General features: G+C 47.4%; 5 protein-coding genes across 9 annotated transcripts; 3 read left to right on the forward strand and 2 right to left on the reverse strand.

Moving 5' to 3' along the window:
• Positions 1-345: 345 nt before the first annotated feature.
• On the reverse strand, positions 346-20053 carry Flvcr1 (FLVCR choline and heme transporter 1). 2 transcript variants are annotated; one of them, XR_012912117.1, is made up of 11 exons: positions 19252-20053; positions 15330-15474; positions 9420-9560; positions 8334-8401; positions 7382-7485; positions 6001-6111; positions 5669-5774; positions 4815-4926; positions 3126-3193; positions 2834-2969; positions 346-2653 (listed from the first exon to the last, which is right to left on the reverse strand). XR_012912117.1 is itself a non-coding variant. In XM_075989473.1 (10 exons), exons 1-10 carry the CDS (start codon positions 19969-19971, stop codon positions 2901-2903), a joined length of 1644 nt encoding a protein of 547 aa, XP_075845588.1. In that variant the 5' UTR covers positions 19972-20053; the 3' UTR covers positions 346-2900. The 2 variants fall into 2 exon arrangements, 1 of the variants encoding a protein (XP_075845588.1); XM_075989473.1 differs by having other exon boundaries at positions 346-2969.
• A 10721-nt stretch (positions 20054-30774) lies between these two features.
• Positions 30775-33989, forward strand: Spata45 (spermatogenesis associated 45). Its single transcript, XM_075989480.1, has 2 exons — positions 30775-31045; positions 33970-33989. The coding sequence occupies exons 1-2, from the start codon at positions 30775-30777 to the stop codon at positions 33987-33989; spliced, it is 291 nt and encodes a 96-aa protein (XP_075845595.1).
• On the reverse strand, positions 31626-52324 carry Tatdn3 (TatD DNase domain containing 3). 3 transcript variants are annotated; one of them, XM_075989479.1, is made up of 10 exons: positions 52218-52324; positions 50173-50205; positions 49169-49242; positions 48049-48133; positions 44717-44779; positions 43691-43800; positions 43276-43331; positions 41320-41432; positions 39584-39658; positions 31626-37853 (listed from the first exon to the last, which is right to left on the reverse strand). In XM_075989479.1, exons 1-10 carry the CDS (start codon positions 52278-52280, stop codon positions 37710-37712), a joined length of 816 nt encoding a protein of 271 aa, XP_075845594.1. In that variant the 5' UTR covers positions 52281-52324; the 3' UTR covers positions 31626-37709. The 3 variants fall into 3 exon arrangements, with proteins under 3 accessions (XP_075845594.1, XP_075845592.1, XP_075845591.1); XM_075989477.1 differs by having other exon boundaries at positions 31627-37853; positions 39584-39661; XM_075989476.1 differs by having other exon boundaries at positions 31627-37853; positions 39584-39664.
• Positions 52325-52330: 6 nt separating this feature from the next.
• Nsl1 (NSL1 component of MIS12 kinetochore complex) lies at positions 52331-73168 on the forward strand. Of its 2 annotated transcripts, none has more exons than XM_075989475.1 (6): positions 52331-52670; positions 54640-54709; positions 58650-58780; positions 60970-61024; positions 69637-69704; positions 71015-73168. In XM_075989475.1, the coding sequence occupies exons 1-6, from the start codon at positions 52437-52439 to the stop codon at positions 71294-71296; spliced, it is 840 nt and encodes a 279-aa protein (XP_075845590.1). In that variant the 5' UTR covers positions 52331-52436; the 3' UTR covers positions 71297-73168. The 2 variants fall into 2 exon arrangements, with proteins under 2 accessions (XP_075845590.1, XP_075845589.1); XM_075989474.1 differs by having other exon boundaries at positions 52342-52670; positions 54640-54718.
• Positions 73169-88359: 15191 nt separating this feature from the next.
• Batf3 (basic leucine zipper ATF-like transcription factor 3) lies at positions 88360-100633 on the forward strand. Its single transcript, XM_075989481.1, has 3 exons — positions 88360-88536; positions 90765-90869; positions 99576-100633. Exons 1-3 carry the CDS (start codon positions 88468-88470, stop codon positions 99753-99755), a joined length of 354 nt encoding a protein of 117 aa, XP_075845596.1. The 5' UTR covers positions 88360-88467; the 3' UTR covers positions 99756-100633.
• The last annotated feature ends 27598 nt before the right edge of the window (positions 100634-128231 follow it).

Consider the following 128231-nt stretch of genomic DNA (forward strand, 5'->3'; position numbering starts at 1 on the left):
TTTATTTATTTATTTATTTATTTATTTATTATGTATACAATATTCTGTCTGTGTGTATGCCTGCAGGCCAGAAGAGGGCACCAGACCTCATTACAGATGGTTGTGAGCCACCATGTGGTTGCTGGGAATTGAACTCAGGACCTTTAGAAGAGCAGGCAATGCTCTTAACCTCTGAGCCATCTCTCCAGCCCCCTCTTACGTAATTTTTAAGTAAACATTTTATTCTCTGTCAAGGGCTGGTCCCAGTGGGTTTATTTACCTCCATGGTCTCTCTAAGATCACATGACCATTTTGTAGCTTCCACACATACCGGGCACCAAAACTTGTTTTTAAAATACACAAGTGTAGCATTAAAAAAATAAATTTATTTCAAGTATGAAATAATGAAGAAAAAACACATAAGGAAATTATAAAAATAGCAAAAATAAGATTAGAAATGAAGACATCAGACACAGGTGCTGTTCTAGTTACTAACACAAACATTTCACACGAAACATTTCTCCAACATTCCCAAAGACAACAGCCATGTTCACAGTGCTTCTGAGTGCAACGGCGTCTGAGAACACAACTGTGCTCCTAAATCGTCTGCTAAACTGACACAGGTGATAATTACTACTTCTAAAGCTATGACACAAAATTATATCAAATCCTCACCTTCTATGTTATCTACAACATTCACTTAAAATACTGACGACATCAGGAATTTACTTTGCATTGTTACATCGTACGTTATACCTTTCCAAACAATGGCAAAGCACACATATGCTTTTCAGACATTAAATATTCCAGCTTCCGACTGTGATTTGTTCAGAGTTTCGGGAACTCAACAAGCACATGATTGTTGTAAACAGTACTGTCCATTTAAAGATAGAAACAGTTGGGGGAAACTGTGTTTTTGGTCATCTTTAACCTGTGGCATAAATATCAAAAGAAGTTACTGATTATACAGATTGATTTGCCTGAACTACAGACGGGCTAAAAAGGTTAAAAAGCTACTGAAAGACCCTGTCTTTACACAGGAGCAATACAACTGGTCATTCAATTGTCCGAGGAGTTTTACTTGAACTAGATTTCCCGTGGTGCAGTGATCTGCTCTACTCCATGATGGATGAAGACAGGGTTTCTCTGTGGAGCCTTGGCTGTCCTGGAACTCACTATGTAGACCAGGCTGGCCTCAAACTCAGAGACCTGCCTGCCTCTATATCCCAAGTATAGGAATTAAAGGTGTGTGCCATCACTGCCCAGCAAACAACAATATTTTTAAGAGGTCTTTAAGATCAGTGGTTCTCAACCTTCATAATGCAATGTCCCTTTAACACAGTTCTTCATGTTGTGATGACCCCCAACCATAAAATTATTTCATTGCTCCTTCATAACTGTAATTTTGCTACTATTACAAATCATAATATAAATATCTGATATGTAATCCCTGTGAAAGGGTCATTCAACTCCCAGAGGGGTCGCAACCCATAGGTTGTTTTAGATCAAAGTTAAAGAATTTATTTCCTGAATCACGAAAATGCTGCCAGAGAGGCTAAATGATGTGTCCAGAGTTACCATGACAGAACATACCAAGGACACAAAACCAGGTCCTGATCCTGAGCGATAGTAACTCTTCCAGTACATTTTCCAGTGTCAGATTCTACACAGATTATAGCATTTGATGAAAATGAATAATATCAAAATAAATCAATGTATATATTGCCTAAATCAAAGTTGCATGTGTTTCAAACATATTCATTACAAGATTGGCTTTTCTGCGTGCTTTTTGATGTAATTTTTTGGTAAAATTTAAAAAATTACACTATTTAAATGTTACTGTTGATAAAACGTCATGGCGCTATGCCTAGAGTCGGAGTGCCAATGTCTCACTGTGAACAAGACAGTGGTAGGCACTGTGAAAACTCACTTGGTCCCATTCCCCTTGCCCTGAGCATCGACGCCCACAGAGTGGTGACCACGTACACTCTGAGGTGGAGGAGAACCTGTCCCCAGCACTCACAGAGCATGTGCAGAGGCTGGGCAACCTTCAGAGGGCAAAGGTCAGAAAAATGATCCTGGAAACCCAGCAGCTAGTATTTCAAGGGCTCTCTGAAGTTAGCACAGACTCCTTATCTTAGGTATCTCCAAGGCAAATATTGATGTGACATAAGAAATCATGAGCTAGCACGTAACACAGATGAAATTTTCTTGAAAGAGAGTAAAAAATAGACAATGGGCGTGAAACTATTCTATTTTTAGAGTTGCACTGAAAATACAGTGTTAGCATTTATTTATTTGTATGAAGTCAGCACGGAGAGGAACTCCAGACAGTCTGGGTGTGCCTCGGCTCCTTAGCTAACCAGAGTATAATGGATTCTGTGATATGCTTTATACAACTGTTTTTTGTTTGTTTGTTTGTTTGTTTGTGGGACGGAATGTGTCACACACTGTACAACAAGAGCATGAAAGATGGGAAAAGTCCGAGGGCTTCTCTGGAATCCGATCCCAGCCCTGACCTCCAGCGAGCCAGCTTCCTGGTGTGTTCGGTGCTCACACTGCTCAGCCCAGCGAGACGACAGTTAACTGGAAACGCACTGGACGGGTCTGTATGTGAACTGCACACACTCTTGCATGTCTTACGGGAACTAGAGCCCCATAAAAAACATATGTTCTGAAAAAGTGTCAAGATTGCTACTTCATGGACACGCTACACAATTGAAAACGGACAATATTAGATGAACGGTAGTGTTAACAAGGCGCAGGTGAGGGCATTTTAACCAAATGTTGCCTAAATTAACAGTAAAAATAATATTCAGTGTTCACACAGTAATTTTCAAGTAAGTGTCCTCACTGCTCGCTCACACAGCTTCCCAGGGATGATGGCACGCCCATGCTGAGGGGCAGGCGCTGTCCCCTCCTCAGAGTGAAGATTCTGACTGCAGAGACATCACCTTTGGTTTCTGATCTGCCAGACTATCAACAGGCACCTGCAAAAGTAATTGACATTGAAGGGATGGACCACACCAACATGTTATTCAACAGACAATCAGTGAATTGACTCAAAAAATAAAGAATAAAAAATAAGAGTTGATCCCCATTTGCCCCCTGTGTGCTTAGAGCACAGCCACAGAAACGCTACTTACAGCTTTAACGGCTCCATTCGCCATCCCCATGTTTACGCTGTGCCTCCTCAGATCAGTCTTGATCAAGGCTAAAACAGAAACACCAAGAGTTACCACAAAAGGGTCGCCATCTCCTTCTGTGTTATACATGGAACACACGGTGTGGAGTGCTGATAGCAACTGTATTCTAACACGTGACACTCGGTACACAGTGCTGATAGCAACTGTATTCTAACACGTGACACACCACCATGTCTTATAGCAACTGTATTCTAACACGTGACACTCGGTACACAGTGCTGATAGCAACTGTATTCTAACACGTGACACACAGTACACAGTGCTGATAGCAGCTGTATTCTAACACGTGACACACAGTACACAGTGCTGATAGCAGCTGTATTCTAACACGTGACACTCGGTACACAGTGCTGATAGCAGCTGTATTCTAACACGTGACACACAGTACACAGTGCTGATAGCAACTGTATTCTAACACGTGACACACAGTACACAGTGCTGATAGCAACTGTATTCTAACACGTGACACACGGTACACAGTGCTGATAGCAACTGTATTCTAACACGTGACACTCGGTACACAGTGCTGATAGCAGCTGTATTCTAACACGTGACACACAGTACACAGTGCTGATAGCAACTGTATTCTAACACGTGACACTCGGTACACAGTGCTGATAGCAACTGTATTCTAACACGTGACACTCGGTACACAGTGCTGATAGCAACTGTATTCTAACACGTGACACACGGTACACAGTGCTGATAGCAACTGTATTCTAACACGTGACACTCGGTACACAGTGCTGACAGCAACTGTATTCTAACACGTGACACACGGTACACAGTGCTGACAGCAACTGTATTCTAACACGTGACACACGGTGCTGATAGCAACTGTATTCTAACACGTGACACACGGTGCTGATAGCAACTGTATTCTAACACGTGACACACGGTGCTGATAGCAACTGTATTCTAACACGTGACACACGGCGTGGAGTGCTGTGAGCGCCAGCTGCCCTCTGAGCTGGGAAGACACCTAGGTGTTGGGCTTTAACCACCAGCATCCGTCAGCTACAGACACAGGTGTGACAGTGGGGTGTAGAAATGGAGGAAAAGTGGTGAGTTCAGAATTCCTTGTTTGGCCGGATGAGTGGAGGACAGTGCGAGCTAAGGGAAATACGAGAGAAACAGGCCTGCACTGCGGGAACACAGTGAACTGGGTTCTGAACAGGGAGCCCTAAGGTGCCCATAGGTCCAAGTGGAAGGTGATAAGACACATGAGATAAATAATTCATATAATTCTTGTAAGTTTTTTAGGATTATTTTTATTTTACCTATATGGTGTGTGGCTTGCATGTATGTCTGTGCAGTGCCAGAGGAGGCCAGAAGAAGGCATGGGATCCTCTGGGACCAGCGTTAGATGTTGTGAGCGACCATTTGGGTGCTGGGAATTAAACCCGGGTCCAGTGAGTCATTTCTCCTGTATTGTCCAGTATTGTCTTTTACACAGAGTAGTGGCATTAAATTTGGAACCACCAAAATGAAAGGACAGACTCACATCCTGAGAGGAAAAACTGTGTTGTGCTTCTTATTTTATTTTTCACCCCAGAATTGTGCAAAGCCATGAGGCAGCAACGCACACAACTGAAGACAGATGAGACGGTGCACATACTCAGCACTCACCTGTCAGAATGATGCCCAAGAACATCCAGGCACAGAGGAAAAGGTTTCCTGCCACAGGATCATAGTCTGACATGAGCTTTCCCTGAGCCAAGGTGAACAAAATTCCAAATATCTAAAATAAAATTCATGAAATAATTTTTATTAATTTTCTGTTTTATTTATTTGTTTGTATTCTGAGATAGGGTTTCTCCATGTAACAGCCCTAGCTGTTCTGGAATTCGCTTTGTAGACCAGACTGGCCTCAAACCCACACCTGCCTCTGCTTCCCGGTACTGGGATTAAAGGTGTGCGCCGCCACTGCACGGCCACCCCTCTACTGTTTTATAACAAGTACACACACCCACAGAGCCCTCCTTAACTGACCTTTATGATTTGACTTCTAGAAACAACCACTAAAAATCAGGATCATTAACCCACAAAGTCAGGCCAAGTTCACTGCTCACTGACCATAGGAATCACCTGGCTTTTGCTGGTTTTGTTTGTTCCATCTTTTGAGGCAGAGTTTCATACACCCAGGCTGGCCTCAAACTCATGATATAGCTAACACTGACCTTGAACTCCTGGTCCTCCTGTCTCTACCTATCAAGTGCTGGGGACTGCTATCACCACACCTGGTTAGCTGTCTTGGGTTAAGAAGAAGCAGAGGGGACTGGAGAGATGGCTCAGCAGTTAAGAGCACTGCCTGCTCATCTATAGATCTGAGTTCATTTCCTAGCAACCACCTGGTGGCTCACAACCATCCGTAATGAGATCTGGTGCCCTCTTCTGGCCTGCAGGCAGACATGCAGGCAGAACACTGGATACATAATAAATAAATCTTTTTAAAAAGCAGCAGCCGCAGAAAAGAGGATTACCTGAGCAGCAGCATTGAGAAGTCCAGAGGACGTGCCTTCAGATTCAGGGTAAGTGATCTCAACAGCAAATTCAAAGCCCAGAGGGAGGTAACCAGTCATGAAGAAGCTAGGAGAACAAGACCATGAGACAGGTGGGCCGTGAGAAGGGCGGGCACTTGGACTGCCGAGGCTCATCTATTTTTACCAACAGCACACCAAAATAGCTTAAACTTTTCTGCTATACTTCTGAGGAACTGTATATTTATATGTACATAATGGACCTTCAGAGTTTAAGCTATCAAAAGGACCTTTGGGGGGCCTTTTACACACTCCTTCGCACACCTGACACTTACCCAAGGATCCCACCAGTAACGAACACCACAATGATGTACCCAAGGTCCAGTGTGAACGTAAACACAAGCATCCCAACGAACGACAACACGTACACGATCAGAGTCGTCTGCCTAGAACAAAGACAACATCATCAATGGTTCCCTCCTGATTCTCCTAAGGCACACAGAAAAACGTGGCTGGCTACCACAAACTACCCTTCTCATCTGCGGATAATGTGGCTAGCTCAACAACAATCTTGCCATAGAAAAGAACATTTTTTTTTCAAAGTTTACAACATAAAAAAAAGACAAGATAAAAAAAATCTGGTGCTTCCCTAGGAGGGCTCTTTTTAGACAGAAACAGCCTACTGAAGGGGCAGGAAGGTTTGTAAAGCATTCATGTAGGTAGATCGCTGAAACACTCCCGCCAAGTCTTAGTCAGATATGGTGGTTCATGCTGCTGTCCTGCAGTCAGGCAGCTGAGCAGGACGACAGAGCTCCAAGACAGCCTGAGCTACCTAGTGAAACCCCGTCCTTTAAAATCAATGTATCTTTACGTATGCACCATGCGTGTATCTACTGTAACCCCGTCCCTTAAAATCAATGTATCTTTACGTATGCACCATGCGTGTATCTGCTGTAGCCCCATCCCTTAAAATCAATGTATCTTTACATATGTACCATGCGTGTATCTGCTGTAGCCCCATCCCTTAAAATCAATGTATCTTTACATATGTACCATGCGTGTATCTGCTGTAGCCCCATCCCTTAAAATCAATGTATCTTTACATATGCACCATGCGTGTATCTACTGTAGCCCCGTCCTTTAAAATCAATGTATCTTTACGTAGGCACCATGCGTGTATCTACTGTAGCCCCGTCCTTTAAAATCAATGTATCTTTATGTATGCACCATGCGTGTATCTGCTGTAGCCCCGTCCTTTAAAATCAATGTATCTTTACGTAGGCACCATGCGTGTATCTACTGTAGCCCCGTCCCTTAAAATCAATGTATCTTTACGTATGCACCATGCGTGTATCTACTGTAGCCCCGTCCTTTAAAATCAATGTATCTTTATGTATGCACCATGCGTGTATCTGCTGTAGCCCCGTCCCTTAAAATCAATGTATCTTTACGTATGCACCATGCGTGTATCTACTGTAGCCCCGTCCCTTAAAATCAATGTATCTTTACGTATGCACCATGCGTGTATCTACTGTAGCCCCGTCCCTTAAAATCAATGTATCTTTACGTATGCACCATGCGTGTATCTACTGTAGCCCCGTCCCTTAAAATCAATGTATCTTTACGTATGCACCATGCGTGTATCTGCTGTAGCCCCGTCCCTTAAAATCAATGTATCTTTTCGTATGCACCATGCGTGTATCTACTGTAACTTACTTGTAGGTTTTGGTGTAATCCAGCCATAAGCCACAAAGAATGGAGCCCACCATTCCAGCTACCACCAGCGTTAGCCCAATCCTTCCAGCATTCACCTCTTCTCCCTAAAACAATGTGATAATCAGATCTCTCTAATTCAAGCTGACGGTTCATATTCCCATACATTCACAGTTAACGGAAATAATCATATAAAAGCAAGCAAGCACACAATAGGAAGATTCGCCACACGGGCTAGAGTTGTGTTTTTGGAGAGGGTGGTTTATTGAAGAAAACATTCTATTGTGAAACAACAGCAATGACAAAAACGATGATAAAATAATGAAAGAAATAAAAAAGGCACCATTTCAGGGGTAGTCCATGGTTGTACTTACTTTTTCTTAGGACTCTGAAATCACTTAGATATGTGCAAAGAGAGAGCTAAGGGCACCGCTTTTACACAGTAAAAGTGCCAGCTCCTTTTTAAGAGAGAGGCCAGTCTGACCTATGTTTAAGCTTACAAGGTTTGTGTCTTTCCTTATAACCAAATTACGGTTTTACCACAATGCTAATCATCTTTACTTTCAATGTGTGTTTTGCAAATTAGGTTAAATACGCATAATAACAAGTATGGGAGATAGTGATTTTGAACTGAGTTTACACACTGAGTCCAGGGGACCAGAGCAAACCCGACCGGTGGGACACCAGGCATCACACGGATAACTCAAGAATGTGGCCCTCCACTTTAACTGTGAGACCCATCTGACTTTGAGTCCTGAATCTGCTTTCTTCAGCTTTTCCCACCTCTTAGTTGTAGAGTGAATGCTGTCTTTTAAAAAACAGAAGTCAATCTTTTGCATCCACAAGGTTGATCCTTCATTTTAGGACCATGCTAATGTAAATTATACTGTTAAAGAAAAAGTCTTGGTCAAGCATACACTATAAAAGCAGAAGCTCGCCAGGCACAAAAGCTTACCACATAATATGTCAGTATCATTTGATTTAATAATGTCGAAACAGAATAAAATGCTCCAGTCATGATACCTACAAAGAAAAAATATAAGTTCATCATTCTCTGAAATAACAAGGAACGCTATGCGATATGTAAAATACATAATAATCAGACAGTCAGGAAGACTAATAGCACCACTGCCACCTTTTGGAAGCTGGACAGAAGGACCGAACACTAGGTTTCCTAGAGATCTGTGCTGGAATCTTGGTCTCCCCGAAGGGGAGGGGCAAAGGTGATGGAACCTTCAAGGGGTGGGACCTAGAACAAGGAGATGAGGCACAGGGGCTCTTTGGAGTGAGTCAGTTATGAGCTGAGGAGGCTGTTGTAAAATAAGGCCACCAGACAGCTCGGCCTACTTGGCACATGCTGTCATGATGCTTCCAGGGTTTCTCACCAGAGACCAAGCAGGTGGGGCTACCCGGTCTCGAACTTTCCAGAGATATGAAATAAATGCACCTCTTTTCTTGATAAAACATCTTGATCTCGGAATTTTAAATTTCATATGTGTATTCATGAATAATTAGAATTATTCTGCATATAATAAGCTTTATAAGTAGTATGTATCTATAACTTGGTCTTCCCACTCAGTTGTGTGGTTCGGGAGACAGGTTCCACTCTAGTTCCCTGGTTTTTTCTACTGTGTAATAGTCCACAGTGTGAGTTATCTATTGTCTTATCAACAGACATTTAACATCCCTCCCCCCAGGTTTTCAGAATTTAAAACAAGGCTGTAGTTGATATTAAGATTTTACTCCTAAACACAATGGTGTGTTTCTCTAAATATAACTGTAAGTGGAACTTCTACATTCTAGATGGAATACCCCACCAGGACTCAAAATTCATACAGTACTTCTGAGATCTGCTCATTTTTTTTTCTATTTTAAAAACATTAGAAAAATCCTTTTAGGAACTTTTGCTTAACACTTACGTTCATAATTAGGCTATGGTGTTTTTGAACCAACCTCATCAATGTTCCAGCCACTAGTGGCAATAAAAAGAATCCGTGGCGCTCTAAGGTGTGTGGTCACCGACGAGCACCACGCCACTTACCGTAACTAACCAGCAGGAGAACAAAGGGGACGTTTCTGAACAGGTTCCAGATGGAGCTCTTGTAGGAGTACTTCGCAGGGGGGCTGTCCTGCAGGGCTGCCTGAGCCTGACTTGGCGGTAACAAAGGCTTTTCCTTGAATGCTGGGAACGTGTGAAAAGGAACACATATGACTAACCTTCCTCTGCGACACCCACATCGCACGTGATTAAGTCTATGCATCTTTCTTAGTGAGAGGAGCGACTTTGGTTCAGGATTAAAGAGGCAGTCAAAGTCTTCTATGGCCAAGTTACTGTTTTTTTGGTTTTTTCCCTTTAGCTCTCTGAACTAAAACTCAGAGATCTGGCCAATTCATTGCCCAATGACACCAACTGCATTTTTACAATCCCGATCGATGTTTACTACGTCAAGGACTTGACTGTTAAGCTCAGTCCCTCGGGAGAGATGAATGCTTGGATTCAGTGGCCTTCCCAGGTAGCAGCCACCCACCATGTCTCCATCGCCACAGATCCCAGATGTACATGTCCCTGATCCTTAGAGATTTCATGGAAAATGCACTTTAGAACTAACAGGTAAATTCAGAAGGGGAGCACACGGGGAGAAGCCACGTTCTCTAAGACTGTAATTTCTGCTTTCCCTCCGCCCACCTCCCCTGCTCTTCTCTCAGAGCTACCCTGTGCACAGTGGAGCCCCTCCCCCTCCCTCTCATCATTTCCCCCTTTTCTCATCCCTTTTCCCTTTCCTAACAATTTCTTCTTCTTGGTTGGAAGAGGCCTACTTTATGTTCAATTTGAAGTGGGTTAGGTCTGATGTCTCTGGCTGTCAAGTGGAATCATCTGGAAATTTAAAATTAATACTGATTTTGAGGCTCTATGTAAAGTTTAATGAGCAGAATCTCCAGGGCGGAACATGAGACTATGCTAAAGAGAAAAATTCTTGGATGTTCCCAGTGCACAGACATATTTGAGAGTTACTGGGGAAGAAACAATCCTGTAACTCCCACAAAATGTTATGAGTCATCATTCTATTGGCTGGTAAGAATAAAAAAATTAAAGTTTTTGTTGGAAAAAAATTTTAATAATGGAAATTTAAAATGTTTTAAAGAAAAATTAATAATTAAAATTAATAATGATGTAGCTAAAACCAAACTACTTTGGAGCTCAGAACTAGTTCAAGAGGGACAGAACGCATAGGTACTTATTTGTAGCTCTTACATTGGAGCCCGGTAGACACAGAACCTTTAGCTGCCGCAGCTCTTCCTTCCTCTTCCTTTCTCCCTATCTGATCCTTGCACTGTTAGGAGGCTCGTGTCTGTCCTGCAAGTCTCTCTGTGCTCTAGTTGGACAGGAGATATTTCTTTTTATTAGCATAGGTAATACAAAACTTTCACAGTAGTAAATCAAGATTTCAGACTATAAATAATTGTAGCCATGAGTTTCCAATAAGTCTTAAATATCTTTCCTAGATTTAAATTTACTATAAAAAACAAATCAAAATAAACCAAAAATGGATTTAAAAACTCACATAAATTAAAAATAGCCCTCTCCAGTCTTTAGCTCCATTCAGGTTTACTTTCTGAACACAAGAATCAACCTCCAGTTTCAGAGAGATGAAGTATCTCTTGGCAAATGTAACCTGTACCTACCAACTACACACCGTGGGAAGACAGACTCCTGTACCCACCAACTACACACCGTGGGAAGTCAGACTCCCGTACCCACCAACTACACACTGTGGGAAGTCAGACTCCCGTACCCACCAACTACACACTGTGGGAAGTCAGACTCCCGTACCCACCAATCACACATTGTGGGAAGTCAGACTCCCGTACCCACCAACTACACACTGTGGGAAGTCAGACTCCCGTACCCACCAACCACACATTGTGGGAAGTCAGACTCCCGTACCTACCAACTACACACCGTGGGAAGTCAGACTCCCGTACCCACCAACTACACACCGTGGGAAGTCAGACTCCCGTACCCACCAACTACACACCGTCAGGTCAGACTCAGTGCTACCTCAGGAAAACAAGGACCAAAAGGTCATCTGTCTATGACCTTTCTATGTTGTGCAGCTATCTCAAAGTAGGAAATAGGTCCTTTTGTTTTTCTTTTTTTTTTTTGAAATGGGGACCTCTTTTTTTCCCACTAAAAACCTGTGCCAATAAAAGAGTTGATTATTAGCTCCAAGTAGCCGCTGATCTCCACCCGGCACTGGGCACATGAAGTTGCCAAGAGTTTGAGGAGCCCCTCGAGCTACGGTAAAGAAACGGGGACGTCCAGAGCCCTTCTGTGAGTGCGTGAGCCTCAGGCAGATCTACACACTGTCCATCAGAAGGCAAATAAATACACGATCAGCCCCTGCCCCGTCTTATGTGCGTCTCAGTGTCAGAGTCTCATTAGGTAAATGGAAACGACAATAACGAGCTGCTATAAAGATCACAAAACTATGTAAAATTTTATAATTATCAGTGCTACATAAAATGAATTGTCTCGTTTGAAATATATTCACTTAAAGTGGAACTCAGTGGGGCACGTCCTTAATCCCAGAACTCGGGAGGCAGAGACGGGTGGATCTCTGTGACTTTGAGGCCAGCCTGGTCTGCAGAGTGAGTTCCGGAACACCCAGAGCTACACAGAGAGACCAAAAATAAAAAATAAATAAATACAATATTCACTTAAAAAACAGACTTTGCCTCAAGAGCTTAAAATACTTATAGATTAAGTAAGTAAAATGCATCTCTACTAAAAGTTTTATAGCCAATGTAGACATCTTGAATAGAAGAATCAAAAGTACAATGACACAGCTATGCTATACACTCTTGTGTTTATGTAGACTAATATTGAATTAAATGTTTTTTCTTTTTTAGGGGGTGGGGGAGTTTGAGACATCGTTTCTCTAGCCTTGGCTATACTGGAACTCACTGTATAGACCAGGTTGGCCTTAAACTCAGAGATCGCCTGCCTCTGCCTCCCAGGTGCTGGTAAAGAATCTTGAGGCCAAAATCGTGTGGTGTGTGCTTACTCAGGCTTTGGTGCACACCTACGATCCAAATGTGAGAGGCCAGATTCTCCAAGAATGAGGAACTAGCATGGATTCAGTAGAAGGCTAGGGTTAGTTCCTCGGAGTCCCAGCCAGCTTCCATCCACACCCCACGAGGACAAGGAAGTCACACAAAGTGAACCTTTCAGGAAGTCCTAGTTCAACATATGTCATGTCACTAAAAACTGTAATTTATGCTCATAAATTATATGGATCTGGCTGAATTTTTAAGTAATTATCAGTAGAATTTAGAGGGATGTAAGCGCATCTCTTCTAGCGAATAAGGCACTTCAAGTAAGAATTTCCAAATTCAGTTTTCTACCTTAGCAAATATATCTGAGTACGACACAGTTGCCTTTCTAATTAATGTCACAATCTTCACACAATAATGGTTTGGTTTTTTGAGACAGGGCCTCGCGTAGCCAAGGATAACCTTGGATTCCCAATCCTCTGGTACCTACCTCCCAAGTACTGGGCTTATAGTATATGCCCCCTTGACTAATTCTTACTTTGCTTTTATACTATGTCTAGAGTCATAAGATTAAATAAAAATGTAGGGCACTAGGGCTGGAGAGATGGCTCAGAGGTTAAGAGCACAGACTGTCCTTCCAGAGGTCCTGAGTTCAATTCCCAGTGACTACATGGTGGCTCACAACCACCTGTAACAAGATCTGGTGCCTTCTTCTGGCCTACAGGGATACACGCATACAGAGTGCTGTATACAAAATTAATAAATATTTTATAAAAAAGTAGGATACTAAAACAAACTTGAAAACAAGCCCTTTTTTATTCCACTGTTTCCAGACCTCCACTTCTGTTTCCACTCTCAACCCACAAGCTACAAGTACATCAGTAACTAGTTAGATATGTAAACACCTCACTCCTTAATTCCTCAAACTACTAAAGATAATAACCCCACAGTCCTACCTATTCTATTGTTCTTACTCCTGTTCTAATAGTTTACACATATATACATGTCATGAAAAACTTCAACTATAGATATTATTTTTAAGGTTTCATTTTTATTTTAGATTTATTTCATGTGTATGCATGACTTGCCTGCATGTCTTCATGTATAGCATTAGTGTCTGGTGTCCACGGAGAGGGCATCTCTGGAACTCTGGTTGTGCGCTAGCTACATGTGCATGCTGGGAACGGAACCAGGTCCTCTGCAGCCAAGTACACAAGTGCTCTTAACCACTGAGCTATCTTTCCAATAATTAATTCATTAAAAATATCTCAGCTTTTAGTTCCCTGTACAAGTTGTGTGTTGGTTTTGGGGGTTTTATTCACGTGAATGCAGTACACAAGGTCCCCTGTAGCTGGAATCACAGGTTATGGGTTACCCAATGACATGGGTGCTGGGAACACAACTTGGGTCCTCTGCAAGAGCAGAAAGTGCTCTTAGCTGCTGAGCCATCTCTCCAGTCCTTTCTTTTCATAACGACATCTTTTATAATTAATTATTCATTTCTTGTGAGGAGCTCAACTGAAGACTCAACAAGGCGAGAGCCTGAGATGTATGTGATTACACATAAGTGACTGGAAGACATTTTATACTTAACCCTACTGAAGGGCAAGATCCGCTTCTCTAAAGTGCACAGCAGCGACATTTCCTATTTTGTCAAGCAAGCCAAATGCACCAACCGGAAAGGCAGATTCGAGGTTCCCTCACAGTGTGCATTTTGTTAAAATACTAAAAGAGTAAAGGAAAACTTGCCCTTTTCAGCAGTGTGTACAGCACAAACACGCCACTCCCTGACTAATGGCAACGATAAAAAACAAGACGCCAACCGCACGTCCTGGCATACTTCAGATGCCACGAAGAGAACATTCCGTTCATTATCTCAAGGGAAACTGCAGACGTGGGCTGAGCTTCCTATACCTGACCCTGCCGCTCATCCACCCAGGTAGTCAGCAGGTATTTCTCTGAAAACTCTATATTTGGAGATCACAAAATATGAAGTTTTCATTAATATCATAGCAAGGTAAAAAGTTCAATATGTAAGTCTAAAACCTCCAACTAAACAGGCTTTAACTATAAACGTTAATTAAGAGCTGGTCTGAGAACTGCATAGCTCCTTTTCTGATAAAACCCATCTAGGAGAGACTGAGAGTCTCACAGGCGCTGCCCCAGTCACGGCAGCGATGTATCTTAGACACGCCTAGCTTCTCCCCTAAAATCAAAACTGCCTCCCCTTAAAAATAAACTTTAAAAAAAAAAAAAAGCAGACCTTCCCAAAGCTTCTTCCAAGCTGGTGATGGCTGCTTGCAGCTGACTCTGACTGACTCCTTCAAAAGACAGGCCCAGACGAGAGGACTCGGGGACGAAGGGTGGCAGCCGGGCTTTGCTGAGGTGGCCTAGCAAGCAGACAGTTGCCACAGTTTGAAATTCTGAACAGCTCGATGCTGCCCAGGGTGATTCACAGGTCAACATTCTAAACCCAGTTAATGTTAAACTGGGGATCCCTGGGGGGTTCCTAGGAAAGGGAAGGTGTAGCCTGTGAGTGTCATTTTAAGCATGTCGGGCACTAGCTGCAGGCTAGGTAAGTACAGGATGCACACCACACGGATGGACATGGAAAGGGAAGCCAGGCAGCATGTTTGAAATGAACACTTACCAAGCTGTTAGTAGAAAGATAAATGGGACTGATTAGTCTTCAAACCCTTTAGAACGTTAAAAAGACAAGCAAACATGGTGTGAACCATAACATAGCCCTAGAGCTGCCCCACTCAGTACCTGGGCAAGACGTTGCACGGCACGAACAAAGAGTACTGGACACACCATCAGCAGAACTCCCCGGGTTGGTCATTCCCATCTATTTGTCATGCATTTATCTAGGTCTCAGGACAAACAGTTCACTTACCAATTACTGTTAAAAAAAATAAAAGTGTGGAGATAAATGCTGTTCCGTAAAACATGGTGTTGATGTTATAAGCCAGAAGGTCTGTGTTATTCTGCACGTTGGGCACTAAAACAGGTGGCAACAAAAAGCCAACTGCAGCTCCAAGCTGTAAAATAAACAGTCCTGTTAATGACTATCAATAGCAAACAGAGCAAATGATGAAGAACGGCAGTACGTACAAAGACGCACTGTAAATCCTAAAAAGTCTGTTCTAATGTCTCTGTTCTACTATACTGATGAAGAAAAACTGCTGCCAAACTTCTCCCTTATATCTGATGAGGGATTAAAAAAACTCCTACAACGTGGGGAAATATTTCCAAATCCTATCTGATAAGGAACTAGCATGCAGAATAAAAAGTTTTTTTTTTTAACAAACCAACAACAAAAAGATAAGAATCCCAATGTTAAGTGGGCCAAATACTTGAAAAGACGTTCTTCCAAAGAAGATACGCAAGCAGCTGAGAAGAATATAGAAAAAAAAAGTCAATATCATGTTGTTAATGGAAATACAAATCAAAATGACAATAATACTCTATCTTACATCCACTGGGATGAGTGTGATTATAGAAACAGAAAATAAGTATTCACACCAGACAGTGGTGGCACATGCCTTTAACCCCAGCACTTGGGAGGCAGAGGCAGAGGCAGAGGCAGGCTGATCTCTGGGAGTTCAAGGCCAGTCTGGTCTACAAAGTGAGTTCGGGACAGCCAGGGTGGCTACACAGAGAAACCTTGTCTCAAACCAAACAAACAAACAAGCAAACAAAGGAAAAGTGTTCACAAGGGTGGGAGAAACTTGAACCCTGTAGACTGCTGTCCAAATGTAAATGGTACAGCCACTATGGACACAGTTTGGCAATTTCTTCAGAAATTTAACACAGAACTGAAATACGATGTTTCAATTCCACTTGTAGGTACATGCCCCCAAACTAAAAATAGATAGTCAAATCAACTACACTCAAATACGGCAACCCCATTCACAGACCCAAAACATGGTAATAACCTAGACTTTTATCTGGCATGTTCACACAAAGAAGCATATTCATCTGTAAGAAAGAATGAAGTACTCATGTATACCATGGACTTTGAAAACACGAGAGAGAACTAAGTCAGACATAAAAAGACATACATTATATAATTCCATCTGTACAAAATAGTCAGCATAGACAAATTCATACAGAAAGCAATTAGGGGCTGGCAAGCTGGCTCAGTGGGTAAGAGCACTTGCTGAGCAAGCATGAGGACAAGAGTTCTAATCCCAGCACCCACACAATAAGCTGAGCATGGTCCTGTGCACACCTGTACCCACAGCTCTGGGTGTGAGGACAGGCGACGGTGACTTCCAGGGCCTGATGGCTGACAGCTTAGCTAAAACCCCTCAACTCCAGATTTATGAGACTCTTCTTCTAAAGAATAAGGTATAGGGTGTTTGCGGGCATCCAAAATCCCCTCTGGTTTTCAAGTGTGTACTCACCCAGCCACCTTCCTCCTACATGTACACCTGTACACACACACGGAGACACACACACACAAAAAGAAATTCAAGGAAAGAAAGTAAATGAACAATTACAAGATATGTGGAAAGTTACTCAGGGGGAAAAATGAATAACAGACAGTAATGAGCATTAAACATGCGTATTTTAAAATATATGAATAATAAACATGGGACGGTGATAAATGCTACATGGAGAGATAACATTTAATGGTGCAGTAAGAAAGTGACTGGGGAGCTCTTCTTGGAATCAAGAATGCTACTGGCTTTTTAAAATGAACTTGAGCCTGGTGGTGGAGGCACACCTTTAATCCCAGCACTTGGGAGGCAGAGGCAGGTGGATCTCTGTGAGTTCAAGGCCAGCCTGGTCTACAAGAGCTAGTTGCAGAACAGGCTCCAAAGCTGCAGAGAAACCCTGCCTTGAAAAACCAAGAAAGAAGAAAAAAAGAAGACAAACTGAACTCGCAGAGAGCTGAGCAGCTCTGCGTATGCAATCATGCAGTCTGAACAGGAAGAATATGCTAAGCATCGGAAGGAAGGTTTCTGCAAAGGTCCTTGTGCAAGTGCAAGCTGGGCACTGCTTAAGAAACCAAACACACAGTAAAGAGGTTTTGTAATTCACAGCGAAGACTTCACATTTAAGGACTCTGGGAAACCACTGGCGAACTTAAAGCACTTGTATTTGCAAAGGTTCCCTCTAGAGACCTGAAAAGATAAAAGCTACCATTCAGGAGCCGGACACACTTCTGTGTGAACAAGTTATATTATTACCTTTGGAAAATGATTCCATTCCTTAAAGTTTCAATTTCCCTGTCTATCATGTGTGGAAACTAATAGGTCCTAACCTTATAATAGGAAGCTGAATGACCATAAATCACTTCAATGCCACTCAGTAACTGTATGATACCACTGAATATTATTATGCATGGTCATTCCATAAATGAGGCTGAAAATGCACACTGGGTCGTGATGAGCAACTGTCCAGTTTACAGGAGCTGAGGAAGGAACAGAACACCTTAGGAGAATACAGGAAGACCCAGAATGTGCCGACAGAGGGAAGTCCACCCATAAGTAAATGTTTCCATTTATTAACCATAAAATTGATGCTTCATAGATAGGGAGTTGATAATATTTTTGTTATGGTCAATGAAGCATTAATCTTGAATAGAATTTAGAAACAAAAATATCTTGAGAAAACATCTGCTATCCAAATATAAACAAACAACCAGTCAAGGTATCAATATAAATTATTTTGACTACATGGCAATTATAGTTTAGGTGACTCTTCTGCGTTTTTAGAGAAAGTAAGTAAATCTAACAAATTAAACACACACGTTTAGTCTTTTAGGGTCTTTTAAACCACTATCTTGATCCAAGTGGGATTTGAAGTAGGAAAGTAACATTTTCTGGTTACACAACTGCATGTAGCAATATATGTATAACAAGGGAGGGGCAACTAGATTTCCTTCAACTGAATGAATACTAAATATCCTTTACAACAGTGACATTTACAGTAGTGACAAAAACATCTGGTGTTACAAGTGCCCTCTATTAAGAATTTAAATCACAATAAGAGAACTAGGCTGAAATTAACAAATGCAAACGGAACAGCGGGTTGGCTCAGTCAGGTGTTTGGGAGGCTGGCAGGATTCACCAGAGCTAGGAGTCTGCCAGGGGTACACAGAGAATTCCAGGCCAGCCTGGAGTGAAGGAAACCCTGTTTCAAAATAAATAAATAAATAACAAAGCGCACACACGCCCCCAAACAAGCCTTTTGCCTAGTGTTGCTTCTGGAATTCTAGTGGCATTTGAATTTATGACGGAGGGGAAAACAAGGTCATTTCTTAAGCGAGCCTTGGCTAACTAACCACTAACCATTCCATGATCAGCGATTTGCCTTCCACTGCCTGGCTGCTAAGAGCTAACAACTGAACTCAGTAATATTGCCAAGTCTTTATGACCATTTACTGAGCTTTCACTTAGACCTGCTCAGCACCTACCGAGCTGGCTTCATTACAAGTACAATTAAATCGGGGCTGTTCCAAGGGCATTCAGTATGGAAACAAACTTCACAGAATTCAACACCATCCTTCTGCAATGGTGACAAAATTACCTAGGAGATCTCCTTCACTGCCAAAGCTTCCGTGCGTGCCTGTGTGTAAACAACAGTGCAATCTCGGATGTTCTTTCACAGGAGCTGTCCTCCTCACCTGTCAGTGCTGGCTGGGAATACAACCTGGGGCCACCAAGCCCGGCTTTTCTCGTGGTGCTGACGCTCAGTCTTCACGCTTTTACCGTATGCTCTTTACCCACCGACCGTCGCCCTAGCCCCGCCTACGGCTTCCTACCGTCCTTAAGAGGATCCCAGTAGCAAGTCGTTCCAGTCTTTACCTGATTGCCCAGCACCGCGGTGGCACAAGCCGTTGACACCTCCTTGGGTCCAAACCACACGGAGGCGATGCGGGAGGGCAAGCCCAGGATGAAGACCTGCGCCACGGAGCACAGGCTCTGCCCCAGCATGGTGACCCAGAAGAGGTGCCGCTGCACGCTGCCGCACTTGACCCAGGCGCCCAGGCAGTTGAGGCCGGAGCCCAGCAGCGCCGTGAGCCGCAGGCCTCGCGTGTCCAGCAGCCAGGTGGCAGGGAAGATGAGGGGCACGTAGGCCAGCATGTACACCATGGACAGCCAGTTGATGTGCAGCGCCGACACGCCGTAGAAGCCCTCGAACACGTTGCTGATGATGCTGTACTGGATCCAATGGAAGGCGTTCACCAGCGAGTACGAGCTGAAGATGAGCAGCACCACGAAGCGCCGCGGCGACAGCGCCGTGCGCGGGGAGCGCGTGGAGACCGGGTCGTCCTCTCCACCGCCTGCGGGCAGCAGCCGGGCCTGGGTCTCCTCCTCCGCTGCCAGCAGGGCTTGGGGTCCGTCTGGGGCTCCCGCGATCACAGGGCCGTGTTCCGGGCCTCCGATCTCCGCCACAGGCCCTTCCTGCAGCTCCGCGTGCGCCTCCCCGTCCGGGGCGCCTCTCAGCACCGGAAGGTATCCGTTCGCCAGCGGGTGCCCGGGCGCCACGGCCGGCCCCTCCTCGTCGTCGTCGGGCCGCGCCATGCCTCCCAGCTCCCCGCCGGCTCCACGCTCCAAGCCCGGGGCCGAGCGCTCGACCGCGCCGCCCGCTGACAAAGTGGAGCTGCGCGCGCCGCACGGGGCAGTCGGGCTCTCGCCGGCAGGCTCCGCCCCCGGGGCGCCGCGTATCACAGGGTGACGGCGCTCCGGCCAATCATTGGACGCACTCGCAGGCCGGGAAGCCAATCAGGGAGTTGCCTGGAAGAGAGGCGGGATCAAACGGGTGAGGCGGTGAAGGGAGGCGTTCTGCCCCTCTTGGATGCTCTAGGCCTCTTCCAGAGCTCGCTCCGGGGTAACTTCGGGTTACCTTGGAAGGGGAGCTCGGGGAGCGCTGCAGTCCAGCCAGGGAAGAGGTCAGGAGCAGGCTCGTGCGGCCAGAAACCACCCGCCTCCATCTACCCAGAGGACCGAAGGCGATGGGACAAGGCGCAGCCCCTGCCTGCCTCTTGTTCCCACCCTGTGACCAGGACCGGATGAGGACAGAGCTCCAGAAGTCTCAGGGGCTTTCTGGACCACCGACAAAGTCAGCCTACATCCCTTTGGGAAGCTGTGTGTGGAAACACGGGGTGCCAGACTTTGACAGACTCCCCCTCCCTTTCCTTTCCGCTATTTTTTTAGACCGGGTCTCACTTTGTTGCCCTGGTTGGCTTGGGACTCTGTGGAGACAGGTCAACCCACAATTCATAGAGATCCACCTGTCTCTGCTTCCTGGGTGTTGGGATTAAAGATGGGCGCCCCCATGCCTGGATGAACTCTGTCTAATGGGCAAGGCATGGCTGTGGCACTAATGAACTCCCAATGGCTGAAGGTGCCTGCACAAGGCCTGAGCCAGACTGAGCTTTCACCTTCGGTCTTTGGGAGATAGGAGGGGAATTAATAGTGAGTCTTTGTAGATGGTGATGCAGCTGCTGGGAATTGCCCATGCTCTAGGGAATAGCTCCACAAAGCACTTTGTAAATGAATTCATTTTAAGAAAAAGCGTGATAAAGCGAGACTGCTCAGTGGGTAAAGTCTCCTTTTGCCAAGTCTACCAACCTGAGTTGATTCCTCAGCACCCACACGATGAGGGAGAGAACAGGCTCCTGTGAGTTATAGTCCTCTGACCTCCACACAGGAGCAGCCCACGCGGGTGCATGCACACACATACACACACACACACACACACACAGGAGCAGCCCACGCGGGTGCATGCACATACATACACACACACACACACACACAGGAGCAGCCCACGCGGGTGCATGCACATACACACACACACACACACACACACAGACAAGCACACACAGAGTCTATGATTAAAAAAAGAGAGAGAAAACATACATTTTTTCACAATATGATTTTGTAAATGTTGATTTGGACATTTTACATTACAGAGTAATGGTCTCTTGACTGAAAAAATATAAATAAATGTAGGATCTAATTCATCTTTACATAAAAAATATTTTGTGAATATATAAAAACGTGAGTTAGCTGGGTGGTGGCGCACACCTTTAATCCCAGCACTAGGGAGACAGAGGCAGGAAGGCAGGTCTCTTAGTTAGAGGTCAGCCTGGTCTACAAAGCAAGTTCCAGGACAGCCAGGACTATTACACAGAGAAACCCTGTCTCAAAACAAAACAAAACACGAGTTGGTTGTGCTTTTAATACTCAACATAATTTATGTTAAGTATTCATCAGTGTCTTGCTAATGTTCTCAGGTACCATGGAATGTTCTGTGAAGGCTCAGAAGAAACCCGTTTGAGTTGGGCACAGTGGCACAGGCCTGTTGTCCCAGTTACCTGGAGGCTAAGGCAGAAGAATCACTCAACCCCACAGATTTAAAGCTAGCATGGCAGCCTAGACAACACAGCAGGGACCACATGTGAAAATTCTACTTGAATTTTTTGTTTTGTTTTTTATACGGAGTCTCATGTAGCCTAGGCAGGCCTTGAATTCGCTGCCTCGGCCTCCCAAGGACTGAGATTGCAGCCGTGTGCCACCGTGGTCAGTTTTATGCAGTGCTGAGGAGCTACCCCCGGGCTTTGTGCATAGCAGGCAGTCACTCTACCAGTTGAGTTTCATCCCAGCCCAAAACAAAAGTGTTCCGGAAGGGGATCCAGGGACTGGATGCTGCGCTTCAAGGTCATTTGTCTTCTCCATTGCTGACGAGGACTGGTTGACAACTGCCTAGGTTTCTGGCATAGGCAATAAGAATAATTTTCCTCCACAGATGTTTGTCACTCTTGTTCTTTCTCACGTGCCTTCCCTGCACATGAAAAAGTTGTGTTTCTAACACTATAACTGTACATGGACTCTACTACCTAGGGGAGTCTGTAGAAATGGGAAAGCATATCATAATTAAGGACAGGCTACATAGGTACACACACAGAATACACACACAACGCACACACACAAAACATACGCACAGAATACACACATGTGTATGGTTAGGGTTATCTATACATACACTTTTGAGGCAGGGTCTCTCTGCATAGTACTGACTGTCGTAACACCCACTACATAAATCAAGCTGGCCTTGAACTCACAGAGATCCTCCGGACTCTGCCTCCTGAGTGCTGGGATTAAAGGTATAGGACACCACAGCTGGCTATGTAGATGTAAACCCCACCTTTAGTTTTCACTGGGTGTGTGACCTGGGGCACTTTACACAGCTGCTCTGTAATAGGGTGACAGAATCCTCTGTGGGCGACTATGATGAGTAAGAGATTGAACAAGACTTGATATGTGCCAGGCTTTCTCAGGTTAGCGGGTGAGTGATCCAGTGTGGTGATGGGGGAGGATGTCAGGCTTCAGAGGCGAGGGTTCCGATCCTTGCTCCTTCACTGTTTGACTATGTGGCCTGGGAATAGTCTCCCCTCCCCCGTGTGTACACGTGTCTGTATGTGCAGCTGTAAAATGAGGTCACTGTTGATGGCACTGTTGTGAAAAATAAATGATTAGTTATTTTTCACCTTCTAGGAGACACTGATTTTTCCTATTTAATATTCAGTCACTACTACCACCATTATTATCTGCTCATATCTTTGTGTTTCTCATATCTTATTGTTTTTCATTAATTTAGGTTATACTCCAATTGGTCTAAACCTGCTTGGATTGTTGTTATGTGATGTTTTACTCTTTTGGGTTTTGGAGGGGCCTGTTGGGAGCTGTGAACCCCCAGATCCTGAATTTCTTGTAAACAATGTGTTATGCTTGCAGCTGCTCTCAGCACGAGACCCTCAGGAGTTTCTGATGGCAGGGGAGTGATTTCTGGTGGGTTTGGCTGGGGCGTGGCTATCCCTATATAAGCGGCCCCTGAACACAATTAAGGTGGCATTCTTGAGGCATTCCTGTTTCAAGGATGAGCAGTGTCTCTGTCTGTGTGTCTTTGTGTGTTTAAGTCTCCAGGCCCTTGCCTGGCTTGCGAATGGTCCTGTAGAGCAGGTGCTGCAATGCAGGAGTAGTGTCGTACTGTCACTTAGTACAGGCGGGCGGTAAGGGGCCCACCACCCAGCTCCCAGATACATCACACAGAAGGCTTATTCTTAGTTAGGAATGCCCGGTCTTAGTTTGGCTTGTTTCTTGTCAGGTTTTCTTTGCTTAAATTATCTCGACTATATCTCATTTTCACTCTTACTCCACGGCTGGCTGGGTGGCTGACCCCTGATGTCCTTCAACCCTTGTTCTCTTGCTCCTCCTCTTCCTCTTTTTCTCCTATTTATACTCCTTGCCTGCCAGCCCTACCTATCCTCACTCCTGCCTCACGATTGGTCGTTCAGCTCTATTAGACCATCAGGTGTTTCAAATAGACAAGGATTTGCAACTTCACGGCATTAAACAAGTGCAGCAGAAACAAAAACAACACACCTTAAAATAATATTCCCCAACAGATTGTCGTGCAATTGTTCACGCCAAGCACTTTCAACTTGAATATATAAGTGGTAGGGTCCGTTCCCAGTGGGTGCTCTCAGGGTGCTCCTGGTTCTCCTGAAGCAAAGCATTGGGCGGTTCATCTCACAAGCTCACTGCCTGACAAGGACACCCTTCTTTGACCAGAGGCAGTCAACAGTCAGATGAATCACCATTTTCCTTGGGTGACCACGTGACTACCGACATCATCCCCACGAGCATTAAAAACTTGTCTGAACAGGTATGTTAGGGATACAATTCCTGAATTCCACAGAATTCTCAGAAAACTGATCTGTATGATGTCTGAGATTTCTTCCAACATTATTGCTGTACGTGAAGTAAAGGAAGATACGTCTCATGGAATAATTAGATGAAATTCATATGCCTCTTTCAACAAAGCTCCATGAAAAATGGGATATAGAAAAAGAAAATTCAGCAATGTCTCTTTGTACCTGACTTTTCTGTCTTGAGGTAGGTACTTAGTAACCAGTGTAGGCATGAGTCATGCTCTGTACCATGTGTTAGGGTGTAGACTATGACATGAACCTTACTCTGTTGGAAAGGACACCACCACAAGCATCATTTGGCCAGAAGTCAAGATCAGATGGAGCTGTATCATTAGTGTTAAATACCAACCCGTAGAGGTTTGAATAGTAACAGTTCGGTAATATGGAACCTGACCAGCACCTGGGAGTCAAGGTCCAAGACACCATCAGAAATGATGTGGCTGTTCTTGAGCAAAGGTTTCCTACAGTCCAAGAAACCCAGAGGATGGGGACCAATGCTAATATGGTTCGTTGTGCTTTATGGGGAATGGACAGATTGACTTTTACAGCTGTGACCATGTTCCATCTGCCTGAGCAGCACCTTTGCCCAGGTGGGGAAGTCCAGAGATTAAAATCCTGCTGTGTGTACACTCCCCACCTCACTGAGACATTTTAGCTGTGCACATATTGAATGCGTAGAATGAAAATTTTAGGATTTTCCCTCCTGTGTTTTTGGTTTTCTTCCTCTTTGTCCTTTACAGCAATTGAAGTGAAGTTGAAGTTGTCAGTGAAATGAAACCCAATTGGTGGGTGAGAACACACCATTCTTCTAGATCTTAGAACTGTGTGTCAAATCTAGGGCCAGCCATTCCACCTTAACCTCACTGTGAAGGTGACAGGAATTGTTCAAGCTCTGTGATTATCAACTTCAAATTCCTTTAAACATTTAAATTCTATTTAAGGTTAAATATGGGATCTGTATTCCCCTAGAGATTCTTTTTTTTTAAATATTTTTTTATTGTATATTGGTGTGAAGGTGTCAGATCCCCTGCAACTGGATCTTCAGACAGTTGTGAGCTGCCATGTGGGTGCTGGGAATTGAACCCGGGTCCTCTGGAAGAGCAGTCAGTACTCTTAACCACTGAGCCATCTCTCCAGCCCCTCCCCTAGAGATTCTTAAATATAATGTCTGACTTAAAAAGAGATGAACTTTAGCAGTGTTATACTGTAATCTGCTTGCACAGGCATAGGAGAGCTAACTGGTTTTGCCTCTAGTGAGATCACTGTTGGTAGATTGAAATTGTCCATCATGGGGCTGGAGAGATGACTCAACAGCTACTTGCTCTTGAAGAGGACCTGGGTTTGACAAACATTGTTTTTCACAACCATCTGTAATTCTGGTTCCATGTAGGAGAGACCCAGCCAATCACCTTGCTAGCAGGGTGCAGGGTCCCCCGAGGATATTTTTTACTTATAAAGATTGCGGGCGTGCTCCCAACAGCCCCTTCTGCTTTCCTGTTCTCCGTGGGAACCTGTGGTTCTGTAAGTCTATTTCCCCATTAAAGCTGTATATATTATTACAATCTGTCTGCATTCATTTACGCCGCTACAGTTCCATGGGATCTGAAGTCCTTTTCTGGCTTATGCAGATCTGGTGTGGCTCAGTGCTCACATTGGACTAGAATGGAGAGTGATGTGTAGGTGGTTAGTAAACCAACGTATTGGAGGATGGGGATCAACGCAGCTTTAAAATGCAACCTGCATGGAAAATAGTCTCTGAGAAAGGAAAATTTGTTGCTTGAGAAAAATCCAGGGTAGGTTACATATATGACAAATTATCACATTGTAAAATAATGGTATTTGGGCACAGCATGCATAACTGTTTGAATTAATAACCTAATCTCAAATATATTTTAGAAAAATTGATGTTGAACATATTTTTCAGCTTTCTGACCTAATTCCATTGGGCACTTTAATTTGTTATCAAATTCCAAAGACCTGTAGTGGTTAGCTCCATGCTAGGTAAGCTGAAGCTGACAGGGTAAAACCCTTCCTCCAGTTGCCCTGGAAGCAAGAGAATCCAGATATAGCCCTGGGTTTAAAAATGCCAAGATCATGCCTAATGGATGTGTGTTCTCTTGATAACCCTTTGCATTATCTGTGGCATCCTAAACAAAACAAAGCTGTTCCCATCCCCCCAACCATTCTGCAATGGTCTCCTTAGTTACCACATTTATCCACATTTATGGCTAGACTTGCATGATCTAACGTGTGTTTGCTGACGGTCACACACCTCCTCAGTGGACGGATGTGTGTAAACCACCAGTCTTGCCCTATCACTAATTCCTGCAAGGAGATAAAAGAAATTCTGACTTGTATATTTTAAAAGTTTACTTCTTAAGATTTTCTTTAAAAACAGGAGGAGGCCTGGCAGTGGCGGTGCACGTCTTTAATCCCGGCTCATGGGAAGCAGAAGAAGACAGATCTCTGTGAGTTCAAGGCCAACCTGGTCTATGAAGCAAGTTCCAGGACAGCCAATGCTGTTACATAAAGAAACCCTGTCTCGAAAAACAAAAACAACAAAACATAAACAAAAAAAGCAGATCTCTTCTGAAGAAAGATATCTGATCTAGTGTCATGACACACATGCCTTTAGTCCTAGGACTCAGAGGCAGAGGCAGGCAGATCTCAGTGAGTTTGAAGCAGCCTGGTCTACATAGTGAGTTCCAGGACAGCCAGAGCTACGCAGCGAGACTCTGTCTACAAAAAACAAACAAACAAAAGAATCTGAATAGTCCTTTGTGCAAAATATGAAGGTATTTCTTTTCTTTTGGAGATGAGATCATGTGACATTAGTCAGGTGGGCCCCAAATTCCTGGTCTCTTTGTTCCTCAATCTCTGTGTAGCTGAGGATCATGCCAACTCCTTGGGCTCAAGATTTCAGCGAGCTCCTAGCACTTCTCATGGACGGACACTTTCGTTTGCCACCAGGCACAGAATGGGCGCTCAAGAAATTCAGTACACAGCAGACAGAAGCACACACAGCACAGTTTCCATGTGTTTCTTACGTCATCCCAGCCTCTTCCCTGTCGTCTGCTATACAACTCAATGAGTGTCTTTGTTCCCATTTGACAGGTGATTTACTATCTCACTGACAGCAAACACAGGTCAGGTCACTCATCCAAGGGCACGTGGTTAGGAAGGACGTGGTCTCTGAGGAGACTTCCTCTGTTAAGCAGGGTTCCGAGAACAGAAGAGAGCTGAGGTGGCAAAGCTCAGAATGTTCTATCACCAGGGGATAGCCCAGTGGGCTGATTCCCACCGTGGACCTCCAAGGCTTCGGGCGTCAAAGGCTTGGTGTTGTTAAAGGTAATTTACAGTTGACGTCCTGTAGAAATAGTCACACTACTTCTCTGCATATCATCTGTTCTCTTTGTTCTGGTAGTTGTCTCCACAAAATCACCGCAAACTCTGAGCTAGCAAATACCAGTCTCCTATTATTAAGTTCCTATAAGCTTTGGTAAACCAGTCAGTATATACCCTTACTTCGTGTATGTTTGTAGAGTGTTGTTATTTTGATATGGGATCTTACTATATTGCCTTTCTATTCTTGAACTGCTGGGCTCGAATGATCCTTCTGCCTCAGCCTCCTGGGTAACTGGGACTATCAGTATGTACCAGTGAAGCCTGTTTCTGTTTCGAGACACCTTACTTGATCTATATTGAGAACTCCAATTTGATTCCCTGTATTCCCAGCTAACATCTCAGGTCTATACAAAGCTACTCTAACATACTCTTCTACATGGTATGTCACACCTTTGCGTGTGTAAGAATATCGGATCGCAGCACTCGGGTCATCTTAAACGCTGAGAGAATCAAAACCTCACAAATGTGAAGAATAGGATGCTAAGTAGACCACAGAAAGTCAAGTCTGAGAGCTGAGGAAAGAAGGCAGAATGGCCACACTCCTCACCGAGGGATCATGGCGGCAGGAAACTTCTTGCTGCTCTGAGCTGCCTTCCATGGATGGTGGGAGCCAAAAGTACTGACCGAGGCTACAGATTTTTGTGATAGGAAAGCTTTATACAATCTATATAAATGAAGTCTGCAGTGCTTATGCTTCATATTTTCAACTATCTTCAATGCCATAGGTCACACACACAGCTTATCTCCATCTAGAAGGAGAACAAGCGGTGGAGACTGACCTGTTCCTGTGCCAGTCACAGGAAGGGCCAAGTTTCTAGGCTCGCAGCCTCGGCAGGCTGGTGTTCATCAGAGCCTCAGACTAGGCAGAAGTTCTGCTTTTGACTTCCTGAACATCTCAACTTATTTTTAAATAAGGACCCGGTAGTTTCAGCTTCAATGGATCCCACCAATTTTTTTCACAACACATGTGAACAGATAAGTAATCAGGGAGACCAAGATATATTGTTTACTTATCAGATAAAATAACCTTTTTCTCAAAGAGCTAAATTATGTGATAAATTACATGACCCTTTGTTGATGGGCAGTAGATTCTTGGTGTTAGCTCATTTAGTGTATGTGGTACTCGGAGCTGGTTATCCGCACTGACTTGTCAGGAAACGGAGGCCCAGAGAAAGTGTGTGTGTGGCAGGCAGCACAGCTAGCACCTGAACCCACACAACCAGAAGTCCATGGTTCTACCACTAGACTCTACAGCTGAGTGTTGGCTCAAATCTGTAAGTAATATAAAGGGTTAATTCTGTAATCTCGGGGAGCCGATCCCCATTTGTTCTTCATGTGTACAGCAGCCAGAGGATAATGATACTACTAGAGGTTAGGCTGAGGTGTCAGTGGTAGGGTTTTTGTCTCAAATATGCAATTTTCAGTATCCCCCAAAAGTATCAAAAGAGATAGAACTTAGAGTTTAATTTCTGATAAATTTGTGTTTTTTTTTTTTCGAGACAATGTTTCTCTGTGGCTTTGGAGCCTGTCCTGGAACTAGCTCTTGTAGACCAGGATGGTCTCGAACTCAGAGAGATCCGCCTGCCTCTGCCTCCCGAGTACTGGGATTAAAGGCGTGCGGCACCAACGCCCGGCAATTTCTGATAAATTTGTATCTTTAGTAAGAGACTATTTAATGATTAAATGAGGTATTTGAGCTAACTAGTTTTATCTGTAATCTTGTTTGTTTAGTTTTGTGGGTTTTTTTTGTTGGTTTGTTTTGTTTTTGATTAAGGTCTCTATCATAACCCTGCCTATCCTCGAACTCGATCTGTAGACCAGGCTGGCCTTGAATTTACAGAGATGCACCTGCCTCTGTCTCCCAAGTGCTGGGATTAAAGGTCTGTGCCATTACACCCAAGCAAATTATTTTTAATAATTTTGTCATAATATTAATTGGTACTTAGAATGATCGGTTTTACTAAAGCAACTCAAATAATTTGATGTTAATTGTTCTATAGAGCATTTTAAATGCATTTAATTAAAAATTGCCAGTTCCAAATGCCAGGCCCTGCAGTCTGCATTCCCAACAGCCTAAGGTTTAGATTTTTTTTGAGAGGATTGGCTTGGCAATTTTTGAGAGTTTTTTTTTTTCTTACTTCTTCCATAGATGTCTAAAGAGATCCATTTAAATCACTTGAATACCAGCAGACTATTTTAGGTAGTTTATACATTATCATTTATATGTGTTTTTATTGCTGTTTTGTTTTTCTGAAGCAGGGACTCACTCCAGGCCAGGCTGACCCAGAACTTATTTTCAACGCTGCCTGGCTATGAACTCAGTGCAATCCTTTTACCTTAGCCTCCTAAATGCTGAGGTTACAGATATGAGCACCACACCCAGGTTCAACTGCTTCTTAGTGGGCTTCTCCATTATAATTTTACTGTTCCAAACTGTGGCTGATATTGTAAAAGATACGGCTCTAAGCTCGCAGATTTCCCAAAGCAGGGAGATAAAATGGAAAAGTGCATAGGTCAGAGATGAGCCCATCTGAGACCCGTTCACAGGCTGCAGTGGCAGGAAAATAACCTGAATTGCTGGGCATTGCTGGACTTGGCAGTATTCGAGGGGCAATAATGACCTGAGTTGGTTCTGTTGATGTGGGATTTCCATCTGTATGCTGTGAATATGTTTTATTACCATTGGTTAATAAAGAAGCTGCTTTGGCCTATGACCAGGCAGAATATAGCAAGGCAGGACATCCAAGCAGAGATAGAGGAAGAAAGAAGGCGGAGTCAGGCAGATACCATGTAGCCACCCAAGAAGCAAGAGGTAACAAACCAGAGCCTTGTGGTAAAATATAAAATAATAGAAATGGGTGAATTTAATATGTAAGACTTAGTTAATAAAAAGCTTGAGCTAATAGACCAAAGATTATGCAATTAATATTAAGCATCAGAATGGTTATTGCATAAGTGGATGCAGCAGCCAGTGAGTGGACCCACTGGGTGGAGAGAAATTGGTCCAGGGGGACCAGCAGAATGGAGAGTAATTGTAGTTACACTCTGTAGCATGTTTCAAAACATGGTCTTGCAGAAGAAGAAAGTACTGGTAAATGTGGATATGACAGTGAATCTGGCTTCTGGGTTGGACAGAAAACAAGTGTGCATTCTCAACGTGTTTGCAGGACGGCAAGAGTCAGCTGACCACCGGTGTCTTAACAAAATGGCATCTGTGAACAAGACCATCGATGTGAAAAAAACCAGAGTGAGCAAAAAGCTCCTGAAAGAGATCAACGAGAAGCGTGAGTCCTACTGTCTGGTGGAAAGGAGCAATCGAGTCAGCTTACTGCGAGTCCAGAAGCGACACTTCAGCCAGGCCTACCAGTCCTTAGCGAGTGCGCACGTCAAAGAGTCTGTCCCTGAAAGCGGCAGGACCTCCTGGGTCAAAGCGCCTCTCTTTGTTCACAAGGAGAAAAAGCACTTCACACCCAAAAGTAAGAGTCTGGTGGGACTCTGCCCAACCTGCTGGAGGGATCAATACTGAGACTCTGCAGAACTTCTGCTTAAAAGAGGTTCCAGGGATGGCCCTGGGAGTCTCTGAAGGTGATGGGTCTGAAGGCAAAACAGATTATCAGGTGTAAGACCCACCACAGACCAGAGAGTCACTTTCTTGTGTCTGTAGGACCCCAGACCCCACCACGGCCAGTTCGCTCTGTGGTTTGGTGTTTGGGCCTTGCAGTCTGCATTCCCAGCAGACCCACGTGGCTCTTAACTACGGATGTCTGGCGTAACAGCCACATTTTGAGAAAAGTTGCAGTCCCTTCAGAGACCTCCTGTGCCACCAATTTCTGTTGTCTATAGAATTTTACGTTCAAAATTGAAGTAAAATGGAGTTTTATTAACAAATGTGACATACAATGCCATAAGAAGCGGTCATAAACCTATGGAGGGAAGCTGGGTGGGGGACTATTTTAGTATTGTTACAAATGGAAATTGTGATTCTGTTGTATAGTCAAGGCAGGCAACTGGCAATGTTTTCTCATTTATTTGGAGAAAGTGTGCATACATATATATTCAATATAGCCAATACATTATTAATTTGGTCACAAAGAATGGTCCCCATTAGCCATTTGTGACCACGACTTTGCATTTTACCAGTGTCCTTAGGGACAGTGTGACACGGAAAGCCCAAACACTGTGCTGTGATTCGAGGCTAATCTCAAACAAACAAAACTCAATCATCTTTACAAAAGAATGCGTTGGCATTCCTAATGATAAAAGTGCAGTTCTTCATTCTGCTGGAATTGCCCAGAACAACAGTGTGTGGTTCTCACTTTGGTGGTGGAGAGAAAATCCACCTCTTAGAGGAACATACATGATTTCATACAACAGAGCCTGACACATCTCGTCCCACCACGCGTGATTTCATACAACAGAGTCTGACACATCTGGTCCCACCACGCGTGATTTCATACAACAGAGTCTGACACATCTGGTCCCACCACGCGTGATTTCATACAACAGAGTCTGACACATCTGGTCCCACCACGCGTGATTTCATACAACAGAGTCTGACACATCTGGTCCCACCACGCGTGATTTCATACAACAGAGTCTGACACATCTGGTCCCACCACGCGTGATTTCATACAACAGAGTCTGACACATCTGGTCCCACCACGCGTGATTTCATACAACAGAGTCTGACACATCTGGTCCCACCACGCGTGATTTCATACAACACAGAGTCACACATCTCATCCCGCAACTTTCATGTGAGAACCATAAACTAATAACCGCCAAACATTAACTCTTTCATATTTAGAAATTGCTTTGAGTTTTGATCAACTGAGAAATGGGATGGAGATAAAATGTTGGCTTATTGAGAAAACAGACCTTTACTGAAGAAGCTCACTAAAAAGTCAAGTGGCCATTCCCAGAGCGGAACTTGAGGTCTGCTGCTCTCGGTTGAGAGAGAGAGAGCGCGAGCCTGGGGGGCAGCAGGTGCAGAGAAAATCATTTGCTAAATCAGGACCTGGGACTATGGTTTGCTAAAGGTATTAATTTGGTAGATTTCAGCAAATACTAAGTTATACACATCACTTGCTACATAGTGAGAGCCTCTCTTTGGAAGACAGTGCTCTCCATCATGAGTGTTGAAGGGTGAGGAGGGACAAGGCTGGCCCTGTGGTCCTCTCAGGGAGCCTCATGCAAGCAGCTGGCAGACTGTGTGAGTTACTTTCTGTCACTGTGATAGGACAGCCTATAGAAGGAAGTGCTCACTGTGGGTTACAGCTCCAGAGGGTGAGAGTCCATATGTCAGGTGGAGGCAGCAGTCAAGGAGCAGGATGCTGAGAGCTTACATCTTGAACCTGGACCACAACGCTGAGCACTATCTGAAGGGAGAGTGAAGCCTTAACCTCTCAAAGCTCAATCCCAGCGACACACTTCTTCCGGCAAGACCCCATCCCCTAAACGTCCCCAGACAGCACCATGAACACGTTCCAATGCATGAGCCTGTGGGCACATTCCCATTCAAACCACTGCCAGAGGCCCTCCGTTAGGTCTCTTTTCTGATAACCCGCATCTTCATTTCTGACCTCTCTGACCTTCAGCTATGGATGCTGCCCGTCCTCACACTGCTGCTCTACGTGAGGTCAGTTTAATACTAAACTGCAGGTTAGTATTGCTGAGGCAAACTCCTGTGATCACCAGCCTTACCGTCTCATCTGGGAAAGCTGCCAGAGTGGAGCTCTGCCCTCACGCTCAGAGTGTGAGCGAGTACTGTCTGTCCCCTCTCCAGAATCAATGCTGAATCGGAACCCTGCCAACACACTGGCCCTCTGGCTACCCAGCCTGCACCCTTTCTGCTCCCACATTGACTTCCCAGGACAGCGCGAGCGAACTGTTTAGAACGGGCCACCTAGTGCACGCAACTCCTGTGTTCCCTACCACGCTGAGGATAACCCCCCCCCTCCGCCTCCCATGCCGCCTGACTCTCCCGAACAGTCCCAGGTGCACATCTCCGTGCTCACCTGGTATCTTCGCTTTGCTTTTTTCCTCTTCTGGGACATGCCGAGCTGGCTCCCGCCTCAGGGACTTGGCACAAGCTCCTCTTCCTGCCTTTCTGTCTCTATCTCTCTCTATGTGTGCATGTGTGTGTGTGTCTCTCTCTTTCTGTGTGTTTGTCTGTCCCTCTGTGTGTGTACATGTGTGTCTGTCTGTCTCTCTGTGTATGTGTGTGTCCACTGTTAATCCCAGCATGAGAATAAAGAAGTGAAAACTCTGTCCTTCAGGTTATTCTAAAAACTGCAATAGATTAGATTACTGAAATGTATCTTTTTGATGTTTTGCTAGGCTAGCCTTTAGTGGTTGAGCCATCTCACTAGCCCAATAAATGTATTTTTTTATCTTTCAGATAATGCCATATTTGGATAAAGTACATGTCCAGAGACACACAAATAAATTCTCTTCCATCAATCTTCAATGTCTGTGAATTACTTAGAAATACTAACTATAAAAGAAACTGACCTGGTGTCATGGTGAACGCCTGTAACCTCAACATCAGGAGGACATTGAATTTCAGGCCAGCCGGGGTCATATCTCAGGTCCTTGTCCCTAAAAGGGCTGGAGACGTGTAACAAAATAAGACTAAAGCTAACCTTTCCCTTCCCAACAGTAAATGGCTAGTTTCAAGAACCCTGAAGGCTGGCCTTCTACTTTGATGAGCCTGGGTACTGACAGAAGAGATGAAACTCTTGGTTCACAGCAAGACAACTCTGGCTCTAGCTAATTCTCTGGCCCCCAGCCCACTGCCTCAGGACCCTCAGGGCTAGGCAAAGCTCCAGGTAGAGACACACAGGTTTGGGTTGCACAGTAGAGGATCCCGCTGAGCACAAACAGCCCAGCCTTTGCCGATAAGGAGACTTTATCTTTATTGTACCAGGTAACGAGGCCTACCTCAGGTCCAGAGGGAGACCTTATCTCTGTCTTCTGAGGTGATCACCTGGTACCAAGACTATCAGAGCCTCTGTTCCCTGCCTGGACAGGAACGAGAGGCCAGATCTACAGTTTGTACCCTAAGCAGCCCCATTAGAGATGACAAGGCTCAATATTCTTTAGGCGCCAGCATAGAGCCACGAATGCCAGGTTACACACAGCCTCCCTTCCCTGGCCCCATCCCGCCTCTCCTGTAGGTGTGGCTCTGCTTTCTTAGAACTGGCTGCAATTCTCTGGCTCCCTCGCCTTCCTGTGGTTTAAATCCTACCTCCTTCCTAATGCCTTCCTTCAGCCCTTCCCATTACATACTTCTACTTTGCCCTGTGTACCCTATAGCAGTCTTGAGGTAAAGCCAGAAACTCAGAAGTACAGTTGTATTTGAACTCTGACCCTACCTGAAACAGCAGACATTCTCACCTCCCAGGAGTGCTCCCTTTAGGTCAGTGTTCCCTCAGTCAGCATGTGGGAACAGGCGTTTCTTTTCTGCCCTGGCTTCCTGCGGACCCTCAGTTCAGCCTACTAACGTGCACGCAGGATCCCTGCTGCTTCCCCAGTTCTCTGTAACTAGAGCCATGGACAGCGGGAACTTCCTCTCTAAGCTCCGACAGACTTACATGTCCTTTCTCAGCACCGCAGTGTGCTCAGAGAGACGGGATGGCAGAGCCAGAGGCCAAACAAAACCAACTAGACAGTGACCAGCTAAGGAGGCCCCTGGACAAGAAGGGCCTGGGTCAATCCAAGGCCTGGGTTGATTCCTCAGCATGAAGGGGCTGTGTGAGGATACTCAGACATAAAAGCCCTTACTTGTTTGTACTTTTCCTTGAGTAGAAGAGACTCCACTCAGGAGCAGAGACCAGAGAATATGCACATTTCTCTTAGAGATGTTGCTGAATTTTGGAATTATAACCCCCTTTGTAGGCTCTTCCTTCTCCAGGAGCCTGTGAGACCAGTTACAGAGCAGTCTGGACTTCAACCGTTGTTCCAGGACACAGGACACCTTTAATCTCAGCACTCAGCAGGCAGGGGCAGACGAATGTCTGTTAGTTCAAGGCCAGCCTGAGTGGTGTACGTAGTGAGTTTCAGGCTTGCTAGGCTTTCAGGGGGTTGGGGGTGGGGGACAGAAATGAAAAACAATTTGCTGTGGCCACATTGGGAGGAAGTCAAGAGGCCATCATCAGGATACGTGCATGGGGTTTAGATTTAAACAGAGGGGGTGTGTATGTCTAAGTCATCCTGGTCAAGAGGTACTGTCAGCCACGGTTGGCACATCAGTGTCCAGGTTCTGATCTGTCCCGGAAGGCGAACTGCTAAGTTGTCAGACCTGTATAATCTCTTCTTGCCAGACAAGTTCCTCCTTCAGCTGGCACCAGATTAAAGTCTCTTCTCTATAAGCTTGTGATTTCTGGGGAAATTCTAGTTCCTTGTTTTAATTTCTGACAGCCAACCAAAAGGAGAAAGCACAAGTGTCTCTAGAATAACGAAAGGTCTTGAATGGGGGTTCCCAGGGACACTGGGACAGACCGGTGCTGTTAATAAAGGGGTATTAATGTTAGAATAACGAAAGGTCTTGAATGGGGGTTCCCGGGGACACTGGGACAGACCGGTGCTGTTAATAAAAGGGTATTAATGTTAGAATAACGAAAGGTCTTGAATGGGGGTTCCCGGGGACACTGCGACAGACCGGTGCTGTTAATAAAAGGGGTGTTAATGTCAGGACAGACTACAACATGGCAGGGATTCTGAGGAAAGTTCAGATAACATGGTGGGGGCTCTGAAGGAGGAACTGGGACCCGCAGAAGTGGAGGTTTCACAGTACAAGCCCGTAGTCAGGCTCTGATTCACAGGCAGGAGGCAGGGGAGGGTGGGGAGTGGAATGAGTGGCTACCAATACCCTTTGATGTAAACTCACTCCCCCAGATGAGAAGTCCTGGAACTTGGAAGCGTGTTACCTAGAGGTTCACGGTGTTCTCTGCGGGATGCCTGTCAGCATCTGTGAGAACGACTGCCACAGGCACTGTGACCAAGCAGCAGATGAAGTAAACGTTACAGTCTTAAAAATATCTTCATCCAGACGCCAGATTAGTACCATATCACAATGGCTACCATCACCCCATTCCAGCCCATCATCCTGGGCCGAATCATGGTGCCCTAACTTCAGTGCTTAAGCACAGATGACAGGCTTCCCGATTCCAGGATCAATTAACAGGTGTATGCACAGGCTGGGCCAGTCTCTTTTCTCCTGTAATCTTCTCCACCAACAGCCTGCATCACAGAGGCCTGCTCACGTCCTCGAAGGTAAGCTTTTCCTACTAGCCAGGTGCTGCGGTGTGGGGCTCAGGTGCAGCTGCTTGGGAAGCTGGGTCAGCCTAGGCCACACAGTGAAGCTTGTCTCTTTAAAGGGGTGGGTATCTCAGGGTTCTCACAGCTGCTCTTTCTTCTGGAAAAGGCCCCTTTCCCTGCACAACTCAGACCTGGTTCCCTCCTGCGTGGGCGCCTCGGCTAGGAATCACGCCAGAGGCACACTGGCCACATCTGAAATGTATCGAATTCTCCATGCACACGCTAGTTATTACATATTCAAAGTAAAAAATCCATGGATTCTCTATAAGCTTATTGTTAAGCGGGGGAAAGTGGGTTGGGGCTCCTTGAGGCTTTCTCCCGTTAAGTGGGCACTCAGTCCAGAAGTTAGTGTGTCTGTGGGGTTTTCCCAGTCTACTCCAGGATCAGCTGATTGAAAGTTGGAACCCAGAGTTGCAGTAGCCACGCCCAACTCCTCTATTTTTTAAAAAAACAGTTTTCAGAAATTATTATTATTATTTTATTTATGTTTATGTGTGCCTGTTTAGGGGTATGCCACATATGTGCTAGTGGCAGAGGAGGCCAGAAGAGGGGGTTGCATTTTCTGGAGTTGGATGGAGTTGCAGGCAGTTGTAAGCCACCAAGTGTGGGTGCAGGGAACTGCAGGAGTCCTCTCTTCCAGAGCGCACCTAATGGTTGAGCCATCTCTCCAGCCCAGAGTTTGTTTTTAAGAGAAACATTTCTGTAAAACTACGACTGCTGCCCACATAAAGTGGCTTCTTCACTTGAGACCATTCAAGCAAACACTTGTCCCCCAGTGCTGTCCTGAGCTGACCTGGCCGTGGGCGGGAGGTTTCGAAGCTATTTCTGGAGTAGGTCCTGAAGCTTGGGAAACAGTTTTAAGGCATTCTGTGTCGTCACTTCTTGAACTTCTTCCACTGAGATCCCTTTCACCTGGGCAATGAATTCTGCTGAGATGGAAATGTTGCAGGGCTCATTCCGTGTCTGCGAGAGAACAAAGTGGGACACTCAGTGTCTACAGATCCTGGAGACTGTAGCAGGACACACACACACGAGAATGAGCAGGTCAAACACCTGGTGACACCTTTGCTACTCCGAAGGAACCAACATTTCTTTATTAATGCTTTTTAAATGGGGGAATGAGTTTGGCAGGGTGTGCTACATGCTGACTCTACCTATGCTGTTCAGGAGAGATCCTAGCGATATCCGCAGTGCAGCCCTGAGCCCCCAGTGTGTAAAGCACACGGGGAGGGCAGCTTGTCTCAAGATTAGCTGGCCTTTGTGCTTTTGCAAACACAAGTGCTGGGCAATGTCACTGCACTCTCCTTGGCCTCTCCCTTCACAGGCTACCTGCCCAGTATGATTTAAAATGCCCAAGGACTGGAAAGACTGCTCGATTAGGTTCCGCCATCTGACTGACTGACTCTTAATACCCGTGAAATAAATAGGCATTTTGCTTAGTGACCCTCTCCAGAAAAAACAGTATTTCTGCAAGCAATCGCATCTAGACTTAGTGAAAAACATTCCTATAATTATTAATACGTGAATACTTGGGATAATAACTAGAGGAATATATATATATATATATACACACACATACACCTACATATGAATAGAAGGATCTGGAAGGACAAGAGACCTTAAACCTAGAGATTTTTTTCACAAATAAGGCTTCATTCCCTTCCTGGAATGTCTCATTTAACATCTCAGGCTACATAAATCCTGTCTTGGAAAAACAAAACTAAACAAAGCAAAAAACAAACCAGTACTTAAGAGGCAGAGGTGGGCAGATTTCTGTGAGCTTGAGGCCAACCTGGTCTACACAGTGAGTTCCAGGACAGTCTGGTCTATAGAGTGAGTTCCAGGACAGCCTGGACAATATAACAAAGACTGTTCATTTACTGCCAGGTACTTTCATATAAATTTCTTCATGCAAACCTTATAAAATATTTTACTTTTTTACCCATGTTTTATAACTGAAAAGTCAGGCAGACATAGTGGTACATACCAATAATCCAGTTCTCAGGAATCAAACATAAAGGAGCTGGAGGCCAGGCTCAGCTATATAGTGTGAGTCTGAGGCCAGCCTGTATTACATATGTCTCAGTTTCAATGAAAGAATGGATGAACGGATGGATAAACAAACAGGTAAATATAGCTTTGGAGAAATGAAGTAGCTTTTCCAGTCAGGCAATCACGTCCTGAACTGTCAAGAAGGAGCTGAATGGAAGTCTCGATAGCTCCAGACATGTCTAGACACTCACTATTACACAACTGAAAGCAAGCTTCTTGTCAAATGATATTCTCTGAACCAGAGCAGTATTCAGAAGGGACTCTCCAGCCGGGCGGTGGTGCACACCTTTACCCCCAGTGCCCAGGAAGCAGAGGCAGGCAGATTTCAGTGAGTTCGAGGCCAGCCTGGTCTACAAAGTGATTTCCAGGACAGCCAGGACTGTTACACAGAGAAACCCTGTCTTGAAAAACCAAAACCAAACCAAACCAAAAAAGACTCTTCATGGTCTCCACTTAGCATCCGCGTATCACAGCGAGTCCTGGCCTTAGCATCCGCGTATCACAGAGAGCCCCAGCTAAGCCAGCACAGCCCTCACATGGTCTCAAATTAGTATCCGCGTATCAGAGCGAGTCCCAGCTAAGCCAGCACGGCCCTGTACCCATAGGAAGCATCTGTACCCATAAACCAGAGGTCCACTTACCAGTTTTTCTGGTCCCAGTGCAGGGGAGTCTGTCTCTAAGCAGATAGAGCTTAAAGGCAGCTGTTTCACAAGCTTCTGCTTCTTAGAGAGAAGAGAGAGTGAGCTTTAAACGGGGGATGGGACAGCATTAACTTACATGTGGACAAGTCTTGGCCTGCAGGGCTCTAACACCCACTGTTACTGCTAAGTCACCATGCTATCCGGACAGCTACCATGCTCTCAGCGTTCTACTTCAGATAAGAATAGTCAGTCTGGCAGTGGTGGTGCATTGATACCAGCATGTGGGGTGGGTGCAGGGGCAGGTGGATCTTTGGTAAGCTGGAAGTGGCCATCCTGGTCTACAGAGAGAGTTCCAGGGCAGAGAAACCATGTCTCAAAAAAAATATTGCATAAAATTACAAAAATTATTCAAAGTTTTCTTTAGAGAAGTACCTACTTAACCCCTTTCATGTACCAGGCGGTGATGGACACCTTTAATCCCAGCACTCAGGAGGCAGAGGCAGGCAGATCTCTTTGAGGCTAGCCTGGTCTGCAGATGAAATTCCAGGACGGCCAAGGCTACACAGCATCCTTTCCGGCTTTGTGATCAGGCCCAGTTCTTACCACTGAAATGTAGCAGCACTTACATGTCCTGGACACCACGGCCTCACTGGACACAATTTGGAAGTAGTTTTTCCTCCTGTGGGTTCTCTTTTTCATTTTATTGATAGTATATTTTGAAATATAATAGTCTTATTTTCTTTTTCTGTAGAAATTTAGTATTTTAATGATGCCTAATTTCACCATTTTTTCTTTGATCACTTGTGGTTTTGGTGTTATCTCTAGGAAACCACTGTTTAATTCAGGATCAAAAAGTCCAGAGTTTAAAAACATTGGCTCTTGCTGGGCAGTGGTGGTGCACGCCTTTAATCCCAGCACTAGGGAGGCAGAGGCGGGCGGATCTCTGTGAGTTTGAGACCAGCCTGATTTACAAAGCAAATTCCAGGACAACCAGGGCTGTTACACAGAGAACCTTGTCTTGAAAAACAAGAACAAGAACAATAACAAAAATACTGGCTCTTACATTTAGGTCTTGATTCTTTTTTTAAAAGATTGATTTTATTTCTGTGTGTATAGGGGGAAGAGACAGAGCTTGTGTGTGTGTGTACACAGAAGAGGGTCTCAGTTTATCTGAAGCTGAGTTACAGTTGGTTTTAAGCTACCTGACATGGGTGCTGGGGACAGAATTCAAGTCCTCTGACTCTTTATGCTAATTTATTTTTTTGAGGCAGGGTCTCACCATGTAGCTCTAGCTCTCCTATAACTCGCTATGTAGACCAGGTTGGCCTCGAACTCAGAGATCTGCCTGCCCCTGCCTCAGCAGTGTTGGAATTACAGGTGTCCAGCATCAGAGTAGCGCTCTTTCCTACTGAGCCGTCTCTCCAGTCCCTCTCAGTTCCTTCTGTTTTGTTTTGTCTTGTTTTGTTTTTTGAGACAGCGTTTCTCTGTGGCTTTGGAGCCTGTCCTAGCACTTGCTCTGTAGGCCAGGCTGGCTTCAAACTCACAAAGATCTGCCTGCCTCTGCCTCCCGAGTGCTGGAATTAAAGGTGTGTGCCACCACTGCCCAGCCTCAGATCCTTTGCTGTTTTGGTAGAGAGTTAGATAAACTTTGAAATAGAAGCATCACCAGTTTGTCCCAAAGCTCAGGTTTTAACTGTGTCACATGTGTTCAGCGAGTCACAATGAAAGGCCTTTACCTGCCCACTTCTTACAATGGATGGTGGGATCGAGAAGTAGTAACCTGCCCTTACTCCTTCCATGGCTACCGACGGCCGACCGTCAAAGGCATGCAGTAGGACCTGTTCAGCACCTCTCAAATGAAAGAGAAATCAGAGTTCCATTACAGAGGGTTTGTCCCATAACAAAGGGTTTTCCCATTAGTGAAATTAAACAGATCTGAATTTTCAGTAAATATTTATCAACATGATATAAAGATCAGATTCCGTAACCTCTGAAGTTTCAATAAACATACAGTGTTCAAAGGGGGGAAAATACGTTTTTAATCTTCAGAATAAAATGGATAACACTGAAATGCAATTTTTAAAAACAATCATCAGAACTATCTATACTAGATCTTCCTATACATCTATGAATTGTCAAATTATTGGTTCTAATAGGAGGGTTTTAGGTAAACTCTTTTACCAGACATGCTGGTAGAAAAAAATGGACTCACAAGTCAAACAGACCTTGTTCATAAAACCAATCCCTGTTCTTTTTGTACTTGTGTTGTGGCATGTGTGCATGTGTGTCGCTGAGGACTAAATCCAGACTCTTAATCATACCAGGCAATCCCCCTAGCACTAAGGTACATTCTTCCACACAAACTCCAGCCCTTAAAGGGGAGTTGTTCAGCCTGGATAAATCATGTGTTTGGTGACTCCAGAAGGCCTCCGTGCTCATTGCCGACGAATTCATCAGCGAACACACCTCTACTGGCAGGTAGCTCCGTTACTTCAGTAGCTGTTTTTTCAAGTAGTGTGAATCTTCATTATGATCATAAAAATGTTGTGAAATTTGATAGGTCATAATCAATCAATGTGGGGTTTTTTGTATATACACAACTGTAGACTAAACACTCTTGTATACATACACATACATGTACTGTTAAACGTCTGATAGGTTTTTTATGCAAATAGGAGTCTAAAAACAAGTCGTATTTCTTATCGTGGATGGCATTTTAAACTTCAGAGAAGAATGCTGTAAGCTATGTTCGTGTCCGGAAAGTCACACGAGGGCCACCGTCTGCACAGTACTGTTTTCTGTTGTCAGTCACTTATTATTTCATATATTTATTATACGTGCCTGTGCAAGCACCCGTGTGCCATGGCAGAAGTCAGAGAACAACTGAACTCTGGTCATCAAGGTTGTGACAAGCCTCTCTGTTACATGGCCCCAAAAGGAACAGACAGAAAACGTGTCAAAGAACACAGTAATCAGTAAGACAGTCTTTTTCCTTATTCTTTCTTTCTTTCTTTCTTTCTTTCTTTCTTTTCTCTCTTCAATATTTATTTATTATGTATACAATATTCTTTCTATGTATATGTCTGCAGGCCAGAAGAGGACACCAGACCTCATTACAGATGATTGTGAGCCACCATGTGGTTGCTGGGAATTGAACTCAGGACCTTTGGAAGAGCAGGCAATGCTCTTAACCGCTGAGCCATCTCTCCAGCCCTATTTTCTCTTTCTTATCAGAGCCAGGGGCTGGAGAGATGGCTACGTGATCAAGGGCACTTGCTGATCTTGCAGAGGACCTGGGTTTGGTTCCCAAAACCCACATGGCATACCTGTCTGTAACTCTCACTCCAGGGGACCTGATGACCTCTTCAGGCGACTGAGGACACTTGGCACACATGCAGCGAACACACATACACGCAGGCAAAACACTCATACACATAAAAGAAAAACAAATAAATCTAAAAGAAAAATAAAAAGTTGGAGCTTCAAGCCTCCATTTGTTAGAGTCGAGTCTGATAAATACATAATTGCACAAAACAACCTTGTAAATATTAGCCTAGCATATAAACTCATCCTAGCGGGACTTCCTCTCTTCTCTTGATGCAGTCTCTTCTCTTTAAGGAATCAGATGGAACACACTCGCTCCTTCCACCCTCGGCTGGAATTGCGAACGTGAGAAGTAGGAACACAAGTACCTTGTTCACGTAAGAGGTTGATGGTGGGCCTTCCTGCTGAGCGGGAGTGCACGTTTCTGTTTGACAACAGCAAAATTCTTTTGAAGTCTTTTAAATAGGAAAGTACTGTTCTTATTGTTTTAAAAATAATGAGGAGGCTGCAGAGACAGCTCAGCTACTCTTGCAGAGGACAAGGTATGGGTCCCGGCACCCACATGGCAGCAGCTGGTTATTAACTGTAACCCCAGTCCCGGGGGGGGGGGGGTCCAGTGCCCTTTGCTGGCCTCCACAGGCACTGCACACACAGGTCCACAGACATACATGCAGGCGAACACCCTAAGATAACTCAGATGAAAGGAGATACAGAACTCATTTTAAGAGGCCCAGCTGTTAGGGGATTTGCCCTGCAGTTCTGAGCAGAAGGGAGTTCACCTACAAAGGCACATTCAGTCTTCTGGCCAACTGGACCTGTCTGATCAGGACCTGCCTCTGTTCTTCCTTCTCTTCATCAGTGCCTGCAAATTTGGGGGTGAAGTCTAGCCCCACCTGTAACAGAAAGACAGAAGATAACCACATCTCCATGAGCCCGAAAAAGACTATTGGTCAGCACACAGACCATATATAGCCACATTAAAATATTAGCCACAGTGATATAATTAACTTAGACGTACCCCAATGTCTAAGTTGTTTTATATTCCTCTTGTGGGGTACTCCAACTCTAAGACTCATTGTGTATGTCACACACCTCAGTTTGGTGCAGTAACATTGCTAGTATTCCAAAGTCACACATGGTCACTGCGCTGGGCAGCACAGACTACTGGTAACCACCTCCTACTGATGCTACCTGGGCATATATTCTATGACGTCTACTCAGAAAGCGTTTTCTTATCTTCTATATTAGGGGAAGTAGTATTTTTTTTACTGTGATAAAAATTCTTTACCATTATTAATAGTTTAAGTAACATGGTCTTTCACTACAAACTCAAGATTAAGCCTGTCTCTGCCTCTCCAGTGCTGGGATTAAAGGCATGTGCCACCACCGCTGTTGTTGGGCGGAGGAACACATGGATGCCAAGGCACACACGCGAGGTCAGAGGTCAGCTTTCAGGAGTCAGTTATCTCCTCCCCATGTGGGTTCAGATCCCCAAGCTTGTTGGCGAAGGCTTCCACCTGCTGGACCATTTCACTGGCCTTCCCTCTACAGACTGTGTTAGCTTCTGAGAGCGATGGCCACACTTGAGCAAAAGTAAAGTCTTTAGAAATATTGTTTCATCATTTTCTCCTGTTAAAGTAAGTCTAGAGTAAGGCTTTCTATTGCTTCATTCCCAATAGTACCAAGTTATTAGCATACGGAATGGGGTGAAAATAACTATCCAAGTTGGCTATAATCACTAGTGTTGATTACTGCATCTATCCCATGGAGATCCAGATGAGACACCATTTGATCAGCAAAGGGCTTTACCTCTCCAATTGCCAACAACCGATCCTTGTATTTCTCAATAATAGGCAAAGCTGCATCCAAATCCTGCGAGGAAAAGAAATGCATTAATGCCGAGAGTAGGAATAACAGCTCGTTTTGGACTAGGTGCCAGGTTCCGTGCCACATGATACTGCACACGAGTGAATCCGTTTAACCAACCTACGACACAGGAATCATCGTCTCTACCACGTCAGCAACTCTAACCACATAGGCTCTGGTTGCAGGCCCACAAAAGTTCCACTTACAACTGGCCTTCTGTTAGGAGATGTTTCCTCACAGGCTTGGAGGAACCTGGAGAGGAAGCTGATTAAGTTCCTGGAGGGGGTGAGAAGACGTGGGTGGTCGTCACACACATGGCTCTGCCCCCTCCTAAGCAGTGGTCTCAGTCTATAATAGTGGTAGTTCCATATTTTTCCCTTTGTTCTTTTTTTCATTGATTTGTCTTTATAATCCTGCTTGTTCTAACTGTAATATGAGTTCAGCAAGATAAACAATGCATGTCACATATAATCTTGTCAGGGAACTACTGAAGTAGTGGCAGACCCTTAATATCAGTGGTACTGCCTTTTGCATTCAAGAGAATCTGACCTATGATGGTGTCCTTCTAAGGCAAAGACAAAATTTAGAAATCACTTGTTGATAATTTTCAAAAGATTGGCTTAGTGTGTGTGTGTGTGTGTGTGTGTGTGTATGTGTGTGTGTGTGTGTGTGTGTGTATGTGTGTGTGTGTATGTGTGTGCGTCTGTCTTAGTGAGTTACATGCACCATGTGTATGCATGTGCCTGAGGAGGTCAGAGGGCATGGGAACTGGATACCTCAGGTGGTTGTCACCTGGATGCTGGTGTCGGGAACCCAACCTGTGATCTCTACAAGAACAGTGTGTGCTTTTAGTGCTGAGCCATCTCTTCAACTCCCTGTAGAACTCTTCAAATCACTCTGTGGATTATTTTCAGAATATGTAAACTGTAAAGGTCTTCTACTGAAGAAAATCAGGATGAGAGAACCAAGGGAAGGAGGTGAAGAGATGACGGAGGTAAAAGAGGTGTGTGCTCATAGAGAGGGAGGCGGAGGCCAAGAGGAGTACATTAAGGTCCTGGGAAGATATCAAGAAGTATGCACACTCCCCAGGAGAGCCAGAAGTGTTGGACCCCACATAGCGAACAAGCTGGTGGTAACATCTGGATGGCTGTCAGACAAGGCCCCATCCTTAGTGGTATCCACACAATCTACCTCTGGGACCAGGGGCCCTGGAGAAGAGGGAGAAATCGCTCACTCAGAAAGTCTGATTCAGAAGGAGGCTGAAGGTCAGATGCAGCTCCTTACAGTGTGGAGTTATGGGAAAAGCAGCAAAGACCCGCAGGGAACCCCAGTTCAAACCCAGTGAAAGAGCTGGGAGGTTTCTGGCAAGTCAAGTGGTAGACGCAAGACTGAGACTATGTGACTTGATTCACACTACTTGCTGTCTCAGTCAGGGTTTCTGCGCTGTGAAGAGATACCGTGACCATGGCAGCTCCTATATAGGAAAGCATTTAACTGGGGTAGCTCACTCAGTGTTATTGTCATGGTGGGAAGCAAGGCAGCACTCTAGCAGATGTGCGGGAGAAGGAGCTGAGAGTCTCACATCTTGACTCAGAGGCAACAGGAAGCCAGCTAAAAGTCACACTGAAGGAAGCTTGAGACCTTGAAGCCCACCTCCACAATGACACACTTCCTCCATCAAGGCCTCTTCTCCTAATAGTGCCATTCCCTGTGAAGGCCATTTTCTTTCAAACCCCACATTTATTTAATGCATACAAGTGTATTTTATGGGCTTTTATTATTTTAAATTGTGTGTATGCAGGTGCCTTCAGAGGCCAGAGACACTGGGTCTCCCAGGGGTGAAGTTACAGGTGGTTATAAGCTGCCCAGTGAGAGTGAAGGGAATCGAACCTGGGTGCTCTGCAAAGGCCTCTGTTTTCTTAGCCACTGAGATGTCTCCCTGGCCCCTGGACTGTAGTAATAGGAGCGGCGGGGCTGCGTCCCCGGCACCCCGGCTGCCTGGCTAGCTTATACCCAGAAATAATTACAGGGACACTGTATTTTTTTAAACACTGCTTGGCCCATTATATCTAGCCTCTTCTCGGCTAACTCTCGCACCCGGACTAGCCCATTTCCAATCATGTATGTAGCACCCCAAGGTGCGCTTACCGGGAAGATTCTAGCCTACGTCCATCCTGGGTCGGAGCTGAATCGCGTCTGGGGCAGCATGGCGTCTCTGCTCCAGAGAGCAGAGCCCTCGAGTCTGAGCTCACTTCCTCTTCCTCCCAGCATTCTGTTCTGTTTACTCCTCCCACCTAGGTTTTAACCTATCAGGACCAAGCAGTTTCTTTATTGCTTAACCAATGAAATCAACAGATTGATATATGACACTCCCACATCACTGGACTTCCACTATTTTAGCTGGGCATTGAACCTAGGACTCCATACATGGTGGGCAAGTCTCCTTCCACTGAGTTAGAGTTCATCCATCTTTGTGTTTTCTCAGTTTAAGGTAGTCTTACTTAAAGACAAGGTCTCTCCCTGGGACCTGGGTCTCAGATGTTGCCCTGTCTCCACCTCCCCAGCACAAGAAGACAGATGTGTACCATCAGCCACGGTTATCTTACATGTGTCCAAGAGTCAATCTCAGGTCCTCACGCCTGTGCAGCAAGCGGCTCTACTGACCGAGCCACCTCCCCAGCCCTCTATCACTTTTTAATGGACAAGCAGCATGACATGGTTAAAAAATATAAAAAAAAAAAGGAATCCTTAATCCCACTGTATCATCATGTCATAGAATCTTGACTTGATGGAAGGTGCTGTTTCTTTGGGGGGGGGCGGGGTTGGGGTTGTTTTGTTTCATTTTGTTTTTTGAGATAGGGCTTCTCTGTGGAAAAGCCCTAGCTCTCCTGGAATTTGCTCTTATAGACCAGGCTGGCCTCAAATTCACAGAGATCCACCTACCTCTCTGCCTCCCAAGTGCTGGGATTAAAGGTGTGTGCCACCACCACCCGGCTGTTGTGGGATTATTAATACAAATCAGGAGGCTGAACCAGGAGATCATGAGTTCAAGGTCAGGCTGGGCAATTCAGGGCAACCCTGTCTCAGAATAAAAATCGTAGCTGAGGTTACAGCTCAGTGAAAGAATGCTTGCCTGGAACACCTGAGGCCCTCAGTCTAACCCCTGGCACTCCCCTCCCACATCACAAAGCCTATAAATTAGAGAGTGGTGTGGGGGTGGCCACCGAGACAGCAGTGACAATTTTTATGGCTCTTACATTTTACACGACTTTTACCTTTAATGTCACACTTCTTGATTTTTCTGGTGAAAGTTCTTGAACTGGGTGGACTCCCAGACATGGCAGGATGAATCCAGGGTATCTAAAAATGTAGAACAAGTTAAGGAAGCAAGAGTAGGCCAGGAGACCACAGTGTCTCTCTGAGGACAGAAAGGAAGTGCTCTGCTTTCGGGCCATCGTCGCATGCCCTTTCCTCCCTGATCTTTCTATTTCCCTTGAGACAGAGTCTCCCTGTGCAGCACTGGCTGGCCTGGAACTCACCATGTAGACCAGACTGGGCTAACCTCACAGGGATTCTCCTGTCCCCGCCTCCTAATTGCCAGGTTAAAAGCATATGCTATCATGCCTGGCTCTCCTCGTTCTTTAAAAAAACAATTCCTTGATATTATTTAAATTGGACATAACTATTTTTCTTAGCAACTCTTTAAAATCTTCATTGGAGCAAGTGTAGGGTGTACACTTTGGTCTCAGCACTAAGAAGGCTAAGGTGGGAAAACTGCTTGAGTTCATGAGTTCAAGACTGGCCTCGGCAGCATAAATTACAAATCTTAATTAGAAGTAGCACCAGAGGTGGAGAGGTGGCTCAGCAGGTAAAACTTAGGGACTGGAGTTCAGCTCCAGAGCTGGGCAGGCATGGTGGCTTCCGATGACTCAGCACTTGGGAGGCAGGGGCAGGGGATCTCAGAAGCGAGCCACTCTAGTGTGAGTGGCCAGAACCAATGAGCTCTGGGTTTAGTAAGGAACCTGACCTCAATAAATAAAGAGGAAATCTGTTAAAGAAGACACCTAATATCAACCTTGGATGCCCATATGCTCATACATACGTGCATGCACACCAATGTGAACACCACACACACACACACCACACACTCACACATACCACACTCACTCACCACACACACCACATACACACCACACACACACATACCTACTCACACGCACCACACACTCACACACACCACACTCACCACACACACCATATACACACATACTCATATGCACCACACACTCATACACACCACACTCACTCACCACACACACATACTCATATGCACCACACACTCACACAGACACACTCACACACTCACATACACATCAAGAAGAAGAAAAACAACACCTCTCTGAAAGTTGCATAATTCTTTCAAATTCTCCTGCATGTTCAGCCACTGCCACAAGGGCTATAACATTAGCCTGAAAAAAAAAAAAGAACAGAATTCCAAACAATATGCACATTTAATATAAATTGAGGGAAATGTTAAAGTTTTTCATACATTTTATTCTTCTTCTTTACCAGGCCCCAATAATATAATCCAAATGACTATCAAAGAGTATTTATTTCAGGCCCTATGCTCAGTGAATACAAATGTCACCTCATTAACCTACACAGACCAAAGGTAGGCATTGCTTTAATTCGCTGGACAGAGACGGCATTTTGGAAGGAAATCAAGGCCCTTAGGCTCACGTGACTCTAAGGCCCATTCATCAAGTAAGCTGCTAATGACAGTATGGAACTAATCTCATAAATACTTCCAAGATTCCATAGTTTTTTATTTTCAGTTTTATTTAGCCTGTGTGTGTGACAGGAGCATGAGCAAGTGCAGGCATATGTAAGCCACATAAGCTCGTGGAAATTGGAAGACACCTTGCTGGACTCCGTTCTGCCCTTCCACCATGGCCCCAAGGGCTGAGCTCAGAACACTGGCTCTGCGAGTGCTTCTATCTTCTCAGCCATCTTTCCTGCCCTTGCTAACTTTTCCCTAACAAATCAAAATGTTTCAGAAGACTGTTGTACTAAATCCTGGATCTCCAAAGCAATGTGAGCTTCGGAAGTGATTAGTGGCTGTAGGAACATGTTATCAAACCCGACTACTGTGTCTTGGCCCTGCTACTAACCTTTAGACATCAGAACCCTCGTCTGTCAAATGGAGAATATATGATTATAAAAAAGCAACTTCCTCAGAAGGTGCTGAGACTTTAAACGAGCTGACGTTAGGAACGGCTTAGCTCTGTGGCTCGCATAGACCTTGGAAACATAGAACATGTCTAAACAGTACCTGGACATAATATGCCAAGCGAAACAGGACGGGAACAGAAGAGGGGCAATAATGCATGCTAACTTACCTTCTTGGCTTTCTCCAACACATCATCCAGATCCTACAAGGAACATAAACATGAGTAGTTACTTTACATGAGTAGTTACTGCTCTTTGGCCATACACGCAGCTGGGACACCATAAGAGACAACACCGCCACAGGGTGGCAGAGGGTGAAATGTCTCCACAGACCGGCTTCCTGCTTTCTCTTACCCTCAGGAACATGCATCGCGCACAACAGAAACTTCTGCTGCTGAATACACAGGAAGTTCTGCCCCTCTTTACCCCTCAGCAACTTTTAGACACACACACACACACACACACACACACTTTGCTTTTACAGTTTCACTGTCTCGCTGGTGGCTGCTCTCCAGTCTCCTTGACTGACTGTCCTCTGTGACTTTAAGCTCTTCGGTTCTCTCTGCACCTGTAAGAGATCTCATCTGTCTTGTCTATTTATTTAGCACCCTTGGCCACACCATGCCATTTCTCTACCACTGAGCTACATCCTCAGCCTCTTGTGGTTTTAGGTAGCACACTGAATCTCCAACTCACCTCAGTTTTTACTCTCTCCTGAACCCACAACTCACATTCTAATACCTATATAATCTTTCCATCTGGATGAGATCAAATTTACCAATATGTCCCCACTAGGGATTCTATCTGCCTGCCTCTCCACTCCCGTCCCACACCATGGTCTTTATCTCAGCAAAGGGTATCACCACCTTACAGCACAAACCAGAAACGTAAGCACATTCGAGTCCTCCTTTCCCCTTGTGCTTCACAGCCAAGTCCCCGGCATGTATTGTTGGAGCTATTTCTAAAACACCTTGAGTACTTTTACTCTGATACAATATCATCCTAGCTTCTACCATCTCCTGTCTGTACTGAGACTTCTTAAGAGGCCTAGCTTTCTCTCCTTTACCTTTTTGCTGTAAAGGCCAGCCATGATAATCTAAGTCTTTACTTCCTCCAACCATTATCACCTGGGACTCTGGCCATCCATGAATTTCAGTGGAGGCTGGAGTCTCAGTTGTTTATCCTTAGACGAAGCCAGACAGCCGGAGGAACCACAAGCTGAGATCACCCAACCCCCACCCAAGAACAGACCATTCAAAGGGAAATCCTGTTATTCCAAGCACTGTAGATTGAAACACCTGCAGCTCACAATCACCAGGAAACCCTAGATGAATGTCAGCCAATCAGGGGTCTTAAAACCTCAGAAACCCCTCACCCCCCACCTTTACTACTATAAAACCCTATTCTAATTGAGCTTGGGGCTCTCTGGTTATTCCAATACGTTGGACATGCAGGGAGACCGAGTTTGCAAACTTAATTAAAGACTCTATGCTTTTACATACTGGACTCTTGGTTTCCTTGTGGGCTTGTTGGGGATTGCGGATTTGGGTGTAACATTTCCACAAAGCAGCAAATTTGTGTTCAGAATATTCTTTTTTTCTTTTTTTAAAATGAGTTGTCTTAAAACTTCAATGGGTGAAAAGTGCAAACTCAATGCAATCCGAATGTCTGACTAACCTACCTCTCCCATACCCTGGAAATCTCTCCAATCTTTGAAAATTCTATTAATCGCTTTCCAGTTGTTGGTTAAGTAAAACAGGCTGAATTCCAAACTGTATGGGTGTCTATAACCTGCCGGCGGTCTCACACCATAAGCGTCATCTCCTAAGAGACAGACACCTGCTGCTCCTCCATCTGCAGTCTTCCCAACGTAGCAGGTAAAACCTTTTTCCATTCCTACACACACGTGTTATTCTTGTTTGTCCCTCTGCCGGTCCAGAACTGGAACTTCTGCTAAGGGCGGGGACGGATCAGTACATCTCAGGAATGATAACAGAAAGGACTGTCGAAAGGACAAACACAAGCTTCGTGGAGATAGTTTGCCGCTAACTAAGATCAGAAAGAACAACTAGGACGACGACGGAGGTGCAAAGGGAAACTGGTCAGGTCGCCATAGACTAGGTAGGGTTTGAGGATTTGGGGAGAGGAAAGATAACTTTCGGGAAAGGACGCGGCCCTCCCGACTCCCGCAGGCCCCCAGCTCGCCCTCACGTACGCTGTTAAAGTCCGGGGCGGAGAGATGGCAGTGACAGTCCACTAGCCCCGAACCCACTGCCATTTCTGCAGGAAGCCAAAGGAAAAGTCTGGGGCCACGGAAGCCCAGGCGGAATCATAGGCGCCGGATTGAGTTTCCGGCCGGACGCGTACAGTGGCGTCCCACTGAGGGAAATGTCCTTCCGGTCTCAGCGTCACCGCCTCAATTCAAACCGGGAAGATGGCGGGTAATCCCGAAGCGGTGCCGGTCTCCGCCTCGCAGGATCAGGACGCCCGGACCCCCTCAGACTCCCAGGACTCGGTGGCCGCCTCTCCCGCGGAGGACTTCCGAGTGCGCTGCACCTTGAAAAGAGCCGTGGAGGAAGTGATGGAGCAATGCGGTCGCTTTGTGCAGGAGCTCGGGGCCGCGCTGCCGGAGGACGTCCGAGACCTCGCGCTGCGGGACGCGCAGTGGGTAGGGCCCGGCCCCGTTCCTTCCCGACCCTCACCCTGCTCAGCCCGGCTCCGGATCCGGCCCCACAAACCGAATGCTGTCCGAGCTGGGCTGGGACATGTCAGGGAAGGCAGCTAGATGCCAGTGCCGCCCGGTGCTTCCTGTCCGCTGGACATACAGGGCAAGCTAGCGCATGTGTAATCTTAAAAGACAGGCTGTATTAGTGCACCCAAATATTTTAATATGGACAGCGCTCTACGTATAAATAAGGCTTCAACGTTTTGTTTTCATACTAAGCTTTCAAATCTGTTGGCTTATGTCTACAAAACATCCCGCTTGGTATTAGCTGTTTCTTAAGTGCTCACTTAATACAAAGTGGCTCTTGTATGGATCAGCGTAGGTTTACTGTCTGGTAGCAGGAATTCTCCAGGATACGGTAATCCTCGAAGTCAGTCACCTGGCTAGGTTTTGGGTCTTTGCTCTTGCTTGTTGCATCGTGTGAATCGTGTGAATTGTTGCATCGTGTGAATGGAGCAGCAAAAGCCTTTTACTTTAAGTTGAAAATAGAAGAAGCTGTCTTGATGGAATTTTCCTAAGATCACTAGTTGAACTGGACATGGCAGTGCACGCCCAGCACTTGGAAGGCAGAGGCACGCAAATCTCCGAGTTCAAGATCAGTCTGGTCAGCACGGTGAATTCCAGACCAACCAGGGTGATATAGAGAGACCCTATGCCCCATACTCCATTGACCCTTATAACCCACTTCCCCTTTCACCTATATTTTGCAAAACCTTGAAGATGATGGTTTCAGAGGAAGGACACTGGAAGTTGAGGGACAGATACGCAGTCCATATGTAGGGGAAACTTTCAGTCTGGGAATGTGGCACATTGGTGGCCAGATGACAGCAGTGCAGGATAAAAATAGAGGTTATCACCGCAAAAAACAAAAATGAGGAGGGGCTGGAGATGTACTTGGTGGAAAGTGTTCTTGTGACATGCATGAGACAGGTTAAGTGAAAGAATAAGGAGAAAACCTTCTTTGGATTGTAATTCTGTATTCCAGTTTTCTGTTATTCCCTTTTTGGAATCAAGGCAGGAGGAGAAACATTTCATAACATTTTTAGTAGTTCTTCTGGGAGACAGCTGTAAATAGGAGAACTGGTTTGTCTCATTCTAGAAAATTGCTAAGATATTCAGAACATCTACATACAGAAGACAACTGAGCCTTAACTTCTTACATCCTAGAGGATGAGCTCTTAGAATGGGAAGTAACACTTTGTAGCGGAGTTTTGACTATGATGATAGACCTCTAGGTAGAACTGAATAATAGAGCGGCACGTTCTTAATGATTGCTGAAGCCGCAGTGAGTGTTTCAAAGACAGTTTGTACTCTCATTTACTCTTTGAGAGTTTAACATACTAAGAATCTTTTTCTATGAGGTCTTTTTTCTCTCCTTTAGTGCGTGGGATTGGATGCAGAGCCTTGCTCACACCATTAAAGTGTTGTTCGCAGAGCTGTATTGTAGCCCTTTTTATAATAGAATAGGGCATGAACTTTGACTCATAATTATCAGTCATTTATTATATAAGTGATACAAAAGACATGCTCGTTAAAATTTCTCAAACCATAGCATGTATTAAGTCCTGTTTGAATTGCCCATCTGTCTGAACCCCTTCTGGAAATAACTCACTGTTTTGGAGAACACGGGGGGGGGGGGGGCCTCAGCCTTCTGTCCTTCCTCACGGTTTGCCACTGTGTTCTTGTTCGTTTTTTTATGTGGCCACGCTGCTGAGTGGTCCCTGATAGAGCTGGCATACTCCCCACTGTGTGGTAAGAGCATTTAGCCTTCTCCTAAAGGTTAACTTGGATTTTATTTTTTTTCTCAATTTTCATTTTGTTCCACAGAGATTCCATTATTGTCTTGCTAAAATGTTTGAATTCAGTATTTAGAGTCACTTTTGCTGACTTGGCTGCTGTAAATTTATTGCAGACTTTTGAGTCCGCTGTTCAGGAGAATGTCAGCATCAAGGGACAAGCCTGGCAGGAAGCTACGGATCACTGTCTTATGGGTATGTGCCTAACTCTTCTTCTGTCATTAATTTCTGAGGTTGTTTTTGCAGCTAACTTTATTTTGAATGCTATTTTGTAATTTCTGTTTTCATTGTCTCTCCGTGGTTGTTTTGAATAATAATGCCTTCATGGACTAATATGTTTGAATTCATAGTCACCAGGGAGTGGAACTGTTAGAGTAGGATTGGGAGGTGTGGCCTTGTTGGAGGAAGTGTGTCACCGGGAGTGGGCTTAGAGTTTTCAAAAGCCCATGCCAAGCCCAGTCTCCCTCTCTCTCTCTGCTTGTAGCTCTCAGCTACTTCAGTGCCTGCTTGCATGCCACCATGCTCCCTGCCATGATAATGGACTAAGCCTTTGAAACTGTAAGCAAGTCCCAGTTAAAGCTTCCCTTTATAAGGGTTGCCTTGGTCATGGTGTCTCTTCTCAGCAGGAGAACAGTGACTAAGACACACTCTCCTTCTATCAACATTTCATCTGTTGGATGGAGTCGTGCAGCTTTGGCACCCTGTGGAGGTCAGAGGGCAGCTTTCAGGAGTTGTGGCTCCAGGAGCAAACTCGGGTCCTCGTTCAGGCTTGGTGGCAAGTGTTTTCACCTGCTGAGCATCTTACTGGCTTCAGTATCATTTATTTTAAAACACATCTAAATTACTGTGGAACGAAAAGAAGAAACTAATGTAGATTATTGAAGTCATAGCCCAAGAGAAGCTCAGTGGGTACCTTGATGTGTCCTGTCTGGTATCCTGAAAGGTCTTTCATCTTCAGATGCTTCTATCAGTAGACTATTGGAAGTTATTGTAGAATTGTCCTCACTTAAAGAGGCCCAGAGAATACCTGTATTTCCTCATAAGCCAGGCTTTTGGTTTTGCAATGCTTAGATGATACTTAGAATGGACAGTGGTGTGTTCTGATGTGTCGAGTTAACCCGTGTGAGTGGTGTGCAGAGGGTGTTACAAATTTGTAGGCAGCGTCTTAAGACTGTTAGTTTACTTCAAAGACTTGATTGTACCTTTGTTTTTGAGACAGGGCTTTTCTGTGTAGCCCTGACTGTCTTCGAACTCTGTAGACCAGGCTGGCCTCAAACTCAGAGACCCACCTGCCTCTGCCTTCCAAGTGCTGGGATCAAAGGCATGCGCCACCAAGCCTGCCTTAGACTTGATCATACCTTACTAATGGCGCTGACATGCCAAAAAAAGTGTTAACAGAAAGAGAAAGAAAGGTCAGAGTAGGAAGGAAACATCTGTAGAAAGGAGTGATCAGTTTGAGAAGAGAGAGGCGTCTCTGTATTTGCAGTACTGTCCAGAGAAGGGCGGCCTTGACAAGAGCCATGTGGCCGTCTGTGCGTCTGGCAACATCACTCAGGGCTGACACTGTTGATGACACTCACTGCTTTGTGTTTACATTGTCCGGTCATTTGAGCTGATTACAGGCCTCCCAGCAACTCTCTGTGACTGTAACTTCTTCTCAGCCATAAGAGAGGGCTCTGCCCAGAGTTTCTTGTCTATTACCTGGGACTATATTAGTTGTCTTTTACAATTACCAAAACAGATTTGGGGTTTATACATAAACCCAAACCAACAGCATCTGTTTTGTAAAATATTAACACAATAATTGCTGATTAATAGGGAATATATTTAAAAGTAGCCAGAAGTAATTTCTACACCATGTAGCTTTTCAGTGGGTCTTTATTTGAAACAAAACGTTACCCAGAAAGGCAGATGGAGTGAATGGAAAGCCGCAGTGAGCTGGGAAGTAAGAGCAGATATGTCAAGAAAGCTAAGTTGAGCTGAGATTACCACATGCCTCAGAGGCTTTGTAAGGGATTTGTACTTTATCACAAAGTACAAAGTGGTCTTGGAGGAATCACAGGAGTGGGGGAGTGTGCGTGTGTGCACGCGTGTGAGTGAATGTGTGTGTGTGTTTAGTGCTGGTGAAGGAGTCTACAGACTCATGTCAAGCAAGCACTCTATCTGTCTTAGGGAGAACTGTAAGGAGACTTATGTGAATAGGTTTGACAGGCTTTGCTCTGGGCAGATATAGGAAGCAAATGCAGGCTTCATGGGGGACAGAGGTTGAATCTGGTCTTTTTTGTTGTTGTTGTTTTTATTGAGGTTTCCGACGAGCTCCTGCCCCAGGACCGCTCTGGAACTAAGGTAGACCATATATGTGAGGCGGCCTCTTCCCTCCCATTGTGACTGCCCCGGATGGTTCTGGTCACAGGATGTGTGGTCAGACAAACTTAGAAGGGCAGTTCCTTGAGAGCAGAGCTCTGCTTTTAGAAATAAATACACATCAAGCATTTGCCCTTTGTTTATACATTGTGCTTTTACAAATTCTACCGCTTGGTGGCGCTAAGAAACCATTTTCCTGCACAGAAGATGTCCCTGATGGCTGATCCCAGAAAGGTGCTTGCTATGCAAACCTGGGCAGTGGTGGAAGGAGAAAAGTGACTCCAGATTTGTTCTTTGACCTCAGCACGCATGCTGTGGCGCGTGTGCTCTCGCCCATCACACACAGTCCCTGGTTTATCCACGGAGAGCACTGCTGTTTGCTGAGGCTCTGGGTCCTTCCAGTCCCTGGTTTATCCACGGAGAGCACTGCTGTTTGCTGAGGCTCCGTGACCCTTCCAGTCCCTGGTTTATCCACGGAGAGCACTGCTGTTTGCTGAGGCTCTGGGTCCTTCCAGTCCCTGGTTTATCCTCGGAGAGCACTGCTGTTTGCTGAGGCTCTGGGTCCTTCCAGTCCCTGGTTTATCCACGGAGAGCGCTGCTGTTTGCTGAGGCTCCGTGACCCTTCCAGTCCCTGGTTTATCCACGGAGAGCGCTGCTGTTTGCTGAGGCTCTGGGTCCTTCCAGTCCCTGGTTTATCCACGGAGAGCGCTGCTGTTTGCTGAGGCTCTGGGTCCTTCCAGTCCCTGGTTTATCCACGGAGAGTACTGCTGTTTGCTGAGGCTCCGTGACCCTTCCAGTCCCTGGTTTATCCACGGAGAGCACTGCTGTTTGCTGAGGCTCCGTGACCCTTCCAGTTCCTGGTTTATCCACGGAGAGCGCTGCTGTTTGCTGAGGCTCCGTGACCCTTCCAGTTCCTGGTTTATCCACGGAGAGCGCTGCTGTTTGCTGAGGCTCCGTGACCCTTCCAGTCCCTGGTTTATCCACGGAGAGCACTGCTGTTTGCTGAGGCTCTGGGTCCTTCCAGTCCCTGGTTTATCCACGGAGAGCACTGCTGTTTGCTGAGGCTCTGTGACCCTTCCAGTCCCTGGTTTATCCACGGAGAGCACTGCTGTTTGCTGAGGCTCCGTGACCCTTCCAGTCCCTGGTTTATCCACGGAGAGCACTGCTGTTTGCTGAGGCTCCGTGACCCTTCCAGTCCCTGGTTTATCCACGGAGAGCACTGCTGTTTGCTGAGGCTCCGTGACCCTTCCAGTCCCTGGTTTGTCCACGGAGAGCACTGCTGTTTGCTGAGGCTCTGGGTCCTTCCAGTCCCTGGTTTATCCACGGAGAGCGCTGCTGTTTGCTGAGGCTCCGTGACCCTTCCAGTCCCTGGTTTATCCACAGAGAGCACTGCTGTTTGCTGAGGCTTCATGACCTTACAGTTTTCTGTCCCAAAGATGTTTCTCCCTGGCTCTTCATCACTCAATGTCTTTGTTTACACCTAGATTTCAACTTAAATGTTGTTTCTTTTGGGTCATTAACGCCTGCTGGTGGTGTTTCGTTCTGTATCCTGTGTCTTTATAAACCTGTTGCATTTATCAGGTTACAGCTGTCTGTCTCTTGGGGTCATACTACATTCATCTTTCATTTCCTGTAGGTACTCAATAAGTGAGCAGTACAGAAATGAGGGGGCTTATTAGTTTGCCATGTTTGTTTTCTTTAATTATTTTGTGAATTGAGTGTATATAATGTTTCTATACTAATATGGACTTTTCTGAAATAGATGCTGACATCAAAGTGCTTGAAGATGAATTTGATGAGCTCATAGTAGATGTGGCAACAAAACGTAGGCAGTACCCGAGAAGGATCCTCGAGAGTGTCATCAAGACCTTGAAAGCACAGCACGAGAGTCTGGTGAGATGTTCACATTGAAGTCCTCACACAGTGTTTTACCTCAATAAAAAATTAGATTACCTTTCATATAGTACAGGCTGGCCGTGAACTCCTGATCTTCCAACCCCGAGCCCAAGTGCTGGGATTACAGTGTGCACTAGCACACCTGGAATGCTGGGGTTACAGTGTGCACTACCACACCTGGAATGCTGGGATTACAGCGTGCACTAACACACCTGGCTGGGGTTACAGTGTGCACTGCCACACCTGGAATGCTGGGATTACAGCGTGCACTACCACACCTGGAATGCTGGGATTACAGCGTGCACTAACACACCTGGCTGGGGTTACAGTGTGCACTGCCACACCTGGAATGCTGGGGTTACAGTGTGCACTACCACACCTGGAATGCTGGGATTACAGCGTGCACTACCACACCTGGAATGCTGGGATTACAGCGTGCACTAACACACCTGGCTGGGGTTACAGTGTGCACTGCCACACCTGGAATGCTGGGATTACAGCGTGCACTAACACACCTGGCTGGGGTTACAGTGTGCACTGCCACACCTGCCTGGGGTTACAGCATGCACTACTGCACCTGGAATGCTGGGGTTACAGCATGCACTACCGCACCTGGAATGCTGGGGTTACAGCATGCACTACCGCACCTGGCTGGGCTTACAGCGTGCACTACTGCACCTGGAATGCTGGGATTACAGCGTGCACTAACACACCTGGCTGGGGTTACAGTGTGTACTGCCACACCTGCCTGGGGTTACAGCGTGCACTACCACACTTGGAATGCTGGGGTTACAGTGTGCACTACCACACCTGGCTGGCTCATCTTTCCAGGTGGGCAAAGTCGTAGGCCTGCTTTTTCCTGTAGGTGCCAGTCACATGCTTGTCTTCTCAGTTTCAGACTGGGACAAATGCAGATGAGGCAAGCGCTGGCAGATTAGACCTGAGTCTCCTGGCTGTTGAGGAGATTTGCTGGGCTGGACTGCCCATCTTAATGACTATATGCGGGCTGTAGTTTGTGCAATCCTCTATACCTTCAGTTTTTCTTAAATCAGCGAGCTTTTTAAATGTGAGCCTTCCAGTCGTTCCTCCTTCTGCAGTGTTTCAGGGCATGAGAGGTCTGCAGTTGCTCTCAGCATCCAGAGTCACATGACGATGGGAAAACCTCCACAAGAACATTCCATCCGGCTCACAGCATTTGGCTTTAAACACAGCCCTCACTAGACTTCAGGAAACCCCTGATGTGTGTTGACAGTGGGTGGGGTGGAGAGAGAACCGAGAGCACTGCTTGGCCCCTCCTTCTTCTCACCCTTTGGCTCAGGTTACCATTGAGCGAAAGGAGGACGGACATTTTCCTTCTCCCTCCGTTTGCCCGGCTCTGGGACAGCCAGCTGCCCTGTGTGCTGCAGGTGTGGACAGTAATGAACTGTGGGATAGTCTGGATGCTTTTAAAAAGTTTCTGAGGAAATTGGAATTCTGAGTCTCAGACGTTTGTCTTGAGTGAACCTTCTGTCACACTTTGGTCACCGCCCTGTAATTTAGACACCACCATGTCTTCACTTTGTCTTTTCTGATTATAATCTTCATCATGCTATTTCCTCTGTATGCAGCAGGTGGCAGTACGTAAAAGGTATTCAGAGCCAGGCAGTGGTGGCACACACCATTAATCCCAGCACTCGGGAGGCAGAGGCGGGCAGATCTCTGAATTCGAGGCCAGCCTGGTCTACAAAGGGAGTTCCAGGACAGCCAGGACTGTTACACAGAAAAATCCTGTCTCAGAAAACAAACAGCTAGGCGCTGGTGGCACATGCTTTTAATTCCAGCACTCAGGAGGCAGAGGCAGAGGCAGAGGCAGAGGCAGAGGCAGAGGCAGAGGGATCTCTGTGAGTTTGAGACCAGCCTAGTCTACAAAGCTGGTTCCAGGACAGCCAGGACCAATCTACAGAGAAACCTTGTCTCGAAAAAGAGAGAGAGAGAGAGAGAGAGAGAGAGAAAGGAAACAAAAAGTTATTAAAAACTAAGGATATTTCCCCTACATAGTTCAGGATCTACAAAGAGAAGAGCCTTGGGGCTGACACTGTTGACTGTACTGACTGTACTGGTGTACTTGCTGACTCTAGCTGAAAGATGTGCCTATTTATCTGGCCGTCACCTGTCTAAATTAATGTTTCGATCTGTGCTGTGTTTAGAAGCAGTATCGGCCTGTTGTACATCCCTTGGACCTGCGATGCGACCCTGACCCAGGTAAGCCAGCTGAGTGTGTGTTGACAGTGAAGGGTCCCTACACTGGTCCCCAGCTGTGTGACCCTCCAGTGTCACACACACAAATGGTAGGTGCTCCTGAGTGCGGCTGCACAGCTGTTGACTGTACTAACAGGAACTCGGTTCTCTTTCAGTTTTGCCGTAGGTTTCTTTTGTTGTTTTAGTTTTCTGTTTTCATGATTTCAGATTTTATCTTTAATGTGGTCCTCCTAGTTTTCTCCATTTTTGTTATGTCTAACTTCTTGAGTTGGCTCAGATACAGTTTTTAATAAATGCAGTGAAGGCCACAGTGGATGAGCCCTGCTTTATATTCAGATTCTTGCATGTTTTCCAGTTTCCAATCCCAGTCCTTTCTTACAGGCCCGCTTTGCTCCTCCTGCCGTGTGGATGCACTGTTCCTTACTTTCTTACTCTTGTTTCCCAGTTTGGAAGAGGCATACTGTGTTTTTCCAGTCTCTGTTTAGAGTAGAAAGGCTCATCTCAGCCCTGGGTTTAAACCAGGGAATCTGACAATTCCCACTTTCTGCCCTGCTGGAGCACATTGGTTCCTTTCATTTTACAGAGAGGCAGATTTGCAGCTACTGTTCCCTTGCTAGGGTCTGCATAATGAAGCAGTCCTGGCCAGGTTATGCGGGTCGGTGCTCCAAAGAAGTCCTTCCTGCCAGCATCACCATGGCTGAGGGCTAGTCTCCTCCTCCCGACTCCAGCATCTAGTCTACAGCATTACCGTGTTCTGAGTGGGGGAACCTGAGCCTGCAACAGGGTGCTTGGGTGAAAGGAAGCTGCTGTGGCAATGTTAGAGTGAATTTTTATGGTTACCGTCAAGAGGAAGAACTCTGAGGAATGAACTCAAGTCCATGGGACAAAAGAATTGACAAATAAGATCAGATACTTGGCTGAGGCCAGATTAAAACCCTTGGGTTAAGACTTTGACAGGCCCAAGGGAGACTGTGTAGTTGGGTTTTGTTTGTTTGCTTGTTTTAACTTTTTTGGCTCTTTGACTCTTGGGGGCCCACCACTCAGCTCCCAAATAAATCACAGGCACACACAATCACACACCGGCACACACAATCACACACCGGCACACACAATCACACACAATCACACACAGGCACACACTATCACACACCGGCACACACACCGGCACACACACCGGCACACACACCGGCACACACACCGGCACACACACCGGCACACACAGGCACACACAATCACACACCGGCACACACACCGGCACACACACCGGCACACACAGGCACACACAATCACACACCGGCACACACAGGCACACACTATCACACACCGGCACACACACCGGCACACACACCGGCACACACACCGGCACACACACCGGCACACACAGGCACACACAATCACACACCGGCACACACAATCACACACAATCACACACTATCACACACCGGCACACACACCGGCACACACAGGCACACACAATCACACACCGGCACACACAATCACACACAATCACACACAGGCACACACTATCACACACAATCACACACAGGCACACACAATCACACACAATCACACACAGGCACACACTATCACACACAATCACACACAGGCACACACTATCACACACAATCACACACAGGCACACACTATCACACACCGGCACACACAGGCACACACTATCACACACCGGCACACACACCGGCACACACAGGCACACACAATCACACACCGGCACACACAGGCACACACAATCACACACCGGCACACACAATCACACACAATCACACACAGGCACACACTATCACACACAGGCACACACTATCACACACCGGCACACACACCGGCACACACAGGCACACACAATCACACACCGGCACACACAATCACACACAATCACACACAGGCACACACTATCACACACCGGCACACACAGGCACACACAATCACACACCGGCACACACAATCACACACAATCACACACAGGCACACACTATCACACACCGGCACACACACTGGCACACACAGGCACACACACCGGCACACACACCGGCACACACAGGCACACACAATCACACACCGGCACACACTATCACACACAGGCACACACTATCACACACCGGCACACACCGGCACACACAGGCACACACTATCACACACCGGCACACACACCGGCACACACAGGCACACACAATCACACACCGGCACACACAATCACACACAATCACACACAGGCACACACTATCACACACCGGCACACACAGGCACACACAATCACACACCGGCACACACACCGGCACACACAGGCACACACAATCACACACCGGCACACACAATCACACACAATCACACACAGGCACACACTATCACACACCGGCACACACAGGCACACACAATCACACACAGGCACACACACTGGCACACACAGGCACACACAATCACACACCGGCACACACAATCACACACAATCACACACAGGCACACACAATCACACACAGGCACACACACTGGCACACACAGGCACACACTATCACACACAATCACACACAATCACACACAATCACACACAATCACACACAGGCACACACTATCACACACCGGCACACACACTGGCACACACAGGCACACACTATCACACACAATCACACACAATCACACACAATCACACACAGGCACACACTATCACACACCGGCACACACAGGCACACACAATCACACACCGGCACACACAATCACACACAATCACACACCGGCACACACAATCACACACAATCACACACAGGCACACACTATCACACACCGGCACACACACCGGCACACACAGGCACACACACCGGCACACACAGGCACACACAATCACACACAATCACACACAATCACACACAATCACACACAGGCACACACTATCACACACCGGCACACACAGGCACACACAATCACACACAGGCACACACAGGCACACACAATCACACACAGGCACACACAAAGGCACACACAATCACACAGGCACACACAATCACACACAGGCACACACACAAAGGCACACACAATCACACACAGGCACACACACCGGCACACACAGGCACACACTATCACACACAAGCACACACTGGCACACACAGGCACTTACTATTGTTTGTGAATGCCCAGCTTTAGCTTGGCTTATTTCTAGCCAGCTTTCCTTAAATTTCCTACCTTTTGTGCCCCTGGGCTTTTTCCTTTTCTTAGTTCTGTTTATCTTACTTTACTCTTACTCTGTGACTGGCTGGGTGGCCCCTGGTGTCCTCTTCTCCTTGTTCTCTTGTTCCTCAGTCTCTCTTTTTCTCCCTCTATTTATTCTCTCTGCCTGCCAGCCCCGCCTATTCTTTCTCCTGCTTAGCTATTGGCTGTTCAGCTCTTTATTAGACCAATCAGGTGTTTCAGGCAGGCAGAGTAACACAGCTTCACAAAGTTAAACAAATGTAACATAAAAGAATGTAATACATCTTTGCATCTTGAAAACAAATGTTCCACAGCATAAACAAATGTAACAACTCTCAAAATCCTATTCCACAGCAAGATTGGCACCACAATGCTGTAGAAGGGCAAGGCGCGTTGGGCTCACAGCTTTGTAGCCTGTTTGTATTTTCAGCAGAAATGCTGACTTCCATCCTTATGACTCATGGCATGGGTGGCATTGGTTGCCTCCTCAGAAACTGATCCACGCTTGCTTATCTGTGCTCAGGAAGTACACTGGCATAGACGTGAGGCTGCCAGCTGATGCATTTCTGCTGAGTCTGCAGGCTTGGGAGGTTCATGTTCCCTTGTTAGTCAAGCAGTGACCCGGAAGCAAAACTGGGCTCATTGCTCAATCTTTCATTTCCACATTTTCATTTCCCCGTGTTTTAGAAAGCCAGCAGCCAGGGAAGGCTGTTCTCAGAGATTCTGAACTTCCACATTTTGTAAGGGCAATTTTTCCCCAGCTATCCACTGATTAACTGTTTACCAATAAGATTTCGTCAGGAGCAGCCTTGAAAAGCCCCTGAAATGAAGAGGTTCTTTCCCCATTACCCTGCCTTACACACAGAGTGATGGCAGAGATGTTTAGAGTTCTCCTGTAGTCGAAGCCTGGGTTCTAGGCTGGCCCTGCGAGCAGAACCTTCAGGCAGTCCTCATTTCCTGGCAGTGCTGTCTGGCCTCAGGCATCGCGGAGCAGTCTGTGGTAGTGCTCTCAAGCAGCCACAGTTCACATCAGGGCTCACATTGCTGTCTGGGCTGCAGAACTTTTACTCTAAAGAGGAAAAGACTTTATTTTGGAGATAATATGAGTGACCATGGCTGGGGAGTGCAGATTTAGGTTACTGCAAATTTCTTTCTTTCTTTATTTCCTTTTTCGAGACAGGGTTTCTCTGTAACTGTCCTGGAACCAGCTCTTATAGACCAGGCTGGCCTTGAACTCACAGAGATCTGCTTGTCTCTGTCTTCCAAGTGCTGGGATTAAAGGTGTGCACCACCACCTCCTGGCCCTTCTTCAGGTTTCGTATTGCTGTGTGCTAACGGTTTCGTGGAGTTTTACAGTAGCAATAGAGAGAATCATTAGCAGGGCTATCTATTTGACACATTGGTGGAAGTGTCAGGCCGGTGGTAACAAAGAAGCTGTCTGGACAGTGTCGTTTATCTCTCGGTTGATGCACTTAAAAGGATTTATCTAATGGCCACAAAGATGTAAGGTCGCCCACAAAGGTGGGCATACCTGGTGGGAAGGGCGGTAAAGATGGCTCAGATAATTTGGCTCTGGACTTGAAACACTATCCTTTCCCGGTTGTATTAAGTCCATGAGCCTTAGAAGGCTCCCTCTGAGGTGTGGATTGGTCAGAGATGTTCCTGTGGAGGCTGTAGGGGAGGAGGTAGAGGACGCTCTGAGGAAGCCCACCATCTCTCACATGGACTAGGAGACTTCCTCAGGCAGCGTTCTTGTGTTCTTCCCAGTTATAAAACATGGCAGATGCACTTAGGATCATTGTGGGCAGGGAGCAAGAAGCTTCCTGCTCTGGGATTTCTTCAGGTATTCATGTTGGGAAATGTTGTGTGTTTATGCACACACACATGTGCGTGCTGTAGTATGTGTGTGGAGGTCAGAGGACAATTACAGAAGTCTATTCTCTCCTTCTACCACATGGGTTCCAGGAGTCAAACCAGGTTGTCAGGACTGGCAGCAAGTTCCTTTTCCTGCTGAGCCATCTTACCAGCCCAGAAAATAAGTTTTATGTCTCTACAGTAGATCCACATTTTTTATGAGTTTTGCTTCACTTGTGATGGCCTGGGATGTGTGGCCTCTTGCTGTTGCCCTCTGGGTGCTGAGGTCCCAGGTGTCTGTCTCCTTTTTGTTAGAGGTCATTGTGAGGTGTGTGTGCTTTCTCCGTTTTTGTCTTTAGTTTTGAAAATATTTCTTTGGTTCTATTCCTAGAATTATTGATAACTTGAGTTTTATCTTGTTTGTTTTTGAAACACTGTGTGTCTTTGGCTGGCCTGGAACTCACTATGTAGACCAGGCTAGCCTCAAATTTAGAGAGACCCATGACCCATCCTGCCTTCCAAGTGCTGGATTAAAGGCGAGCACCGTCACATACTGCAGGCACCTTTAGTTTTGAAGGCAAAGGATTCAGTTTACTTAATTAGAAAAGAAGAGGTACCGTAAATTCATAGTTAAACATTTAGTTTTAGGATGGTATCAGGAAACCCATTCTCCTGATGCTCAGTCTTTCCCAGTTGTGAATGTACATCTTTGGGTAGACAGTGTGTGATTTCTGGCAGGGTGGTATTTAGGGTGTCACGTTGGATTCCAGATGTGAGTTCTAACTCTCCAGTTGCAGTTCCCCTTCTCGGGTTGTCTGTGAGAGGCGGCCATGAGGCCTGCTCTGACAGGATGTGCGGTAGCTGCAGCAGAACAGGCTTCAGGGAGTCTCTCCCCGCTCTGCTCTCATCGGAACTTCCTCAGAAGACTCATCACACACACCAGCTTCACTTTTTGTTTTGTTTTGTTTTTGAAACAGGGTCTCTCTATGTAGTCCCAGCTGTCCTGGAACTCCCTCTGTAGACCAGGCTGACCTCGAACTCACAGACATCCACCTGCCACTGCCTCCTAAGTGCAGGGATTTAGGGTGTGCCACCATGCCTGGCTGTCCACTAGGTTCACTTAATCTTCTCATTGCTGTAGAAAACTGTCAGTTGGGTTTTTCACTATGACATCCTTCAGTGTGAGCTGTCACTGCAGCCCTTCTGACGTGACAGTTGCTTCTCCCTGCCTTCCATTCCATCTCTCTGGCTTCTTCCCAGAACTGTGAATCCGTGGGTGTGGCAAACACGAGGTTCTCCATCTTCCTATTCCAGCCTTCACCAGCTGCCCTCTCCTGCTGCAAACCTTCATCCTGTCTGTCCTTTTCTCATTATCCTGGAATTTCCTCACTTCTGTTGCGGATTGTCTTTCCTGGTTCTGATATATTTCCTTATTTGGGTAAAGTGTGTCCTATCCTCTGACCCTGTCATCGTCAGTCCATTTGGCACCAGGTCCCTGTGAGTTGGTGTCACCCTCTTTGATTAAGGAAGTGCCCGGTGCCATGGCTGTGCGCTGTTACAGCTTTTGAGTACCTGCTCTCAGGTACTGGGGTCACCACTAGATTAGATCCCGCCCTTAGAGAACAGTCCTCCTCCCAGGAGAGGCCAGGCTTCTCATTGGTGTACATACTGCCCTCTAGTGGCCCTTCTGAAAAAGTTGGAGGATGGTGTAATTTGTAAAATTTGTAAAAGGGATATGCAGTCATGCCAGAAATACTAAATGCCTTATGTGTCAGGCCCAGTTTTAGGATACCCCATCATGTACTTGTGTGTGATAATCTAAGTATGCAAGCCTAGAGCCTAGCTCCATTTTACACTCAAGCCCAAACCCCTCTTGGGCTTATATATTGTCATTGCTTGTACAACAGATGAAAAACAGGTATTGTTTGGCGTTGGGAAGACAAAGATGAAGAAAAGGTGGCATGGGGTATTTGGGAGCTGATAGAACTCATTCTGTAAGCTAAGTTCTTACTTAAGGAGCCCAGAGAGAAGGTTTTGCTCAGGCCAAGGACAGTGGCTGCTGCTGATAACAAAAGCTCCAGCAGCAGTAAAGACTGTGGCTGCCTTGTTCACACAGAGAACTGAGAGTCATTGTTGCAAATATGTTTGTTATAGAATGACAGAGTATACAACTTGATGAAGTTATGTATCCGTACATGTGTATATAACCACCACCATCTAGATATGAGTGTCTGGTGCCAGAAACATGGCAAACATTTTAAACCGTGTTCAGCTGTGCCTGTTATGTTTTCATGTATACAGGGAATACAACAGTTTCCATAAATCCTGGAATCATGATGATAATAGTCCATTGCATTTCTTCATGTCAACTATTGAACCTATTTCTTAAAATTTAGAAGTATTTTATCTGGGAGAAAGTGAAATAAGGAATAAGATGTATCAGAAACACCCCCAGAAACCTGAAGACCTTCTGATATACTTGCCTGGCAACCAAGCATTTAACACATTGGCCTTCTAGATCCACTGGAATGTTCTAGATGGTCACTTACTGAGAACTTTAATGTACACTACTCTCATGTTGGATTGGTTACCTGTGGTTACTTACAGCTAAAACAATAAACTATCCCTGTGATTTCTGGGTTGTTAGCCTGGTAGAAGTGACTTTAGTTCCTCCCAGCATGGGCCTCTAAGCCTCCTGCCACCTCTCAACTTCTCCCAATGTCATGACAGAGCGTGCCCCCTGCCCCCCATGACTGTGGAAGCGGCTGTTAGAGCAGTCAGGTACCAGTCATGCAGAGGGAAAGGGCTGCGTGCGCACAAGTGTGCACACTGCAGTGGGCTCTTGTGGACCATGGTGAAGGTGGCTCATGCGCACAAGGATGCTAAGGTGTTGTTGCGGTGTTGGGGTTCTCTGGATTTGAGAGAGAGAGACGGTATTACCAGGGTGGCCTACAGCCTGCCGTCTGGGTAGTTCTGTGGCTGTCTCCTGACGGAGAGGCCAGGTTAGCCATTGACTCAATTTCCACTCTGTTGCTGGGGTCCCAGGGAATTCGGTTGCACTGTTGGTCTTCAGTCTGCACTGAAGCCCTAGAGACGTGGGTTCTAGTAGTGAAGGGATCCTCAGAAGAGCACAGCTTTGCAACCTTGCCTTGGTTCTGGGGTCGAACATTTGCCTAGTCAGCTCACTGGCCCGTGTTTCCTTTTATAAAGTTCAGAATCATTTAAAAATAAAGTCTTAGCCTGCGCTTGTCTTAACTTGATGTACAGAGGGGTCAGCTGCAGGAATGTGTATAGAACAGATGTCAGGTGCTCTTGGGGCACAGCGGGAACTGCCCTGCATCCAGCCTGTGTGCACACCTTTGAACTGCACTCTGCTGTTCTCCTGGTCCTCTTATTCGTCTTGATAAATTGGACAGGATGTTGACTTCAGTAGATTACAAAGTACTGTAAGAAAAATGAGACTAAGGTGAACAGTCCTGACAGATTCCAGCCTGGATTGCATCTTAGTCTTTATGATTGGCTAATTAGATAAAGACCCTAAAATACTGTTTGGTGGTTTCTTCCAGCTTCTCATGTGGAAAGTTTGAAATGCCGAGGGGACGCCATAGCTAAGAACATCAGTGACGCCATGAAGGTAAAAGCTGTGCTGTGTATGTAGAGTGGAAAAGACGGTGCTTGCTGTGGGTGCCGGGCGTGTCTGGGCTGCAGGAGGGTGCTCAGGAGTCTCTTCCGTGGCTCAGAGTGTGTTAAGCAGCAATAACATTCAGAGTTCCATTTATCAGGTGCCTACTGTGTGCCACATACTCTACCTGGCGGGTGCTTACCACAAGCCGTGTACCCCTGCTTTCTCTAGTGAGATTATACTTTCTGAGCTGTGCTGGGATGACTGTTGGTGACATTTACAGAGCATGTTGTAGTAATATGAGCAGCGGGGCTGCGTCCCCAGCACCCCAGCCGCCCACATGGCTAGCTTATGCCCCGAAATAACAACACACAAACTGTATTCTTTTAAACACTGCTTGGCCAATTTCTATCTAGCCTCTTCTAGGCTAATTCTCACATATTAGCCCATTTCTAATCATCTGTGTTGCACCCCAAGGTGCGCTTACCGGGAAGATTCTAGCCTACATCCATCCTGGGTCGGAGCTGAATCACGTCTGTCTCAGAGAGCAGAGCTATCACGTCTACCCAGGAGAGGGGAGCATGGCGTCTTTCTGAGGCGTCTGCCCCCTAGAGGAGAGCTGTGGAGTCTGAGCTCACTTCCTCTTCCTCCCAGTATTCTGTCTGTTTACTCCTCCCACCTATGTTTTAACCTATGAGGGCCAGCCAAGCAGTTTCTTTATTTTTTTAACCAATGACCTTCCTCCATCAGCATGTGGTGTCTGCTCTATGTCTGCTGTCACACTAACTCCATAGGATAAGTATTTTAACCCCTGAATTATAGACAGGGAAACCGAGGCACTAAGAGCCTCTATCATTTGCCCAACCAGGTTCCTGAACCAGTCTCTGGCTTCAGAGCTTGTCTGTTGTCGTCTCTGCTTTCATGCCAAGCTCGGACCCAGGTCTGGCACGTGGTGCCCGAGCTGTGTTCTAGACATGGGATTTGCTCTTCGTCACTCTAGTTATTACACTACAGCTGGGTCACCTCAAGGTCATCCTAACATGGTTTCTACTGGGACCTTTATTTTACCTAAACATAAAAATAAATTATCTTTTGCTTTCATCCTATTCTTGATTCAGAGTTGGTGGATTAAGCTTGCCCTATTTTTATAAACAAAACTTTATTGGAACAGAGATGGAATCATTCATTTACTTCCTGTGTGTTGTTTCTTTTATGTTCTAAATAGACTTGACCTAAAAAATTGCAGTGCAGCATGTCGGTGTCTGTGTATTCCGTTTCTTTGTCTTGTGTTCACCTTTGAACCTGATACTTTCCTTCCCAAGGCTTTGCCTGCGTTAATTGAACAAGGAGACGGCTTTTCCCAGGTCTTGAAGATGCAGCCTGTCATCCAGCTACAGAGGATCAATCAGGAAGTCTTTTCCAGCTGTTGCAGGAGAGCAGATACCAAGCCCGACAAGTCTGTAACACAAATAGAAACCACACCGACCGAGACTGCAGCCAGGAAAGCCTCGAACATTGTGCTGAAGAGAAAGCACGCCCCGTTGGACTGCTCTCAGAGAAAGCGCTACCCGCTGCGGCTAAGGAAAATCAATCTCGATGGATAAGCTGTGGGTTGGGGAATTGAAGTCAGTGCTCTCAGCGTTTGGGTCACAGTCTGCTGCGCAGGGGATGTCACTTCAACTGCCTGTGACTCTCTGCAGGCACAGTGCTCTACTCTGCTTGTCCTGGGCTGTGGCGGGTTCTCTACGCCCTTGATCTTCTGCGCTAGGTAAAAGCCTTTTGAGGATTGCACAGCCCTGCCCGTGTCCTCAGATGCCATTGGTCCCTGCAGCCTTGCAGCTGCTGAGGCCTCGCAGGGGTGTGGGCTGATGCCCTGGGGTGGCTCTGCACGGCAGTGTGTGCATGGCTAGTTCAGTTCATAGGTGAGCGCACCGAAGACGGGCCTGGCCTTGGCTCTGTTCCATGGGCAGTTAATTTACAGTTTTAGGGTTTTGTTTTGTGAGAAAGGAGAAGGCTATTATTTATGCAGGGAATATTCTTAAAAAGCAAACCTGAGGCTGGAGCCTCTGTTTCTTGCCTACACTTTCATGTCTGTAGGTTTTTTAATATAACTTAACTGGGAACTGATAGTTACTTTTAAAGTCTTCATTTCCAAATAGATCCTTCTAGTTCAAAGCATACATTAGGATTGTTTGTCATGCCATGTACAGCAGATCTAGGCCGAGTGAGCTACCCCTGTTAAGGGCGTTGATATCTGACATAGTGTCAGACTTAAAAGGGTCTCAGCAAACTTACACTCTGAGATTTAGCCCCAGCCTCTCAGAGCCGGCATTGTGTCTCACACGGTGCATTGTAGATAGGGCCTCTAGCTTACCACCTGTTTCCTTTTTGGGTGATTATACACTTTTGTCCGTTTCCAGAGGAATGTACTAAGGGCTAGGAAATTCTGTATTACTCTTGCTTGGTATGTCCCCATGATCTAGGTTTGTCTGGTTTTCTCATTTGAAAAAGCCTTATGGTGAGGCCATTTATGGAATCTTTAGATTTTGTTTTAGTGTTCCTACAGAGCAATGTTTTTGTTTTTTGTTTTAAAATAACATATGAAGACCAAATTCCTGGGTCATGCCCTCTCCAGCTAACAAAGCATTCTTGGTGCCAGCCTGCACCAGACAGCAGGTCGGCACTCCGCGTTCTGAGTGAACTGACCTTTGCCTGAGAGTCACTTGGTGACTTCAGGAGGTGGCTGCTGTTCTGTGATTGATCTTACTTCAGAAGTTCCCAAGTAGGCAAGGCTGTGAGGCAATGTGGTGGTTTTCCATTGGGCGAGTGCTGTAGGACCCAATGGGAACATGAGCTTGGAGGCGTCCCGCTGGGTGGTTCTCAGGATCTGAGGCTGCACCAAGAGGAGTTTTGAGTAAATGTCTGGCATGAATGTGATTTGACCATGGAGAGGTGACCCGGGCCACCTCAGTGGAGGGTTGTCTTCCAAGGGAGCATTTGTCAAGGCCAAGGCGCTTCTGCCTATGGTAACTTAAGGTGTTTGAGTGTGTGTGTCGGGAGAGGGGGTACTGCTGTCATCAGTGAGCTGACGCTGCACCTACCCCAGACCAGTCATCCTGAGGCAGAGAAGCCTGTTGAGGGGAGAGCTGTAGCGTAAGGTGGTGCGGCTGTTGCGCCATTCCGACCCATCTGGGAAGCGCTATCAGTACTGGCGTGCGACTGTTGTGGCATTCTGCCTGTTTATACCCTGTGTGTGTGTGTCCCCGCCAGCCTGGGCTGCCTGGCAATACCGTGTGTGTGTGTGTGTGTGTGTGTGTGTGTGTGTCCATGTGTCCATCCATCAGCCTGGGCTGCCTGGCAATACTGTGTGTGTCCCCGCCCAATAGATAAGACTAATGTGACCAAGTCTTAGCTGTTGAGTCTAGAATTTGCTTCTAATGCTAGAAGGTTTTACAATAAAGTTTGAATTCAGTGGTCATTTTCTTGTGTGTTCCTTTATACCACGTATACTCAGTGACTCTGCAGTACTTGGGGCTGGGTGGGGATCTTCCGCCTGTGCATGCAACCACTTCCCACCTGTCTGGTGCGCTCCTTCCACAGTGTACAGTCCTGCCTGTCTATCATGGGACAGTTCGCGAGTCAGGCAAGGGGCTGGAGATTGAAACACACACACAAAACAGAGACACGAGTCATCCTTGAAACAAGAATGTCCCTTTTGCTGTGTTCCAGGGCAGCTTACATAGGGGCTCTCCTTGACTAATGGCCACGCCCTAGCTCTCAGGATTTTTCAGCTGCAAGCCCATCAGAAACCACTCCCCTGCCATCAGGAACCCAGGAGGGTCTCGTGCCCAGAGCAGCTGCAAGCACAGGAAAACAAGTTGTTTACTCTGGCAGGCAAGGGGTCACAGAAAATTCAGGGTCTGAGGGTCTGCAGTCCCCAACACCACAGGACATCAGTGGTAGCTGAGAACCCCTTAGGTAGTAGGATCTCAGGGAGACAGTTCCCTGCACTTTGACCTTCTGAGGGAACGTGGGCGTTGAAACTAGGGCTTTGGCAATTTCTGTGGAATCAAATGTTTGCAAGAAATGGCTTCATCTATTTCTAGAGCATGAAGAAATTCGTAAACAAACACCCCCTGCCTGGGGTGACGACTCTGTCCCCAGCCCAACCCCAGCACCCCTGGGCTTGCCCTCCTTGGGATACCAGTGGCTTCAAGCTGGGGGCCTGTGCTGGGGTCTCCAGTGGAGTGAGACAGGATGTCAAGGTAAGGTAGCCAGGGGCCCATAACCGGCTTCACCTGGTGTCATCTGTGAAAATGGCTCCCCCCACAGAGATCTCACCCAGTGCTGCATAAGACTGCTCAATACGGCAGCCCAGTATCTGAATCCTCAGAAAATATGAACTTCCTAATGAAATTCCCTTTCTCTGAAATCTGATGAAAATGTTATGCGAACAGATTTGCTCTAGCCACTAGGTCTCCTGCTCATCAAAATAAAGGATGGCTCAAAAACGCCAGCAGTGCCAGGTGGGGGAGGGGCTTAACAGACAGCGCGAGCTGGGCTGGGGATGCAGCTCGGTACAGGGCTTGCCTGACGGCTCGCGCTGAGCTCAGACAATAACATTGTTTAAGCAGCATATGAATAATAATGATATTTATATCGGTCTTGTTATGTTGTCCAGGCTGATCTTTTGGTGTTTTTGTTATTCTTGAGACAGGGTCTCGCTGTGTAGCTCAGGCTGGCCTCAGACTCGACATCTTCCTGTCAGCCTCCTGAGGGGTTGTTACATGCATGTGCTAGCCTCACTAGCCTAAGGATGATCTCAGTCTCCTGGACTCTAGTTATCCTCCTGCCTCAGCCTCCCAAGTATCTGGGAACACAGACATGGTTGCTGCATCTAGCTAGAATCCTCTGGACCCATTGTACAAAAACAGATTTTTTATAACCATTTCAATTTGTGTTTTTGTTGATTTTATTAGGAGACAAAGTCTCATTCTGCAGCCTGAGCAGACCTGGAGCTCACTATATAGCCAAGGCTGGCCTCAGACCTTTGGTGATGCTTTGATGTAGTCCTCTGAATGCTGAGAATGGAGGTGTGTGTCACTCAGTGTTTACAGGTCTAGCCTGGGGTAGTGTTCCCTACCAGGTAAAGACATGGCAGGTAGAGTCAGCCAGTGGAGAAAGGCTCTTTATTAGAGGTGAGGGCCCAAACAGCAGGGCACACAAAGACACTCTGCCTTGTAGAAGGGGATTCCTGAGCCCCAAACCCAGTCTTCCCTTGAGGGGCTCTAAGGGCCTTTGAGGGGCCTTCAGCCCCTAAGTTAGGACCAGCCAATATGAACAAATTCAGGGAGCTGATAGGCCCAAGACTTCGAAGCAAACATGTCCCGATCTTTCTGACCAGTCTACGGCAGGGGCAGCCCACTGATGGGGAGAGAGCCCACTAGACCTTTGATCAGGAGTGTGAGGAAGGGGCCAGGCGTTTGCCATCTTGATAGCTTTGTGGCCCCTCTTTCTACCTAACTCCTACCAGGGATCTGTCCAACTCCTAGTCCCTCACCACCACACCTGAAGACATGTTTTCAATTTTCTGGTATTAGGGATCAAAGCCAAGGCCTTGGGCACAGTGAATGGGCACCTGCCTCTGAGTTCATTTCCAGTTTGTGCGACCAGTTTATTCACTGAAGGGGCAGCAAGATGCCAGTGGTTCCCACACACTGTTTTCTTCCCCCATGTGCTGAGATCTCTCACCCTCAGAACCTCCTGGGGACGGGCAGCATCACCCGCACTGAGATGGCAAGGAGATGGAGCTAAGAGAGGCTAAGCCCCTTGCCGCTGTCCGGCAGGCGGCTGAGCAGGCCCAGAGAGGTCTGGCCTAGTCAGGTCTCAGATGTCCCCAGTGATGCATCACGGGACTGTTTTGTCTTGTTTCTCAGCAATACAAACCAACATACAATGACAAGTTCTGAGTTTCCTGGGCCTCAGGCATGGCTCATATAAAGCAGTAGAGGCATCTGTGAAAGGAAATGGTTGTTTAAAACAGGTCGTGTGTGTTTTGCTGTCTGTGGCTCGGGGTCTACCAGCCACCAAAGCCAGGCTGGCTGCATTGCAGGATGTGAGGAGTCACTCGTTACAAGAAACTCTGAATCACTGAACTGATTGAAGGTTTCGAAGTGATTTCCAGACAAGTGGGCCATCACACTTTAGGAACAGAGCAAGCCTCCCATTTAATCTGTTGTCTATCGAGGTTTATGCTGGGGTTAAGTCCCATGAAGCCTCAGAATTCAGAAGGATCGCTATAGCAGACGAGAACCTGACTCATAAGGTCCGAGGGTAAACAAGTTAGCTCACAGAAGTCTATACCACGTTTATTCTTCCCATGCTCTCAGCGTCCCCTTTCGATGCTTCTCCTCAGTGTTCCTCTTTTGATGTTCCTCGCTGTTCTTCCCATCACACAAGGTTTCCAGTTTATAGACCCACACAGACATAGGTAACAATTCTCTGGTAAATAACAGTGAAATCAACTTAGGACTGACAGGATGGATAAGACTGACAAAGTAGGCGCCTTGTGTCTCAGAAGGGGCGTGGCTGTGGAGCTCCCCAGCAGACACTGGGAGGATTAGGATGGAGCTTGCCTCCCCCCTCCGCCCCATCCCCCAGGCTAAGCTTCAGGGTGCTGTATCCACTGGCACCCACGTAAGAAGGAATTTCTTTCTCTGGGGCTGGTTTAGTGACCCAAGCTTTTTTTCTGTATATTTTATGAGTAAAGGTACAAAGAGTTAATTTCTTCGACTAAGACCTTGTGTCACATGAGAGGTGAAGGTAAGTGCAGAATATTGATAGCTTGTTAGGGTAGAGCAAAGACCAGTGGGTTACACTCTCTGAGCTGGCTGTTAGAGAATTCGGAGCCACCTAGACCTTTCTATCAGTAAGTGCAGACATACTGTCTTTCCCCTTCAGTGCTCCTGCTCAGGGCTCCTTTCCTGTCAATAAGGATAACTGTGGCAGACTAACTTTGTGTAGATTTGTCTATGAAACAAAGGTTTGGCTGAGTGAATGCTTTCACACCAGAGCCCCACGGTGAGGGAAGAGTCATCCAGTTGCCTGTATAGGGAGAAATCTCAATGATTTCTTCCTATACTTATACACTGCTGGGGTATTTCGGGATGAATCCTGTTATGGAAGGGAGAAGAGCCATGGCTTCATAAGATCTCTACAGAATTGACGGTGACTATCCAAAAGACAGGTGCTCCCGAGCTCTGCAAATCGGTTCCTCGCTACTCCCGCGAGTCTGTCTCGTGAGCTGGCAGCTGTTCTTTACTGCACAATGCTTGTGGCTCACAGCAATTATCCTTTCTCTTCAGAGAAACTAAATTTCTAGCCATCATTTTAGTGGACTGCTGACCATCGTTACCAGGCTTCCAAGTACATTACCTTGTACTTCATGCCAAGTACATCATGCCGACTTTTGTCCACTTCCTGGGTTAAGCTTGCCGGGGCAGTCTCGGGACCTGTGAAGGCTGGCTGGCACCGGCCCTGTCAGATGCAGTATGAGCCCCGCATCCCGCCTCTCGCCCGGTCTGACACCGAAGACCCAGGCCTGGTGGTCTTCTCACGACTCCTCACTTCAAGACTATTTGTAAAGTTTTATTTTTACGTGTCTTGCTCACATGCATGTGTGCGCAGCATGTGTGTGCAGTGTCCACAGAGCCAGAAGAGCAGGTCACAGCCTCTGGAGCAGAAGTTACAGGTGGTTATGAGCTTCCATATGGGGCTGGGAATGGAATGCAGGTCCTATGCAGTAGCAGCTTACCACTGAGCCGTTTCTCCAGCCCCACTCGGTTCTGTTAGATCACAGGCCCACCCAGACTCAAAATTGGGCCAGGCAGGTGTAGTTTTGTGGGTTTTTGTTTTTTTTTAACTCTTTGGGGGCCCCACAAGCTCTCCCCCAAAATTACACAGAGACTTATTCTTACTTATGAATGCCAAGCTTAGCTTGCTTCTATCCAGCTTTTCTGACTTAAATTATCCCGTTTCTCTTTAACTACGTTTTGCCTCTGGGCTTTTTACCTTTCTTTATTCTATATGTCTTTCTTTCCTTCTTACTCCACAACTGGCTGTGTGGCTAGCCCCTAGTGTCCTCTTCTCTCTCCTCCTTTTCTGGCTCCTCGCTCTTCTTCCCTAGCGTTTTCCTCCTTTTTATTCTCTCTGCCTGTCAGCCCAGCTCTCCTTTCTCCTGCCTAGCTAGTAGCCGTTCAGCTCTTTATTAGACAAGTCAGGTGTTTTAGGCAGGCAAAATAACACAGCTTTATGGAATTAAACAAATGCAACGTAAAAGAATGCAACACATCTTTACATCATTAAACAAACATCCAACAGCATAAACAAACATCCAACAGCATAAACAAATATCCAACAGCATAAACAAATATCCAACAGCATAAACAAACATCCAACAGCATAAACAAACATCCAACAGCATAAACAAATATCCAACAGCATAAACAAACATCTAACAGCATAAACAAACATCCAACAGCATAAACAAACATCCAACAGCATAAACAAATAACCAACAGCATAAACAAATATCCAACAGCATAAACAAACATCCAACAGCATAAACAAAGGCAGCACATCTGAAGCTAATATTCCACGACACGCAGGGAAATCCACAAAGGCATGGGTACTGAAGAGTGACTTACTGTGGCCACCAGATTCACGGCCCTCTGCCACAGCCTCAAAGACTACACCTGGAGAGTGGTACCAGAGAGAGGTTAGTACCAGTGGTTAAAGCATTGGCTGCTCTTTCAGAGGACCTGGGTTCAATTCCCAGCATTTGTATGGTGGTTCACAACTGTCTGAAATGCCACAGGATCCAGCACCCTCTTCTGGCCTCTGCAGGCACCAGACATGCATGTGATACACACACAAACATGCAGGCAAAACACATATGTGTGTAAAATAAAATTCATTTATTTAGTATGTATACAATATTCTGTCTGTATGCCTGAAGGCCAGAAGAAGGCGCCAGACCTCCTTACAGATGGTTGTGAGCCACCATGTGGTTGCTGGGAATTGAACTCAGGACCTTTGGAAGAGCAGGCAATGCTCTTAACCACTGAGCCATCTCTCCAGCCCTAAAATAAAATTTGAAAAAGCCACAGTTGCATGACTCCTAGCACACAGGAGACTAAGGCAGAGAGGTCAGAAGTTTGAAGCCAGACTGTCTCAAAATAACAAACAACAAATAAAGCCCCCCAGGTTTCACTGAGACTCCATCCTTACCGCCTGACTCCCATTGAGCCCTACGCAGACCCCCGTTGAAACGTCCGCAGATATCTGTGCAGTCACAGCTGCAGTAGCAGCCTTGCCGGGCTGATATGCTGGGGTCAGCCTATACCCAGTCAGGCACCATCATGCCTCTCAGAAGGCTGTCTCTATGATCAGGGCCTTTTTGTAATCCATTTGAGACACACAATGAGCTAATAGGGAAATTGCAGGATGTACACTCTGTGGAAACAGGACGCTCTAGGAGGCCTTGGTCATGCATATGATGCCTAGAGGGTCTCCTATTCAGGCTGGTCAAGGAGGACCTCCTAGAAGAGGTGGTTTCAAGATCCTCTTGAATAGTGGGAGAACACAAAAAGCTCACTGTGGGTTTTGGGAAGGAGGTGTGAACTAGGTAGAGTAAAATAAGGAAGTAAAATAAAATCCAGAGACCCAAGAGCCAGACAATAATAGAGTAGAATGAATCCCCTTCCACAAAATCTGGAAGGCCACTTGGGACAATCAGGTGCCTCAGCAAAGGCTGGGCTCCCACCAGGTGTCTCATCCACACTGTCAGCACTGCTGGGGCTCTGTGCACAGCCTCCCAGCTACTCCAGCAGCGCTGCTGGGGCTCTGTGCACAGCCTCCCAGCTACTCCAGCAGCACTGCTGGGGCTCTGTGCACAGCCTCCCAGCTACTCCAGCAGCGCTGCTGGGGCTCTGTGCACAGCCTCCCAGCTACTCCAGCAGCACTGCTGGGGCTCTGTGCACAGCCTCCCAGCTACTCCAGCAGCGCTGCTGGGGCTCTGTGCACAGCCTCCCATCACACTGTCAGCACTGCTGGGGCTCTGTGCACAGCCTCCCAGCTACTCCAGCAGCACTGCTGGGGCTCTGTGCACAGCCTCCCAGCTACTCCAGCAGCTCTGCTGGGGCTCTGTGCACAGCCTCCCAGCTACTCCAGCAGCACTGCTGGGGCTCTGTGCACAGCCTCCCAGCTACTCCGGCAGCACTGCTGGGGCTCTGTGCACAGCCTCCCATCCACAGTGTCAGCATTGCTGGGGCTCTGTGCACAGCCTCCCAGCTACTCCGGCAGCACTGCTGGGGCTCTGTGCACAGCCTCCCAGCTACTCCGGCAGCATTGCTGGGGCTCTGTGCACAGCCTCCCAGCTACTCCGGCAGCACTGCTGGGGCTCTGTGCACAGCCTCCCATCCACAGTGTCAGCACTGCTGGGGCTCTGTGCACAGCCTCCCAGCTACTCCGGCAGGATTCAGTTTGAGGCCCCAGTAGCCACGGCTGTATCCCTTAGTTCTCTGATACCCAGTGGCACTACATTTAGAAGTGGCTCGCAAAGAAATGAGGAAGCAGGAGGGAGCAGATGAACTTCAGCTTCCTGGAGCTTCCAAGCTGCCCATAAGAAACCAGAGCTTCTTTTGGGGGAGGGGAGTAAGGGTGGTGTAGCTGAGAATGACCCTGAAGCCCTTGTCATGACTGTCCTCAGCAGGCAGGGACGCGCTGCAATTGGCTCATGCTATGCTGGGGATGGAACCCAGGGATGAGATCATGTCAGCTGGGCTGCTTGATCCTTGTCAGTCTGAGACAAACTAGGGTCACGTGAGAAGGGGAGCCCCTCAATTGAGGAATCACCCCCATCAGATTGGCCGGTGGGCAAACCTACAAGGCATTTTCTCAATTAATGATTGATGTGGGCAGGACCAGCTCCCTGTGGGTGGTGCCGCCCGGGGCAGGAGGCCCCGGGTGCTGTAAGAAAGCAGGCTGAGCAGGCCTGTAAGTGGTAAGCTGTGTTCCTCATGGCCTCTGCTTCAGTTCCTACCCCCAGGTTCCTGCCTTGGCTTCCCTCGGTGATGAACTGAATAAGATGAACTAAAGCCTCTCCTCCCCAAGTTATTTTTGGTCAGTGTTTACCAGAGCAACAGGAAGGAAATTAGGAGACTAGACAAGCCTTTTCCCAACTGAGCTATGACCCCAGCTGGTGGCCAGAGCTCTCTAAGAACATGGTCCCAGACATGTCCCTTGTTAGGTACCCATCCTAGGAGCCCGTGGGCCCTGCCCTGTCCTTTGTAACCAGGCTTTCCAGGACGGCTGGGAGGAGCCCTGGCTGGAAACAGGAAATCTATACTGCTTTTCCTTCTTGATCCCCCATTCACTGAGAAACTGGCCAGTTCTGGGAACTGCCTGTGTGGTTCTCTGCGGCTCTTATAGGAAGTCCACGCTTCAGTCACAGGCTGTAAGGCTTATCAAGAACTGGCCACAGGATGATCCTAAACCAGGTCAGAGAGGGTAAGCGCCTGGCTTTCAGAGAGGCCAGTTTCTAATAGCCCAGGAAAGTGATTATTAGGAAAAACAGGCCACGGATGCAACGTCTGAGTGACAGAAACAGCCAACCTGGAAAATCGGGCTCCAATACCGAGAGCTCGGTGGAGCGTCCAAGACCGGGCAGTTCTCTGATGGTTCTTGGCAGATAGAGGGGCTGGTACCTTGCTGCCTCCACTGAAGGGAGAGTAAGAGGAAATACATTTGAAGAGCATGTGGGGCCAAAAGTAATCGTGAAAACCTGCAGCACCAGCACTGTGGACTGCAGCACATATGAATTACATAGACCCAAAGTACACCACAGAGAGAGGCCTTAGACGGTTACAAATCTACAGATCAGGAAATGAGGACTTTTTACCTGTGTGTCACTGCCCTATGCCAGGGTGAGACATGGTCTGGTCCTCTAAGCTGGGCTGCGGAAACAAGCTGAAGCTGGAGCAGAGTTCACTTAAAGGATTAAGCCTGACTAACAATGGCTGGAGAGGCTCCTTCGGTGAATAAGTGCTCACCTTGCAAGAAAGAGTCTGATCCCCAACACCTACCTTAAAGAGCCTGGATGACTTAAATCTGTAATCCCATCACTAAGGAGGTTGAGACAGGAGGATACCTGGGGCTCAATGGCCAGACAGTCTGGCCTACTTGGTGAATTCCAGGAAACTGAGAATTCTGTCTTAAAAAAAAAAAGTCGAAGGTACCTGAGAAATGACATCTGAGGTTTACCTCTCTGGCTTCCACATGCAAGTGCACACATGTGAACACAGAACATGAACATATGGACATGTTCACATAGCCTTGGATACTGGGAAAACCTTCAGCTGCATGTTTGGAGAGGTAAAATCAAGAAGGAAGAGAATGTTAAATTCCATGATCAGTTTTGTTAAAAATGCATGGAAAAGCAATTTAAGACGACAGGGAAAGGAAACGTGAGTTTGCCAAACCAGAAAAATAAACAGGATTAACAGGACAGCAAAATCAGCAAGGATGTGGAACCCAGCTGGCGGGATTGCTGGGGAGATGGCTCAGAGGCTAGGAGCACTGGCTGCTCTTCTGGAGAACCTGGGTTCAGTTCCCAGCACCCACACGGCGGGGGCGGGGCCGGGGGCTCACAACCATCTGTAACTCCAGCTCCCCGGATCTGATGCCTCTTCTAACCACCAGGTGTGCACCTGGTGCACATACACACGTGCAAGCGAAATAAGTCTAGAAATTTTAATAGAGGATAAAAATAAAGGCACAGCTCATCATAAATTTAAAGAGATGACAAGTCCATAAAATCAAGAAAACCCTGTGTATTTAATAACTTCATGGTATTTCTGCGGTGGCTTCTTATCCATTTCTAACTAGTTGCTTTGTTTCTATGTACAACAGATTCATTCCACAGAAACTAAAAAGATAATTCAGTCCATGTAATTGCATGATAATTTAATAACTATCTAGATAATTTTTATACTCCATAAGACTCTCTCTGTGTGTGTGTGTGTGTGTGTGTGTGTGTGTGTCTAGAGTAATGTCATGTGTGTGTGGAGGAAACACCGTGTAATTTGTAAGAGTTGGCAGATTTGGAAAAGTCCATGTTCATTTTTTTTTTGAAATATCTAAGTTGTAATTTTCAGGACATTTCATGGTTTCTTTTCCTGTGACTCATGTTGACGTTCTTAGAACTGGTGTTTAGTCACTGGTGTCTCCGGGACAGTGGCTTTCAGGCAGGGTGTTTTCCTCACCCAAGAGGGCTCCTGGTGACAGCGGGGAGAACGGTGAGTGCCTTTGTGTTTTTACAGCCCACTCTTCCTTGCAACTGGACCATCCCACAGCCAATCATCTTTGAGCTTTTCTAAATGAACAGTTTGCTCTTGCACAATCTGAGAGTTCTCATAACTGATCTATGGGTATGGCATGTCTACTGATTGTAATTCCCTCTGGTTGTCTCTGTTTTACATTTCCTTGGTTTCACACATTTAAAATTTTCCAGTTCTTTAATATATAAACAATTTAAGGGCACATGTTATGTCCGTCAGAAATGGACAGACAGATCAGGAGTCTACCTCTGTTAACTTGATTTCTGAAATAGTCTAATGTACTTCCAAATCACAGTTAAAATATCATATTCAAGGGGCTGGAGAGATGGCTCAGCAGCCAAGAGCACTGGCTGATTTTCCCGAGGGGCAGGTTTGATTCCCAGCAACCATGTGGTGGCTCACAACCACCTGTAACTCCAGGTTCAGAGGATCCAATGGCCTGTTCTGGCCTTCACAAGCACCAAGCACAGACACACATGCAAGCAAAACACTCATTCATTTTAAATCGTAATAAAAAGGTTAAGTCATATTCAAACTTGGTGAAGTATCACTTGTGTTAACAAGAAACACATGAGAATACCAGGAGGGGCTTCATGCTTGTGTGTGCTTTTTGTGCTAAAGCTCTGCAAGAGCGATCTCTGTAAACAAGAAGGACTCTGACGCTTAACTAAGATTTCTGTTTGATGACAGAGAATTTTCAGACTGGATGCTTGGGGCATTTGGTTCAAATCTGACTTCCCCTCCACCGCCCACATAATTCTGGTGCTGGGATGTGTGGGAGGTGTTTTTGTCTTAGCAGAACGTATGCTGTTGCATGGTTTAGCACAGAAGACAGTGGAAATATTCCTGGAGGTCATACAAAAAAAAACCCTGTCTCTACACGAAAGTGTCTGTAAATCACATTCACAGATCTCCATGTTGATTTCCCTGGTTAAACCTTTCTTTTCTGGGGTCCCTCAGATGCTTGCAGTCACCTCAACACCTGTAGATTCTAGGAGGCTAAGGAATAGTGAGTTGAAAGGAAACAATGGTCTTACCCGTCTGTGGTTTAAAGATCCCATTTTACAGCTATGTTAACCACTGGAAATGATCCCCCACAGACTCCTGCTATGAATGATTTCCCCAGTAGGTGGCACTACGTTGAGATGCTATGGAACTTAGAAGGTTGGGTCACACTGGTGAGACTGAGTCTCTAGGGCCTGCCCTAGGTTCAGGTTGGTGTTCTCTGCAGTGATGTGACCAGTCTGCGGCAGGAACTGTTCTATGTCTTCTGAGGCATGGCTGACTGGGGCCTCTGGAACTCGGAGACCAAAGCAAGTCTACCCTCCTTACTGTTTTTTCCTTTCCTTATTCCATTTTCTGGTCAGTGTTTGTGGTGTGCACGTGTGTGTTTGTCTGCATGTGCGGGCCCACGTGTGTGGGTGCATGTCTGCATGTGCGGGCACACGTGTGTGGGTGCATGTCTGCATGTGCGGGCACACGTGTGTGGTGCATGTCTGCATGTGCGGGCACACGTGTGTGGGTGCATGTCTGCATGTGCGGGCACACGTGTGTGGGTGCATGTCTGCATGTGCGGGCACACGTGTGTGGGTGCATGTCTGCATGTGCGGGCACACGTGTGTGGGTGCATGTGAAGGCCCGAGGCTGATGCAGAGAACCAATCTTGGTTACTCTTTCCCTGAGTGAGATGGAGTCTCACTAGCCTGCTTGTTCTCCATCTCTGCCTCAGAAGGCTGGACCTCAGGCAGACCACCACACTCATTCCGAATTTACGAGGATTCTGGGAATCTAAGAGCGACCCTCCTCCCTTCTCAGAGGGTCATGCATCCTCAGAGAAGACCCCGCCCATCAGTCATTCCATTGGTCATTAGATCGAATGGTCAAATTTCCACAACACCATGGTTTGCCTCTCGCTTGAACCACTGTGCCATCTCCCCAGGCCTCTTAGGCTGTCCTGATGGATATTTTGTTTGCTGTGTGGCAAAAGTGACCAATGCATTTATGAACACATGCCACCAGGCAAACACACAGGTACGGCCCACACAGGGTCAGTTAGGCACCAGGAACCTCCTATTCAACACACTCCTGCAGCCAGGCCTTGGCCTCCACTGTCTTCCCAACCCTACCCCAGCTTTCTCGGATCCTGATCCTCACCTTATTGTCTTCCGTTTGTTCCTAGGATTTAAAAATCCCATTGCAAGTGTTACTGTTCCGGTTTGGAAGGACACCCACAGGCTCCCGTTTCAGATGCTGGATCTCCACTTGGTGGCACTATTTTGTGAGGTGACCAACTTGACCCCATAACATCTGAAGTCTGTTCCTGTCATACCTCTGCTCAGACACCCCGAGCTTTCCACCTTACTCCAAATACAAAGCCACCCTGGGTGAAGGGCTTTCACTGCCTTTCTGACCTCATATGGGCCAGGCGCTTACCTCTCCCTAGCCACTCCAGACCCAGGAGTCTCTGCGGTTTCTTCAATGGCCAGGCTCTTCCACAAGGCCTTTGCTTATTTATGTGTTGGTGCAGCCTGAACCATGTCCTCCAGGTGTCCCCACAGCCCTGCACAGGAGCCTTGCTTGAGCTCCCTGTTTTAAAATACACGCGTCTACTTCCAGTGCACCCTCTCTGCCAGCTCTTGCTTTTCTGCATCATCATGGGGCAGACCACGTCTAAAGTACTCCACGGTGTTTACATCTGACTAGCTGGACGGTGCCTTCCCCAAGGTGTGGCTGACACACAGTGGCCGGTCTCTGGCGAATGCAGCAGGTCTCTCTACCCCTGGGGTTCTCTCCCGGAGTCTCCCCAGAAGCCCACAGGATTGTCTTCTGAGAAAAGCCATGACAGGACACTTAGCAGAAGGTGCGGTTCCCAAAGAGAACAGCAGGAGGGAACGGCTCACGGGACTTTCAGGCAGCTAAGCCTTGGTATTGGACAGAACCGTCTTCTTGTGAAGTGAATCACCAAAACACCCAGCTCTGACCTACAGCACCCCCTCCCAGCTGGGACCTCCGGCACCCCCTCACCCAGCTCTGACCTACGCACCCCCTCCCAGCTGGGACCTACGCACCCCCTCCCAGCTCTGACCTACAGCACCCTCACCCCTAGGGATGGAATCGGGGTCACCTTAACATAACTAGGATGCGGACACATCATGCGTGTGTCTTCCCAGTTCAAGGAAAAAAATACATTTTTTAAAACAGATATTTGAGGCATTTATTTGCTTTTCCTCATTCTTTCCTATTTATTTATTTGTTTGTTTGTTTGTTTATTTTTTTAGGTTTTTTGAGACGGGGTCTGTCTATTTTGTAGCCCTGGCTGTACTTGAACTCACTATGTAGACCAGGCTGTGCTACCACACCCAGATTTTTTTTTTTTTAGGGTCTCACTAGGTAGCTCTGACTGGCCTGGAACTTGATGTATATTATAGGTCTGGTCAGAAAAGGGTTGGCATTCTGGCAAATGAGCTTAGCACTATAATAGGATTATGAGAATAAATAAATAGATATAATGCCAGGCAGTGGTGGCACAGGCCTTTAATCCCAGCACTCAGGAGGCAGAGGCAGGCGGATCTCTGTGAGTTCGAGGCCAGCCTGGTCTACAAAGAGCGCTCACATCAGTAGACTCTCCGGATACAAGCCCCAGGCTCTGTGAGGAGCACCCCCAGAGGACTTAGAATGTGGTGTAGCTTAGCAAGAACGGGAAAGGGGCCATGGCTAGAATGAAGGCCTGGGGGGCGGGCAACATGTCCAGGAATTTCCCCCATTTTTAAACGTGTGAGAATGAAGCTTCTGAAAGTTACGACCATTTGCCCAAAAAATTGCTTATTTTACTAGTCTTTTGCTGTTGTTTTGAGATTTTTGTCTTGATATGTATTGTTAGCTAGCCTAAAGTTTAGCCCAGGCTAGCTTTGAACTCACGGACACCCTGCCTCTTGAGCCACCAACACTCAATAGAGTCACTTTACATTTTCAGGGACCTGGGCTGCCCCTTACACAAAGCGCGGGATGTTGTACTCCTCTTGTACACAGTGTGAGATGTAACAGTCTCTGCGTGTCTCTCTGTCTCTGTCTCCCCCCCAGCCCCCAAACACAATGTTGTTGATGGAAGGGGGTCAAAGCCAAAATCTTGGCAGGACACCCAGCACGAGTGTGGCTCTGCTGGTCAGGTGAGGCACGTGGACACTATCCACCCTCCGACCTACTAACTCATCTCTTGTGCCCGAAGCCAGGCAGCCAGGTTCGAGCGAGCTCCTCTTATATCCTGGCAGAGACCCATGCACACTGGATTGGGACTCAGAAAGGCCACCTACCCTGCTGCCCAGAAATCAGAAGGCCAAAATGAACACCCTAGGAAGGCCCCTCTTGTCTGGTTCCCACCTACCACTAGCTTGTGGTTAGCTTTCCTCCCCTAGGCGCAGACCACAAACCTGCAACCGCTAGGGGTTTTTGTTGTTGTTGTTGTTGTTTGTTTGTTTTATTTGTTTTTCTTTGCTGGGCACAATCATCTTGACTTCGCAGTTTTAAAACTGGCAAGCAGGTGAAGAGGGATGCGCTATGCCTCTGTACCTGGTCTGGTATGAACATAGCAACCATGTAGCTTAGACCTTTGCCAGGTGCCTCCTTAATGAAGAAGCAATAGTAGCTGGTCCATGAATCGTCAGTATGGTCTGCCCAGATCCCCGAATGAGCGAGGAGAGCCGTCTAGCATGGCAGATACATTCTTGGGACTTCTTTCATTGGTTTTGGCTCACGACCTCCTCTTCCCCCTCCCCACCCCCCATGAGAATTCACCTTCCGAGTCACCCCGCCCCCTCCCTCCTAGTGGACAGGACGAGGCAGCGAGGCTGCGGTAGAGAAGGCCTAGGGCGCCGGTTGCCCGGGTATTGCGGAGGGAGTGAGAGCCGTCCAGGTGCCGCGTCGCCCGGAAGAAAGTCCCCCATCGCCGGTGACCCGCGCTGGGACAGGGAAGCCACTCACTCGTGCTTCTCACCCGAACTGCCCGAGAGCGGCCGGAGGACTCCGGGGGCTGTGCCTCGCCAGCACCCCGTCCCCACCCACCCGGCGTCCGCTCCCTTGGGTGGGCTTAGGAGCTGCCACGTGATTTCCAAGAAGCGCGGGGGCCCCCAGCGGAAAACAGCAACTTGGGTGGGATCCTGGACCCCGAGGTGCGGCGAGGGGGCGGGGAGAGGAGGAAACGGGGGCGGGGTAGGAGCAGGGGGCGGAGACGGGACAGGACGGGACGCGCCGGGTGGGGAGGCGGGCGCGGCGGATCCCGGAGAGCGGGAAGCGGCGGGGCGGGGCGGCAGGTGCGGGGATGCGGGCGAAGCGCGGGTAGCAGAGCCCCGCGTTCAGGGCGCCCCGTGTGGTGAGCGCGCGGCATGTCGCAAGGGCCCCCGGCGGGCAGCGTCCTGCAGAGGAGTGTGGCAGTTCCTGGGAACCAGCCGCAGGTAGTGGACACGGGGGCCGGGTACGGGGAGGGGAGTGGAGGGTGAGGGTATCCCTTGACGTGCGTCCCCGCCGTGCGCCCCGGGAGCCTGGGAAGACTGAAGTCCCTCCCGACTCGCCGGCGCCAGACACGTGGGTCCGTGCTGCCAGGGGCCACTGCATTCCTGCCCGCTGCCCTCGCTGGAGGGAGGGGGCCAGAGCTCCGATACTAGGAATTCAGCCCAAAGGGGCGGTTCGTCCCTGTATCCAACCCACCCGCTAAGGTTCGCATGGGGAACGAGGGACCGTGGGACCGGTCAGCCTGCGGGTGTGAGGTTGTGCCTCTAGTGGGCAGACTCCACCCCCAGCACGGGTGGAAACTCCTCGATCTCATTTGGTCAGCCCCCTCCGTTGTCCCCAGCTCTCACAGCTACACCACAAGAAGTTGAGACAGCTATTGGGACATTTCTTAGCCAGCTAGTTGCGTTAGCAACAGTTGGTCTTATGTTTCCTAGTCCCCCACCTCCCAATTCTATGCTTCACACTTAGTGTCCCAGGGTGACCCTGAAGTCTGAGCCACCTAGGTGGAGTCGCCTTGTACCATTTGCTTCGCCTCTCCGAGCCTCAGTTTCCCTATCTATAAGTTGAACCCTATAGCATCAACTCCTGAGGGTGTTTGTACAGATTAGGTGAGCCAAGGAGGATTTGTGTCTCCATTCAAGATTTCTGCTGAGTGGGCAGGTGTGGTCACCTGGCAGAGGTGATATGTCCAGTTTGCAATGACAGATCCTGAGGACAGAAGGCAGGCTGTCCCCTGCCCCGAGACCTGTTGGCTTTGGAGAATAACAAGGTATTATTTCCTGTCAAGCATGAGTGAGGTCAGTGTATCTCAGGCCAGCCTCACCCGCCACAGTTGTCCCCGGGGCCTAGCAGGGTTCTGAGTATGTGGTAGATTCCTAGTTAATACATTGGAAGAATGGGTGAGTTGGGTTTATGGTAGATCTGCAAGGGCTCAGAGCTGAAGCTCTGTCGTTTATGCAGCCTGTCCCCCTTGATGTATCAAGTCTCTTTGGATTGCTGGATGCAGAGATGCAGGCCTATGATCTCAGAGCTAGAGAGGCACAGGGAAGATGGGGTGTTAAGGGCCAATCTGGGCTATATGAAATTCTGTTTAAAAAAGAAAAAGAAAAGAAGAGACTACTTCTAGAAGACAAAATTCAAGACCCTTCCGTGTTCTGAACAGTATCTCCATGCGGCCACTCCCCTTGTGTGTATGCTCTCTTCTTACCCGTGCCGGGGATTACACCCTGGGCTTCACACAGGTTGGACGTGAGCCCTATCACCGAGTTCCCTTCCCCTCTAGACACCTTTTGGACCCAGTCTTGAAGGATATTTTTTCTCTCCCCTGATGGTTCCAAGGCAGTTCTGGAAGGCAAACCCTTTCCACTGAATAAGCTCTCGCTGTGGTAGGTGCATTTTTCTGCCTGCACCATTTCATGCCACCTCATGAAGAATTTTTGGATATTTGGTAAAAACTTTCAAGATACATCACAAATTTGCATTTGGAATAACCCTGACCTCTGAAAGAAAATGTCAGCTATTGTTCAAGGCAGCATATCGTCCTTGGTGGTCCAGATACTCTGAGCCCTGGTAGGGTTGAGTGGTCGCAGTTAGCATGGTTCTGCTCTGCACAGTTTCAAAAGGACTTGCCGGTGTATGGCAGTATAAACGCTGTGCAGAATGTTCCAGAGAGCAGGTACCCCGGTCTTTCCCACTCTCAGATGAGCAGTGCCTCTACAGCTCTTCCAGGCAAACGCCCTGTGGGGTAGAGGTTTGCGAACGTTGGTTTGGAGACCAGCAGACCTGAGTTCCACTTCCCGCTCACTGCCATGCTGGCCATGATACCTGGAGAACTTCCCTAACCTGAGTTTCTTATTCCTCATCTCTTCGGGTTTGTTTTTTTTTTTTTTTTTTTTTGGTCCTGGGTATAGAACACAGGGCCTCACATATCCTGCACGAATCCTGCACGAACGTGGTGGTACCTTTTTTAAAATGACAGTCTCATTGTACTTGTCTTGGGATGGGGGCTGAGCCTGACATACAGCAAAGCCCCAGCACTGCCAGCACTGAGTGGGTGGCCCCTTGACGAGGGGCCGCAGGGGTACTGTCCACAGCAGCAGGTGAAAAGGCAGAGCCCAGGGAGCAAAGCCGAGCGGACTGAGCATGTCTCTTTGCTACGTGTCCTCCCCAGAGCCCCGAGGACGATGACAGGAAGGTTCGAAGGAGAGAGAAAAACCGGGTTGCTGCTCAGAGAAGCCGGAAGAAGCAGACCCAGAAAGCTGACAAGCTCCATGAGGTGAGGCTGTGATCAGGGCAGGTCCACAGGGACAGCCATCCTATGCCCTGGGGAGGGTGCCAGGGATGGCATCACGGTATCCGTCACGGGTTCTGCACATCTGATTATGCTAGGTCTTTCCAGCCCACTGTCTTGCTTCTTTATTCCCGGGCCTCCTCCTTTCAATCCCAGGCTCTGGGTGTTTCCCACACTCCTTTTTCTCTAACTATAGAACCAAACAGAAGCCGAGTATGGTGGCACGCGCCTATACTTGGCACTGAGGGAGGGGGTAGAGGCAGGAGGATACCCAGTTTGAACTACAGAAACACTGTGACAATAACAATAGTTAAAGTGCTGGGGAAGCAGTTCCATGGAGCGCTGGCCTATTCTGCACAAGGATGCCCTGGGTCTGAGTCTCCACATCACATAAGTCAGGCATGGTGGTGCATGCCTGTAATCTCAGCACTCAGGTGTAGAGGCAGAGAGCCACAAGTTCAAGGTCAGCCTTTGCTTTATAGTGATTTTGACAAAAGAAAAAGAAGAGAAAGAAAGAAAGAAAAAGGAAGGAAGGAAGGAAGGAAGGAAGGAAGGAAGGAAGAAAGGAAAAATTATTGGGGGCAGTGATGATACAGGCCTTACAGGCCTTTAATCCCAGTACTTTGGAGGCAGAGACAAGTAGATTTCTATGAGTCTGAGGCCACTTGGCTCTACATAGTGAGTTCTAGCCATCAGAGCTTTATAATGAAACCCTGTCTTGAAAAAGAAAAAAAAAATAAAAGAAGCAGGTGAGGTGACACTTGCTTGGATCAGGAGTTCAAGGCCATTTTTTGTTTTTTAGCTACATAGCAAATTTGAGGCCAACCTAGGCTACATGGGACCCTTTCCCAATCAAAAATAAAAATTGAAAAGCTAAACAAAATGGCTCTTGGTGCTTTTAATTTTCAGATTCTTGCTTCAGCCTGTGTGTATGGTTTGAATGAAAATAGCCCCTATAAGCTCGTACATTAGAGTGCCCAGTAGTTGGAACTATTTGGGAAGGATTAGGAGGTTAGGGGGTGTGGCCTCGTTGGAGGAGCTGTGTCCCTGGCTCTTTCCCATCTAGCTCTCCCCTGCTGCCTGTTACCTGTGGATCAGATATAAACTCTCAGCTACTGCTCCACATGCCTGCCTGTCTGGTGCCAAGCTTTTCTACCTCTGGTTTTTGGTTTTATTTGTTTGGTAAAGTTTTTTTTTTGAGACAGTCTCACTATGTAGCCCAGCCTTTAGAGACTCAGTCCTGCCGCAGCCTGCTGACTGTTGTGATTGCAGCTTGTGCATCTTCCTCCTCCCCTCCTTTCTTCTTCTCCTTTTCCTCCTCCTCCTCCTCCTTCCTTTCTCTCTCTCTCTCTCTCTCTCTCTCTCTCTCTCTCTCTCTCTCTCTTTTTGGTTTTTCAAGACAGAATTTCTCTGAATAGCCCTGGCTCTCCTGAAACTTGCTCTGTTGACCAGGCTGGCCTTGAACTCACAGAGATCCACCTGCCTCTGCCTCCAAGTGCTGGGATTAAAGGCGTGCGCCACCACCGCCCAACTCTATTTCTTAAATGTTAGTGTTGACTAAGGTTGATACTCCACTGCTTTCTCACCTTGCAGGGGATGTTTCTCTACAAACTGGTCCCACCATCGCTCAGCCAGGGCTTCACTTTTACTTAGGCGTCCCCCGGGCTCTGCTGCAAGCTCCTCACATGCGCTTCCGAGGCAGAATGTGGTCTCTTCACCCTGAGACTTTCTCTTCTCACTACCTCCACACGGTAGCTAGTGGAACTTAACCACCTTCCTTATCTCTCACATCAGGAGCCTCTATCTGAGTCTGTTTTCTCTATTACTGAATACCACAGATTAGGTCATCGATAAAGAGAGACTATTGGCCCAGCGTTCTGGAGGCTCAAAGTCTCAAAGCACAGTGCCACGTCTACTTGGTGTCTGCACGGCACCTAGTGAGGGTTTTGTGCTCAGCACCTAGTGAGGGCTTTGTGCTATGTAGTCATATGGTGGAGGCAGAAAGCCAGACAACAAACTTGCTTCCATACACAACCACTTCGTTTGTAGCTCAACTGTCCACTAGTGACTTAATCTATTCGTCAGAGCAGAACATTCGTGACTGATCTCCCCAAGGTTCTCCCTCCCAGCATTGCTGTTTGGGGACCAAGTTTTCAGGGCAGCCAGAGCACTGCCATTTGTCCTCATGATTCTGCTTTCCTGACCCGCGTGTGTGAACCTACACAATCGCATGCCAGGACTGGCGTTCCTACTCTTTGCTGTGCGCCATTGGCGTGAGAGTTAAGATGTGGTCTAGCTCTCTCCTGCGGGGAGGCACTGCCCTGCTCTCAAAGCTGGCCAAGGCTTTGATGGCTCAGGAATTCAGTCCTTAGAGAGGAGAGAATATCTGAAAACTCCCTCACCACAACCAAACATGCTTAGAATGCACGCATCCCAGGAAGCTGAGACTCACTGACAGAAACCACAGCCTGGCATAACTTCAAAGTGTCAGAGTCTTTGCCGGATGCAAGAAGACTGGGGCCTAGAAGCCAGGATCTCCCGATGGGCTTCCCCATCTTCATGGGATCTTAAACCTTCCACAGAAGCATGGCAATACCCTTCGCCTCCTTCTTCCCCCTTGTTTCTAAGGTCGTGAATCTTAGGTTCTCGGGTCCTAAGGCTTTGTGTTGCCAAGTCAGGTGTATTGCCATCTCTAAGTTCAGAGTGTTCGTGTGTACAGACATGACCAAGTGTCTTAGACAAGGTTTTTCATGCAACAAAGCACAGTTAATCCAAAACACTAAGTACTTCCTTGGGCGCAGCCCTGCTGTGCAGTCACAGGGAGAAGAGACCTCGTGTGTGTCCTTGGGAAGCATGGGCTTTGTTTCCTGTGATGAATTTCAGCAAATTCATGACCCTCTAGTGCTGACAGTGGAGCTGTCCAAAATGCGTTCCACCATGCTACCGTGGAGATGTTGACAGAGCTGCATTCCCGCTGCAGGCTCTGGAGGGGATTCATGTCCCTGCTTTTGTCAACTCCTAGGGAGTTCCTAGTTTGTTCCTTGGTTTGTGCTCTTCCATCTTCAAAGCAATGCTGTCCCACTGTGGCATCTGCTCCTCTCCCTCCTGACTTAGGACTCCCCCAATTCCACTGGGCCCACTTGGATGATCTCCCTCCCATTTCATGCTCCGGACTCTCATCCGCAAAGTCCCTTTGGTTAAATAAGGTTCCTGTTCACAAGTCTCAGATAGTAGGATAGAAGCATCTTTAGGGGCCAGTGTCTTTCCTGCCACAGAAGGTGACAGATGACCGATAGCCTTATGAGTGCCAAGAAAGGGCATGAAAAGGGCACATTCGTTCTCTCCCAGTGTCTCGTAGCTGACTGTGATAACCAAGCAGACCAGGAACTTAGGAGAACTGCCTTTCCACATGCCTTGCCCCTTGGAAAGCCAGGGGTAGCGTGCCCTTGCACAGGGCCCTGAGATGTCCTTCTGCCCAACATCTGCGTGGCCTGGCAGCTGTGCCCTTCCAGAAGAGGGCCAATTGGTCTGAAGCCAGTCTCCTCAGGAGAGAATTAGTCACTCCCTGCCTCCTGGGGACTGACACACAGCTGAGGAAACCACCTGTGCGCCTCACCTCTGCAGGGCCAGCGTTGTGGAGAAACATTGTCAAGTCGGTCAGAGCAATGGCTGCGTTGTCTGCATGTGACCATGAACCAAAGCCGTCAGCTGTGGTCCCAAAGACACCCCGTGGGGAGTCCCTTCATGGTCACCTCCCAGCCTCCTTCCGTAGGATGCCATAGCTACGGGGAATCTGTGTTTTATGTTGAGTAGGGCACTGATTGACGAACTGCATCCTGGAGGTGAGGCGCGGATGGGAAGTGGGGTAAATGGTATTGTCGCTGAGACCCAGTGACTGGAATGCAGGACACTTGCCACACGGCTGTAGATTATGGTGGAAAGCCCAGGGGACCTGTGGGGCTCCCAGGTCACACCTAGGTTGAGGAAAGGACACCATGTGTGGAAACTTCACACCTGGTGAGAGGCCAGCTGGTAGCTGAGACTACCCGATATTGTGTGGGGAGTGAGCCATGAATTAGGCACTTCCTTATCTTCTCCTCTCCCAGTCCTGAAGCACAGAGCCCTGAAGGGCACAGTAGCTGTGAGCTTCTCTTCTATGAATGCCACGACAGGGGGTGTTGGGGTGTTTGGAGCAAGACTGTTCACAACGGCCACTTCTCTCTTCTGTGCTCCTCACTCAACCCAGTTGTCCTGAGCCCAATACCTGGGCCTCCCACTTTTGTGAGTTTCTCGGCTCCTTCCCTCGCTTTCTGGAGACACCTAGGAATTTCCCCCAAGGCCATGGTTGCTGATAGTTGTGACCCTCGGTGTTTGGCGTTCACACCTCTTCTGGGGCCTGGATCTGCACCTCTCTCTGGACAGTTAGGCTGAGTCAGCATTCCCTGCTGGAAACCAAGATGAAGCCACAGAGAGGCTGTGCCACACTGAACGTTGACTTAGAAGTGGGCCGGATTTGACCGGGCACCCAAAGACGTCAGACTGAGAAAGAATTTTGAGTCAGACGAGGGTGGGAACAGTGCCAGCCTCGGGAGCCTTAAATGTCAACCTGACAGATTGCTTGGGCAATGTGATGGGGTGAGTGTTGCCATGGGGTTGCCAACTGTTGCGTGTTCAGAGAGAATTCTGGTGACAGCGCACACAGGTTTAGAAACTGAATCTGCACAGCTCTTGCTGATAGCCCTGCTTTTCAGGCGGGAACGCTCTTCAGGACTTAGGACAGACAAACTGTAGAGTCCTGTGAACTCAATTCTGGTAACTACTGTGGGGAACTCTGGGCCCATACTGCCAAAAGAAGGCAAAGTTGGTGATTTGAGTTGGGGTTGACCTTGACACCGGGGATGGGATCTCCGGGCCCGCTCAGAGCTTAGCTGTCTCGCTTGTGAAATGGGTTCTCTATGTGGCCATGTTCTCCTGGTGCCTCTGCTTACTTCTGTCCGTCATGGCATCCCCATTTGTGTCCCCTGCCTTAAATGACCCTGACCCTAGAGATCCCAGACTTCCCAACCTCAACCTCGGCACTATTGGCATTGAGCCTCCTTGCTCTATGTGTTCGGTGGGGGTTGGGCTGGGCCCTGAAGGATGTCGAACAGGATCCCTGGCTCTGTCCACTGGATACAAGATCACTTACAACTCGTCAGCAATACATCCGCAGATGGCTGGCTGAAGACCACAGCTTTATTATATGTTATTGTGTGCATTTGAGTGCGTATGTGCCAGTGCATGTGTGTGTAGGTCAGAGGGAACCTGGAGGTCAGAGAGCACCTGCAGGAGCCAGTTCTCTCCTGCCTTGCACCTGTTACCCACCAGGTTTTTCTGAGACAGGGTCTTGTGTAACCCAGACTGGCATCAGACTCAGTAAGTAGCCGAGGTTAACCTTGAACTTCTGATCCTCCTGCTTCTACCTCTAGTGTTAGGATTACAGGACTGTGCTATCAAGTCCACATTATATGTTGTGTGTTTGATGCTGGGGACCGAACCCAGGGCTTCGTGCACGATAGGAGCGTTCTACCAACTGAGCCGCATCCCAGCTCAAGCAACCTGAGTTTTGAGGCATTCCTGGCATCTGTAGTCAGTCCACCCATGATTTTGAGGGCTTTGCTTTGAGAGTGTGACTTAGATCATTGGGGGAGGGGCTGTGGGTAGCACAGTGTCCTGCACAGTGCCCTCTGATGCTCCTAGCCAAGGAGCCTCAAACTCCCCAGGCAGTAAACTGACTTTGAACTATTTGAACTAGAAAGCTTTTCACAGAGGGTATCTGGTTCTGAACCGGTGACTTCTCGATCTGCAGTCAAACGCTCCACACTGAGCTGTAGTCCCACGCTCCTCCCTGAGAGATGGTTACGTTCTTTGCTTCTTTCTCCCACTTTAGGGTTCTCTGACCTCCTCCGCCCCTCCCAGGACCTCTTATTTATTAGTCCCGCCTGGATGTTTTTAGTCCCGCCTGGATGTTTTTAGTACTTCTCTTTTTATTTTTGCCTCCTATTCCACCAGATCAGTAAAAGTCCCTCAGCTGACTTAAGAATAAAACTTAAATCCCAGGAAAGAAAGTCCCTGCGGGTAACAGGAAGGGACCAGCGGCAAGGCTTGGGGCGCAGAGGAGGATGGGGGTGGAACACAGATATGAGCAAGGTACCTGGCGCACATCGTGATGAAATCCATCGTTTTTCACAATGCATATATGTGGAAAGAGACTAGAGAGGAGGTACTGAGGTACTGAGACCACACACACACACACATCCAGAGGTGGCAGTTCCCTGTGCCTGAGTCCCTCTGGCAACTTTTGGAACAGTGGTCTGGGGAAGTGGTGACACCTTAGAGTGGAGTCAGGCTTAGGCTCCCTTCTGAGTCTAGAGACACAGCTCAGAAGCTCCGGGCATCTCTCTGCAGACTCAGGAACTATAGAAAGGTGGTTTAGAGTATGGAACCCAGTGTTAACTGAGAATCCACCGAAATGGCTCACTGGAACTAACTATTCGGTTCTGCTGTCTGCCTCATGCAGAGGTGCAGGGCACAGGATGTAGATGCCAGGAATCCAGCTGGTTAGAGGTTAGAGGTCACAGGAACTAGAGGTGGCCACAAGGAGGGTCATCACATTGGTGAAGCCATACTGGACCAGGACAGCCTACAGGAAGGAGGATGCAGAGGTTGCTACCCTGGAGAGATTTCCTGGAGAGGCCTTAATATAAGTGAGATCCGTTAGTGTACTTCTGAATGGAACTCAGAATGAGAAATGAATGTGAGACCTATATGTGCTGTGATCAGGGAAGCCCTCCTGGAGGTGGTGAGCTCGTGCGAGGCTCAGAGAGAAAACGAAAGCAGTGTGGTTGAGGGGAGCCGCACAGGCAAACCAAGGATGCTCGTGTGTCTTAGGGGCTCTAACTTCTTAACTGATGTTTACTAAAGATGATTAGTAATTGAGAAGATATGGTGGGAAATGAGGTGGGGTCCTCAGCACAGTAGGTATCCCGAATGCTTGTGTCACAGTCTAACCAAACAAACTGAGCTAAGCAGGAATGGGAATAATGGCTCAGCAATATCTAAAGACATCTCAGCCCAGAGAGGGCCACTGATGGTGATGGATAGAGCGCCATGGGCTGAGTCCCATAGACTTTATCAATGGCCTGGATTAAGAGACGAGTGCTACCCAAATTCCTGGATGGCACAGGTTGTGACCACATGTGTCCATGAGATGACACCATGGAGACTCAGGATGAACGGAGTGGGACTCAGTGGTCGGGGAAGCCCTGTCCTCAGTCCATCAGTCACTCACGAGGCGACAGCGGCTCCTGCACGTGGATCTCTGCTTTCTGCAGACTCAGGGTCGTATCCGGGGGCTGAGGTCCAGCATAAGGAAGGCGATCCTTACGTCAGCCCCCTGCATGCTCCCTTGCGTGTTCACTGCGTTCTGAGTCTGGTAACTTGGAGCGTATGCTGGGGATGGTGGTCAGGAGGGCAGAGGGGCTGGGAGTCCCACACAAGGAACTCAGACAAGTTGAGAGAACAATTTAGGTTCAGAGAACACCTAAGGGGAGGGACGAGTCTGTCGCTTATCATTTCAAGAACTGAGGTTGCGAGGTTGGATTCATTCTGTGTGGCCCCGTTAGGCAGCTCAATGGGCGGATGTGGAGGAGTTTTCAGTCACTACAAAGAGGACAGAGTATCGCAGAAATGACAGGGACTGTCCCTTGAAGGGGAGGTGCCCAGCCCAAGATGGATGTGTGAACTAGCCCGGCACGGTTTGGGGGAGATGATAAGGAGCTCTTTGATCCCCTCCAGTTCTGAACCTCTACACCCTGATGCAGTAGGAAACAGCAGGAGAGTGTTGTAAGGGACAGCATGCGTCCATGCACTTCGTACAGCCGAAGACATGCGTCCATGCATTTATTAGTGCAGCCAAAGACATGCGTCCATGCATTTATTAGTGCAGCCAAAGGCCTGCGTCCATGCATTTATTAGTGCAGCCAAAGGCCTGCGTCCATGCATTTATTAGTGCAGCCAAAGGCCTGCGTCCATGCATTTATTAGTGCAGCCAAAGGCCTGAGTCCATGCGTTTATTAGTGCAGCCAATGGCATGCTGTTCCAGGTACTGTTATGGGTAGTAAGGTGGCCAAGAACCCACCAGACACCTTCAAAAAGCAGGTAGTGTTGGGGATGAGGACTGATGGAAATGGGTAGAGGGGACCACTTTGGGGTGATGGAGATGCTCTGTATATTAACACAGGGGTATAGATACTTCTGTCACTGCTCCTTGAATTGCAGGTACTTAATATAGTAAATTATATTCCAGTAGTGTTGGTTCAAAAGTGAAAGCCGTACTACTGGGACCATTTCATTCTTGTGGAGAGACAGAGATCTGAAGCCAGTAAACACGAGGGTGACTTAACATCACGGTACACATCTGAAACCCTAGTAACCTGAGAGGTGGGAAGGAAGATGACAGGCTTGCAGGAGCCTGAGACACACAACAAGCACCAGGCTAGCCCGGGATGCAGAGTGAGACCCTGTCTCAGAATAAAAGGGAAGAGTCTCTGTAGCCCATGCTGGCCTTGACTTCTCGACCCTCCCGCCTCTCCCTCCCAAGTGCTGGGACCGCTGTCTTGCACCTCCACACCGGTCTCTATCTGCCCACAGGAGTACGAGTGCTTGGAGCAGGAGAACGCTGTCCTGCGCAGGGAGATTTCGAAGCTGAAGGAGGAGCTGCGACACCTGAGCGAGGCGCTGAAGGAGCATGAGAAGATGTGCCCGCTGCTGTGCCCTATGAACTTTGTGCAGGTTCGGCCAGACCCTGTGGCCAGCTGTCTGCCACGATGACACCCCAGCTCACTCCTCTTTTGTCCAGCTCAGAACCTGGGTTTGCACACCCAAGAGTTTCCCTCCGCACACGCGTCCAGGGGGTACCTGTGCCTGTGCCCCTCCTAGGAAGGAGCTCTGGGGCCAGCCTGGGCTCAGCAGGCATGTGGAGGGAGCCTGTCTTTAAGCTCTAGAGCGGTGGACCCAGAAGGCGGCCCGCAGGAATCACTCCTCACCCACTTTGGCAGCTAGCCGGTCCTGTTCTTAGGCAGGCTCTTTCGTCTAGGATTTGGATAATAAAGATAGTTACCGTGTTTCCTTTGTCCAACTCCTTGGGCTGGAGAGCACATAGAATTCCTTCTCTGGGAACGTCACACTGTGCAGGCAGGTCCCTCTGCTGTTCGTTCCCCTGACAGCCACATACATGACAGATGGGAAAGTACCTTGGCTATGGCAGAGCATAAGACTGGGATTTCCTTTGCCACCGAGGCTTCCAATAAGTCTTTGACCCAGTTTGGTCCCAGTGGGCGAGCTGGCTGTGACTCACGCTTGTCTCACTTATTATCCGGCCTTCTTTCTGGTCCACCTTATCTTACTTCAGCTGTAGAATTCTATTTTTGTTTTCACTTATTTTTTTGAAGCAAGATCTTACTCTATCCCAGGCTGGCTTGGAACTCACAGAAATCCCCCTGCTGTAGGTTTTTAAGCTCCGGAATTACACCACACTGGTGGTATGTTTTTTTAATTTTCTTCTTTTCAAAAAAAAAATTATTTTTATTCTATGTATGTGCCTGAGTGGATGTCTGCTCACATCCAGAAACTAACACTGCAATGTTAATAGCAGGAGTCCCCAGAGGTCAGAAGAAGCTGTTGGATGCCCTGGAACTGGAGTTATAGGCAGTTGTGAGCCACCATGTGAGTTCTGGGGACCAAAAGTAGCCAGTGCTTTTTACTTCTGAGCCATCTCTCCAGCCCTGAGAATTTTCTGTTCCTGGTTGGGGCTCCCAACTGCTCAGCTTGGGCATTCTGTAAGTCAGAACAGGGTCAGTAGACAGACTGCCCACCCCCGAAGTGCTTACTCTTTCTGCAGAAATGCCAGAACAAGCCAAGGAAAGCCGTGAGAAAAAGGCCCTGGGAGAGCTGTCTCTGCATCCTCACCTTTTCCTTGGACCTTAAATGTTGTCTTTTTGTTTGTTTTTTGAGACAGCATTTCTCTGTGTAGCCTTGGCTCTCCTGTGTAGACCAGGCTGACCTCGAACTTACAGAGATCCACCTGCTTCTGCCTCCCAGTGCTGAGATTGAAGTCCTGCACCACCACTGCCCGGCTAGGTGGAACCATCTTATAAAGGGAACAGGAAGTGGGGCCAGAAAGGAAAGGACTTTGGTGTAGATGCTAAAGAAGAAAAACGAAAGAAGAAAAAAGGGAAGAGAGGCAATGCGGGCAAGGTCACGCAACCAGGGAAGGACTTGCCGTGCGAGCCCGAGGACCTGTGTTCCACCCTCAGCATCTGTGTAAGTGGGAAAGCCAGCTGCCTGAGGAGCACACCTGTGACCTCAGCTGAGGAGAGACAGCTGGGTCCCTGGACCTCAGAGCACACCTGTGACCTCAGCTGAGGAGAGACAGCTGGGTCCCTGGACCTCAGTGGCTCAATCCGTGAGTCCGGGGTTTGGTGGAAAACACTGTCTGAGGGGCAGGGAAGAAAGGGAAAGAAGAAACAATGGGGGCGAGGTCGTGACCTTTGCCCTCTACATGCATGAAAGCGCATGTGCTGGCACACATGAAAACGCACACATGTACCACATGCACACTAAAAAACAAAAAATACAGGGAGAGAAAGAAAAAACAAGAGGAAAGAGACTAGATTGTGACCTTCCTAGGCAAAGGACTTGAGATTGGCCACTCCTGAGATCCTCCCTGTCCTGGACGGCAGCCCCCAGTGGCCAATGACAGGCAAAGGCTAAAATGGCGTGATTCCTTTATGAGCCTAAGAAGACTAGTATTAGAAGACGGGGTTTATGTCTGCTGGGAGAACCACGAAATTGTGGGTTTTTGCTTGTTTGTTTTTATTGAGCTATATATATTTTTCTGCTCCCTTCCCTTTTTTTTCCCCTTCCCATCTAACCTCTCCTATGGTCCCCATGCTCCCAATTTACTCAGGAGATCTTGTCTTTATCTACTTCCCATGTAGATTAGATCCATGTAAGTCTCTCTTAGGGTTCTCTTTGTTATCTAGATTCTCTGGGATTGTGAATTGTAGGCTGGTTTTCTTTGCTTTATGTCTAAAAGACACTTATGAGTGAGTACATATTATATTTATCTTTCTGGGTCTGGGTTACCTCATTTAGAATGTTTTTTACTAGATCCATCCATTTGCCTGCAAATTCAAGATGTCATTATTTTTTGTGCTGTGTAGTACTCCATTGTGTAAATGTACCACATTTTTCTTATCCATTCCTTGGTTGAGGGGCATTTAGGTTGTTTTTAGGTTCTGGTTATTACAAATAATGCTGCTATGAACATAGTTGAGCGCATGTCCTTGTGGTATGATTGAGCATCCTTTGGATATATACCCAAAAGTGGTATTGCTGGGTCTTGAGGTAGGTTGTTTCCTGATTTTCTGAGAAATTGCCACACTGATATCCAAAGGGGCTGCATCAGTTTGCACTCCCCCCAGCAATGGAGGAGTGTTCCCTTTTCCCCACATCCTCTCCAGCATAAGTTATCATCAGTGTTTTTGATCTTGGCCATTCTTACAGGTGTAAGATGGAATCTCAGAGTTGTTTTGATTTGCATTTCTCTGATGGCTAAGAATGCTGAGCATTTCTTTAAGTGTCTTTCAGCCATTTGAGATTTGTCTGTTGAGAGTTCTGTGTTTAGGTCTGTGCCCTATTTTTTAAGTTGGATTATTTGTTCTTTTGATGACCACTTTCTTGAGTTCTTTGTATATTTTGGAGATTAGCTCTCTGTCCAATGTGGGTGGTGAAATCTTTTCCCACAGAATGGTGTGTTTGAAAGTACAAGAGATGTCTACCCTTCACTTTACAAATGAGGGTCTCGGGCCCAAGAAGAGGAAAGAGTGCTCCCTGTTGGGTGCCTAGAGTTAGGCCAAGGTCCCTGCCCAGCAGCTCCTATTACAGGATTCTGAGTATGACATGTTCTTCTGACAGCAGAATGCTGACAGGGGCTGTGGTTGAGGATAGCCCATCTGTGAGGGGTTGAGGATAGCCCAACTGTGAGGGGCAGTCTACACATTCTGCTGCTTGTTTCCTAAGGCTCCCAGATCCACCCACCGAGTTCCAATGTGTAAACTGCTCTGTCTACTATGGTATTCAAATAGCCTCTGAACTCTTGAGACTTCCTCCCCAGCTGCAGAGTATTCATTGAGGTTGAGCGTGAGTTTGAGGAGGCCCAGATGGCCTCTGCCTGTTCCCTAAGCAGTGCTGTGGTAGGCAGGGAACCCAGTCAAGGATAGCCCAGGGTGCGGGGGGATTGAATCCTCTCTGAGAAAGCAGGAGAGGACAGACATCCTGAAAACCAAACCCTTGCCAAGCTACCTCCACTCTGGAGAAGTGAAAGTCCTGTTTGGTGTCAGAAGCGATCCTGTGTCTAGGGGAGATGAGGGCCAGCACTAGTGTTTGAAGATGGGACTTGCCCTACTGTCTTCACCGCTGTTGTAACAGGGGCCTCACGAGGGTCTCCTGGGCTTGGGGGAAGGGCAGTTACTAAGCAAGGTCCCCAAAGCATAGAAAGTGTCAGAGAGGGAGGAAACTGGTCCCTCACACCCACACAGCCACACAACTTCCTGTCCAAAATCCTGCTACATTTTGCACCAGCTTAGCTGTGAGCAGCTCGGGGTTGCTGAATTAGGACCCAGTTTTGACCTGGAGCCTTGTTAAGAAAATGACTCTCTTGGATGGGAAAGTGAAAGATTTGAAACCCCCTTCGCTTTCCCAATGGCGGGGGGGGGGGGAGGGTGTCTTTCTCCACATCCCAGGGTGTTGTTTACTGACAGGAGACTATAGGCTTTGTCCCAGATAGAGCTCAGAGACAAGGGGAGCCCCAATACCCACTAATGTGCCTGCTTTCCCCTACACTCAGGAGGTCCTGGTGGGGTCAGCTGTGCCTCACTAGAAGGCATTTAAGGTGGGGGGGGGGAAGAGGGGAAAGGGCAGAGGGAGGGAGATGGTGGCGATTCAAGAGTTTTGGACCTGGGAGGCCCCCTTAGGGCAAAGCTTTCTTGGAAACCCTCAGAAACGCAGCACAACTTGAAAAGTGTGCAGTCAAGTCTCAGGACTGCCCAACCGGAAACCTCACCATGACGCTGTCAGTTTGACAGGGTCTAGCATCATCTGGGGGACAAACCAAACCTCTGTCCTTGCCAGGGAGGGGCTTTCTAGATTAAGTTAACTGAGGTGGGAGGGCCCATGTTAAATGTGTCAGCAAGATCCCATGGGCCAAGATCCTGGCTGAAGAGAAAGGAGAAAGAAGGCTGAGCACCAGCGTTCATCTAGGCTTCCTGACGCAGATGTGACTAGCTACCCACCTTCTGCTGTGTCCCCTCCCCGACATGATGGGCCGGAGCCTTTCTAATTTACATTTATTTGTTTGTGGAAGGAGGGGCACATACATGCTACTCTGCACAAGTGGAGGTCTCCCCTTCTACTATGTGGGTGCCAGGGATTGAAGTCAGGTCATTGGACTTGGTCGTAGACACCTTTGCCCATTAAATCATCTGCCAGGTCCCTTGTCCCTTCTTAACCAGAGCCAAAAGCAACCCTTCTTTCTTGAGCTGCTTCTTGCCAGGTATTTGGTCACAGCTATTAGAAAATAGATTAAAATTGCCCCCTCACCCCCGGTCTGTTGGGACAAGGGAGATGAGTGTGGCTTCCTGCCTCCCTGTTGTCCTCACCACTGTCATTAGAGTGACCCTTCCCAGAAGTCTGTCTGTAGCCAGCGAGTGGGACTTCCCTGACGGGCTCTTATCCCCAGTCCCGGCTGCCCTCAGCACATACCTGTCCCTTGAGATCGCTCACCTGCACTTTTGGGTGTTCTAGCATGACATTTTCGAGTCCAGCATTCTTAAGAAGACCAGAAATGTCACCACAGATCAGACCGAGGACTACTGGCTCAGAATTCTGACCACAGCCCTGCGGGAAAGCGTGAGGGAGAGTCCAGTGTTTGCATCCTGAAAGGCCAAAGATGTCCTCGGGATGTCCCTGACTCCCTTAACAACCAGCTGCTAGTCTGCCTGTTAGGCAAGACTTCTGGACCAGGTCTGTGCCCAGTGCTCTGCTCTGTGCCCAGCCCTCTGGGTTCTTAGGCAGTGAGGTCTTCTGAGAATCTCCAGATCTCATGGAGCTTACTCCAAATCCTTCCTCTAGACCAGCAGCAGGGCCCCAAAGCCCCTTCCAGAATGTCCCGAACTCACAAACACATGGCAGGCTCAATTTCCCAGGTGGCACCTCTTGAAGTTGAGAGAGAAAGCAGTTTGAGATGTGTCAGTGGTAACTTAAAGGACAGATGCAGAACTGGGTGTAGAGGTACACACTTGTGACCCCAGCAGAACCTGGAAACAACCTAAGTGTCTCTCTCCTGAAGAATGGATAAGGAAAATGTGGTACATTTGCACAATGGAGGCACAGCAGAAAAAAATGACATCTTGAGATTTACAGGCAAATGGATGGATGGATCTAGAAACATCATATTGAGTGAGGTAACCCAGACCCAGAAAGACAATTATCACATGTACTCACTCATAACTCTCTTTTAGACATAAAGCAAAGAAAACCAGCCCACAATTCAGAATCCCAGAGAACCTAGACAACAATGAGGACCCTAAGACGGACATACATGGATCTAATGTACATGGGAAGTAGAAAGAGACAATTTTTCCTGAGTAAATTGGGAGCAGGGGGACCATGAGAGAGGGTTGAAGGGGAGGGTTGAAGGGAGGGGAGCAGAGAAAAATGTATAGCTCAATAAAATCAATTAAAAAAGAACGAAAAAAAAGAACCTGGCTACAAAGTGAGAACTATCTGAAAATTAAAAGAATGGGAGGTAAGCTCATTTAGCAGATTGCTTGTGTAACACGCACATAGCAATGGGGCCAATCCCCCGTATCACAAACCAGGTGTGGTAGTATTTGTAATCCTCGCACTAGGAGGTAAAGGTAGGATGATCAGACATTTACAGTTAGTTCAAAGTTATCCTCAGCTACGTAGATTGAGGCCAGCCTGGGGTACAGGAGGCTCAGTCTCAGACAAAAACACACAATATCTAAAACAAACGAGAAAGTAAGTGTGCCCTAGAGCAGTGGTTCTCACCTTCTTATGCTGCGACCTTCAAATACAGCGCCTTGTGCATGGTGACCCTCGATCGTAAAGTTAGCCTGTTGCAGCCAGGGCTTTTGACTTTAAGAAAGGCTGTGTGATACCAAGGATGAGCGCAGCAGCAGGGAGACAGTGGAAGCCGAGATGCGGCCGTCAGACACAGCACACATCTCTTCTGTGCTGTGCAAGTGCTGTAAATAGTCATGGTGATTTTATTCCGTTTTTATTTGTTTTACAGCGATGACTGTTTGAGCCCTTATTGTTTTCTTAAGCCTCTTGGTGGTAGGCTTTTTCTTTTGGGCCACCAACCAGCGCCCAAATCATGACACAGAGAGTTATTATTAGTTATAAATGCTCAACCTTAGCTTAGGCTTGTTTCTTGCCAGTCCTGATAACTTAACCTGTTTCTTTCTCTTCAGCTACATTTTGCCCCAGAGCTTTTTGCTTTTATTTCTGGATATCTTACTTTCACTGTTTCTCTTGTCTGACAGGTGGCTGTCTGGCTTGCTGGCCCTGGGCATGTCCCTCTCTTCCTCATTCTCTACTCCTTTTCTCTCTGTTCTGTGAGATTTCTCCTCCAACTTATTCTCTCTGCCTGCCAGCCCCACTTACCCTTTTTCTGTTCTCTGTCTAGCTACTGGCCATTCAGCTTTTTATTAGACCAATCAAGTGCCTTAAGTAGGCAAGGTGAGACAGCAAACATCTTTTCATTTGTTTATACTGCAGACTATTTAACTGTGAAAGGTGTGTGACATTTGTTTATACTGCAGACTATTTAACTGTGTAAAGGTGTGTCACATTTGTTTATGCTGCAGACTATTTAACTGTGGAAAGGTGTGTGACAAGTGTAACACATCCTTACATCATTAAACAAATGCAGTATAAACAAATGTCACACACCTTTACACAGTCTGCAGCATAAACAAATGTCACACACCTTTACACAGTTAAAGTCTGCAGCATAAACAAATGTCACACACCTTTACACAGTCTGCAGCATAAACAAATGTCACACACCTTTACACAGTCTGCAGCATAAACAAATGTCACACACCTTTACACAGTCTGCAGCATAAACAAATGTCACACACCTTTACATAGTTAAATAGTCTGCAGCGTAAACAAATGTCACACACCTTTACATAGTTAAATAGTCTGCAGTGTAAACAAATGTCACACACCTTTATACAGTCTGCAGCATAAACAAATGTCACACACCTTTACACAGTTAAAGTCTGCAGCATAAACAAATGTCACACACCTTTACACAGTCTGCAGCATAAACAAATGTCACACACTGTTGCGGGAGGTCCTCCCACTCCTCCAGCCTATCGTCGCTGAGATACCAGCCCCTTGGGGCGTGGTCTCTCTCCCTTTAAAAAAGCAGCCACTTCCCTCTCCTCTCTCTCTTCACTTCCTGCTCCGCCGGTGACTTGACTTCCTTCCTGGTTACGCAGAGGGCTGAAAGTGATCTGTAAGTTTTTCCCCTTTAAATAAATATCACCCTATTAATCATAATCCCAAATTGGCATTGTTTGTGACTTACGCCTTCATTTGGCGCCCAACGTTTGGTTTTAGAACCTCTCTCGGCTCGCAGCCGCGAGTTCGGCTTGGCGGCCGGAAGTTCGGCTTGGCGGCCGCAAGTTCGGCTTGGCGGGCGCTTGTTCGGCTTGGCGGGAGCCCTTGCTTCCTCAGCTGCTGCCTGTGGATTTAAACTCCACAGGCCCGCGTAGTCTCTGCCCGCGTGATTTGCTCTTTTCTGAGTCGTTTTCAAATCTCCCTTGCAAGCACAGCTCTTAAGTGGCGCAAACCAGAGCACGCGGTTGCTGAAAGCTGCAACCCCTCAGGGTGACTCTGTCACGTGGAGGCATAAGTAGCTTCCAGATTGCTCTTCTCTACCCCTGGATTCTAGGTTTCTGGTTCCATCTCTGGAATTGATTTAATTACATTTACTTTGTTGAGCAACTTACATTTTCCAGTTTTTAACAAATACTAGGCGGACTCTGAAACAGGACCGTGTTTTCGTCGAGATTTGGCAACAGCGCCACCTGCTGGATAATAGGTAATATGGCAGTTCTCGTTTCCAACGCGAATTTTACTGTTCTGGTTACCAATACAATGGGTTATATCATGCAAGGTTTATATGACTATGGGGATAACTTAATTTACTGGTTACTAGGTTTCAGTATTTTTTTGCATATTCTATCATTTAGGAAGATCATGGCACTCCTAAGAACCATACAATCTTTACTAGAAACTCATGCAGGTCAGGAGATTAAGGATTCAAAAGAGACAATAATAAAAAGACTTGAAATGATTGAAGAAATGATTGGAGCTGGTGAACAGAGTAATAAGGAACACAGTCTGCAGCATAAACAAATGTCACACACCTTTACATAGTTAAATAGTCTGCAGTGTAAACAAATGTCACACACCTTTACACAGTTAAAGTCTGCAGCATAAACAAATGTCACACACCTTTACACAGTTAAAGTCTGCAGCATAAACAAATGTCACACACCTTTACACAGTTAAAGTCTGCAGCATAAACAAATGTCACACACCTTTACACAGTTAAAGTCTGCAGCATAAACAAATGTCACACACCTTTACACAGTTAAATACTCTGCAGTATAAACAAATGTCACACACCTTTACACAGTTAAATACTCTGCAGTATAAACAAATGTCACACACCTTTACACAGTTAAATACTCTGCAGTATAAACAAATGTCACACACCTTTACACAGTTAAATACTCTGCAGCATAAACAAATGTCACACCTTTACACAGTTAAATACTCTGCAGTATAAACAAATGTCACACACCTTTACACAGTTAAATACTCTGCAGTATAAACAAATGTCACACACCTTTACACAGTTAAAGTCTGCAGTATAAACAAATGTCACACATCTTTACAGAGTTAGTCTGCAGTATAAACAAATGTCACACACCTTTACACAGTTAGTCTGCAGTATAAACAAATGTCACACACCTTTACACAGTTAAATAGTCTGTAGCATAAACAAATGTCACACACCTTTACACAGTTAAAGTCTGCAGCATAAACAAATGTCACACACCTTTACACAGTTAAATAGTCTGTAGCGTAAACAAATGTAACACACCTTTACACAGTTAAATAGTCTGCAGTATAAACAAATGTCACACACCTTTACACAGTTAAAGTCTGCAGCGTAAACAAATGTAACACACCTTTACACAGTTAAAGTCTGCAGCATAAACAAATGTCACACACCTTTACACAGTTAAATAGTCTGCAGTATAAACAAATGTCACACACCTTTACACAGTTAAAGTCTGCAGTATAAACAAATGTCACACACCTTTACATAGTTAAATAGTCTGCAGTGTAAACAAATGTCACACACCTTTACACAGTTAGTCTGCAGCATAAACAAATGTCACACACCTTTACACAGTTAAAGTCTGCAGCATAAACAAATGTCACACACCTTTACATAGTTAAATACTCTGCAGTATAAACAAATGTCACACACCTTTACACAGTTAAAGTCTGTAGCATAAACAAATGTCACACATCTTTACAGAGTTAAAGTAATTTTCACAACACTTCTTGATATATCACCTGTGTATGGAAGAAAATTGATGCACAAATCAGGGGTCCTGGCCAGGGACAAACATTAGCATGTGAAGGGCTGACCTGTGCCCTAGAATCTAGGGAGGACATCTGAGAAAACAGAAGCAGCATTGCCTAGAGGACACCCCTCAGGCAACAGCACTCTCTCAGTGTCTGTGACCCAGGTGAGAATGGTCAGTTGTAGCAGATTTATGGACCAAGAAAAGTCCTTCTTGCCTGCTGCATCCTGCCCTCCGTCCTGCCCTCCTCGCTGCTCTCCAGAGCCGGCTCTCCCCATTTGTACTGTCACCTCCATGTGGCGAATCTGTGGACATGCCCTGTAGTTCTGCCAAGCTGCTTCTCTCTGAAGACTCTTTTTGAACTGGCTACCATTTCCTAACTCCCTCACTGCGTAAGGGCTTCTAATCAATACAAATTCATGTCAGAATGAAAAGCCAGGATTTGTTTGCCCTTTAAGTATTAGTTAATTGATGCACTGCATGTGAGCGGTGTATGGCATCAAATAAAAATAAATCTTTTTTCGTACATAATTTGTTTTTATCTTATGTTTTTATGTCCACTGGTGTTTTGCCTGCATGTATATCTGTGTGAGGGTGTCAGGCCCCTGGAACTGGAGTTACAGACAGGTGTGAACTACCATGTGGGTCCTGGGAATTAAACCCTTAGCCACTGAGTCCTCTCTCCAGCCCCTAAATAAATCCTTTTTAATTAAAGAAGAAAATAATATTGCTTTTAAAAAAGAAAATAATCTTGAATTCCCCATCCTTATGCCTCCACCTCCCAAATGCTGGAATTGTGCTGGGGACAGAACCCTGGGCTTAAAGCATGCTAGGCAAGCACTCTACACACTGAGTATATCTGCAGACTGAAATGTATTGTTATTATTAGTGTGTATGCGTGTGTGTGCATGTATGTGTGTAATGCATGTGCAAGGGAGTGTATTGAGCGAGTGAGTGCCCGTGTGTGTAAGCCAGAGGTCAACCTTGGATACCCTCAAAAGCCCTTCCCCTTGTGTTATATGACAGGGTCTCTCGTTGCTTCTGGAATTAGGCTAGTTGGTCAGGTTAAGCTATTGCTTTCTTCAGAGCCTTCCATGTTTCTGACAGACCTGTGGGGCAGACACAGCTTGTCTGCCTCCTGTTGTCATTGCTCACTGAGATAAACAAATGCACACATGTCAGGGTCCTGATGTGTAAGACTCCACCGTTTTAAGATTCCTCTGCCAGGGTCTTCCCAAAGGAAGGCCCTCTTGGGCCTCATGGAAATACTTGAAGAGACGCTTCCTCTCTTCCTTCTCAGTGGGCCTTATTCCTTTCATCTTTTTTCGTTCTTCGTGCACACTGGTGTGTGCATATGTGTGAGCTTCTGCATGGTTGTGCACAGACCCGTGGCAGCCCAGGGTTGATGCCTGGAGCTATCCTCCACTGCTCTTCCGCCTCATTCACTGAGGCAGTCTCTCAGTCGATCCTGGAACTCACAGATATAGAGAGTTGCACGAGCCCCACTGGCTCTGTAAAGCCATTTCCAGCTTCGGGGCTGGAATTATAGGTGAGCCACCAAGCCCAGTTGGCATTTTCCATGAGTGTCTGGGGATCTCACCCTTGGCCTTCATGTTTGTGTGACAGGTATCTTCCCATGCTTGGGCCCCTTGCTTCTCCTAGCCCATCACCCCCACTTATTTTTTTGCTTCATCTTCTGGTTTTGCTCTGTCCTAGCCCAACCACAGAAGCCAAGACAGAATCTGTATTTGTGAACAAATGCTTTGAAGGTTGCAGGACCCCTGGCAGTTTCTCTCAGGATCCATGGGTGCTTTGGAGACGCTATGATGAGGCTGGCCTCGCTCTGAGATCACCCTGCAAAGTGACCCTAAGGGTGCGTGCTTGGGCCTTCACATGTCCAATGAGAGCCATTGTTTGGGTTCTCTGGAAGAACCCTGTAGCGGATTAGGAAAGGAAAAACAGGAGAGGGCTAATAGAGCCCTGAGCCCACCGCGCAAAGCTGCGTTTGTCAGACCAAGTCTTCACATTAAGAAGATGAAATGTTTCACAGCCAGAGGGACCCTTTCAGACCCGGACTCCAAGCAGCCTCTGCAGTGTCTCCCCTCTGGGCCATGCTCATGTGGTTGGCAGTCACTGCAGACTGTCTCCTGCTCGTTAGGTGAGAAAATGTGGAATCCTGTGTCTTTAAGAACTGAAACCATCTAGAAACAGGATTTGATGCCCCGTAGGAGCGTGGAGACTTCCTTTTTGCTGTTCAAGTTTCAGCTCTGGTTATCAGGAACTGAGTGGGGGTGGGGTGGGGGGCAAGGCAGCGAGCTGCAGCCGCACAGCTCTGTGAAGACATTGCACTCTGGAGATGAATAATCTTCTTTCTTTTTGAATGTGCCTCGCTGTGGTGTACAGAACGTTTGAGAAAGTCCCTGACTGACTCTATGCATCCTATGGGTTCACTGGAAGAGGGGAGCATCAGGGCTAACTCCCAGATGCTGGTCAGTCCCAGGAACCCTTCAGATCGGCCTTGTCCCACGCACCCCTGGCTGCATGGGTGGATCCCAGTGTGGACCCAGTGAGGGTGAACTCCAGTACCTGAAGCCATGGCACCCTCTGCAGGAAAGGCACCCCGGGTTCCCTGGTCTAACTTACTTAGCATACACACACAAGAGGACTTGGGACCAGGACCTCTGACTTGACGTGTTCACGATCCCAGTTACCCATGCTCGGCACAGGCACTGACTGATCTCACTTGCCCCTAGGTCTACACTGACCAGATCTACTTCCCACACTTCTCTGCCCACACTTCTGAGGATTGACTTTGTGGGAGGCATCACTGTGAGCCTGGAGGGTGAAGGGAGAATGGAGTCTGGGCATTGTTTTTGCTTTTCTGTCCCAAGTCCTTGGTGTGACAACGGCTGAGTTCTTCCAGGACCATGAGCTTTTTCCTGGTGCTCAGATGGGCTCCACGGGCCCTGGTCGCGCAGCCTCTTGTCTTCTTTCAGGCCTACAGCTTCCGTACGGTAATAGCTCCTTCCGGTTGCTGGCTGCTCCGCATCCCTCCGCTTATTAGCGTGTCTGTTCTGCGCATGCTCCTCAGCTCCGGCTTGTGACCTGCATGGCAAACGCAGAATACCTCTGTCCTCCGCTGTTCCCTCTATCCGCTTTCAGAACCATCTGCTTAGAAGCCCAATCAGATTATCACTTTCTCCCATCCCTAGACACTTTCGGTTCTTAAAACCCAGGTTTCTCTATTTTCTCACCCAATGAGCTGCAGGCCGTCTGTGACCACCAACCTTGGCTGGACAGCCCAGGAAGGAGATAGAGGCGAACTGCAGAGACGAAGTTCAGGTTTGAAGGAGTTCCTCTGCTTGTGAAATGCCTCCTTTTAACTTTTAAAAACTTTCTAAAAGCAGGTGAAGAGACGCACACCTTTAACCCCAGCCCTTGGGAGCCAGCACAAGCGGATCTTTGTGAGCTGGAGATCAGCCCGTTCTACACAGTGAGTTCCAGGGCAGCAGGCAAGAGCTGCAAAGTGAGACCCTGTCTCAAAATGTAGACAAACAAAACAATCAAACAAAAAATATTTTTAATATGTCTGTGTATGAGGGTTTTGTTGCATGCAGGTGGAGACATTGCAATGCCTGGTATCCATGGAAGCCAGAGAGGGCATCAGTTCCCCTGAAACTGAAGGTATAGAGGAGTGTGAGCTGCCAAGTGGGTGCTGGAAACTGAACCTGGGTCCTCTACAAGAGCATCCAGTGCTCTTAATCACTGAGCCATCTCTCCAGCCCCTCCACGTTCTTCTTACTAATGACGACAGTCATAAAAGGCAACGTGCCTGGCCGAGCAGAGCTCCTCTGGTCCGGTTTGATTCCAACGTCTCTTCCAAGTGCACATCTGGCTGTCTGCAGTCCCCATCTGTCTAGTCCAACACCTTGTTTTTACAAATCTCTATTATATTGTTTATTCATTTATTTGTTTGTTTATTGGCAGGAGCACACATTTGCGCCACAGTGTGCATGTGCAGGTAGAGGAGAACTTGCAGGATTGGTTCTCTCTTCTCACCGTGCAGGTCCTGGGCAGTTGGAATTTCTGAATAAGTGAACCACTGCGCATCTTTCTAGCTCTCCTTCAGCCTGTTCTCGTCTACTTATCTATGAACCCGAGCAAGCGACAGTTCCTCTGCTCAGACGCCAGCCAGCTCCCTCTTTGTCACGTCTAGACTAATGACATTTTCCCCCAGTCCTAAAGCTAAGCCCAGAGTCACACCTTCCAAGGCAACACACATCGGGTGTGCCCCAGGGTGGGCGTGATTTTTGAGCAGGGCTGAGCAGTCAGTCTCAGTCCCGCGAGGGCTCCTGGTATACCAGGGCCTGTTTTTGGCCACTGCTCCTGGACCTGAGAAGGGAACAGGCGCAGGCACCTTGGCGGGGAAAGGAAGAGACTTCTTTGAAGGCTGCTAAGTAAATAGCTTTGTGGTTTCCTGGGTCATCAGGGCAGGCGTGAGGTTGGAGCAAGGGGTTTTCCTGCCTGTGTTTGGGTATGAGAGAATACAAATGTCCCTTTCTTTGCACGAGGAGGTGCTTGGTCTGGCTCTCTGGGGAGATTTATCTCAGGGGTCTATGGGAAGGTCCTACTTGGTGCTTGCAGAGAGTCTGTGGCTGTTAGCAGAGGAGAGTATTTGGTTTCCTCTGTGACTGTGATAAAACATTCTAAAAGCAACTTAGGGAGGAAAGGGTTGATTTAGTTGACACTTCCTAGCTAGGGTCAAGGCAGAAGCTCCAGGCAGTAGCATGGAGGACCTGCTGGCTGGCTAGCTGGCTAGTTCGCTCCCAGGCTCACACTGTACCAGCGCGTACACAGCCCAAGTCTACCTGCTTAGGCTGGGCTCTCTCACGTCATTCTACAGGCCAAGCTGACCCGGGCAATCCCTCACCTGAGACTCCCCCAGATGACTCTAGGCTGTGACAAGTTGACTCTGAAGCTCACCAGGCCAAACAGGGACTTTCTTTTTGATTGGTTCCTCATTTCTACCTTTCCAGCGAAGAGGCCTGTCACACCAGTGCATGCCTAGCTGTGAGGTCAGAGAGTACTAGGGTCCAGCTTACAGAGAAACCCATCGGAAGCCATTGGAGGAGAGAGGGAGGAAGGCAGCTAGGAAACAGCCATCCTTGGCTTAGGAAAGACCTAGAGACCGCTTGCCAAGAAACTTCTGTGCAGAGGGGCCAGACCAAACGGAAGCAGAGGTGAGTTAGTAATAGCTGGGCACTCAGGGCCTCAGCTTCCCCTAGGACAGTGAGGCCCATAAGAGCTTCCTTGCTTGGTCATGGTCAGGGTTAGATAGGACAATACCCACAAATGTTACCTGTCTTCAGATGATCATCGTTGGGAATAGCTGAATTCTGATCCATCCAGATCCAGCCGACCCATTCTGCTTCCTGGATGCACTCTCCCAGGGAGGCATTGGCGGTCTCCCCGTAGGAGAAACCTCGCTGTGGCTATGTGAGTGCTCCTAAAATCCTTTCTCTCCCCTCCTAAGGTCCTGACGATACCTTGAGATACGATTCCACAAAGTTCACTGTGGAATCAATGAGTTTATTAGGCTCCCTTACGGAGCAGTGATGAGGGGGATGGGCAGGTGTATAGATGACCTTAAAGCAGCCACAGGGCAAAGTCCACACCGACAGAGATCCCCATGGTGACACAGATGGAACTCCCCTCTTATCTCCCCCACCTGTAGCTCTGCTCCTCCCTCAAGACCATGTGCAATTCAGGCAGACCTGCTTTCAACTGGGTGGCCGACCACTCAGGTGAGGGTCCCCTGACCTGTCTCCTTCAATGAGAGAAGGTAGTCAAGAGGCCAAACCGAGATGATCCTTTTCAGACAGGCTTAGCAGGATAATGGCAGTTTGCCTGGAAGGATATTCCCTTATAACAAAGGGGCTTTGGCTTCGGAATGGTGAGAGTTCCCAGCCTTGGTCAGAAGTTGTCACATGTTGGCAACTGGAGGGCAGACAGAGTATGGAGCCAAACTGTGCTCAGTTCTCAGCTCCATACAGCTTGAGTGATTGGCTTAACTTCCGTATGCATCCATGTCTTTATTAAGTCCAAGTACTAAGCCAGGCGTGATGGTGCAGATCTTCAAGGCCAGCTTTCGGGAGGCAGAGGTGGGTGAATCTCTGTGAGTTCCAGGAGAGATTCTATCTCAAAAAACAAAGCAAGACAAAAACAACTAATAACATAAAATAAATAAATCAGTATTAGCATTACACAGTTGTCATGATGCGGTGTCTCAGCCACTGTCTACTCCTGTGAAGAAACACCAACACCAAGGCAACTCTTCTAAAAGAAAGCATTTGAGTGGAGGCTTGCTGGCAGTTTCAGAGGCTAGTCCATTGTGATTCTAGTGAGAACACAGTGGCAGGAATGACACAGGGGCCTTGGCTGAGAGCTGCATCCTGACCAATAGGCCAAGAGAGAAACAAAGGGCCTGGCATAGGCTTTGGAAACCTCAAAGCCCACCCCAGTGACACGCCTCCTCCAACAAGGCCACACCTCCTAATCCTTCTCAAATAGTGCCATGCTCTGGCGACTGTTCAAATGTGTGAGCCTATGGGGGACATTCTTACACCAGCACAGTGGTAAGAGGAGTCTATGTGTAAAGAACTGGAAAGGAGCCAGCTCAGCGGGTAGACAACATGCCTAGCATGCACTAAGTGCATGGTTCAGTCCTCAGCACTGCATAAACAGGTGTGGTGGCACATGCCTATAATCCCAGCACTTGGGAGGTAGAGGCAGAAGGAGCAGAAGTTCAAGGTTATATGCTAATACATAGGAAATTTGAGGCCTTCTTAAGATGCAGAAGACTGCCAAACAGAGGTAGTGCACACCTTTAATCTCAGCACTCAGGAAGCAGGGGCAGGAACATCTCTGTGATTTCAAGGCCAGCCTGGTCTACAGAGCATATGACAGGACAGCCAGTGCTACACAGAAAAACCCTGTCTCAAAAAAACCACACAAAATATAAATAAAAAGCCAGGCGGTGGTGGCGCACGCCTTTAATCCCAGCACTCGGGAGGCAGAGGCAGGTAGATCTCTGTGAGTTTGAGACCAGCCTGGTCTACAGAGCTAGTTCCAGGACAGGCTCCAAAGCCACAGAGAAACCCTGTCTCGAAAAACCAAAAAAAAAAAAAAAAGAAAATATAAATAAAATACAGAAGACCTGGTTTCAAACATGTGCATGTCTGGGAGTGTGTGCACTCAGATACACGTGCACACACATGCACGCATGCACATATCACACATACATGCACATGTATGTGCACATATATGGCACACAAGCACATGCAACACGCATGCATGTATGCACTTGCCACACAAACACACGTGTGTGTAAGAGGTCAGCATGTTTAGACAACATGGTTTATCCAGAATCAATGATCAAAAATATAGCTGACAATGAACATAGGGGGTCTATGAGTCAGCACCAAATGACTGACACCAGTTGTCTGGGGACCCCAAAAGTAAATAGTGATGCAATCTGTAATATAACTACTTTTCTGCAGAATGCCACTTTTATTGATTCTATACAAATATAGCTTTGACAAGAGAAAAAACACTGATGACAACTTATGCTGGAGAGGATGTGGGGTAAAGGGAACACTCTTCCGTTGTTGGTGAGAATGCAAACTGGTATACCCACTTTGGATATCAGTTTGGCAATTTCTCAGAAAATTAAAAAAACAACCTACCTCGGGGGACTGGAGAGATGGCTCAGAGGTTAAGAGCACTGACTGCTCTTCCAGAGGTCCTGAGTTCAATTCCCAGCAACTGCATGGTGGCTCACAATCATCTGTAATGAGGTCTGGTGCCCTCTTCTGGCTTGCAGGCATACACACAGACAGAATATTGTATACATAAAATAAACAAACAAACAAACAAAAAACAACCTACCTCAAAACCCAGCAATACCACTTTTGGGTATATACCCAAAGGATGCTCAATTGTACCACAAGGACATGTGCTCAACTACGTTCATAGCAGCATTATTTGTCAAGCCAGAACCTGGAAACAACCTAAATGTCCCTCAACCAAAGAACAGATAAGGAAAATGAGGAACATTTACACAATGGAGTACTACACAGTGGAAAAAAATGACATCTTGAAATTTGCAGGCAAATGGATGGATCTAGGAAAAAACATCTTGAGTGAGGTAACCCAGAAAGACAAATATAATATGTACTCACTCATAAGTGGCTTTTAGATATAAAACAAAGAAAAACCAGCCTATAATTCACAATTCCTGAGAACCTAGACAACAAAGAAGACCGTAAGAGAGGCATACATGGGTCTAATCTACATGAGAAGTAGAAAAAGACAAGCTCTCCTGAGTAAATTGGGAGCATGGGGACCATGGGAGAGGGTAGAAGGGGAGGGAGGAGGAAGGAAGGGAAGTGTATAAAAATATATAGTTCAATAAAACAATTTAAAAAAACAAAAACACAAAAATGGCTTTGAGGTCAGGAACATCTGTAGGACTGTGTGTCTTCCTTCACAGGGCCTGTGTAGTGGTCTGCATGTATGTTGTACCTGACTGTGTAGCCTGTCTATACTGACTTGTATCTGGGTCTCAGCAGTCGGCTGCCTGCCTAGTGGCCTCCCTGCTGGCAAATAAAGCATTTCTTATCTTGGAAATCTTTCCCACTCCACAGCCTCCCTTGCCCATCCTCCTCCCTGGAATCAAAGCAGGGACCTCACTAGTGTCTGTTGTGGTGTTTGCTTGATGCGCATGTTAGACAGGAGCTGTTCTAAAGGGCAGAGATCCTTGAGCATGAAATTTCGTGTTTGTCATTCATCCATCTCTCTCTTATCTCTCTCTGTCTCTCTCTCTATCTACACCACACACACACACACACACACACATACACACACACTAAATCTTTTGCAGTGTTCAGGGCCCTAACTATACCAAGTAAGTATTCTACCATTAGGTTACATTGAATCACACTTTTTGGTATTTTGGGGGGGGTTTATTAAGATTTATTAATCTTATTTTACATGTATGATTATTTTGTTCAAACATACATCTATCATGTGACTTTTGAAGCTGGGATTATGGAAGGTTGTGACCTGCCATGCGGGTGCTGGGAATTGAACTCAGGTCCTCTGCAAGAGCAAGTGCTCCTAATCTCTGAGCCATTTCTTCAGCCCCATCTTTAATCTTTTTGGGTAGGGGTGAACACATTAGAGCGACCTGCCAGTGACCTTGTTTCAGTAAGCCACACCTCCTACTCTGTGTCACCTCCAGTAAGGTCCCTGCATATTGAAGCCACCTGCGGTTAGTCCTTTCATTAGCTCAGCACCTCACGACCTCTGAAAACCCACCACAGGTAGCACTGTGCTTCACTGATCTCCTAGGCAGGTCTCAGTCTAGTCAAGTTGACCAGATTACTCCCAGAGGATGGAGGGAGGTGACTGGAGCAAGACTGCTCGCCTGGGAGGGAGGTGTGGCCCAAGAATGAGGATGGCCACATGCAGCCCAGACTCTACTTGCTAAGTCCCTCAGGACAGTGGTGGTGGCAGGACGGACAGCGTGCTTGCTCAAAGTCAAATAATTCTTCTAGGAGACTCATGAGGTGCCTACAAAGATTCCTTTCCAGGACGTGAGTGCCTTCTAAAAGAAACAATGTGTCCTCTTGACCCTTCTGTGAACTTTGCCTGCCAGCTGCAACCCGGCTCGTGAATCTTACCGAGGACCTCTGAATTTCCCAACCACTGTTTTACATTCTGTTATCAGTTGCTTTGCTCATCGTGGCAAACACCTGACCAGGGAGGCGCTTCCCTCGCCAGTTAAAGCGTGCTGGACCGCTCTCTTAGACGAGGCCAGAGGTGAGTCTACTAGGCGATTTCAAATCCAGTGAGGCTGACGAAGAAGGTTAATCATAGCCCATTCTCTCCATTTCCCACCTTACTTTTGTGTGTGTGTCAGCGTCTCAGTATGCAGCTCAGGCTGGTGATCTGCCTGACACCAGTTACTTTTTCTTAAAACAAGAGTCTTGCTGCCTTCTGCGTGTTGTATGGAAGCCTTTAGAGATTTCTGGAATAGGCAGAGAGTAAATAAATAAGCTTGTCCTTCAAGTTCGTGTTTACTTTTCTGGGTGCTTTCAGAACCAAAAATATGTGTGCTCCCTCCCCCAGAAGAATCCCTGCCCTGCTCATCTCTTTGTACATCTTTCCCCAGCCCCGGCTCTGATCTGTTTGTAAACCACTGGTCCGCTCCATGGAAACCATTCTGCAATGCCTGATGTTGTTTAAATGCAAATTAAGGAAGTGAGATGGCTTCTTGTGGCCTTTGGACAGATAACTTATTGTTGGCAAACATGAACTCCCCAGGAATGAATATTAGATAATCACTGATGGGGCGGAACAATAAACACACTCCTGCTAACCTGGTGATGCAAGGTACTCAAGAGTTTGCATGATCAGGGTGGTGGTGGTCACACCTTTAATCCCAGCACCAGGGAGGCAGAGGCAGGCGGATCTCTGAGTTCAAGTCTAGCCTGGTCTACAGAGTGAGTTCCAGGACAGCCAGGGATACACAGAGAAACCCTGTTTTGAAAACCAACCAAAGAGTTTACATGACTTCAGCTGACAGTGGTGGAATGAAACAGGTGCTAGATGTGAGTCTTCAGTGTGAAATATTAAAAAAAACCCCTTAAGATAGGGTTTTGTTGTTTGCACAGGGGCTTGTTATTTAATTTTGGCTGGCCTGGAACATTCTGTGTAGGACGAGCTGGCTTCAAACTCAGAGATTCACCTGCCTCTTCCTAGGTGCCGTGATTAGGCGTATGCCGCCACATGCTGCCTAAAGGTAATTTTGAAATTGGTTCCACCCTCTCCCCACCAAGCTGTGAATTTGTTTAATCCTCTTGCCTCAAATCCTGGTGGATAACATGGCAGGGGAGACAGCTCAGTTGGGAAGGTGTCTCCTGAACAAGTCCGAACTTGAGTTTGAACCCCCAGAACCCAGGCTTAAAAAAAAAAAGCCAGGTGCACCGGTACCGCTAACACTCGATAGACAGAGGCAGGATCCTTGTGCCTGCGGTCAGTTAGTCTAGCAGAATAGCTGAGCTCAGAGTTCAGTGAGAGACCTTGTCTTAAAAGAATAACAGCCGTAAGATAGTAAGTGACTGAGAGAGAGACCCAGCATCCACCTCTGGCCTACACACACACACACACACACTAATGAACACACACATGCACACAGGTGAACATGAACACACACATACACACATGCACTCACAAACCACAAGCATGCACATCCCCCAAAGTGGGAAACAAAGGACAAATTCTTAGTTTCTTCCACTCTGACCCAACAACACTGTGTAGTGCCTCCACTACGGGAAGGTACACCAGCCAGGATCTAGGCTGGAGACTTAAAAACATGCACACAGACAGACAGAGACATGGGAACTCTGGTCATCCTTGATGCAATTGTGCTCAGGGAAGCTTATATAGGGATCCTTAACTGATGGCCACGCCCCAGCTCTTGGGATCTTTCAGCTGCAGACTCAGCAGAACCCACTCCCCTGCCATCAGGGTCTCTTGCTCAGAGCAGCTGCAGGCACAGGTAACCAAGCTGTTTTGCTCAGTTTACTCCAGCAGGCAAAGGGTCTGAGGCAGGCAAAGAGAGTCAAGGGGCAAGGGGTCTGCAGCCCCCAACAACTCTGGTCTTTCCATCTGCTTTTGGTAAAACCAGACTTTCTGTTTCAAGAGAAAAACACTGCAAGAAGAAATGAAGGCAAACTAAGAATTCTCCCAAGACGCCCACCGACCTCTTGCCAAACCTCATCTTGATGAGTTCACAGTAAATGAGTCAGAGAGCTCATGGCTTCAGCGCCCCTCTCCAGGTGCCTGGAAGGAAGCAGAAAGACTAAGGACTTGGAAATTGTTGGCTTAGCCAGCAAGAGGCCAGGACTCCTACTGCCTTTCTGCCTTCCCTGCGGTCAATTCATTTCTCATTTGACTGTGACTCCCCAGGGAGCAGAGTTATCTAGGGACCTTTCTAAAAGGCAGACAGAAGCCGGGTTTCTCCAGACCCCAGTGGATGACCCCTTGACCTCTGCCATTCATCCCGGCTGCTGGCAGGTAGGGTTCTAAGAAAGATGTGTGGGGGTGACACTGCTCTCTGTGGACACTTCCAGGAACTGAGCTTATTTCCTGAGAGATGTCACACTCTGGAATGTTCCCGGCGGCTGTCAGGGGAACTCTGGGATGACTCAAGTGGAGACTTGAACCAGTAAAGGGTGGACTATGGCCTGAAACCACACTCTCCCCCCACTTCATCGAAAGGCAGGGCTTCGGTGAAGGCTTGAGCCGCTCACCCGACCACCAGGAAGTGTTACTAGACAAATCAGCCAGCGGTACCTTCTACCCTAAGGGGGCCTCACCCCTCCAGCACTGCATTTGCATATGTGGTTAGCTTTTTAATGAGAGTAGCTTCAGCGTGGCCCTCTGACGGAATCCAGAATGATAGACAGCAGCTTCATTTATGAACTGATTGAGAGCTGGGCGTGGTGGCACATGCCTTTGAACCTAGCACTCCAGAGGCAGAAGCAGGAGGACCTCTGGAGTTTGAGGCCAGCCTGATCTACAAAGAGAGTTCCAGGACAACCAACATAGAAACCATCTCAAAAAACAGAAAAGCAACCCCCCTAACAAAACAAGAACTGATTGAGGTTTAACTCGATAAGGCCTGAAAGCCAGTGTGTCAGCTGACCCGTCAACACACACAACATGATTGTATGCCGCAAGTCATCTGGCTGGGCACGGGGCCGTGCGAGCTGTCCTGCTGGGCATGGGGCAGTGCAAGCCGCAGGGTTGTTGAGGAAAGACTTGATCTCAAGGTGGAAAAGGCACTGGTGCTGTGGTGAGATTGTAATCCTAGTTCAGTGGACGTGGAGGCAGGTGGGGCCCAGAGCTAGCTAGCCAGGCAAGCCAGTCAGACCCTGTCTTAAAAAAAAAATGTTGAAAGGGATCTCAGAAATGACAACCGAGGTTGATCTCTGATCTCCACACACATCCACACCCACGTGTATCTGTGTTCACATAGCACACACGCACCCGCTACACACACACACAAAGAGAAAAAACGGGAGGCAAAAATAAAATCCCTAGAACATTCCAGATGGCGACCCCTGCATGTTGACTTGTTTCCCTGTGGGGTCCTACACAGCAGCCGCCAGAGTTCCACACTACTAGGTAAGCTGGGTTCCACTCCAACTCTGTGCCAACTGCTTTTACAGGGGCGCAGTCTCTCCTGTGCTGAGTGGAAACCGAACCTGATGCTTCAGTCTCCTCCTCGGGCACAGGGGCCCTAGAGGAACAAAATGTTGCAGCATCTATTCAGAACTGCGGTCAGCAGGGAAACAGGGAGGGTGGCACCAAGCCCTTGCGCTCACCGGTTTATGCAAGAAGAAACGGAATTGCTGGAGAGCTTTTTGGGCAGTCACTCTGGCCCACACTAAGGATCCAAGCGCCAGGAAGGGAAACCACTATTGGAGACAAGACAGCAGGCTCAAAACTTTACTCCTATTTACTTCTTTGTTTTGGGGTACAGGAGTGGAAACCCAGGGCTCCTTGCATGCTAGTGCCCTAGCCTCTGCCTGTTCGCTTCTAACTTATCCTATCTGAATGTGGACAGCTGAGTTTCCAATAGGAACGGGCAGAGTTTCTTCTTCCGTGTAGTTGTGCAACGTTTAAAGCCCGCAGAGATGCGAGCGAGCTCACACGCGGAGACTGCGGCTGGGAAAGAGGAAGGAGGTCCACCAGGGGCGCAGCCCCCCAGGCGTCCGCGAAGCCTGCCGGGGCCAAGGCTTGAGCTGCGGCTGAGGTCTACACCGATCCAGGCCAAGGGAGCGGGGCCGCAGGGAATGGGACAGCGGCCCTCACCGCTCGCCAAGCCCCTGCTCGGTCCACCTGGAGCTGCGGAGTCCTCGAGGTCCGAGGCTTAGGTCCCCGAAAGAGGCGTGAACTGCCCCCGGGAGTCTCCGGCATCGCAGCTCCACCTGGTGGCCATCGGCGGGCACACCTGGCCCACCCAGGGGCCCAGAGGCCGTGTGGCTTCGGTGCTGGGCTCCAGCCCCAGGCTATGTGGGTTGTCTTTGAGAATTCCGCTTCTCCACGCCCTCTAGCCTCGCACAGGTATTGAGGGCGAGCCAGAATCCAGACCGGTGTGTGAGTCACGACCTGCCTAGGTCTCAGGGTGCTCATCCATGAAGAGTAAGATCCTGTGGCAGGTTTACTGCAAAGCCCAGTCTAAAAAAAATGCCTCAGGTCTTAGGAAGGCTACGTCCTTGGTGACATCATCTGCCAGTAATTACCTCAGGTCCCAAGCTGCTGGAACTCGTGCTCCCAGCAGGCGACAGAGACCTCGAGACTTCTGCAAAGAAGCAAAGAGGCCTTCTTAGTTTCTAGTTTAACAGCGAGGCGGCGGCAGTACTAAATATTTGCCATGTCTAAATAGCTGGTTGTTCCTGGGTGTTGTGTAATCTCAACACTCCAGAGACTGAGGCAGGGGGATCATACCAGGTTCCAGACCTTCCCAGCTACATGGAGAGACCCTGTCTCTAAACACAAACCAGGGACTGGTTAAGCTCAGTGGTTAAGAGCACTGGTCTCTGGAGGACTCGGGTTCAATTCTCAGCACTCACACTGTGGCTCACAACCATCTCTGGGAATCCAAAGCTGCCTTCTGGCCTCTGCAGCCACCAGGCATACACGGGCACTCAGACACATAAAATAATAATAAATCTCTAAAAACCCATAAAACCCGGTACAGGAGGGGATAAAAGGACGAAGAGGCTGGCCTGGTGCACACGTTAACCACAGCACAGGGCGGTGCAGACAGGTGCATCTCTGAGTTCCAGATCACGTGGTCTACATAGTGGGTCTCAGGCCAGTGAGAGCTACATAACGCTCTCTGCCTCAAAAGGGGAGGGTAATGAAGGGGTAAGTATGGTCAAAATATATATTACATACATGTATGAACATGCCAAAGAATAATTTCCAGTTTAGATTTATTTTATGTGCACGAGTGTTCTGCCTACACACACGCCTGTGTACCATGTGCATACCTAGTTCCTGAGAATGTCGGAATGAAGCTTGCATCCTCTGAAAGAAAATTATGGATGGTTGTAGGCTGCCATGTGGGTCCTGGGTATCAAACCTGGGTCTTCTGCAAGAGCAACGAGTGCTCTTAACCACTGAGTCACTTCCCCTGCCCCCAAATAAAATATTTAAAACAATAATAAAGTAATGAAAACGAAACAAACAAAAGGCTGGCTTCCATATCCATTGACCCAGGAGAAAACCAGGGCCTCACAGTGACCCTTGCTGACCCATTTCTGCCTATCCAGCTGTTCCTCATTTTGGTAGTCATTGCAGGGGTGAGGGGTGAGGGCCGCGGTGATGGGTTGCACAGACCCCAGGGTTCCTTCCCAGGCCAGTCTCTGACTTCTCCACACCATGTGTTTTCATCTGTAATTTGGGACACTATTTCCCACCTGCTTAGGCCTTCGTGGAATTTGTGTGACTTCTTCCCCTCTGTTTTTGTTTTAACATTTTATTTATTTTTATTGTGCACGCACACGCATGTGCTCGTCCATGACATGATGGACGTACGGACGTCAGAGGACAACTAGCAAGGGTCCGTCTCCTCCTCCTACCATGGAAGCCCTGGTGTCAGACTTTCTTCATCTGGCTTAGTAGCAGGGGCCTTTACCAGCTGAGCTATCTCACCAGTCCAAGCTCATGAGATTTCTTAGGTGAAGTCCTTATCACAGAGGTTTGACTGTGTCGCTGATTAAATCCCTCTGGGATCCTTCTCAATCAGGATGTCTGTAGTGGAGCTGAGGTGATGACTAATCTGCACCTCGGGAGATTTGGAAGAGATCTGCTCAGGGACCAAACTTTGGAAAGAAAGAACCCAGCACATGCTCCATCTTCCAACAGTGTTCATTGTCACCCCAACCAAATCCAAGTCTCCAAAGGGGACAGGAGGAGAGAGAGGGGGCTGCTCACCCAATCCGGTCACATGAAGACAGAACACTTTACCAGAGGCCCTGCTTGCCCTCATTCCATTTGTCCAGGTGCTGTGCTGAGCTGCCTTGACCACGGGAGTCAGGGCTGGAAGCCCTCCTGAAATATACACACAGGTCCCCAGGCCTTCAGAGAAGTGAGTAGTTCTCTAGTGGCACAGGGCACAGTTTCTGCTGGAATTAATTTGAAGCAGCATCAAAAGACAGGGGAGCTACAGGGCATGGGTAGGAGGAGTCCCTGACCCCAGAGCCTGGCTGAAGCCTCTGGTTGGCTGAGAAACCAGAACACATACATGATCATGGTCAGGTAAAAGCATTTGCTCTAATGGTTGCCACCGACACAGAGATAATATCCTTCCATGTGTAGATATTTTATGTTAAAATATCGCTGAGCAAGTTTTAAGACCTGAATGTATATGAACTTAGGTAAGGCTTCATCTTTCTCCTAGACATTTTCTTTCTTTTTAAAAATAATGTATTTGTATTTTATGTACATTGGTGTTTTGCCTGCACTTATGTCTTGTGTGAGGGTGTTGGATCCCCTGGTACAGGAGTTATAGACAGCTGTGAGCTGCCATGTGGCTGCTAGGAATTGAACCCAGGTCCTCTGGAAGAGCAGTCAGTGCTCTGAACCCCCGAGCCATCTCTCCAGCCCCAGACATTGAGTCTCCAGTGGTTCATTGACTTTGTTTAGGGGGGGGATACGCTACTGTGTGGCTTCCCTCTGATTTAGCCTTTTACTTTATCCACTGCAAACCTGTCTGCTGCCCTCAGGATCCACCCTGTGGTCTCTTGTACACTTTTTAACAACTCTGGAGAGAACAGCTTCAAACCCCACCAGAAGGGTGTAGGTGGCTGTGAAGACCGTGAGTTGGGACCACTTCATGCTCCGGCACCTTCTTGCTCTTAACTGTCCCGCTCGACATCTGTGGTAAAGCGTCCCTTAATCGCAGCTGTGTTCCACACTGACTGGCCTTGAAATTCTTCCCTGTGTCCAAGCCAAGAATCCTGAGTTTCCCTTGTGTGGCTGTAGCTGCAGGCGATGCGTGGTGGGAGTGAGGGGCCTCGGAGGGGAGGGCTGAAGGCCCGTGTCCCACGCCCACTCCCACGCTAGCCCTGCCTGCATGGCCCCCTAACCTACCCCGTCTCCTTGCCAGGCTCCATCTTCAGGGGCATGGGAAGTTAAAGTTCTTGTGTGAGCCTCCTTGGGTGGTTGAAAGGCTGACAAGGGAAGTGCTTGAACCTGGCTGGGCTCAGGAGCTCCTGAGGGGTGTAGATGGAGGAGGAGCTGCCAGCCTGGGTTATCAGAGGGGACCAGTCAGAGCTCACCTGGAGAGGCAAGACGCCACACCCTGTTGGAGTTTCTTTTTATATCTGTGTGTGTCTATGTGTGTGTGTGTGTACAAAAATACATTTAAAAGTGTAAAGAGGGGCCACATGTGGTACAAGAGCGATAAGGGCCATCTCCTCTACAATCCAATGCCAGCTAGAGCTACCCTGCCTCATGCTTTTTTTACGTCTAAGGGGGAGGCTGAGGACTCAGAGTGCTTACCCAGCATGCACGGAGCCCTGGGTTTATGATTTACATGGGTAAAGTGATCGTGGCAGCTCATAACTGCAATCTCAGCTCTTAGGAGGTGGAGGCAGAAGGATCAGAAGTTCAAGATTACCCCTGGGCTGGGACGGGAGTCAGGTGGCAGAGCATGTGCGTACAAGCACGTACACAGTTAGAACACCAGCAGCTCTGACAGAAGGTACTGGGGACACGCCTTGCCTGTCTTCTGCTCTTGGTAGCTCTGTCATTTCTGGCTGACCAAGCCTGGCTGAGGCTTCTGTGCCCCCTTTCGTTCTTTGGTTCTCAGTCTGAGAAGCCAGGATCCAGGCTCTACCCATGGCTTCCCTTTTCTGCTGCCCCTACTATGAGGCGAGCCTGGCTGGGAAACACTCAGGAGGTCCAGGGCCTCTCTGCTTCTGCCCCAGTCTCTGGGATCCTCCAGGTCTCTTGCAGAACCCACAAGGTGGGTTAATTTGTGAAAACCCTGCAGTTTGGGGATCAGTTTATCAGGGTGTTTCAGCTGCAAATGACAAAATAGTGGGACATGATGAAGATGATGAGGGTGATTTGCACAGGAACCGCAGGTCGGAGGGAGGGGGTCTCGGATGGGTGCGGTGTTCTGAGGGCCCAGGTTTGTCCACTGCTTTTCTGGACTTCCTCCAAAGCTGTGCTGCTTTCCTTTTGGAAACAATATGCCTGCTGTGGCACCAAGCTCCCCCTGAAGCAAGAAGAAAGGGGACAGAGCCTTACCAGAAGCTTCGAACAGTCTCCCCACCAATATCTGTAACCACAGCTAGGTCACAACACCAACCTTAGAGCAATTATGAGACGGGGATGGGACTCACCAGTCAGTATGCACAGGGAAAGTGTGTGAATGAATGAAAAATTAGGGATC

Source organism: Microtus pennsylvanicus, chromosome 10 (assembly GCF_037038515.1).
Source record: "Microtus pennsylvanicus isolate mMicPen1 chromosome 10, mMicPen1.hap1, whole genome shotgun sequence".
Classification (NCBI taxonomy): domain Eukaryota; kingdom Metazoa; phylum Chordata; class Mammalia; order Rodentia; family Cricetidae; genus Microtus; species Microtus pennsylvanicus.

Coding starts and splice junctions, on each gene's coding strand:
- Nsl1 (XM_075989474.1), top strand. CDS start 52,437: ATGGCGGGTAATCCCGAAGCGGTGCCGGTCTCCGCCTCGCAGGATCAG. Junction 52,671..54,639: donor CGCTGCGGGACGCGCAGTGG/GTAGGGCCCGGC, acceptor AATTTATTGCAG/ACTTTTGAGTCCGCTGTTCA. Junction 54,719..58,649: donor TACGGATCACTGTCTTATGG/GTATGTGCCTAA, acceptor TTTCTGAAATAG/ATGCTGACATCAAAGTGCTT.
- Flvcr1 (XM_075989473.1), bottom strand. CDS start 19,971: ATGGCGCGGCCCGACGACGACGAGGAGGGGCCGGCCGTGGCGCCCGGG. Junction 9,561..15,329: donor ATTTTTTTTAACAGTAATTG/GTAAGTGAACTG, acceptor ACACGTTCCCAG/CATTCAAGGAAAAGCCTTTG. Junction 5,775..6,000: donor GTTACTGGTGGGATCCTTGG/GTAAGTGTCAGG, acceptor TTGTTCTCCTAG/CTTCTTCATGACTGGTTACC.
- Spata45 (XM_075989480.1), top strand. CDS start 30,775: ATGGCATCTGTGAACAAGACCATCGATGTGAAAAAAACCAGAGTGAGC. Junction 31,046..33,969: donor AAAGCACTTCACACCCAAAA/GTAAGAGTCTGG, acceptor TTTATCTTTCAG/ATAATGCCATATTTGGATAA.
- Tatdn3 (XM_075989476.1), bottom strand. CDS start 52,280: ATGGCAGTGGGTTCGGGGCTAGTGGACTGTCACTGCCATCTCTCCGCC. Junction 49,243..50,172: donor TGTTGGAGAAAGCCAAGAAG/GTAAGTTAGCAT, acceptor TTTTTTTTTCAG/GCTAATGTTATAGCCCTTGT. Junction 43,801..44,716: donor GGTTGTTGGCAATTGGAGAG/GTAAAGCCCTTT, acceptor TTTCTGTTACAG/GTGGGGCTAGACTTCACCCC.
- Batf3 (XM_075989481.1), top strand. CDS start 88,468: ATGTCGCAAGGGCCCCCGGCGGGCAGCGTCCTGCAGAGGAGTGTGGCA. Junction 88,537..90,764: donor TTCCTGGGAACCAGCCGCAG/GTAGTGGACACG, acceptor TGTCCTCCCCAG/AGCCCCGAGGACGATGACAG. Junction 90,870..99,575: donor AAGCTGACAAGCTCCATGAG/GTGAGGCTGTGA, acceptor ATCTGCCCACAG/GAGTACGAGTGCTTGGAGCA.